This window comes from Pseudochaenichthys georgianus, chromosome 7, assembly GCF_902827115.2.
Source record: "Pseudochaenichthys georgianus chromosome 7, fPseGeo1.2, whole genome shotgun sequence".
Lineage (NCBI taxonomy): Eukaryota > Metazoa > Chordata > Actinopteri > Perciformes > Channichthyidae > Pseudochaenichthys > Pseudochaenichthys georgianus.
In genome coordinates, this window is record NC_047509.1 from 40,917,675 (window position 1) to 41,019,309 (window position 101,635).

The 101,635-nt window shown below is 42.3% G+C and overlaps 2 protein-coding genes and 2 long non-coding RNA genes across 6 annotated transcripts in view; all 4 read left to right on the plus strand.

Moving 5' to 3' along the window:
* Positions 1-15,178, plus strand: part of sephs3 (selenophosphate synthetase 3) — a 21,218-nt gene extending 6,040 nt beyond the window's left edge. Inside the window, exons 2-8 of the mRNA XM_034087333.2 lie at positions 1,276-1,379; positions 6,135-6,242; positions 10,684-10,838; positions 12,765-12,855; positions 12,939-13,038; positions 13,267-13,479; positions 14,203-15,178. Of these exons, the coding sequence (XP_033943224.1) occupies positions 1,276-1,379; positions 6,135-6,242; positions 10,684-10,838; positions 12,765-12,855; positions 12,939-13,038; positions 13,267-13,479; positions 14,203-14,453 (1,022 nt within the window). The 3' untranslated portion in view covers positions 14,454-15,178. The remainder of the gene's footprint in view (positions 1-1,275; positions 1,380-6,134; positions 6,243-10,683; positions 10,839-12,764; positions 12,856-12,938; positions 13,039-13,266; positions 13,480-14,202) is intronic.
* An 11,767-nt stretch (positions 15,179-26,945) lies between these two features.
* Positions 26,946-82,813, plus strand: ap4b1 (adaptor related protein complex 4 subunit beta 1). The gene is given in 21 exon segments (XM_034087203.2): positions 26,946-27,220; positions 28,935-29,159; positions 29,259-29,389; positions 35,646-35,793; positions 38,781-39,066; positions 41,197-41,295; positions 43,274-43,385; positions 46,532-46,615; positions 47,642-47,745; positions 62,288-62,495; positions 62,737-63,051; positions 81,549-81,628; positions 81,630-81,653; positions 81,655-81,703; positions 82,257-82,393; positions 82,395-82,444; positions 82,446-82,559; positions 82,561-82,637; positions 82,640-82,677; positions 82,679-82,705; positions 82,707-82,813. Coding segments are annotated over 21 exon segments (2,478 nt in total). The 5' UTR covers positions 26,946-27,107; the 3' UTR covers positions 82,764-82,813.
* LOC117449492 (uncharacterized) lies at positions 68,197-70,271 on the plus strand. Its single transcript, XR_004552490.2, has 3 exons — positions 68,197-68,496; positions 68,586-68,729; positions 70,183-70,271. It is a non-coding gene; the product is annotated as an uncharacterized lncRNA (long non-coding RNA).
* A 13,235-nt stretch (positions 82,814-96,048) lies between the features above and the next one.
* LOC139434139 (uncharacterized) lies at positions 96,049-99,796 on the plus strand. Of its 3 annotated transcripts, none has more exons than XR_011643570.1 (3): positions 96,049-96,683; positions 96,943-97,044; positions 99,587-99,796. It is a non-coding gene; the product is annotated as an uncharacterized lncRNA (long non-coding RNA). The 3 variants fall into 3 exon arrangements; XR_011643571.1 differs by lacking the exon at positions 99,587-99,796 and adding an exon at positions 97,426-97,835; XR_011643572.1 differs by lacking the exon at positions 99,587-99,796 and adding an exon at positions 97,435-97,835.
* The last annotated feature ends 1,839 nt before the right edge of the window (positions 99,797-101,635 follow it).

Below are 101,635 nucleotides of genomic sequence, written 5' to 3' on the forward strand. Positions count from 1 at the left end.
GGACACACGATAAAGGAAATGTTCAAATTCGGCTGTGATCGTAGCAACATCGGGCCATTCGTGAGGGCATCTAAGCCATCGTATGACCGCCGGTGGAGTTTCTCAGGCTCCGGCAGCAACTTCGTGAGCGGCAACTTCGTAAGGCACTCGTGAGGGCATCTTGTCAAATCGTGTCATCTTCGTGTTATCATCGGTGCATTCACATTCACTCTGATCGGGGCGAATGCCCGATGGCACCGAGGATAACAAGATGCCCTCACGATGGCTTTACGAAGGGCAAAATTGACACACGAATTCAACACGAAAATGAACCTTCGCAAGGTCCTTCGGCAATTTGTTGGCATGCCAAAGATTTTGCCTCCGCTCACGAAGTTGCTGCCGGAGCCTGAGAAACTCCGCCGGCGGTCATACGATGGCTTAAGATGCCCTCACGAATGGCCCGATGTTGCTACGATCACAGCCGAATTTGAACATTTCCTTTATCGTGTGTCCATCGGGTTGTTTTATTGCACAACAAAATCATGTAAATATATTATGTAAATAACCCAATTTGTGTTCTGTGAAACTAAAAAGGATATAATATATTATTTTGAAGGACAGTTGACAGGAAATTGTTGTTGTTATGGAAACAACATTACGGAGAAAACATAATATTTTCTACATATAAAGACGGATAAAGTAAAGAACAAAGTCTGAAGATATCAGTACAGTATCATAGTACTGTAACATAATTGTTTGTTGTTCTTTCATTGCAGTTGTATGTCTTAAATGTAATGTAAATGTTGCCTTCGTGTGTGGTTCGGGGCCATCTTCGTGCGAAATTCACAATTCCATATTCGTGTGTCCATCGGGTGTCAATTTCGGGACAGTGTGACAGGGCCTTTAACCTCGTGAAGTTTCACTCAGAGGTCAAGGAATAGACGATAGGGTTAGAATTTAAGAGCTGATTTTTGGATTATTCGACCGCAACCCTGGACTCGAGTACTCCATCTCTGCCCGGTGCAGCTAAACCCCGCCACCAAGTGTTCAAAATAGTATTGCACTATACATATAAATAAAGTAAACTGAGACACCAACAACACCCATAAAATGGCTTCTAGATCTGCCTTAAACTAGTAAAACATTTATATAAAAATTGTTTAGTGCTATTGCGAGGGAAATACAGCAGGAAGTTCATTTAAATATAAAAGAGAAAGTGAGCCATTTGTTCATAACTATTAGTTGTTAATAGTGATTGTATAATATCTATCTCTCCTTGCTCCCTGCGTGTCTCAGGTGTGGGGATGGACTGCTGTGTGATCCCTCTGAGGCATGGAGGCCTCTCCCTGGTGCAGACCACAGACTTCTTCTACCCTCTGGTGGAGGATCCTTACATGATGGTGAGTTCCCGCTCTGCCAGGTGGATTCCTCTGTGAAGCCCTCCATTAGTACCCTGTGCAGGAAGTAAGGCTGTCCAAACAGAAATGTATTTGTGATGGAAAATCAGCAACAAACAGCCACCCTAAACTTCATTCGGGCATGATGTAGTGTTTAAGAATATTAAAGAGCAAAGTTCGAGTAAAATGTACGATTCAAATCAATTATAATACACTGCTCAGTGCGCTTTGCATTTGCAAAATGTATTAAAATGAGTCATTTAGTGCCCTAATTGTAATATCATGTATACTGCAGTAAATATACTTTCCTACTACAGGATGATTCCTACTTCGTTTTCTAATAGTTTTTTTCATAGGCTATAAACAGAGGTGGTATAAGTATAGATATGGTGCTAGAGTAAAAGTAGAAGTACTCAGATCTTGTACTTTAGTAGAAGTACTCAGATCTTGTACTTAATAAAAGTAGAAGTACTCAGGTCTTGTTCTTGAGTAAAAGTAGAAGTACTCAGATATTGTTCTTGAGTAAAAGTAGAAGTACTCAGATCTTGTACTTGAGTAAAAGTAGAAGTACTCAGATCTTGTACCTGAGTAAAAGTAGAAGTACCAGAGTGGAGAAATACTATGTTACAGTAAAAGTCCTGTATTCAAAATGCTCCTCAAGTAAAAGTAGAAAAGTATTCACATCAAAATATAGTGAAAGTAAAGACAGTAAAAGTAGTCATTGTGCAGATTGGTCCATTTCAGAATAATATATATGATGTGTTTTATAATGATTGATCATGAAAGTGTTCTCAAAGCTGGTGAAGGTGCAGCTAGTCTGAAGTACTTTGTAGACTGCAGGGTAGCTGGTGGGTTTACTCCAGGTGGAACTAAAGTCTGATTCAACACTTGGTTAGATTTCACATCATTCATCCAGATCTGAGAAGTAACTAAAGGTGTTGAATACATGTAGTGGAGGAAAAGTACACCATTTACCTCTGAACTGTAGTGGGGTAGAAGTACACCATTTACCTCTGAACTGTAGTGGGGTAGAAGTACACCATTTACCTCTGAACTGTAGTGGGGTAGAAGTACACCATTTACCTCTGAACTGTAGTGGGGTAAAAGTACAAAGTACGTGTTTAGCAGTAAAGAAAGTAGTAGAGATGTACGGAACAAAGTAGGGCTGTGCAATTAATCGTATTTTAATCGCAATTACGATTTGCGACGATTATGAAAACAGCATAATTGACAAAATACGATTATTTTGCTGGGTGCGCTTTCGCCCCTCCCTGAAAGCCCACTCGGCCACGTGGGAGTGACATGTGCTGTGAGTGTTCAGCGCGAGCGAAGATGTCAGAACAAGAGCAGCAACTCGTTAAAAAGAAGGGTAAAACTATTTCCACTATTTGGAAGTAATTTGGCTTTCAGGAGTCCGACGTGGAGCAAAACAAAGTACAGTGCAGGATGTGTTACCAGGTTGTGTTGGCACCACACGCTAACACAACCAATCTCTTTAATCATCTGAAATACAACCACAACGTGCAATACGACCGGGCATACAACAAAAAGCAGATGCCCGCTCGACTTCATCCACCACATCATCGATTCAGGACGCATTGTACAGAGCAACGGCCTACGCGACGAGCTCGCAGAGACACAGAGATATTACAGGTGCCATTACATTTCACATCGCTAAAGATATGTGCCCAGTTAGCACTGTTAGCAACCAGGGCTTTAAGCAACTTGTCAACACGTTGGACAAGCGTTACGCGATGTCGTCTCGGTATTATTTCAGCAGGTCTGCGCTGCCTGCACTATATGACACATGCCGTGGGGAAGTTGAGAGAGATGTGGCTTCAGCTGACTACTTTGCTACGACAACAGACCTATGGTCTAGCCGAGGGGTGCTCAACCAGTCGATCGCGAGATGTGTCCAAAAATAGAACAACAATATTCTGTTTTATCGTTAATGTCCTGTAACATAATCTTCCTGTGCCAGAATAATGCACTTGAACGCATCAAAGCTTTGTGATTGGCTGGCGTCACATGTGTCGGGGCGTGGCTGAGGGTCTTCAGTCCAGGTGGCTTGTCACCTGCCTGCGCTCATCTCTGAAACCAGACCGTGTAAACAGGCTGGTGTTTCTTGCAAAACATCTTTAAGAGATGACATGAGCAGCCCTACCAGCATTTGCCACGGTGGCCTAAACATTTTTATTTGGTCTTAAATTGTAGTTCAACATTTATTTCCTGTTACTTCCGGTTGGCCAGCCTTCAACGTTTAACTGAGTGGAATAATGAATATGTTTTACCAACATGTTGGCTATATGTTAAGGAGTTTTCAGTAGGTTGTGACAGTGCACTGCAACATATTTGATTTAATTTATTGGTCTGATTTATTTTTATTTATCATATTAATAATATATGTTTAGTATGGTTTTGGAAGTGCGCTCCAACATATTTGTTGATCTTGTTTATTGGTAAAATATTATTTGTTTTAAAGTTCAATGAATAATCGTCAAAATAATCGTGATATCAATTATTGACCCAAATAATCGTGATTATGATTTTTGCCATAATCGCACAGCCCTAGAACAAAGCTTCACATTTCTTTAGAAAAATCTTATTTTAATATACCTATTTTTTTCAATGTTTCTGACCGATGTTTGGAACTGGACACTTATATTGTATAACACTTCAGTCTCTCTCTGTTTAAACAAACATAATTTATAAAAGATAGCATTAGCAAATCATCATGTCATAGAAGAGCTTCAAATATAGCATGATAGGTCCACTTTGAGTTTTTATTTTAACCGAGCAACGTTGTTTTTTTAAAAAGCAGACTTTTCATTATGTAAGGGATTACTTCTGAGATGTGTATATATCCCATATCCTTAATTCCCACTCACATTGGGGGGGGGGGGGGGGTCAGGATCACGATCACTGACTCAGCTGACCTCTGCATGCTGACACTGATCATGCCTGCCTGCAACACGGCTTCATATCAGTTGATCTTGTTATCTACATGCAGAAGATACCAGAGCACAGCATGCTCTGAAGCACAGCCTGACAGGTGGAACATGGTCAGAAGCACACTGATGGACCTCCAGCCAGCCATCAGTCTCTGTCCCTCAGTATCAGCAAGTTTCAACTCTTTCAGTCAGATTACTGTTAAGTTAACCATCGAAATTCTTCCACATTTCCATTCTATTAATCTTATCAACCTAAAGGAAATGGTCAGAGCAATGGTCCACACAGAAAGAGGAATTAGGTTGTAAGAAAATGTTAATTTGAACAAAGATAAAAATAAATCGAAATGTTTAAAAGGTACATCTACAGCAAGATTATGACAAAATACCATGAACAACAAAATGTTTGCAGTTTACCAGAATTTTAAGTTCATTTTAATCTAGAGGTACTATTGAATAAAAATATGCAAAATATAAAGTAGAACGTGAATGGTCCACAGTGTTTTGTAAGAGGAATGGCTCACATGGCTTCCTCCACCAGGCGGTCAGGATGCTGAACTCTCTCCCCTCCCCTCTCTCCCCCCCCCCCCCCTCTCTCCCCACCTCTGACATCTCTCCCCTGAACTCTCCACCCTGCCTCCGTCCTTTCTCCCCTGCCCCAAATGGTCCTAGACTCTAACTAACACACACACAAACACACACACACACAAACAAACAACCAACCTTCCTCATCCAGCATCAGTCACTTTTCTGCCATCTCCGCTGAACACTTTAACATATTATTAACATTTTAAACTGTATACCCCGGTTATCTAGGCCCTTTGTTTTTTTGTTGTTGTTTGATGTATATATGTCACACTGTAGGACCTCGAGAAACGATATTTCGAGATTTCTGGATGTAGAATTCTTGACAATAAAGCTGACTTTGACTTTTGACTTTGATGATGTGTGTTTCCCCCCCAAAGCCAAAAACAATAAAACACCGTAATAATTTTCCTTTTTCTGTTTTTGTTCTTTAATGAAATAATGTAATAAATGGATGATAGGCAAGTCAAGTTTATTTATATAGCACCTTTCAGCACCAGGCAATTCAAGGTGCTTTACAAAAATGAAAGACATTCAGATAAAGGCATTTAAAAACATTAAAAGAAAAACATTAAGAAAATGGCATTTAAAATCAGTCATTAAAAAGAAAAGCTAATAAAATGAACATTAAAAGATCAAAGTTACAGTGCAGTCTAAGATATGAATAGTTCAATTATTTCGGTTCTTGATTTTTAATTTATTCACAGAATCTCCCTTTGGAAATCTGAACATTTCCGTCCCGATTGTTAATTTAGACTGATTGTTTTCACCATGTTATGCTCGCATGACATCCACAATCGGACCCTCAGGAGGGTGTACTAGCCCCCTACTCTGCGTTCCATAACAAAGTCTTTAAGTGTTACCTGAACACCCCGTGTTACCAAAACACTATTTTTCACCCGTCGGTGCTGTGATGCTTGTTCCTCAGTACAACTCACCTAAAAACTGATCGTAAACCCTGGCTACGATGGATATCCCAAATATCCTACTTTCGAGCAGTCCCTCTGACAGACTTTCAACCTAAAGCTCCTTTACATGTTTGATTTTGTTATGAATATTAAAAAGTTACAAAGGTAGCCACTATCCATTTTGAAGCTGAATGATTCAGATTGTCATTGTTTTAGCAGCAGATTGATGTTGGAGAACTTTTTACACCACAACCATTGACCTATATCTTGTTTTATATTTTGACTATATATTTTGTCTTTGTGTCTTTGTGTCTCAGGGCAGGATAGCGTGTGCTAACGTCCTCAGTGATCTCTACGCCATGGGCATCACAGAGTGTGACAACATGCTGATGCTGCTGAGTGTCAGCCAGAAGATGAATGAAAAGGTGAGGGATCCTGTGTGGATGTCAAGGTGTCATTGTCACGTTTCCTCCAATCTACATTTTAGTGCCATATACCTTTTACAGGGTTCGTACGGGTGCTGGAAATCCTTGAAAATGCTTGAAATTGTACGAGGTGTTTTCAAGGTTTGAAAAGTGCTTGAATTTTGGGAATGGTGCTTGAATTTCGGATAAAGTGCTTGAAATTGTAAATGCTTTACTTCGCTTTTTAGATGAAAAGAAAATAAAGAAGTCGGAGCGAGCTTAATTGCTTTGCTTCTAAATAAAACAGCTCCGCTGCGGCCTTCCCGCGCTAAGCGCGTGACCCGCAAGTGTTTGTGTTACGTGTGACCTGGGCATTCTGATGAGAGATAGATGACAGTATGCCAGGAGGTTGCAGTTTCAACGAGCGTTGGCTAGCAGAAGACAAACACAAGCCATGGCTAAGACGAGGGTCAAGCCCACGAGTAGCCTCCTGCAAAGTTTGCAACAAATAACAATGCGAGAGTCTGCGCTGACGAGCCACATGAAAGGTACGTAGTAGAGCATTTTAGATTAGGCTAACGTTGCATGTTACGTTTGTTTAAGCTAATGTTAGCGAGCTGAATAGCGAACTCGATGAGGGATAATAATAATTTCAGAGGATCGTATCTATGTTAAGATGTGCGTTACAGTCGCCATCCTGTGGTGTTCAGAGGATGAAGCTCTCACTGTTGTAATTCAACCCAGTCTCACAGCATTTCGTGTTATAGTCACGAAATACAATTGGAGATGTCCCGATCCGATCGGGGATCGGAGCCGATCACGTGATTTTTAATAGATCGGGGAACGGGAATCTTTTTTTTTATATATATAAAAGTTATTTTATTTAATGTTACAAAACAAAAATGACCATGTTCACGTCTTAAAGTCATCCTGAGGACTTAGTTTTGGTTTAAAATTACACAACATCATGTATGTGTTGCTTTCTTTGGGCTTGTTTTCATAGACCTGGTTGCTTATTTCCCTCAAATCTGGCAGAGTGGGCGCAGTGTCTAATAGTAGCAGTAAGCTAACGAGAGGCTACGTTCAGCTGGTGACTCGGGAGTCGGGACAGAGAAAATGTCAGCAGTTTGGAAGTATTATAAAATGTAAAGCGAAGGCAGTGTAACAGCCAGATGTCGTGTTGTTGTTGTTGATGTTTGTTTCTCAGGTAGCGTATTAGATTGGTCGTGTTGAACGTAGCTCTGTTCTTTCCACCACGCGGAACCTCTGCCTTGCAAACATTGCATCTGGCTGTTACACTGCCTTCGCTTTCAATTTTATAATACTTCCAAACTCCTGACTCTGTCCCGACTCCCGAGTCACCAGCTGAACGTAGCCTCTCGTTAGCTTACTGCTACTATTAGACACTGCGCCCACTCTGTTGCCAGATTTCAGAGAAATAAGCAACCAGGGGGGTATACTGCGAAGCAGGATTTTCGCTTAGCCGGCTAAATTCAGGGAAAACTCCGGCTTTCCGGTCATCCGAAGCTGGTTCTCTTTTTAGCAGGCTAGATCTCCATGGTAATATATGCTAAGCAGCTAACCTGGTCGGGACCAGGTTAGGTTGCAGGCTAAGAGCTCAACTCAGTGAAAGCACCGCCTGCTGACCAATCAGAGCTCAGTGTGCGGAGTTTAAAGCGATCAAGTCATATTACAGGAGAAAGGAAATACAGAAAAACTGCCGTCGCAGGAAAGACGGCCGGCAGAAATCACCGACTGTGTGAACGTGAACATGAATAGAATATCACCTCCATCTTCAGAGCAATCTGACTATTATAACATTAGCGTTAAGAAAGCTTACTTAAATATCGGCCACAACATAAGTAACCGGATCAGAGTACATTAAGTACAGTCCGCGGCATATCACTTCATAATGTATCATATCTCTCCTTATCTGAGTCAGCTGAGCCGTATCTGGCCGTGCAACACTCACAGCGTCACATACTGGATGCAGAAGTATTATTTTAAGCAACACATAAGTTGACGAAACACTCGAGACAAATGTAATTAAAGTCAGATCGTGTTTTAGACGGGGCAGTGATATCATAAACCTGTTAATGTACGCATTCAAACACGTGTTCTGTTCCAGCTGTATTCAGCTTGCAGGTGCAGCTCTGTGGCTTTGATCCTGGATAAAGTGTTTAAGTCATGGATGTTTAAAGTTTAACTTCTTCATTTTTGACTAGTATTAAAGTTCACTTTTCATTCAGGAAGTATGACGCTGCGCTGTCAGTGCGCTTCTCCCTGTTTGTGATTGGTCGAATGCTCCAGATACCACCCCTTTCATGTGAACGCGCACCTAACTAGATAGGACACGGCTGGCTTGAGCGATCCACTTGATAACCAGCGTCGTAGGACAGTTTAGTGAGAGCGCGTATGTTTTGGATTAGGCCAACCGGCTAACTCAAACATATCCAGGTTAGGTTGAACCAGCTTCGTAGTATAGGCCCCTGGTCTATGAAAACAAGCCCAAAGAAAGCAACACATACATGATGTTGTGTAATTTTAAACCAAAACTAAGGCATCAGGATGACTTTAAGACGTGAACATGGTCATTTTTGTTTTGTAACATTAAATAAAATAATAAAATCCCGATCCCTGATTTTTTTTCTTCCGGTCTTTTGAAAATCACGTGATCGACTCCGATCCCCGATTACGTGATCGGATCGGGACATCTCTAAACTGAGGATTTGACCGCGTCGCTATGGTTGATACTTTTAGAAACAGGCTTTTATATAAAATCTTGAAGTATTATACAAGTAAAACTACATTTTGCTTTAATCCCATGTAATTGTAGAATGAACACAGTCTTCCTTTGAAGATGTATATGTCAGGTGTCTTGAGTAGTCAACATTACCTACAAATCATTGGACACATTTGTAAATATTGGTTACCTTTGTGAGTCTATTTTTATGCAGCCCTGCGTGATTTTGTGGCTACAATTCAGGCTAATACGCTACCAGAGGTGGAATAAGTACTCAGATCTTGTACTCGAGTAAAAGTAGAAGTACTCAGATATTGTACTTGAGCAAAAGTAGAAGTACTCAGATTTTGTACTTGAGTAAAAGTAGAAGTACTCAGATCTTGTACTAGAGTAAAAGTAGAAGTCCTCAGATCTTGTACTTGAGTAAAAATAGAAGTATTCAGATTTTGTACTAGAGTGAAAGTAGATTTACTCAGATCTTGTACTAGAGTAGAAGTACCAGAGTGTAGGAATACTCTATTAAAGTAAAAGTCCTGCATTCAAAATGTTCCTCGAGTAAAAGTAGAAAAGTATTCTCATCAAAATATAGTTAAAGTAGCCACAGTAAAAGTAGTCGTTGTGCAGATTGGTCCATTTCAGAATAATATATATGATATGTTTTATAATGATCGATCATGAAAGTGTTCTCAAAGCTGGTGGAGGTGCAGCTAGTCTGAAGTACTTTGTAGACTGCAGGGTAGCTGGTGAAGGTGCAGCTAGTCTGAAGTACTTTGTAGACTGCAGGGTAGCTGGTGAAGGTGCAGCTAGTCTGAAGTACTTTGTAGACTGCAGGGTAGCTGGTGAAGGTGCAGCTAGTCTGAAGGACTTTGTAGACTGCAGGGTAGCTGGTGGAGGTGCAGCTAGTCTGAAGGACTTTGTAGACTGCAGGGTAGCTGGTGAAGGTGCAGCTAGTCTGAAGGACTTTGTAGACTGCAGGGTAGCTGGTGGAGGTGCAGCTAGTCTGAAGGACTTTGTAGACTGCAGGGTAGCTGGTGGATTTACTCCAGGTGGAACTAAAGTCTGATTCAACACTTGGTTAGATTTCACATCATTCATCCACATCTGTGAAGTAACTAAAGGTATTAAATACATTTAGTGGAGTAAAAGTACAACATGTACCTCTGGCTTATGTTTACTGCCAACCTAAAAGTACCTCAAAAATAGTAATCAATAATGTATTGAAAAGTTATTTGGCTCAGCCAGGTTATATGGGAGGCCCAGTCTACGTACAGATGGGTCACTCATTTTAAACTTAGTTTTTTTTTTAATTTAATGTGAGGTAGGAAAATAATCATTTGAGTATGTGTATATAAATATGTAATTTACAGCTGTAAGATGCTTGAAAAGCTTGAAAATGCACCTTGAAAAGTGCTTGAATTTGACTTTGAAAAAGTTGTAAGAACCCTGTTATTGTGTGTGTGTGTGTGTGTGTGTGTGTGTGTGTGTGTGTGTGTGTGTGTGTGTGTGTGTGTGTGTGTGTGTGTGTGTGTGTGTGTGTGTGTGTGTGTGTGTGTGTGTGTGTGTGTGTGTGTGTGTGTGTGTGTGTGTGTGTGTGTGTGTGTGTGTGTGTGTGTGTGTGTGTGTGTGTGTGTGTGTGTGTTGTGTGTGTGTGTGTGTGTGTGTGTGTGTGTGTGTGTGTGTGTGTGTGTGTGTGTGTGTGTGTGTGTGTGTGTGTGTCAGGACCGGGAGCGTGTGATGCCGATCATGATTCAAGGCTTCCGTGATGCAGCAGAGGAGGGGGGCACTTCTGTGACAGGCGGTCAGACTGTGATCAACCCCTGGATCATCGTGGGGGGGGTCGCATCAGTCGTCTGCCAGCCTAACGAGTTCATCATGTGAGTTCCTGAGACTGTGTCTCTGCCTCGTTGATAACTGAGCTTTTTGTCTGTGAATTAAAACAAATTATTTCCTTTAGTAACTTTTTTTAAATCAAACTCTTACATTTTGGGTTGGACAATATTTATATCCCGCTAAGAGTCTTATTGGTTAACCTGTTAAACCGGTGGGGCTATGGGCTTTTTTTTTTCACGAAACTGTGTCTCAGGGCTTCTTAACATGGAACAACCTATGAATGTGTCATACCCACTTAACGGGAAGAAACTCAGTTATCAGACGATATGAAAACAATTTTGCTAAACATAATACACGGATAATACCAAGCCTCTGAATTAGCCCTGAGCATTAAAAGGCTAACGCACTTAGCACAGAACTCACGGTAGAAATACTTCATTACTTATCGGATCTGCACAAACAAGATATCAGATTAAAGCTGAGATTCCACAGATTCTAGAGGTATAAGTATCATCACTGTGCGACCAGAACACTGTGCGACCAGGCAGCAAAGGCAAACCCAGACAACACACAACGTAGCTTTACGGAGCCAAAACGGCAAATTTGTCTTACCTTTGCTGTTTTCTGATCAAAAGTTGTGTTCAATGGCATTAAAACGATAAGAACGCTGCTGAAGGTTAATCTAATATGTCTGTGTCACTTTGAAATGATTACTGCTAATCCATCATCTTATTTATGGCAATAAGCCTAGTTTTCAGTTTTCAGAGCGTAACATAGCTTTTTGGTTTGGGCAAGCTGCGTGCGCATCCCTCTCACTCCTCAATGCTAACGTGTTGGTGGATTTAGGAACATCCCCTTCGATTCTATTGGCTCGAACGGTTCAAAAGAGGTGTCAATCACCAAAATCGACTGAGGGGGGCCAGAGATATGGCAAATCCACCAAAATTACCCCAGAAGTGTTTTTTTTTGTGCTAAATCTCTCTAAAAAGGTCAAATTTCACTTGTTTTGCATCAATCTCGATACAGGGTACTTATTATATGTTATAGTTTGGATTCCTAAAGCTTTTAGTCTACTAACCCATCAGTCAAGGGTGGTTTTCACTACAAGTAATGTTTTTTCTTTAATTTACTCTTTTTTTTTTACTATGTTCAATCTGAATTTACTTTAAAATAAAAATAAATCTATATTGATTCTGACTTTTCTACATCCAACTCACAGGTTTATCATTACTTTGAGAAAAAAGATTATTAATTTAACCCTTTTAGAAGGGAAGATATGGTCATTTGTTCAGGGAATGTCATTTTCGAGCCTGAGACCTGAAAAACAGGCTCGGGCTTAACAGGATAAAAGAATACTTCACCAACAAAATGACTAGAAAATGTCAAACAATTTTTAACCCATGTTATCTTGGGGCAAAAAAACATTCTCACATGGCTCCACACAGGGACTATAAACTGGAATTTACTTTAGATTTTAGCATCTTGTACAGACAGTACATATTAACATTTAAACATGGTCCTATTAACAATTAACCTCAGCTACTTTGTCTCAGTCATTCATACCATGCTGTTATAATAACGCTCTTTATCAGCCTTTGAAACTGAAACCATTTTGGGAGAAAAAATAAATTATATGGTACTTACTGGTGCTGGTATTAAAATGGATGTCATGCCTAATATGCTCCATTTCATACCTAAGTGAATATTATACTTCATTTTGTATGAAAAACTGTAAAATATCAACTTTAGAGAGGCACGGTTTCCAATCGTCAGCTAATGTGTGGTGTGTGTTGCTGCTAACTTTTTAGCTGTGGATGAGTACTTATTTGTCTTTATTTTATTTTTTCCTAATGTGTGCTTTTTCTCTATTTAACACGCTAGCTACTTTTTTATCTGCTATGTCACTTTTGCTGTAATGCTGTATATTTCCCCGCTGCGGGTCTAATACAATAACTCTAATTCTGATTCAGGCCGGACGGGGCGGTCCCGGGGGACGTCCTGGTGCTGACCAAGCCTCTGGGGACGCAGGTGGCTGTGAACGCTCACCAGTGGCTCGATCAGGTCCGAACACTGAGCATCATGTGCAGCATCACATCCCCATGTTTCTGAGCTCTCCTCACACCCTGCTTCTTTTATCTCTGCAGCCTGAAAGGTGGAACAAGATCAAGCTGGTCGTCAACAAAGAGGAAGTAAAGGAGGCCTATCAGGAAGCCATGTTCTCCATGGCAACGCTTAACCGCACAGGTACACACACCTGTGTTATTATCTGCAGTAAAATCATTCACCCTTTCACTTTCAGCTGATAGATTCTATGATGACTGGTTCTATGTGCTTCCACACTGATTATCTAAATCAGGGATGGGCAAATGGCACATCCTCTTTTTGCGGCCCTCAGATTAATTTATTAATTAAATTCTTAAATTCTTCTTGTGACTCTCTGTATTTTGATCAAAGTTGTTTTGGTATTTTCAGCGGCAGGTCTAATGCACAAGTTCCAGGCTCACGCTGCCACAGATGTGACCGGTTACGGGCTGTTGGGACACGCCAACAACCTGGCAGCACAGCAACGCAACGAGGTGGCCTTCGTGATCCACAACCTACCTATCCTAGCCAAGATGGCCGCCATCAGTAAAGCCTGTGGAAACCTGTTCAACCTGGTGCAGGGCACGTCAGCAGAGACTTCTGGTATGAAATGAGACAACCACAGCAAAGTATACAGCTCCTTAATTGTGAATATTATTGGTAATTTTCTAGTACATTAAACTGAATATGTTTCTAGCTATACAATTGGGGACGTCATCTTGGGATTTAAGAAACACAGATCATATTTCTTATTTTTTTTTTACCATTTTCTTACCTTTTAAAGAATACACAACTAATGAATTTATCGAGAAGGAAAGAGTAGTGCAGGAATGAGTCCTTTTTAGCCTTTTGGAACGTGTTTTTTGTTAAATGCTTTGGTTTACACAAGCTGAAGAGATTTTTCACATTTTGTTCTACGACATGAAACGCATTAGTAAATACCCCACTCCTGATGTCCAAAGCTTCTGTGTGGCAACACTAGACTACTAAATACCTTCACACTAAAACTGAGCTACCTTTAGCTTAGTGTTGGTGATGTGCAGCCATTAGGTTTATAGCTTATTTGTAGTGGTTTACTTCTGACGACTATAGTTAGGCTTAAAAAAATCACAGAGTGGTATTAAATATGTGGAGATTATACTGCTGAACAAAATGTGTAAGTATCATGAACGTGTGTTTGTCACAGATCTTATTTTCTGCTAATTTCAATGAAAAAAAACCTTGTGATGCTAACTTCTTCGACTTACAATAAAAACGTTGTCACTGCACATCTCTATGAAATAGTATTACGCTGCTGCCCTTCCTAAACTCCCTCTCCTCCCCCAGGCGGGCTGCTGGTGTGTTTGCCAAGAGAGCAAGCAGCCAAGTTTTGCTCTGAGATGAAGAGCCAGAGCTCTGGAGCTGGAGGTCAGGGGGCGCCCGGTGGAGCGTGGATCATCGGAATTGTAGAAAAAGGCGACCGCCGCGCTCGCATTATTGACAAGCCCCGCATCATTGAGGTCCCACCGCGAGGAAGCCAGGCAGCCACTCAGGAGAACCACTCCAGCAGCCCCGCCCCCATCCCCAACTTGTCATAGACTCTGATCCCCGGTGTGTGTTTGAGTGTGTTGAAGTTGCTGTCCATCTTACCCCCCTTTTTTAGTCAAAGTGCCGAGTCATCCTTTGCAGCGGGAGAGGCAATGGACAGCACACAATAATTTATCCATCTTTGGAAAAAGATGCTGAAATTAGGCCTTCCTTTCACCGTGTTGGAATGAAATGTATATCATGATCTGCCTACCCTAATCCATACACATTTGTATAATACATCTTAATGCAAAAACAAAAATTCTTAAGAAAAAACATTCCAAATCATTGTGGCCAGTTAATCATGCAAATTGAGTGTAAATGTGTGTGTTTGATATTTAATCATTTGACTGGGGTGTTTTGCTGTGGGGAAGTTGATCAGGACTTTTCTTTTGAAGGTGGATGATGTAATTGTTTGTTGATGTTGCTAAATGTGTAATGTGGAGAAGAATGGCACCTGGCTCTGCCCTCAGGGCCACAGGAAGGCTTGAGCAGCTTCCTTTGGACCAGCAGGGGGGCGTTCAGAATGTCTGTGTCAGCTGATTGGCAGTCCAGCACCAAGTCCCTCCCACCCTTCCTTTTAATGAAGCTCTGCCTTTAAATCCCTGTTGATGGGGGCAGGTGGAGTGGATGTTTGCCTTTGGATTGGGGTCGGACTTAGACTGCTGGAAGTCTTAAGCTGTCCATGTTTCTAGATTTCCTGTTTTCACAATCAATAAAAGCAACATCAACATACTGTCACATGTCCGAGTGTCATGTGAGTTAGATATCAACGATGACATAGGCACCAACAATATTGGGAGAAAGGAAAGGCCAATATATTAAAATAAATGTAATCTCTTTCATTTGCAGAGCATTTCATGTCTGCATCTGTAAATTGAATATAATTATAAACCTAGGCATAATAATATTATTATTCGACTACAGAAGCAACTTATTGTTTTCTTCAGGAAGGAAATATCAGTATCGGCAAATAGTGAATATGAGTTACAAAATCTAATATTGTGCATCCCTGATGTGAGAATGAGCTCACATGAAGTTTATAAGTGTAATCTCAAATGGTAAAGAGTCTAAATAAATATACATACCTTAAAGGGGACCTATCATGCAAAATGCACCTTTGTATGTCTTTTATACATGAATATGTGTCCCCGGTGTGTCAGGGAACTCACCAAGTGTCAGAAAGCACAACCCTCTCTTTTCCTCCGTACCCAAATCTCTAAAAACGGAACTGATACAGATTTGAATTTTTCTGACGTCAGAAAAGGGGTGCTCCACCTATATGGGTAACTCTCCACCTATCAGGGGAATGGGGGGTTGGGCCACGGCCATTGCTGCTGGAAAGCGCTGGAGACGCTGTAGTACATATGTCAGGCCTGTAGGAGCGTCGGAGACAGCGGACTGCACTTGTCGAACCATAGACATATGTGTAGACCCGCACACACAGGTCCGACGGAGCACGTGACGGAGCACGTTCAATGCAGTGCGCAATCTAACCCTTCCCTTCCCCCCATCCTAACCCTAACCACTCCCTACCTAATCCTAATCTTCCTTCCAGATTTGAATTTTTCTGACGTCAGAAAAGGGGTGCTCCACCTATATGGGTAACTCTCCACCTATCAGGGGAATGGGGGGTTGGGCCACGGCCATTGCTGCTGGAAAGCGCTGGAGACGCTGTAGTACATATGTCAGGCCTGTAGGTGGCGCTGCAGCGTCGGAGACAGCGGACTGCACTTGTCGAACCATAGACATATGTGTAGACCCGCACACACAGGTCCGACGGAGCACGTGACGGAGCACGTTCAATGCAGTGCGCAATCTAACCCTTCCCTTCCCCCCATCCTAACCCTAACCACTCCCTACCTAATCCTAATCTTCCTTCCAGATTTGAATTTTTCTGACGTCAGAAAAGGGGTGCTCCACCTATATGGGTAACTCATACCGGGTGATTTGCTACAGCGATAATTAGTTTCTCCTCCAACTTTTTTTTAAATATAGAAATGAATGGCGGGATATCTCTCAGTTTACACGCGGTTTGATTGGCTACGGCTTGAGCTGTCAGATTTTCAGAAACGGGATTTGATTGGCTGGCGCTGGCTACTCCGGCGTCAGAAGTGAGTAGCATGAAGCTGCAGCGTCGGAGACAGCGGACTGCACTTGTCGAACCATAGACATATGTGTAGACCCGCACACACAGGTCCGACGGAGCACGTGACGGAGCACGTTCAATGCAGTGCGCAATCTAACCCTTCCCTTCCCCCCATCCTAACCCTAACCACTCCCTACCTAATCCTAATCTTCCTTCCAGATTTGAATTTTTCTGACGTCAGAAAAGGGGTGCTCCACCTATATGGGTAACTCTCCACCTATCAGGGGAATGGGGGGTTGGGCCACGGCCATTGCTGCTGGAAAGCGCTGGAGACGCTGTAGTACATATGTCAGGCCTGTAGGTGGCGCTGTAGTCTGCCACAAAAGTAGCGAAGAAGACTTCTCACCCTTGCAAAAACAGGGCTGGAAAAGAGCAAATAGAGCGAAATGAAGCATGGCTAAAATGCATGATCTGTTTGGTATTTTGAAAAAAAAGCTTCACAGACATGTTTTATATAGGTATGGCCCTACAATATATTATTCAAATATAGCATGATATATCCACTTTAACATAATGCATTCCATATGTTTCACAGCACACAGTAGCACACACCTTTCTTTATAGGTGCAACTTCATTAGATACCAAAGCAAATTCCTTGCTTGATTCTGATTCAAATGTCTTATACTTAAGTTTAATTTCTAATATTTATTTAAGTGTACCAACTATTGTGTTTTTGTATTAGATGTGTGTTATGCTATGACTAGCCTACATGACTAACAAGTTACCAACATGGGTACCACTTTACAATAAGACTACCCTTTTAAAGGATTCATAAAGGGTTTATGATTAGGTTATGATTCGAATAACACTTTATTAATCATTAACAACCAGTTCTAACATAGTTTTCATACATCAACACAGGCTCACTATTTGGCAAGATGACTAAGCCTTATATTGGCTACTTAGCGAGAATCAACTCAGTGAACAACAGATACCAAGGATGCTGGCTGAGGAAGAAGACGAAGTAAGCTAAGTAGCCATAGGCTTACGGCCCGTCCACACAGCGGCGTGCGCTGACGCTTGCCGGCGGGCGTGTCTGAAACTCGACTAACAACCAATCACATGAATCTCCCGCCCCTGACACACAAGCAGCGGTTTGATTGGCTAGAGCTTGTACTGGCATATGATTCGATTGGCTGACAGCTTAGAGCTGGGCGTGTCTGTAGCTTGGGGATTTTATTCAAGCAACAACCAATCACATAAATCTCCCGCCCCCGACATACAAAGCAAAAAAACCCGGGGATTTTATGGGAGCAATATATATATAAACTCCCCAAACAGGCGAAAACCTACCAGTTTCCCCCACTGTCTCTGCCAGCTCCCTCCATGCCTGGTTCCTCCGGTTTGTATCCCGGTAGGTGAAGAGGGTCTGGTCATACAAAACCGGGTGATTTGCTACAGCGATAATTAGTTTCTCCTCCAACTTTTTTTTAAATATAGAAATGAATGGCGGGATATCTCTCAGTTTACACGCGGTTTGATTGGCTACGGCTTGAGCTGTCAGATTTTCAGAAACGGGATTTGATTGGCTGGCGCTGGCTACTCCGGCGTCAGAAGTGAGTAGCATGAAGCTGCAGCGTCGGAGACAGCGGACTGCACTTGTCGAACCATAGACATATGTGTAGACCCGCACACACAGGTCCGACGGAGCACGTGACGGAGCACGTTCAATGCAGTGCGCAATCTAACCCTTCCCTTCCCCCCATCCTAACCCTAACCACTCCCTACCTAATCCTAATCTTCCTTCCTCCCTCCCAAACCTCAATGTTGATATGACGTAATTTAAATTAAATACAGGGTTTTAATTTAATTTAAAGCAGTTTTATTCTGAAAAACCCGGAAGTTCACACTAACTATTAACTTAACACTTTTATTCTGAAGATTCTTCATTTCCGGTTAGCATTAGCATGTGGCTAACGTTTTGAAAACCGTGAATTGAAGGTGAAACTAGAAAATGCATTTCCTGCAGAAAATGCGGGCGAATGCTGTAAACTGTGAACATTTATGGCTGAATTTAGCTGAAAATGCAGAAAAAGCTGAATATGTTATTAGCTGAATGGTAGTTGCTTTTAGCTAAACAAATGCAGAAAAAGCTTAATATTTAAAATAAAAGGTTTAAAAAAGGTATAAACAACAACATGATTACAACTTGATGTCCTGAAATAGCTGAATAATGTAATAGTTGAATGGGTTACTCTTAGATGTGTTGATGGCTGCATTGTTACTGCATTGTTACCAAACCTGTGAAGTTATGAGAAAACCGTGTTTCATGGTGAGCATTGTGTTGCCGTGGCAACGGCATTTGAAGAAATCTCAAAACTGTCACGTAGATGTCTTCACGTTAGACTGTTAGCACACATGTGACTGTTAGCACACATGTGAATTTTGAGCACTCTTTGAACATTTGCATAGGAGTTATAGTGACATCATATTTTATGTCGCTTTACCGCACCGTTGTGACGAAAAGGGAGCTGAGCCAGAAGGCAAAGCTCTCGGTCTACCGGGCCATTTTCGTTCCTACCCTCACCTATGGTCATGAAGGATGGGTCATGACCGAAAGAACGAGATCGCGGATACAAGCGGCCGAGATGGGTTTTCTCCGCAGGGTGGCTGGTGTCTCCCTTAGGGATAAGGTGAGAAGTTCAGTCATCAGGGAGGGACTCAGAGTTGAGCCGCTCCTCCTTCGCGTCGAAAGGAGCCAGTTGAGGTGGTTCGGTCACCTAGTTAGGATGCCACCTGGGCACCTCCCTAGGGAGGTGTTCCAGGCACGTCCAGCTGGGAAGAGACCAAGGGGTAGACCTAGGACCAGGTGGAGGGATTATATCTCTTCGCTGGCCTGGGAGCGCCTTGGGATCCCCCAGTCAGAGCTGGTTGATGTCGCCAGGGAAAAGAAAGTTTGGGGCTCTCTGCTGGAACTGCTACCCCGCGACCCGACCACGGATAAGCGGGAGAAGATGGATGGGATGCGTTTCCATAGAAACGGCATATGGTGAGATCTCAGATTTGGCGTAGAGCTCTTGAGGCATGGACCGGTGATATACAAGTGAAGATTGGGGGACGATTGGACAGTGTCGATTGGACTTACAGCCTCATCGTGTTTCATGGCGAGTGGTCTGTCGCCATGGCAACGACATTTGATGACACCCCATACTACGCTTAGATGCATTGATGGCTGCATCGTTATCAAACCTGTGAAGTTCTGGGCTGTTTGGAGTATTTTCACTGAAGCTATGAGAAAACTGTGTTTCAAGGCGAGTATTGTGTTGCCATGGCAACGGCATTTGAAGAAATCTCAAAACTGTCCCGAAGATCTCTTCACAGCTGGACTGTTGAAGTCTGCTGCATGTCAGTTGGAGTGATGACATCATCGTGTTCCATTGCACAGGTGTTTATAGTTGAGCTAACGAGCTCTGTAGAGATCACAGGTTTCCATTGTTCTGAATGAGAGATAAACCTCTTACATGTGAACGTTTTGTGGAAGAACCGTAACGGATATCTGTGAAATTTCAAAACGTGAAGCATGTCAAGGAAGTTGAGTATCTGAAGTGTGATTTTTGTGTAGTTTCGGGTTAATAATGTGGCTTTTTTGGCAGTTTAACTAAAGGTGTGCGGCTGCTACCGTGAGGAAATATCTGCCTCAAATTACAATGGGCTTCAATGGAGCGTTTTTGTCACATCATGCCCTCAAGAGGCATTTTGTTTAATATATATTTTTTAATTTTTCAACCTAGGAGAGGTTTTCCTACGTTTTCCATGAAAAAATATGTCTGAGGAGTGTAGGGTTTGGGAATTAAGGCAAGTTTAAAACATTTTTGGGGGAGAATTTTGAGCTGTCCTGCACTCTGTTTTGAGATCAAAGCACTCTAGAGTTAACGAGCTGCTCCATCCACTCTAATGTTAAAATCTGAAAAAGGCCTCTCTGCTAAGCTCCAAACTAAATTCAATATCTCAAAGAGTTGACAAGATATCAAAAATCTTTTAAACAAGTTTTATAGCTGAAGGTATGGTGAACATTTGAAAGTTGGAATGAAGTGTCTGGCTGAAATTATGTGGAAGGAGAAGCATTTGGCGCAAAGTGTAGGAAAACAGGATTTGAAGGCATCTCCCATTGACTTCAATGTTAAAAAAATTGTTTAAAAAGCTGAATATTTTGAAAAGCATGAAATATTTTGAAAAAGTTGAAAGTTTCCCATTAATTGCTGAAAAGGCTGAATAGTTTAATATTTGAATGGTTTCTGCAGCTGGAAGTAAGCTGAAGTTATTGAGAGCTAAAGTATTGGCTGATTTAAAGGCTCTTCCCATTGACTTCAATGTTAGAAAAAGAGTTTAAAAAGCTGAATATTTCAAAAAGTATGAAATATTTTGAAAAAGTTGAAGGTTTCCCATCGATTCCTGAACAGGCTGAATAGTTTAATATTTGAATGGTTTCTCTAGTTGAAAATAAACTGAAGTTATGGAGTGCCAAAGTATTGGCTGAAATAATAAGGGGAAGAATAAAGTTTTGAAGTACTATAGTGGAATGCTGTAAACAGCATTCACACTAATAAGGGGAAGAATAAAGATTTGAAGTACTATAGTGGAATGCTGTAAACAGCATTCACACTAATAAGGGGAAGAATAAAGATTTGAAGTACTATAGTGGAATGCTGTAAACAGCATTCGCACTAATGACATGTGATGTTGTACACTAAACACACTGGGATTAACACTCATTTATTGACGCTGGAATAACATTTTAGCAGAATTATTTATATATTAATAATATAAGATATAATATGTTACTTTATATATACAGTCTATGGTAAGTACACAACACAATACGCAAAACAACTAGGGTCGTGGGAGTGCGGTCCTGAGAGTGCGGTCCTGAGAGTGCAGCCTCCGACGCTGCAGCTTCATACTATTGTCAGAAGTGGCGGAGATGGACCGCTATGCTACCCACAATTCAGCTCGGCGAAAAAGCGAGGCAACGTGACGTCACCCCATTCAAAGTGAATGGGCAGATTGGAGTTGTCGAGTTGCCGTTAGCAGTAGCCAGCGCCATATAGACTGAGAGTTACGACATCTCCGTTCACTCCAATGGACCACTTTTTTACAGCAATGGCGGATCGTGGAGCCTCTCAATCGTTCCCCGGAAGTTAGCGCCAAGGCTAGCAGAGCTGTGGAGTTGCAGCACAATAGACCGTTCGTGACGGACTTTTAAAGGTAAGAAGAAGTTTAAAGATTTATATTGCGGATATTATCAGTACATCTGATTCAAATGAACATGTGTATTAAAGGATGTCAGTGGATTATCCCTAAATTAGTAGATTTAGGGAACGTTTACAGATAACAGATTAAGCTAGCATACCGAAGCAAGTTAGCAACACACGTTGAACAGCCTTTTAATTGTAAATTCCGTTCTCTTAATGTCATTTCGTTCAACGTTGTTGAATTAGAGAAGAGGGGCTTCTAAACGGGATTGTATGCGGGGGTGGAGGGAGTTAAATATTAGATAAATATAACTTTGGTGCGTGTAAGAGTGAGTGTTTTTAGCAGAGCCATATTTGTGTCCTTGTGATTATGTTGATTATTACCTGTCTGTATAATGTTGCAGCTCAGCTGATTTTGGATTGATGGCAAAGGGAGAGGGACTTAAGTGAGAGTGAAAACACAAGGTAAGTTTAATACTACTGTTTTATATAAGAAAGCATACTGAACATGTATTCTATCACTGTATTATATAAGTAATCTTGTTAGTAACCTACTGTATGGCAGGTGGAGGGGCAGTGATGTTACAGGTGGAGGAGCAAGACTGCAAACTCACAAGACAGAGAAATCAAAGTTTGTTCTCCAGAGAAGAGGTTGATTTCACTTCAATTTTTTATTTCATATTTTCTAAAGATGTGGAAATGGCAAAAAAATAAAACTTGAGAGCTGTAACCAAGACAACTGTAACAACATGAGTAGAGAGCCACCAAGGTTTTTCAAGTCCCTCTCTTACTCCATTTTGCCAACCCAAACTTCCAGGTACATGACGGGACACCTTGCTTGTTTTTGTTGTTTGCGCTCCTCTGGCGAGAGACAGCAAGCGCATTTCGTGGCATTTGCAGGCAGTGGCAAGTCCTTCCGGCATATGCCACAGAGGCCACTACTCTGTGGTAGCTGTGGCAAATCCTTCCGGCATATGCCACAGATGCCACAACTTGCCGAGGCATCTGCCGCTGCTCAACGGGAGTTGCCACAAGATGCCAGAGTAAGAGAAGGTTTACTGTAGCTGCCACTCACCTTCCGTGGAAAATGCAGCTATTTAAACCCGTATTTATCGTGTAAAATGTCGCTGTTTAGGCATGACTTTATCGAACTGATCTGTACACAGGACTGATGTGCGATCTCTATTTTTCAAAAAGATTTTCATCATTTCTATTCAATTTTACTTGAAGCATGGTTTGCTAAAATAAACAAACGTGCTATATTTATGATGAAATATTGGCGAGTGAGGGTTGCAACGCCCTTGGCAATTGTCGCTTCTTGAGGGGAGTTTCCACTGCTTGCTACGATAAACCAGGTATATGACTAGTAAAGACAAATAATTAACAAATAAATATCTGTATGGATACAGCAACTTGTACACTGGTGTTATTAGACTTGGCTACAGACTTAGGGCAGCTGTAACTGATTGCAGTTGCCACTGCTAGTGAGATGCTAAGGTTAGTATGAAGGAGTATGAAGGAGGTCCTTGATATATTTCCATTAGGCAAAGGACTTATATTTGCCCCATGCCTTCAGCAGCAGCAGCAGGCCATTCACTTTAATTTGATCCAGTTATGAAATTTCATCATTTCGACAATAAAGAAATGCTACATAAACGTTATCTTGCATGTTTTATCGAACCATCTCCGTTTCTAACTTTCAATATTTAAAAAGAGATCTCTCTCTCATCTGCGTGCGGGGGCGGGCCTCACAGACATGCTGCTGCGCTGTGCACACTCGTATTATACATCCATGTGTGCACACAGTTATGCCGGTAATGAATATTAGGATACATTTTGTGAGGAAACTTTTCCTCCAATAAATATTCCAAAATGTATTCAATTCAGGTTTACGAAAGTAACTGTATTCGGATTAGTTGTTTTTCAAATGTAACGCGAGCTGAATACAGTTAGGCTACTTGGTATTTGTATTCTGATTACGTAACGCTGTTACATGTATTCCGTTACAACCCAAACCTGTGTACAGATCATCAGTCCTGTGTACAGATCAGTTCGATAAAGTCATGCCAAAACAGCGACATTTTACACGATAAATACGGGTTTAAATAGCTGCATTTGCCACGGAAGGCGAGTGGCAGCTACCGTAAACGTTCTCTTACTCTGGCATCTTGTGGCAACTCCCGTTGAGCAGCGGCAGATGCCTCGGCAAGTTGTGGCACCTGTGGCATATGCCGGAAGGACTTGCCACTGCCTGCAGATGCCACGAAATGAGCCAGGCCCTACTGCCTCTGGCTGGGTGCTGGCAGGTGGAGGGCAGTGATCCCTTCCCTTCTTCCCTCAATCTTTGAGACTAATGTAAGTAGAAGACATGGCACTGTACATTTTCGAAACATTTAAAATATTATACCACTTAAAATAAGAAATATTACTTTTGTTACTAAGAGTTCATACTTATTATACCTGTGTCACCTTTCACACTATAGCTGTTGTAGAGGCTAAGCCAACGCTTTAAGCCTCTGAGGATCCGCTTGGTGGGTGTAATTGACGCACACAAGTTTTCTGCTGAATAAAGGTCAGAGACAAAGTTTCCAGTTTGAAACAGTCCATTTATTTCCATTTTACTGGTTTCCATTTACTTGCTTCTTTCCATATTCACCACACGATATTACTGTTTACACAATACCTTTGCTTTGCTTGTAATCCCGTGTTTGTGTGTGTGTGCTCCTTGTGTGTGTGCTCCTTGTGTGTGTGTTCAAAAACTGTATGGGCCTTCTGGCAGAACCTCTCCCCAACACACATAGGTTCCTACCTTTATACCCACAGTTAATTGGCTCCTACAGCTGTGATCATGAGCTATGGGCTTTGTAGATACAGGTCCCGGGGTGAATCGTGGTGCAGGGGCCCTTCTCTTTTTGACCACAGGGCACGAAGATGGTGGGTATAGCCTCTGCTCTCAGCCTAGTCTTGCCCTTTTTTGTCTTGACAAACTGGTCTGCATCAACATGTGCCTGCGGAGTGACTTGAGGTTACTTCACACACAGAACAACTGTGTCTGAATCTTGTCTGCCCACATACATAATTCCATAGTGGTTGAATACACAGTATTAGGAAACACTTTATACTTACTGGACATGTTATACTCATTACATACTGTATATAAAATATGACCAAGAATGTGAGACAACTTTATAGAAATTCATATCACATCTGTTACTGATGCCATTTGTCATACTTTGTTAAACTCACAAATAATAAAGTTCCATACCTTCAGTTGGGAACAAAGACCACACCTTATCTCCCCAAGGCAATAGGTGTGCTATATAGGTGTGTATAACCCTGTCTCCTGTCTGTTACTCCCTCTTTCAGCACAAGAACCAGAGGGGGATTCAATGGAGCCTGAATACCTGCACTGAGACCCTCACCCTGCACCCTGAGTCTCAACTCTCAGTGTTTTTCAAGCCTTTCCCTGTTTTTTTGTATTAAACAAAACATTAAGCTTTCCCAATGGTGTGGTTTTCGTTTTGTGAAAAAGTGCAAATGCAGTGTTTGTATATAATTACATCACATATTTGTTTGCTGTTGGTCGTGAAACTGCTCCTGCTGACTTGAGCAAGCCATTTTTTCCTCCGCTCTGTGTCAGTGGGGAAGCCGTACATTCGTACTCCTTTCTCTGAGCGATTGGAGCATCCCCAGGCAGCACAGCAAACCATGGTGGCTACTAGGAGGCAGCACAGCAAACCAGGACAACACGGAGGGAAAGGCACAGACAAACTGCATGATATGCTATTTAATGTTTATTGAACTCCATGTATTTGCAATGGATGTTCCTAAAGCAACACATTTAACATCATCATCATCATGCTGCTGCTGCTGCTGCTGCTGCTGCTGCTAGTCCTTTGATAGTCACCTGTCGGTCTCCTGTCCTTTCTGAAAGCCATAAAGATGACATTAGTCATTTAGATAACTTGTGTCCTCAATTACCATGGGATTACTGAAACTAGTCAAACTACCATGAATTTAAGAAAATGGTAGAAATGAATCTAATCTGAATTTTAAAGCATTACTTTAGATCCCCTCCCTCTAAATCAGTGCTTCTCAAAGTGTGGTCGGCGGACCACTGGTGGTCCGTGAGCACCCCCTAGTGGTCCGTGAGTATATTGGTAACATTTCACATTTGAAATAAATAAATCTATTTAAGTTTTTCGCACTCTCGCGGGAATATCTCCGCAATGGAACGAGTTTAAGTTTCACTTTCGATTGCATGATATAGCCAGATAAGCACCTTCATCACACATGTTGCCACTTGTTTGTACAATTTTAAGGCGATTTGTAGAAAACAATGTGTTTTTGGATATTTGTGGAGTTAGGTGGTCCGCGAGTGTTTTTTTATTGGTTAAGTGGTCCTTGGTATGAAAAAGTTTGAGAAACACTGCTCTAAATGTATCAATAAACATTAGAAAGTGATGCTCCTGACTACCATACAAGTTTAAGAAGATAATATTGGTTTGAAAGAATTCAAAGCTATAAATAAACAGCAACAGGCTCGTTAACCAAGGCACTGTTAGCCTAACATGTAAACTAGTTGTTCACACTAATCCTAATATTATACTTAATATTAGCAAATTCTATTTATTTTTTTAAAACATATTGATGTAAATACATACACATATTGATTTGTTGTATAAATATTGCAAATCAAAACCTTTATTCACTAATGATTACCAAAAATCGTAGTTCTGTCTCCTGTTATCAATGCATTCACATTGCCCGCCATGAACTTCCGGGGAACGATCCTCGTCTACATGAACCACGTGACGATAACCGTTTTTGGACTTCCGTTGTCGTAACTATTCTATTATATGGCTCTGGCAGTAGCCTACAGATAAATGTGGGCTCACTATTTGGCAAGCAAACGGTCACATCTCTTATAAAAGCTTATTAATGATTTATAAAGTGTTCACAACCTAATTAATAAATGAATTACAAAGTATTCGTAAACCCTTTATAAGGGTAGTCTTATTGTAAAGTGTTACCCAAAAAATGTAATACATAAAAAAAGCGTTCTTCTAATGATGCATAAACATGCCCACTCTACGCCGACCAGCAGAGGGCAGCATATCACAAAGGTAACATAAACTAACAGCAGAAGAAGAAATGCGGAAGTGCGCACGGTGTAAACAATCGAGTCATGGAAATAGGAATGAACCCCCCAATTGAAAATATCACATGTCTTTAAAAGTAACATTTCTTCTGATTAAGAATAGTGTAATGTCGCAGGTGATATTTTAAATTAACACAGTGTGGGCTGCTGCGTGTGTCCGCCATGCCGTATCTGGGCAGTGAGGACACGGAGCGGGAGCTGAGGAGGGCTCTGTGTAACCCCCACATCCAGTCCGACCCGCTGCGATACCGGAACACCGTGCTCAAGGTCCTCCGGTAGGTGACGGTCCTCAGCGCTTTGTGACCGGTTCTTGTGTGGGTTCCCCCGCAGAAAATATCCTGTCGAACCCGTCTGACAATGGGGCCCTTTTGTATTGTGATGGCGGTCTACTCTAGCTGTTACGGTAGTGGTTCTTGGAACAGGCAACAAGAAAGAAACAACCATGTTTTCAGCAACACTGTCTGACATCTGACATGCATGTTATTCATATGACCAGCGATATTATCACGTATATATTCAATTGTTCATTTACATATTCACCATAATGGTACAGAGAAAACACTATTACTTTCAATACAAATATATATTGAAATTGTCATAAATAAACTTCAATCAAATAATAAATGAAAATGATACGTTATTCTTTGAAGAATTCACCTTAGGGTTTGAAAGATTTTTTTTAAATCTTATTTTTTGTGTTTCTAAGTTTGAAGATGCTTATATATTATCTTAATTCACAGACACATTTTGTATCATTATACTTATATTTGTAAAACATACTATATATATGATCAATAATAAATCAAATGTAATAATAATGACATTGTTTACATTACATTTTGACACTGATTTGTTTTACACAAACGATAATCTTTCATTCCAGTCCAAATTACATTCGTTTTTTTAGAATTGCAATGCATTTCTACTCCAAATGTTTCTGACTTTGAATCTTGAAGAAGTTTCGATGTACATATAATTACTGCAAAACACATGTTGAAACTGTCCTCATATTTCCTTTAAGAGGTTGGCCAACCTTTTCAATTGAATTCTGACTATGTATGTAGACCTTGACTATCAACATGTGAGGTTATTTACTGAACCGGTTTGGAGGGAAATCATGGCCAACTTCCCTTTACGGTTAACAATACAAACGCTATACAACTTTAAAGGGTACATGGTCATAGTCAAGTCCAGCTTCAAAAGGATTCCATTGAGGTTTTTCGATAACCTTATAAACATTTATATGAGCTTAATAAACATTATAGGTGCTATAACATACAGTATTGTTATTTTATTTCACATTGTCAAACTGTTGCTAAGTTATTTAAGGTGTTTGATATTCCCTTTAGTTTCCTCCAAAACCTGTAAGATAAAAGTTAAAGTGTGTTGTTTAAAATATTGTAGAAATGTGAGGAAATTGTTTGATTCATGTTTTTTTATATTCTGTCCCCTGGTGTATGTTAATAGGGAGGACACAAACGTGTTTTCTTTCTTTTAAAGACTCCAATGTCACACTGTAAACTTGTTTGTTTACAGACTCCCAGAGTAAACTGTTGTCCTCGGAATCAGAATTCCTTTGCATGGCTAACTTTCCGTTATTACAACAGCACAAGTACAGTGCAGATAAAGTAAAGAGAATAGACTTACATATAAAACAAATCTTAATAACAACAAAATAATAAAAGCACACTAAGTCAAACAAATAAGAAAGTACACCATGGTGAAAAAGTAACAGTATATATATTTTTAAAAGGGACCATATCAAAGTGGTAGCTGCTACTGTTTACAGATTGTAAGTAAATTGAAAGAAAAATAAAGGGTAAATTGCACATCAGGTGTCTTCCAGTCTGTGTGTGTGTGGTGGTCTACCAGGCGCCGTGGTGGTTGTCGAGCCTGACTGCTGCAGGAAGGAAGAACCTGGAAGTAAGGGTCACTGCCTCTTATTATATTTTAACATCTCTCTCCCCCTCTCGCTTCCTCCCCCCTCAGGGCGATGTCTCAGGGTGTGGATGTGTCCGGCCTGTTCAGTGAGATGGTGAAAGCGTGTGCCACAGCGGACATCGTCCAGAAGAAACTGGTCTACGTGTTCCTGTGTTCCTACGCCGCTCTGAACCCCGAGCTGTCTCTGCTGGTCATCAACACGCTGAGGAAGGACTGCCAGGACCCCAACCCCATGGTGCGCAGCCTGGCCCTCAGGAACATGACCAACCTCCGGTGAGCTGCTGCACACAGGGACCGCAAACCCTCTCACGGGCTGCAGGACTGACGTGTGTGTGTGTGGTATTGTGTGTGTGTGCGTGCGCGCCCCCCCAGGTTGCCCAGTCTGGTGGAGTATGTGGAGCAGCCTCTGACTGCAGGCCTAAGGGACAGAGCGGCCTGTGTTCGACGCGTGGCTGTCCTCGGCTGGGCCAAAATACACAACCTCCAACCCAACTCTGAGACAGGTGGGGAGGACTCTTTCTTTCCTTCCTTTTAAACAGTATAGCAGGACAGAATAATGGCTCAACAGTCTGTCTTTAAGATAGACCTTTATTGAAATGTAGATGTTTAAGCAACAGCAGGATTACAATTTAAATACAGGACAGGTAAGAGTTCACACAAGGATAAATAGGAATAAAGAATGTAAAAAGCAGTATATAATAAAATATCAAAAATAGAATTATGTTTACATATCCAAATATAAATAATTTTCTATATGCAAGTCTGTATGTCTGTATGCAAGTCCAAAAAAGGTACATACGTTGCAAATCATATGTACCTATGCAGGTGTGTTACTTTAAAGGTCCCATATTATACTATATTTGTACAATAGGGCCATATCTATACAAAACATGTCTCTGAAGTGTTTTGCTCAAAATACACAACACATTGTAGCATGCTTCATACCCCTCTATTTCAGCCCTGTTACTAAAGTGCTGATTCTGGGTCTGGCCCTTTTAAATAGGCGCATTCACCCCACAGTACTTTTCCCACAAAGGTTCATGAGAACTTAGTTCATGAGAACTCTTTATTTCTCATGAACTAAGTACAGCTCGCGTTCACACCGGAAAAAGTCCCTGGGGGTGGATTAGGCAAATGAAGCCGCTGACGTCACTTCTTCTTCTTCTGCTTTGGGTTTACTGGCAGGCCGCAAACCACTTCACGGCGTATACTGCCGCCCAAAGTCCCCGGCCGGAAGTCCCCGGAGTTGGGGACTGGAAACAGTAACGCTTTCTCTCTCGTGGGTTTACCCTAAGGACAGTAATAATAATAATAATCCATTTTATTTATAAGAGCACTTTTCATTCGCGTAAACAAAACTCAAAGTGCTACAGAGTAAAAAGGGTGAAACAAAACAAAAAAAACAATTAAAACAACAGAATAAAAGCAGTAACATTTATGCCGGCATGGCAAAATGTGTTTTTTTTACAAAATCTAGTAAAAGCCTATTCTAAAAAGATGCGTTTTTAGGCCTTTTTTAAAAGCATCCACAGTCTGTGGTGTCCGCAGCTGGTTTGGGAGGGCGTTCCACAGTCTCGGAGCAGCGGAGCAGAAGGCTCGGTCTCCCATGGTTTTCAGTTTGGTCCTGGGGGAAAGGAGGAGGTTTGCCTTTCCTGATCCTAGGTTCCTCGTGGAGGTTTGTGGGGTGAGCAATTATTTGATGTAGGAGGGAGCATTTCCATGTATGCACTGATAAGTGAAGAGGGTGATTTTGTAGTCAATCCTGAGTGAGACCGGGAGCCAGTGCAGTGATTTGAGGATGGGTGGGATGTGTTCATACTTCCGTTCTCTCGTCAGGATCCTAGCAGCGCTGTTTTGGATGTATTGCAGCTTCTGGATGTTCTTGCTAGGAATCCCAATGAGAAGTGCGTTACAGTAGTCCAGCCTGGAGGAGACAAAGGCGTGGACAAGCTTTTCAGCATCTGGCAGACTGAGTGTGTGGCGGAGTTTAGCGATATTTCTCAGATGGTAGAAGGAGGTCTTGCATGTTTGTTTAATGTGGGCCTTAAAGGTCAGGTGAGGATACATGTTGACACCCAGATTGGTAACAGTTGATGAGAGTGGAATGTTCTGACCGGAGAAGGTGATGCTGGTGACGGAGGATGAATGGACCTGATGTGGAGTGCGACTAACTTTTTTCACCATCCTCCCGGAACCGTCCCGAAATACAATCTAAGCCGTCCCGAAATTAATGTGGACCGTCCCGATTTTTAAATGTTAGTTTTTCTACATTATCATTAGTTAAAATCACATCCCCCATAGGCGGCGCGTGAGGCTCAGGTTTGGGAAGGCTCAGGTTTGGGAAGGCTAAAAACTTTTTTTACCTGACGCTGCCCGCCTCCGGCGTCTATAGAAAAGAGATCAACTCAGTGTGCGGAGTTTAAATCTCTCAAGTCATATTACAGGATAAAGGAAATACAGTTTAAACTGCCGTATGCAGAGAAGACGCCGACGTGTCGCACTTATCATTCATATCACATCATCAATCAGATCATCGATCATATAATATCATAATATATCATGTATTTCCTGATCTGAGTCAGCTTCTCCAGCCGTATCTGGCCGTGCAACACTTACAGTGTCACATACTGTATGCAGAAGTATTATTTTAAGCAACACATTATGTTGACGAAACACTCGAGTCAAATGTAATTAAAGTCAGATCCACTCGTGTCTTACTGAGGCAGTGATATCATACAACTATACGCTTTCAAACACTCGGTAGGCCTAGTTATTTTTTAACCAGTTGTTCTGTATTCTCCTTGCAGGTGCAACTCTGCGGCTTGTATCCTGGATTATATGTTTAAGTCATGGATGTTTAAAGCTCATATTTGTCTAATATTAGTTTACTTTTCATTAATGAAGTATGACGCTGCGCTGTCAGTACACTTGTCCCTGTTTGTGATTGGTCAAATGTAGCTAACCCCGCCCCTTTCACGTGAACGCGCTCTCAGCTGGTGAGAGAAACCCTGGCTTGATTTACCGAGTTGATAACCAGCGTCGTAGGACCGCTTAGCGAGATCTCGTTTGTTAGTTTGTTGTTGTTAGTTTGTTTGTTACTCAAACATATCCAGGGTCTGTTGAACTGGCTTCGTACAGGGCACAGGTGGCTAGCAGCGCTAATGTCAAAGACACAGACATTATACATTATATTTGTATTTTACCAGGATGCAGTGACACAAATATTTGGGAAGGCTTAGCCTTCCCTAGCCTACAGCACCCGCCGCCCCTGACATCCCCCACTCCCCCCGTTGACAATTTACTAGCGGTACCGAAGTGGGCCGGTCGAGAGTCCCGGGATGATTTTTAGTCCCAGTCCACCACTGGCTACATGACCATATGATCGCCCATATTGACGCACCTCATTCCTAAACTTCTAACAGATACAACATAAACCGATCCTTCAGCCTCATATGAGCTCTCAGACACGTTCAAAATTAAACTGTCATCGCTGTCTGAGCTTGCTGCTGTGTGCGCCGTCGTGCGTTTACATGCAGATGCTGGGATCCTGGACGGTGCAGCTGGAGCGCTGTGCCCGCAATGACGTCACACATCATTTGGCAGGACTTGAAGAATCCCCGAGAAGATCCAGAAAATGGTCAACATTGAAGGATTAATGGTTATCAAAGTACAAATATCCAAAATCAGTTCAGTAACGGTTTTCAAGGAGACAATATTTACTCAAATTGATGGGTTTGGATGATGGGGAAAAACCGTGTCACAGGCTCTTTAAGCTCGAGCCCTGGCCCCATGTATCTTTGATTAATTGGAGAAAGCTCTGACACATCCTGTCAGAACTTTCTGAAGGGAGTTGTGCTTCATCCCAGGGTTTCCGTTAGCCGGTAATTACCGGTTTTTAGCTGGTAACATTTATTAAAAACCGGTAAATTCGAAACCTGACGGTCAACATGTCTGGTAATAATTAGGGAGGCTCCGATCGATCGGCCGCCGATCATTATCGGCCGCCGATCATTATCGGCCGCCGATCATTATCGGCCGATATTCACTCTTAATAGTTTGATCGGTGCTCTCTATAAAGGCCGATCAGGAGAGCTGGATCTGATCGATATGGACATAAACGCGAGTGAAGTATAACCGGACGCGAGAGAGAGATCAGATCAGCTGCTGAGTCTGACCGAGACACGCAGCTCTGCAGAATCACCTGAAGCCCCGCCCTCTGTTTAGCGAGCTGCAGGAGCTGCATGAGAAACTGACGTGCTGTCAGGAGAGAGAGAGAGAGAGAGAGAGAGAGAGGGGAAAAGAGAGGATCCGTTTCTCCCGTGTTATTATTCAAATGTAATGTAAACTTTTGAATAATGTACGTTATCTACTACAAGTAGTTTGTTTGAATGTAATAATTATGTTGTTTGTTGTTTGTGGAATCATTTATTGAAAAATGAATCTGAATTTTTCGATCTGTTACGATTATAAACTGAAGCAATATAAAAATGAGCCCGTGAACTGAGTTTTAAACTGAAGCATATCTGCTCATAGTCCGGTGATTACCTGCTAACGGAAACTCTGCTACACAACTCTTATTATTATTATTGAAATATGACCGGTAAGTTTCAAATTAGTCCGGTAAAATAAATTCTGCCCGGACATTTGACCGGCGAGAAAAAATCCTAGCGGAAACCCTGCTTCATCCACACCTTTATCTCCTCCAGGCATGTTGTTATTGTGGATGATGGCAGAGGTGCGGAGGGGGTTGGGTTAGCTCTGATGTAGAGCTGTGTGTCATCAGCATAGCAATGGAACGATATTCCATGCCGGCTGATGACACGACCAAGGGGGGACATGCATATGGTGAAAAGGGTGGGGCCGAGGACTGATCCTTGGGGGACACCACAGGTCACAGAGTGTGTTTGTGATTTTGCCGCTCAGTCCTCCCGGTGAGATAAGAGGTGAACCAGTTTAGGGCAGATTCAGAGAGTCCAATTGTAGAGCGAAGACGATGGAGTAGAATGTCATGGTCGACGGTGTCAAATGCTGCAGTTAGATCCAGGAGGATGAGGAGAGATGGAGATCCGGTGTCAGCTGTCATCAGCAGGTCATTGGTCACCCTGACTAAGGCAGTTTCTGTACTGTGGCCCTGGCGGAAACCAGACTGGAATTTTTCAAAGAGGTTATTCAGTTTGAGATGTTCCTGGATCTGAATGGCAATTACTTTCTCCAGTACCTTGGATAGGAATGGCAGGTTGGAGATGGGTCTGTAATTAGCAAGGACTTCAGGGTCTAAGGTGGGTTTTTTGAGGAGTGGTTTGATGACAGTACCTTTTTATATCCCGGCTAGCCTAGGGGATCTGTTGCTGGTGCCGCGTCCTCATTTTTGTTTATAAAAATAAACAAAAATGTAGTCTTTATTATTCACAACCCTCGTCTCGCCTCCCAGCTTTATGTTGCAGCCCACAAGCCGGGTTGTAACAGTAGACAGCAGGGCTCGCTGCAGAAGCCTGCTGTGCTTGCCTCCTACACACGGTCATAATAAACCCATGAGCGCCGTTATAACACCTCGTGTGGACAGTACTACACACACCACCACACCCTGAGCGTGTACGCGCCTCATGATGAGAGCCGGAGTGAAATGCAGCGTGTGGAGGCTCCTTTCCAGCCCTTTCGCCGCGAGGGCGATGGCGATGGCGTGGCTCGTCACCATGACGACCACTACAGCACATCTTGCATAGCTTGCTATGTTACGCGCACAGCTGTTTGCGCCGTTCCCAGCGCCTGTTTTTGCATTACAGAGAGCGCTCACTAGGGCTGCCTCTGTCTGCACAACGCCTGTCACACTGGCTGTGTGAGGCTGTGTCACAGGCGTATGTCTCCTCTGGGTTGGGTCCCCCGGAGAACATCAGTGCGCACTCCACCAGAGGAATTTCCTTCTCTACGGCCTTGCACGGAGGAATGTCAGTGGAAAGACATTTGCACTGGTGCATCTTGGTCTTCCCCCTGTTCATTTATTCATTTTTATTTATTGAGGGATGTCTCCCATTCCTCTCTGACACACTCTGTAGGCTACTGAGTGTCTTGTCAGAGTGAGTGACGTTAGGGATCCAGCTGTGCGCCTCTCTCCTGCCTGTCTGCATGCAGAGAGCTGCTTTCCCCCCCCTCTTTTATCGCTGGACAAGGTGTGACCTTCGTCTCTACCTTTTCACAGCGGCAGGTTTGTATTGTTCCCAGCCTTCGTCCCCTCATGGAAAATATTCATGTTATGCCAGTCGCATGGCACAATAGGCATGGGTTATTATCGGAGTAGATGTGTCTGTGCTTCTGTTACCGGGCTGACCCAGTGGGGCGCAGACTACATCATGCTTCGCCCTTAACCCAATAGCGATAGCCTTAGAGGGCGAAGCCATATACAAAATAGAACTGAAGTTACTTACTGTAACTCCAGCTTCTATGAGTATTAGCGTAGCCCTCTAAGTGCTGGGCCCCACTGGCTCCACGAAGAGCTGAAGAAAAGCTGTTTGTGTGGGAGCAGATTGTCGGGCCTCCTTCCTATTTATACCGGAAGTGAGGCCGAAGGTGGGGCCCACCTCACAGGTGGGCGTGGACTACAAGTGTTTTCAGTGCTGCGTGGGTGCGCAGGGGATTACCCACTAGCGATAGCCTTAGAGGGCTGCGCCTATACTCATAGAAGAGAGAGCTGAAGTTACCTACTGTAACTCCAGCTCTCTCCACCCAACATGTCCTCAGCCATGTTCTCTTTCACTCTTCCAGACGCCGCGGTGGTGAATGAGCTGTACACCCTGCTGAGGGACCCAGACCCCGTGGTGATGGTGAACTGTCTCCGAGCTCTGGAGGAGATCCTGAAGGAGGAGGGGGGGGTGGCTATTAACAAACCCATCACCCATCACCTGCTCAACAGGTGAGAACATGGCAGCTATTAAAGTGTAAGTCATGTGTAGACGGCATTGTATTTGAGTGATGCCAGGACACAGGTCTGTGGCACTGCTGCTACAAACAGCACACACATGATGATATCACCTGGTCCAAGATATGGAAGAGTTGTGCTCAATAAGGTAGGATATACTGATCCTAAATTGGGAAATGTTTTCGTTACAGCAGCTTGTTAAAACAAAGGCAATGCACTTCATTCGAAGAAAAAAATGTATAATACACTGAACAAAAATATAAATGCAACACTTTTGTTTTTGCTCCCATTTTTCATGAGATGAACTCAAAGATCTAAAAGATGTTCTATATACACAAAATAACCATTTATCTCAAATATTGTTCACAAATCTGAAAAAATCTGTGATAGTGAGCACTTCTCCTTTGCCGAGATAATCCATCCCACCTCACAGGTGTGGCATATCAAGATGCTGATTAGACAGCATGATTATTGCACAGGTGTGCCTTAGGCTGGCCACAATAAAAGGCCACTCTGAAACGTGCAGTTTTATCACACAGCACAATGCCACAGATGTTGCAAGTTTTGAGGGAGCGTGCAATTGGCATGCTGACAGCAGGAATGTCCACCAGAGCTGTTGCCCGTGAATTGAATGTTCATTTCTCTACCATAAGCCGTCTCCAAAGGCGTTCGGGAGAGTTTGGCAGTACATCCAACCGGCCTCACAACCGCAGACCACGTGTAACCACACCAGCCCAGGACCTCCACATCCAGCATGTTCACCTCCAAGATCGTCTGAGACCAGCCACTCGGACAGCTGCTGCAACAATCGGTTTGCATAACCAAAGAATTTCTGCACAAACTGTCAGAAACCGTCTCAGGGAAGCTCATCTGCATGCTCGTCGTCCTCATCGGGGTCTCGACCTGACTTCGGTTCGTCGTCGTAACCGACTTGAGTGGGCACATGCTCCCATTTGATGGCGTCTGGCACGTTGGAGAGGTGTTCTCTTCACGGATGAATCCCGGTTTTCACTGTTCAGGGCAGATGGCAGACAGCGTGTGTGGCGTCGTGTGGGTGAGCGGTTTTCTGATGTCAATGTTGTGAATGGAGTGGCCCATGGTGGTGGTGGGGTTATGGTATGGGCAGGCGTATGTTATGGACGACGAACACAGGTGCATTTTATTGATGGCATTGTGAATGCACAGAGATACCGTGACGAGATCCTGAGGCCCATTGTTGTGCCATTCATCCACGACCATCACCTCATGTTGCAGCATGATAATGCACGGCCCCATGTTGCAAGGATCTGTACCCAGTTCTTGCATGGCCAGCATACTCACCGGACATGTCACCCATTGAGCATGTTTGGGATGCTCTGGATCGGCGTATACGACAGCGTGTTCCAGTTCCTGCCAATATCCAGCAACTTGGCACAGCCATTGAAGAGGAGTGGACCAACATTCCACAGGCCACAATCAACAACCTGATCAACTCTATGCCAAGGAGATGTGTTGCACTGCGTGAGGCAAATGGTGGTCACACCAGATACTGACTGGTTTTCGGACCCCCCCAGACCCCCCCAATAAAGCAAAACTGCACGTTTCAGAGTGGCCTTTTATTGTGGCCAGCCTAAGGCACACCTGTGCAATAATCATGCTGTCTAATCAGCATCTTGATATGCCACACCTATGAGGTGGGATGGATTATCTCGGCAAAGGAGAAGTGCTCACTATCACAGATTGTTTCTGATTTGTGAACAATATTTCAGAGAAATGGTTATTTTGTGTATATAGAAAATGATTTAGATCTTTGAGTTCATCTCATGAAAAATGTGAGCAAAAACAAAAGTGTTGCATTTATATTTTTGTTCAGTGTAGACAAATAAAACGGAACAAAAAATTCAAAAAAGTGGAACATGAAAGATAAAAACCTCTAGACTCACTGACAAATAAACAATATGAAGTGCCACATTACAGCTTACACAATTTAAAAGTAGGATATTATTTACATTAAGTGTGCAATGGATGGAATATTAATGAAAAATGTTATAGGTTAAACACTAGGAGCTGCTGCGACAGGCTGCCAGCTTAAACTTTACCCTGTTGCATACTGGAGAGTATCTTTATATTATATTATTATTATTATTATTATTGTAATTTCCTTGTTTGTGTGCCACTAAGTAAAACAATTCTTTCTTCTTTACGGAAATAGAATTTGTTGACATTTTCTGTCCTGTGTTTGTTCTGAGCTAAAGCAGTACTGCACATGGCTTCCCAGTACTTCCTGATACACTTCCCTCTAAGGCAGTTTGACCAGGAAAACCTGAAATACACTAAGATGATACCAGGATGATAAACAGACAGAGGTATTGGTATATTTACTCAAATACTGTAAATATCATCTGTAACAGCTCACAAATGGATAGTGTGATGTTTCAAACCGTCTTTAGTCACATTCTGGGTTCAGCACAGAGGGATTCGGATTTGAAGACCAGCTCAGCCCACCACCACCAATAACAGCGGTGTCAAACCATAGAAAAGAGATAGCATTTATTCATGCTTCACTTGGATAAATAATGACTTTTAACCAAAAAGGGTTCATCAAATCATTAAACATGACTTAAATTGTTAGTATAACCCAGTGGTTCTCAAAGTGGGGGGGGCGCAGGGGCATGCCAGGGGGGGCACGAGAGACCAGGAGGAAAAATGGTTATATAAAATAAATTGAAAAATTATTGATTCGAAAATAATATGATGCAGTACAGTACTATTACATCTGGGTCTCTGTGTTTCATTAAAGTGTGTGTGTGTGTGTGTGTGTGTGTGTGTGTGTGTGTGTGTGTGTGTGTGTGTGTGTGTGTGTGTGTGTGTGTGTGTGTGTGTGTGTGTGTGTGTGTGTGTGTGTGTGTGTGTGTGGTGTGTGTGTGTGTGTGTGTGTGTGTGTGTGTGTGTGTGTGTGTGTGTGTGTGTGTGTGTGTGTGTGTGTGTGTGTGTGTTCCCAGGTTGAAGGAGTGTGACGTTTGGGGTCAGTGTGAGGTCCTGAGGGTCCTGCAGCGCTACCGGCCTCAGACCGAGGACGAGCTGTTTGACATCCTGTCCCTGCTGGACGCCTCGCTAGTCAGCCCCCACCCCCCCGTCATGGCCGCCACCCTCAGCCTCTTCCTGGGGCTCTGCTCGGCCCTGCCTGCTGTCGGGCTGGCGGCCCTGGAGCGAGTGCGGGCCCCCCTGCTGACTGCCTGCGGAAGCCCCTCCAGAGAGATGAGGCTCACCGCCCTGTGCCACATACAGGTCAGTGGGGGAGAAGTACTCAGATCCTGTACACAAGTTAAAGTAGAAGTACCAGAGTGTAGGAATATTCTGTTCCAAGTAAAAGTCCTGCATTCAAAATGTTACTCAAGTAAAAGTAGAAAAGTATTAGTATCAAAATATAGTTAAAGTACCAAAAGTAAAAGTACTCATTAGCCGCGTTCACACCAACTTCTTTGCCGTACTTAGTGCCGGCACTTATTACCCCAGAGCACTAAGTACAGATCGCGTTCACACCGGAATAAGTTCCCTGAGGGATGAGGGAAGATTACGCAAATGAGCCGGCTGACGTCACTTCTTCTTCTTCTGCTTTGGGTTTACTGGCAGGCCGCAAACCACTTCACGGCGTATACTGCCACCTGAAGTCCCCGGCCGGAAGTCTCCGGAGTTGGGGAAGGCTTCAGTAGAAGCTGCTGGGAGTCCCAGCAGCTTCTACTGAAGCCTTCCGAGTAAATCGCCAGAACGCCGACACCTCCTCATCTCCACCGCTCCCATGTTTTATTTTGTGTTGCCATAAGTTAGTCTCCCTCCGTTGGTGCGCGGGGCTAATGCTAATGCTAATAATGCTAATGCCGGCAAATACAATGGCGGCTTCACAAAACTTTTCAGAGTTTTACGGGCCGTGGTTTTCAATTCACCCAGCCAATCAGAACTGGGGCACTTTTTCCCCCCAGGATAGTACCACCTCTCAGCAGGCACTAAAAATGGGGTTAAAAGTTCCCGGCACTAAGTACTCTTTTTGGTGTGAACACGACATAAGGGGTACTAATGGAACTAAACGGGAAAAGTACGGGTGGGAACGTGGCTAATGTGCGGATTGGTCAATTTCAGATATGTTTTCTAATGATTGATCATTAAAGTATTCTCAAAGCTGGTAAAGGTGCAGCTAGTCTGAAGTACTTTGTAGACTGCAGGGTAGCTGGTGGATTTACTCCAGGTGGAACTAAAGTCTGATTTAACACTTGATTATATTTCACATCATTCATCCACATCTGTGAAGTAACTAAAGGTCCCTCCAAATTATACTTAAGAAGAGTACTAGAGTAAATGTACTTTGTTACTTTACAACACTGGGGGCAGAGGTGGGGGGGGGTGGGGGTGTAAGTACTGCAGTATGTAGTAATACTTTAGACTTTAGTGTGATGAACTACTGACGCCTTAGACATAGAAGGTGGGGGTTCACACATGAAAAGCAAATTTGTGTGTGCGTGAGGGTGTGTGTGTGTGGTGCTGTGAGTGAGGGTGTGTGTGTGTGTGTGTGTGTGTGTGTGTGTGTGTGTGTGTGTGTGTGTGTGTGTGTGTGTGTGTGTGTGTGTGTGTGTGTGTGTGTGTGTGTGTGTGTGTGTGTGTGTGTGTGTGTGTGTGTGTGTGTGTGTGTGTGTGTGTGTGTGTGTGTGTGTGTGTGTGTGTGTGTGTGTGTGTGGTGTGTGTGTGTGTGTGTGTGTGTGGAGGCTCTAAGTATCATATTTCCTTCATCCGTACTTTACTACAAATAAGCGAGGTATTTTCTGAAATCTAAGATTGGCTCCATGCTGCTTTTATAAAACAGGAAAATATAATTACCATAATATCTTATATTGTACAACAATGAATACTAATTTAGCTGATAATACTTGTATACTTTATATTATTCTAAGATGGACCATTGTGCAGTATCAGTACTTTTCCTTTTTTTAAATTTAATTATTTCTTCATGCTAATACTTTTAGTTAGGCAACATGTTGAATTCAGGACCTTAACTTGTATTGAGTATTAGTATTTTTTATTAGTGTTTCGTGAACTGTGTCTGAGCTGTGAAAGGCTCCTCCAAATGAAATGTTTTACTTTTACTGCTGTCTTTTATTACATTTAACAACTATTCATATCTTACACTGTACTGAAACTGTTCTATTTTAGCTTAATTACAATTCTTGGCTTTTTTGCAACTGTTTTCAAATCTAATCCTAATGCTTTTAATGTGTTTTGTAAAGCACTTTGAATCACCTTGTGTTGAAATGTGCTGTATAAGGAAGCATATATCACCTTATAATTAGTCTGTCTGCAGTGGTGATCTCCTGTAAGGGGGACGTGTGTACATGTGGAGAATTAAGAGGTGTGTTGTTCTTCCTCTAGCTGCTGCTGCGGTCTCTGCCTGGCCTGATGGGGGCGCACTACAAGCGTTTCTTCTGTGGCTACGCAGAGCCAGCCTACATCAAGCAGAGGAAGATGCAGGTGATGACTCAAGGCTCGTCTCAATTGAATATCTCACCTCCTCCTTTCCCTCACTCGCGTCCCTTGCTTGCGTCTTAGCTCCGCCTCCGTAAGATGCGAGCGAGAGACACGAGGAGGAGACGCGAGGACAGAGGAGTCCTCAGATATTAATTGGGATGTCCTCGTTCACTCAAACGTCACTCTTAAACGACGTCTGTTAATGATGACATGTGCACAGCTGTATCCCCTCTCATCGGGCTTAACTGAATAACCCTTAGAACCGGCCCATTTGTTGTTAAATATTTATTTAAGTGAATGAATCTTTCTCTTGTTAGTCAAGGAATTCAATGATGGGTTGGTCCTGCTTTTGTGTTCCGTTTTGGTGTAAAATGTAGCCTACATTTAAATAAAAATCTAATTATAGTAATGTGAAAGCCTTTACTCTGAAAATGTGTGTCCTGTAGATCCCCACATTCACCACAAACCCACATTCAGGACTGTGAATTTCAAATAATTTAACTACTGAATATTTTAACACAAAACAAGATCTAGCCATTTATGAAATAGCTTTCTTAATAGCTATGTTTCAGTGACGTTCAAGATCATTAAACATGACTTAAATTGTTAGTATAACCCAGTGGTTCTCAAAGTGGGGGGGCGCAGGGGCATGCCAGGGGGGGGCACGAGAGACCAGGAGGAAAAATGGTTATATAAAATAAATTGAAAAATTATTGATTCGAAAATAATATGATGCAGTACAGTACTATTACATCTGGGTCTCTGTGTTTCATTAAAGCGTGTGTGTGTGTGTGTGTGTGTGTGTGTGGGTGTGGGTGGGTGGGTGGGTGGGTGTGTGTGTGGAACGAGCCATTTTTGTGTGCGCGAGAGAGAGAAAGAACACACCGGTACCGGAGATCGTTGTTGTTAGCTTCTGGTGCTAGCGAGCTACGCTAAAGGATATAAGGAGTTTTTTCAACAACAAAGTGGAGGAGAGTCCTCTCCTGTCAGACTGAGAGACTCAGTGAGCTAAAGGACTCTCTGTGTTATCTCAGTGGGTCTCAAATGTTTTGGTCACCATTAATGTACACAATTATTTCCGAGGTACACCTTTATATGATCATTATAGTTATAAAAAAATAAGAGAATAAATGAAAAACAGCTATGAAATACTATATGACATTAAAACAAGAATACAGTTTGAAAGGGGAGTGATTTGTAAAATAACCATAAAGAAAAAGTAAATCTGTTTCCAGTTCTGTTCCAAATGGGTGTTGAGAGATGTATCCATAGATCTCTTCATTTTGCTCTCAAAGTGCACCAGATTGATGCTTTTAACTTCAATATTTAAAAATAAATCTTGCCGGGGGAGCTTGCCCCCGGACCCTCCTAGAGGAGGTGAGGTCCACATGTATTTTTGATGTGACTGTAAGGAAATACTTACCTTTTTCTTGTATCCTTATAACTTGAACCTGTAACATGTAATCCATTACTCCCAAAGCCTGAGGAGGATAGAGATTTGTTTTTTCCCCCACAGATTATATGTGTCATGCACCACTGTCCAGTGACAAAACAACTACAGCTTAAATGTAACCCCTTTATTGTTTGCTTTTATATGATGTTGTTTGTCTTCTCTCACCACACCTGTGCTGCCATAAGCTGGTTTTTCTAAATGGAGTTACATGGTGAAACAAGAGTTTAGTGGGATTAGGTGTGCAGAGTTGGCACTTGCAATTAAGCCCTCTTATATAAACCTCCTTACAAAATCCTTTTGTGTTTATGTTTTTGAATGTATTTCCTTCCCTTTAAAAGAAACCACACACTTGTACATGTTAACACATGCTGTACACACTGTTGAATTAGACATGATTAGTTTTCCCAATCGGAATAGTGGTGGATACTGAAGTGCTGTTTACCCTTTAATGGTTTCCACACTCACTGCCCAGTATAGCCAGATCAGTACTGGGTGCTGTCAGTGAACTGAAGCTGTTTGTGTTTGCAGGTGCTGGTGGAGCTGGTGAATGATGACAATGTTGCAATGATACTGGACGAGCTGAGAGGGTACTGCACCGACGTGAACACTGACACCGCCCAGGCTGCCATCTCAGCCATAGGTAAACACACTCCTGCAGCAACATCATGCACACACTGCTGCTGCACCATGTCTTTGTTACAAGGCAAACACTCACAGGCAGTCATTTCCTTAAGACCAGTCACACACCCTTTTACTCACATATAGACACACACACCAAGTCAAAGTCCAAGTCATCTTTATTATCAATTTCCGAAATGCCATTTCTCACCGTCCTAAAGAATAAAAATACATAAATATATATATACATACATATACAGAATAAACAATGAGCTGTCATTTCATGTTTCAGAAAGACTCACTTATATTCTCTCCTGTTTCTGTCATATTACACTTTATTCCTAAATGCTTAACTTCAGTAAAGCACAGGCAGCTTCTTTGACAGTATTACTTGGCTGTTTTTGTCGATTCACTTCCCTGTTCTACAAATGTCAACATTCCCCTCTGAGCCGGGTTGAACAGTAACCAGAGGATGAAAGCAGCCACAGATTAAACACTCTGCTATTGTTAAACGAGCCTTTTTTAAGTATTCTAAAAATATAGTCATTATGTATATACATTATGTTTAGTCAGCCACCAATTGTAAAAGTTCTCCCACTTAAAAAGATGAGAGGCCTGTAATTTTAATCCTAGGTACACTTCAACTATGAGAGACAGAATGAGGGGAAATAATCCAGGAAATTACATTGTAGGATTTTTAATGAATTAATTGGTAAATTCCTCGGTAAAATAAGTATTTGGTCACCTACAAAGAAACAAGATTTCTGGCTCTCACAGACCTGTAACTTCTTCTTTAAGAGCCTCCTCTGTCCTCCACTTGTTAACTGTATTAATGGCACCTGTTTGAACTCGTTATCAGTATAAAAGACACCTGTCCACAACCTCAAACAGTCACACTCCAAACTCCACTATGGCCAAGACCAAAGAGCTGTCAAAGGACACCAGAAACAAAATGGTAGACCTGCACCAGGCTGGGAAGACTGAATCTGCAATAGGTAAGCAGCTCGGTGTGAAGAAATCAACTGTGGGAGCAATTATTAGAAAATGGAAGACATATAAGACCACTGATAATCTCCCTCGATCTGGGGCTCCACGCAAGATCTCACCCCGTGGGGTCAAAGTGATCACAAGAACGGTGAGCAAAGATCCCAGAACCACACGGGGGGACCGAGTCCATGACCTGCAGAGAGCTGGGACCAAAGTAACAAAGGCTACCATCAGTAACACACTACGCCGCCAGGGACTAAAATCTTGCAGTGCCAGACGTGTGCCCCTGCTTAAGCCAGTACATGTCCAGGCCCGTCTGAAGTTTGCTAGAGAGCATTTAGATGATCCAGAAGAGGATTGGGAGAATGTCATATGGTCAGATAAAAACTCAACTAGATGTGTTTGGAGGAGAAAGAATGCTGAGTTGCATCCAAAGAACACCATACCTACTGTGAAACATGGGGGTGGAAACATCATGCTTTGGGGCTGTTTTTCTGCAAAGGGACCAGGACGACTGATCCGTGTAAAGGAAAGAATGAATGGGGCCATGTATTGTGAGATTTTGAGTGACAACCTCCTTCCATCAGCAAGGGCATTGAAGATGAAACGTGGCTGGGTCTTTCAGCATGACAATGATCCCAAACACACCGCCCGGGCAACGAAGGAGAGTCTTCGTAAGAAGCATTTCAAGGTCCTGGAGTGGCCTAGCCAGTCTCCAGATCTCAACCCCATAGAAAATCTATGGAGGGAGTTGAAAGTCCGTGTTGCCCAGCGACAGCCCCAAAACATCACTGCTCTAGAGGAGATCTGCATGGAGGAATGGGCCAAAATACCAGCAACAGTGTGTGAAAACCTTGTGAAGACTTACAGAAAATGTTTGACCTCTGTTATTGCCAACAAAGGGTATATAATAAAGGGTATATAACAAAGTATTGCGATGAACTTTTGTTATTGACCAAATACTTATTTTCCACCATAATAATCTGGTCTTCAACCGTCCTAAATTCACCCACAGCACGCCGCTCATCCGCTCGCTCCACTGGCTTCCGGTAACTCCTAGAATCCACTTCAAGACACTGGTACTTGCGTACCATGCTGCGAATGGATCTGGCCCTTCCTACATCCAGGACATGGTTAAACCGTACACCCCAGCACGTGCACTCCGCTCTGCATCAACCAAACGGCTCGCTGCACCCTCGCTGCGAAGGGGACCCAAGTTCCCATCAGCAAAAACACGTGGGTTTGCTATCCTGGCTCCAAACTGGTGGAATGAGCTCCCCATTGACATCAGGACAGCAGATAGCTTACACACCTTCCGGCGCAGACTGAAAACTCATCTCTTTCGACTCCACTTCGAGCGATAGAATTATTAACAAAGCACTTATATACTAATAAAGGGCTGACTTACCTAAAGCCCGTTGAGTAGCACTTGAAATGTTTTTGCTCTATGAAACCTGATGTACTTATATGATTCTGTTTTCTTCAAGTTTTTATTTTGTTGGTCGAACGCACTTATTGTAAGTCGCTTTGGATAAAAGCGTCAGCTAAATGCAATGTAATAATAATTTGCAAATAAATTCTTTATCAGACAATGTGATTTTCTGGATTTTTTTTTTCTCATTTTGTCTCATAGTTGAGGGTACCTAGGATGAAAATTACAGGCCTCTCATCTTTTTAAGTGGGAGAACTTGCACAATTGGTGGCTGACAAAATACTTTTTTGCCCCAATGTATATACAGGTATTAAAAGGAGCTCAACCTTTACCAGCTGTGATGAAAATATTCAATACGTCCAAAATAAAAATGTAATCCAAATTATTCTGAATTGAGTTATTACTCATAATAAGACCTTTTGCTTTTGGTACTCAAAGTATATATTGATGCCAATACTTTAATACATTTACAAAAGAAAGTTTTTAAGGCAGGACTTTTACTTGTAGTATTTTTACTTTAACTTAAGTAGAATACCTGAGTACTTCTAATATGTGAATATACTGTAACCTAGATGCAAACTGCATTTTGTTGTACTTTACGTGAAATGACAAAACATTTGAATCTAATCTAAAAATCCAGCCAGAGAAATGAGCTGAGCAACATTTCAAACCTCTCATTGTGTGGGACAGAGTTTCGAATGTTCAGGTTCCCCTCCACTCCTGTGACTTCCTGTCTGAACTGGGTGCAGGTGGAATTGGGCGGAGCTACAGCGACAGATGTCTGGAGATCCTCACTGGACTGCTGGGGCTCAAACAGGAGCACATCACTTCTGGTAAAACACACTACACACACACACACACACACACACACACACACACACACACACACACACACACACACACACACACACACACACACACACACACACACACACACACACACACACACACACACACACACACACACACACACACACACCTCACTTCCAGTCATTGTGCTGCTGCATTAGTTTTGACTGAATACTAAAGCCCTTTCATTCCATCACAGTTGTCAGCACCTGTGTTTAATCCCCAACGGGGGGGTTTTGGTGTTTCATCATATGTCCGTCCCACTCTCTTACACTGTTCGGAAGTAATGAATTACATTTACTCAAGTATTGTACTTAAGTACTATTTTGTAGTACTTTATTTGAGTATTTCTTTATACTTTTACTCCCTTACATTTTTAAACATGTATTCTACTTTTTACTCCACTACATTTATTTAACACTAATAGTTACCAGCTACTGTTTCCATAAAAGAAACACATGACATTTTGATATGATTATAACTGTACGTTATTACAAAATACATACAAAATGATGTTGAATTGTTTGTACATGTATTTGTAAGCAATTAAAAGAAGGAAGGAATCATTTAATATTCTATAATAGGTTTTACTTTTGATACTTTTAGCTGTCGATACTTCTATACTTCTACTCAAGTAACATTTAGAATTCAGGACTTTCACCTGTAATGAAGTATTTTCAGGCCGAAGTATTTCTACTTTTACTTGAGTAAAGTATTTAAGTACTTCTTCCACCACTGCTCTCATGAACAGGAAATCTTTCAGGGGATTTCTTTGAATTTGGCCACTGATTAGATTGTGTTGATCACTGAAATAGTTTTTTGTTTTTAGCCATTGCTCAATAATTAATATGCTAATTATTAAAATTGTACACAAATGTCTAATAGTATATATATAAAGTGATGACATATTTGATAGACATGGTTTCAACCGGACAGCAGCATTCAACCACAAGTGGTAATTCCAGTTCCTAGACAAACTGTCCCTCTGTGTGTCCCTGTGTCTCTGGCAGCCGTGGTGCAGACCATGCGAGACCTGGTGTGGGTGTGTCCTCAGTGCAGCGACACGGTGTGTGAGGCTCTGGAGGGCTGCGAGGACACGCTGCAGGACAGTCAGGTCAGACCCACCTGGCATGCTACCATTTAATCCCATCACCCCAATTCTGGCCTCACTAAACTGGCTTCCAATTCGGTTCCGCATTGATTTTAAACTCCTTTTATTTGTTTTCAAAGCCCTAAATGGGCTGGCTCCGGCCTATATAGCAGAACTCCTCCATCGCTACACCCCAGCCAGAGCCTTAAGGTCGGCTGACCAGCTGCTGCTGGTAGTGCCCAAGACCAGGCTCAAAACCCAAGGCAACCGAGCCTTCGCAGCAGCTGGCCCCAGGCTCTGGAACACTCTGCCCCTCCATGTGAGGTCGGCCCAGACCCTAGGAGTTTTTAAATCGACACTAAATACTCACTTCTTCTCCCTGGCCTTCTAGTCAGAGCGGAGCATGACTCCTGACATTTCCCTGTGTTTGATTTTTATATTTGTTGTTGTAATTTATTGTCTTCTGTTTGCGACTGTAGTAATGTGTTATTTATTACTTGCATGTACAGCAATCGTTTTTAAAATGTTCTATACAAATACAACCTGATTTGATTTGATTTAATGAAAGATTCACATCCATTAGCTAAGGGAAGTCGTAAAACCAAAAAGTTAAAACACTACCAGTCCTACAATCAAAATGTAGTAAAAGGTATTCAAAGAATCAAAAGTAGAATATCTTATTATGCGTAATACTTTTGTGTGTGATTTTAACACATATATGAAAGGTAAAAGGCCATGAAAATCTATTTTCTTAAAGGTTTGTATTTAGGTCTCTCCTGTGACATGTCTCCATGCTTTAATGTTCAGAAAGCTCTTTATTTTTCTCATACTGCCTGTCTGTGCTGCAGCACCTCTTTTCACCCTCTGTCTGAAACCAGAGCCCAGTCTACTCTGATTGGTTAGTTGGCTGGCTCTGTTGTGATTGGTCATTCGCTTAGAGATGTCCCGCCCCTTAGCCTATAACGCACAATGTGTTGGAGAGCTAGATTTCTGTCTGCTGTTTAGTTTGAGCTCTTGTCGCTTTAATGAGCCTCAGTTGGATAAAGCTTATGTTCGGCATTCTCAGTCTGTAATCATTTATATACGTCATCGATGGTCAAGTTCAATTCAAAACAAAAACCACCCTATCCAAACTCCTTGAGGTTATTGTAAACAGACATTGTGTTTATTCATCATAGGCTTATCACTTTATTTAGGTTTTCTAATAATTGCTTTTTAAATATAAATTAGTCTGTATGTCTATCTCCCCCGCTATACCCTTCTTGTGGGTCCTGTAAATTACATTCTTCTGGGTTGAAGAGAGAGAGTAAAAACACCTGCGTCATCACACAGAAACGTAGCTGACTGGTCCCAGAACAGATTTTGGAAAGGCCCTGCCTTGGCCACAGCAGGGACTGAGCCCTGGTACAGGGGCAATTTTGTCCTCATTTCAGCATTTCTTACTCAGTTCGTTTGCATGCGACCTATACCCTAATCAGGGGTGGGAGAAGTACTCAGATCTTGTACTTGAGTCAAAGCAGAAGTACCAGAGTGTAGGAATACGTGTGTATATGTATATGTGTGTGTATAATCTTATTATACACACATGCATTTCCAAACATCTGGACTACCTATGTTGCAAATGTATTATCTTTTCAATTACACACGGCATCTATTGCACGTCTGTCCGTCCTGGGAGAGGGATCCCTCCTCTGTTGCTCTCCCTGAGGTTTCTCCCATGTTCTCTTTAAACTGGGTTTTCTTTGGAAGTTTTTCCTTGTACGATGTGAGGGTCTAAGGACAGAGGGTGTCGTATTGTCATACTGATATTCTGTACACACTGTGAAGTCCACTGAGACAAATGTAACATTTGTGATATTGGGCTATATAAATATTGATTGATTGATTGATTGATTGATTGATTGATTGATTGATTGATTGATTGATTGATTGAATACTCGGTTACAAGTAAAAGCCCTGCAATCAAAATGTAACTCAAGTAAAAGTACAAAAGTAATACCATCAATGTATACTTAAAGTACCAAAAGTAAAATGAGTCATTGTGGTGATTCGTCTATTTCATTTCCCACCTTCTCCCCATCTTCAAGCTGGGTAAGAGTGTGCCTTACATTCAGTTCCTCCGGCTCTTCGGCAGACTGACGGCTGCCTCAGCGGTTGTGCTCTTAGGCCTGCTGCCGCTGCGCCCTTTGCAGATGTGGCTGAACAGCCTTCACTTGGACGCCAAGTGGCACAGGCACAGGAAGGGTCTTTTAACACCACGCTGCCCATCGTATCCCTATTTTAGGCACTCTGGCCCCGGATGTCCGACCGCTTTAGGATAGCAAAACGGTGTGTATGGTGTAGTAAGTGTTGGTGGGCTGGTAGAACCCCAGAGCAGTATCTAAACTGCCCCTGGAGGAGAATCCCTCTGTTAATGGGAAACTCCCTGGTAATTAGGGCAGCTTCAGAACCCACAGTCCCTAACCCCACCCTCTCTTGATCCCCAAATATATCAATCAAAACAATGAAAATGTAATTTCAAACACAGCCAGAGTCAAACATCAATATCACAGCAGTGATATTACCACATCAGCAGAGCATATCTCAACCACAGTAACCAATGTGAAACTATAGTTTAACCTTAGCAGAGTTTCTATTCCCCCTTAAACAATTTAAATCCAAATGATCAACTAATGTCAGCCTTTTCCAAGGAAGGGTATTCTTACCTCACTCTAAGACCAAGCTGATACCTTCAGATACCACAAGAGAGAGAGAGAGACCAGGAGTTTCGGGTCGAAGTGTACAAAGTACAAACCGGATTTATTAAGGTTGTAACAAAAATTGAGGATTACAAATAATCCTTTAAAAATAATAAAGACACCAAGTAGGCAATAGCAACAGGTTCACAAGTCAAGTCCTCAAGCCGTCTAAAAGGAAAACTTCCCCCAAGAAACCCCCAAGCCTCCAAGCTCAAGACCCTCCTGTTTCTTCTTCTCCATTCTTCTTTATAGTCTTCTTCCTCCTCCCTCTCTTCATCATGGGTCATCCCCCTTTCTCTCTTTGAGTCAGAAGGAGGTCACAACTGTTCAACTTTTAATGATTGAACATTCAAAAATGTAAGGTTTAAAAATTAAACTAATACAAACTTATAGTAATGATATGTCATTTTAAAGAGAGGGAATATGAGACATTTTCATGAAAGCAGAACACATTGTCAATGTCATGACTTTAGAATCAAATTATTTTCTTTAAAACATTTCAATTTCAAATATGCAAACTTTAAACTTTAATTAATTAACAGAGACTTCATTTGTTAACAGAGACAAATAAGGGCAGCTTGTCTCTACGATTCACTGGCCCAGGAAGTTGATTTGAATCTGTGCGTACAGATGTAGCACCTCATTTCAGACAGTTTGAAACGCGAGGGCCGTGGCCAGCACAGGGTCTGCCCTTGCTCAAAGAAAAATCTCCAGCGTGACTTGAGACCGCCCCCTTGATAAATACATTTAATTATAATGAAGCCAGCTGCAATGGATCATTGATCCATCAGGGGGTGCAGTGGGGTTCCACACTGGAGCTCATGTGAAATAAACTGATACAGTACGGTAGATTTATGTCTGGTAGGCTACTACTGTATAGCAGATATTTGTTAAGATCCATATGTCACGGATAGGATCATACTCTGTGCTAAATAAGAGACATGTAATCATTTACAAAACATCACCATGTTTTTATTTAACAAAATAATGTTGGTTAGTCCAAAACTACTGTACACAAAACATCAGGAAGCCCGCCGGCTCCAAAAACGAACGGGAGGAAATGCTCTCGATTTTTAATTCTAATTTAATCATCATCTTCACCACGATCATTTATGTTTATGTTCGCCAAATGTACATGAAAGCACTGACACATATGAATATACTGTAGTCAACTTCATTAAAACGTTATTAACGTGCCTAAACTCAGTAATTCACTAAAAATATTTATATTTCAATGGAGCCTCGTCGGCAGATCAGGGTCCCGACGCGTAGCGGAGGGATCTTGATCTGGATGAAGGGTGTTATTTTCCCCATAAGGAACAAGTCGCTGCACATTATCCCACTTATTACATGGCCACATTCTCAACAAAGTAACGACATGACTCCCAATATTAATTGAGATGCTTTTATGGATTTAGAAAATGTTTTTATTGATTTAAAAAATAGTTGTAGGCTATGTATTGATTTAAATTGACATGCATCCGCTAAGAAAAATAGTCCGTTGTCACCGTTTTTTAAACAGTCTGAATGAAACGGCAGCTCTCAGCTGTGTGTACTGTTTACACACCTAATGGCCCATCAGCCACAGTTCCCTCCTCCCCCCCTCATTTTACAGCTACACCATTGTTTGGTTTCCATGGTAGCACATCTCTTTAGTAGCGTGCGCAACTGAAAGTCTGAGAGGGTGAGGATTGTTCACAGAAAACAGAACAAGAATCGACAACTCCACCCTCTGCTCACTCCTTTCCTGTAAAATACAGGTCCAGCCAGGCAAAACAGTGCACTTCTCTTTCCCGCACTACTGTGACAGACCATGGGGCTGGGTCAGCCACTAACATATTCATATTTCTCTTCTCAAAAAGAGAAATATGAATGTTAGTTTTGAACTGACATTAACCGTTCACCAGCCCCCACCCCCCTATGCCAATAGGCGCATTAGGCGCATTCACACCGCAGTACTTTTCCCACAAAGGTTCATGAGAATTTAGTTCATGAGAACTCTTTAGTTCTCATGAAGTACAGATTGCGTTCACACCGGAATAAATCCCTGGGGGAGGATTAGGCAAATGAAGCCGCTGACGTCACTTCTTCTTCTTCTGCTTTGGGTTTACTGGCAGGCCGCAAACCACTTCACGGCGTATACTGCCGCCCAAAGTCCCCGGCCGGAAGTCCCCGGAGTTGGGGACTGGCTTCAGTAGAAGCTGCTGGGAGTCCCAGCAGCTTCTACTGAAGCCTTCCGAGTAAATCACCAGAACGCCGACACCTCCTCATCTCCACCACTCCCATGTTTTATTTTGTGTTGCCATAAGTTAGTCTCTCTGCGTTTCTGCGCTGGGCTAATGCTAATGCAAATGCGAGGATAATAAAATGGCGACTTCGCAAAACTTTTTGGGAGTTTTACAGGGCGTGGTTTGCAATCCGCCCAGCCAATCAGACATAGGAACCTTTTTCTCCCACGAAAGTCCCTGCCCTCTAGCAGGGACGGAAAAGGGGGTGAAAAGGTTCTCATTAACTAATTTTAGTTCCAGCTCTTTTTGGTGTGAACGCAACATTTCGGAACTAAAGTGGGAAAAGTACTGCGGTGTGAACGCGCCTTATGTATGTTGCAAACTCTTTGTTTAAAACTAATTGGCCATCGGAATGTGTGTGTCCCACCCCCCCCTGTGATCTCTCTTCTCCAGCAGTCTGGTTTGTGTTCGCATATTTATGCTGTCGCAGTTCCTGTTGTTTCTATCACGCATTGCCGGTATGAAAGGGTCTGTGCCGGAAATATCAAACATTTAATAAAAGTGAAAAACAATGAACAAGACTTAACGTATTAATAATAATTAATTATATTTATTCAGTTTGGATGTACGGTTTTTGACTTTGTTTAGAGCAGTGATCTTCTCTTCCTCTCTGCAGCAGAGAGCTAAGCGCTGTCAGACCGGACCTAACCCTAACCCTGAAAAGTATTATCATCTGAAATGAATCATTATGTTATTAGTATTAAATACATATAAGTATTTTTACAACTTGTATTTAGAAATACTCCGTTGTAATTATTGATGCATAAATGTGTTCATCCATTCAATGTGGCATCTGCTATAATGGGGTTAAGGTATAATATTACTTAATAATACAATACATTATAATATATGATATGATAATTACATTTGAGTTTTATTCATTTCTTATTTCATAGAAACTTATCAAACATGTAATTAAAGAATGGTGATATACACAGTGATAGATGTTAAGGACTAACGTTTATAATAAATAGCCTAGTATTTATATTTATAGTATATTCATAATAATATTTATATATTCAACAACAATTTTTAATGTAAAAGGTTCATAAAATAAAAACACAACACTGTCATTGCAAGTCACACTCGGTTGACTTTTATGTTCAACTGCTAAATTCGTTACTGATCAAAAAGGGCTTCTACCTAATTACCTTAAATAAACTCACTAATCACGTAAAATGATAAAATACGGCGAAGATATTCAAATATATGTGCTTCCATTTTTCATACTTTTGAAATATATTTGTATTAACTTTTATATTATCGTATCTCTGTGTTTACTGGGTCTTTTTGCATGAAACAAAGACTGGCATATAGTTTCAAGCCAGTACTTGTCCAGACTGTTGTTTTTACGCGGCACCGGCTTGAACAGGTCATGTGATCTGATCACGCCGGCATTATTCTTATTCTTATCATTCTTTATGAGCGCAGTAGCCTAATGGTAAGGTACAGGGACAGTGTTCTCCGTGAGATCCAGAAACTAAAACTAAGTTCTATTCCAATTCCAATTCTTGATGGGAAGAGCGGTGTAAATGGGTGGCAGATATGCATTTGAAAAGAAATAGTAATCACACAGTTATCATACAATAGGCTTAAACAAATATAGCTCTACACCCCTGGCCGAAATGTCCTTAAAATGAAGTCTGAGTTCGACATTTTAATTCATGTCCTGCCAACACTGGCAGGACAGAAGGCGACACGCCCGTTCTAAGCCGTGTCCCTCACTCCTCACATCCCAAGCTGCATCCTCAACAAGTTTATTATGTTACAATCATTTCAGATGTGATGTTTCAATTGTGCTCTTGATACGCCATTAAAACAGTAAAAAACACGTTCAGTTTCCTTTTGCTTTTTGTGTCTCCTGTTCACCAAAACATACCCATCTGTTATGGAAAAAGAAAGTAATCCAAAAGTAATCTAAAAGTAATCTGATTACTTTTTTAAGACACGTAACTGTATTCGGATTACTTTCAGAGCCATGTATTCAGTAATCAGTAACTGATTTCATTTACAAAGTAACCCTCCCAACCCTGCATATACAACAAATCACCATAGTCCAGCACAGGTAAAAAGGTCACAGTGACTATCCTTTTCCTGGCCTCAAGCGAGAAACAGGACTTGTTTCTGAAAAGAAACCTAGTCTAACCCTCAGCTTTTTAAGCAGGTTATTGACATGAAGTTTAAAAGTAAGACAATCATCAAGCCAGATACCTAGGTATTTATAACAGGCAATCACTTCTAGTACTTGTCCTTGCATAGTAACAATATCTAAAACAGGCTCTGGTGTCTTTTTAGCTTTTGAAAATAGCATACCTTGGTTTTATCAACATTTAAAAGAAGCTTAAGCTCAGCGAGCTGAGTCTGAATAATGTTAAAAACAGCCTGTAATTTAACACCAGCCTCCTGAATGGAGGGAACCTGCACAGTACATTTAGTGAGACCTGTGAATACACTATTGCAGTAAGTCGAGTCTACTGAAAATAAAAGCATGGACAAGTTTTTCTAAATCCTGTTGCGACAATAGTTTGTTTAATCCTTGATATATTCCTTCAGGTGGTAGTATTGCAGACCTAATAAACTGTTTGTAATGTGACTGTTAAAATTCCGGTCTGAGTCCATCACTACACCCAGATGTCTTGCTTTGTGAGTTACTTTGTAGTCTGCAGACTGAAGCTCTGTGATTACTTTTAATCGGTTCCTTCTTTGCTCCAAAACAATGATCTCAGTTTTTTGTTTGTTTCATTGGAGAAAGTTCTGAGTCCTCCAGTTAGTGATGTGCTCATGCACTTGCTCAGTGTTCTAATCGGAGAGTAGTCTCCCGGTGTAATTTTAAAATAATCTGGGTGTCGTCTGATAGATGTGATAGCTTAGATCGCTCTTTTAATAATTTCAGCCCAGAGGTAGCATATAAATATTAAAAAGCAAAGGTCCTAAGATGGAGCCTTGAGGAACCCCGCATGACATATTATCAGGGTTGATTTGTAATTGCCTGTTGAGACAAAGTTTGTTCTGTCCTTCAAGTAGGAGCTAAACCAGTTAAGAAGCTTGTTGCTGAACTCCCACCCAATTTTCAAGACAGTCTAACAATATGTTGTGGTCAACAGTATCAAAGGCAGCGCTGAGATCTAATAATACTAACACTGAACACTGTCTGTGTTCAAATGGATGTCATTTAAGACCTTAACAAGTGAAGTCTCAGTGCTGTGGTTAGGTCGAAGCCCGACTGAAAACACATCAAAACTTTTTTGCTTTTTTAGGAGCGTTTAATTATTGCAGTTTTCAGGGCCTGTGGAAATACACCTGATTGAAGAGACTTGTTTACTATGTGTAGTATATCTGAGGCCAAGCAATGAAAAACAGTTTTGAAAAATCCTGTCGGGATGATGTCGAGGCTACAGGAGGAGAGATTTTCAGATGTGGGATAATGTCTTCCAGGTCTTTAGCATTTATCAGACGGAATTGTGTCATGGTGTCTGAATTGGCTTTAGGTGAACATAGACCAGTACATTGACAGTACATTGGCTGTACCTTATCCAGAGGCACTGACTGCCTGTCTAATTTGCATGATTTTGTCAGTGAAGAAGGAGGCAAAATCATTGCAGGCCCTGGTGAATAGAAATGCTGAGGCTATCGACACTGGGGGGTTTGTTAGTCTGTTGACGGTAGCAAACAAGGCACGTGAGTTGTTTTTATTTTTGGTAATGATGTCAGAAAGAAAGACTGTCGTGCCTTTTTTATTTCCTGGTTATAGAAACCGAGTTTCTCTTTATATATTTCCAAGTGAACCTGGAGATTTGTTTTTCCCACCTGCATTCAGCTTTTCTGCACTCAGTTTTTGCTGTTCTCACAGTCATGGCTTTTCTCCATGGAGATATTTTCTTGCCAGATACTTCCTTTATTTTAATGGGAGCGATGGTATCCATGCATTTGTTATTTTAGAATTAAAATGATCAACTAGCTCATTTACTGAGAAGTTAGCATGGGCAATTGAGGGAGTAAAAATCTGGGCAACATTTCCTCTGCATTTTCAGTTAAGTGACGTCTCGTGGTTACCTCTTTCTTAACAGTTGTATGGACGGTAGAGCTCTCAAAGAAAACACAGGAATGGTCGGAGAGCGCTACATCAGTCACTACAAGCTTAGAGATGTTCAGACCCTTTGATACAATTAAGTCCAGGGTGTGCCCCTTATTGTGCGTCGGACCCTTGACACTGAGTCAGTCCAAAATTGTCGATAACACAAAACAGTTCTTTAGCCCCTCTGCCCTCAGGGTTGTCAACATGGATATTAAAATCGCCAACAATGATTAAACGGTCAAAGTCCATAGACAATTCCTAGACTCCACAACCTGAACCCTCTCCTCCTCCTTCTCCTCCCTCAGGGCAGGCAGGCCTTGCTGTGGCTGCTGGCTGTGTATGGGGAGCGGGTCTCCAGCGCCCCATACACGCTGGAGGTGTTCATTGATGGAGTGAGGAGCGAGACGTCTGTGGGAGTCAAGATGGAGCTGCTGACCACCACCATGAGGCTGTTTCTGTGCCGGCCTGCTGAGACGCAAGACATGCTGGGAAGACTGTTGCACTACTGCAAGGTGTGTGTGTGTGTGTGTGTGTGTGTGTGTGTGTGTGTGTGTGTGTGTGTGTGTTGTGTGTGGGTGTGTGTGTGTGTGTGTGTGTGTGTGTGTGTGTGTGTGTGTGTGTGTGTGTGTGTGTGTGTGTGTGTGTGTGTGTGTGTGTGGTGTGGTGTGTGGGTGTGTGTGTGTGGTGTGTGTGTGTGTTTGAACTGACATTAACCGTTCACCACCCCCCCCCCCTATGCCATAGGCGCATTAGGCATTCACCGCAGTACTTTTCCACACAAAGGTTCATGAGAATTTAGTTCGAGAACTCTTTAGTTCTCATGAAGTACAGATTGCGTTCACACCGGAATAAATCCCTGGGGGAGGATTAGGCAAATGAAGCGCTGACGTCACTTCTTCTTCTTCTGCTTTGGGTTTACTGGCAGGCCGCAAACCACTTCACGGCGTATACTGCCGCCCAAAGTCCCCGGCCGGAAGTCCCCGGAGTTGGGGGACTGGCTTCAGTAGAAGCTGCTGGGAGTCCCAGCAGCTTCTACTGAGCCTTCCGAGTAAATCGCCAGAACGCCGACACCTCCTCATCTCCACCACTCCCATGTTTTATTTTGTTGCCATAAGTTAGTTCTCTCTGCGTTTCTGCGCTGGGCTAATGCTAATGCAAATGCAATAAAAAATGGCGACTTCGCAAAACTTTTTGGGAGTTTTACAGGCGTGGTTTGCAATCCGCCCAGCCAATCAGACATAGGAACCTTTTTCTCCCACGAAAGTCCCTGCCCTCTAGCAGGGACGGAAAAGGGGGTGAAAAGGTTCTCATTAACTAATTTTAGTTCCAGCTCTTTTTGGTGTGAACGCAACATTTCGGAACTAAAGTGGGAAAGTACTGCGGTGTGAACGCGCCTTATGTATGTTGCAAACTCTTTGTTTAAAACTAATTGGCCATCGGAATGTGTGTGTCCCACCCCCCCCTGTGATCTCTCTCTCTCAGCAGTCTGGTTTGTGTTCGCATATTTATGCTGTCGCAGTTCCTGTTGTTTCTATCGTGCATTGCCGGTATGAAAGGGTCTGTGCCGGAAATATCAAACATTTAATAAAAGTGAAAAACAATGAACAAGACTTAATGTATTAATAATAATTAATTATATTTTTCAGTTTGGATGTACGGTTTTTGACTTTGTTTAGAGCAGTGATCTTCTCTTCCTCTCTGCAGCAGAGAGCTAAGCGCTGTCAGACCGGACCTAACCCTAACCCTGAAAAGTATTATCATCTGAAATGAATCATTATGTTATTAGTATTAAATACATATAAGTATTTTTACAACTTGTATTTAGAAATACTCCGTTGAAATTATTGATGCATAATGTGTTCATCCATTCAATGTGGCATCTGCTATAATGGGGTTAAGGTATAATATTACTTAATAATACATACATTATAATATATGATATGATAATTACATTTGAGTTTATTCATTTCTTATTTCATAGAAACTTATCAAACATGTAATTAAAGAATGGTGATATACACAGTGATAGATGTTAAGGACTAACGTTTATAATAAATAGCCTAGTATTTATATTTATAGTATATTCATAATAATATTTATATATTCAACAACAATTTTAATGTAAAAGGTTCATAAAATAAAAACACAACACTTGTCATTGCAAGTCACACTCGGTTGACTTTTATGTTCAACTGCTAAATTCGTTACTGATCAAAAAGGGCTTCTACCTAATTACCTTAAATAAACTCACTAATCACGTAAAATGATAAAATACGGCGAAGATATTCAAATTATGTGCTTCCATTTTTCATACTTTTTGAAATATATTTGTATTAACTTTTATATTATCGTATCTCTGTGTTTACTGGGTCTTTTTGCATGAAACAAAGACTGGCATATAGTTTCAAGCCAGTACTTGTCCAGACTGTTGTTTTTACGCGGCACCGGCTTGAACAGGTCATGTGATCTGATCACGCCGGCATTATTCTTATTCTTATCATTCTTTATGAGCGCAGTAGCCTAATGGTAAGGTACAGGGACAGTGTTCTCCGTGAGATCCAGAAACTAAAACTAAGTTCTATTCCAATTCCAATTCTTGATGGGAAGAGCGGTGTAAATGGGTGGCAGATATGCATTTGAAAAGAAATAGTAATCACACAGTTATCATACAATAGGCTTAAACAAATATAGCTCTACACCCCTGGCCGAAATGTCCTTAAAATGAAGTCTGAGTTCGACATTTTAATTCATGTCCTGCCAACACTGGCAGGACAGAAGGCGACACGCCCGTTCTAAGCCGTGTCCCTCACTCCTCACATCCCAAGCTGCATCCTCAACAAGTTTATTATGTTACATCATTTCAGATGTGATGTTTCAATTGTGCTCTTGATACGCCATTAAAACAGTAAAAACACGTTCAGTTTCCTTTTGCTTTTTGTGTCTCCTGTTCACCAAAACATACCCATCTGTTATGGAAAAGAAAGTAATCCAAAAGTAATCTAAAAGTAATCTGATTACTTTTTTAAGACACGTAACTGTATTCGGATTACTTTCAGAGCCATGTATTCAGTAATCAGTAACTGATTTCATTTACAAAGTAACCCTCCCAACCCTGCATATACAACAAATCACCATAGTCCAGCACAGGTAAAAAGGTCACAGTGACTAGCCTTTTCCTGGCCTCAAGCGAGAAACAGGACTTGTTTCTGAAAAAGAAACCTAGTCTAACCCTCAGCTTTTTAAGCAGGTTATTGACATGAAGTTTAAAAGTAAGACAATCATCAAGCCAGATACCTAGGTATTTATAACAGGCAATCACTTCTAGTACTTGTCCTTGCATAGTAACAATATCTAAAACAGGCTCTGGTGTCTTTTTAGCTTTTGAAAATAGCATTACCTTGGTTTTATCAACATTTAAAAGAAGCTTAAGCTCAGCGAGCTGAGTCTGAATAATGTTAAAAACAGCCTGTAATTTAACACCAGCCTCCTGAATGGAGGGACCTGCACAGTACATTTAGTGAGACCTGTGAATACACTATTGCAGTAGTCGAGTCTACTGAAAATAAAAGCATGGACAAGTTTTTCTAAATCCTGTTGCGACAATAGTTTTTTAATCCTTGATATATTCTTCAGGTGGTAGTATGCAGACCTAATAACTGTTGTAATGTGACTGTTAAAATTCCGGTCTGAGTCCATCACTACACCCAGATGTCTTGCTTTGTGAGTTACTTTGTAGTCTGCAGACTGAAGCTCTGTGATTACTTTTAATCGGTCCTTCTTTGCTCCAAAAACAATGATCTCAGTTTTTTGTTTGTTTCATTGGAGAAAGTTCTGAGTCCTCCAGTTAGTGATGTGCTCAATGCACTTGCTCAGTGTTCTAATCGGAGAGTAGTCTCCCGGTGTAATTTTAAAATAAATCTGGGTGTCGTCTGCATAGATGTGATAGCTTAGATCGCTCTTTTTAATAATTTCAGCCAGAGGTAGCATATAAATATTAAAAAGCAAAGGTCCTAAGATGGAGCCTTGAGGAACCCCGCATGACATATTTATCAGGGTTGATTTGTAATTGCCTGTTGAGACAAAGTTTGTTCTGTCCTTCAAGTAGGAGCTAAACCAGTTAAGAGCTGTTGCTGAAACTCCCACCCAATTTTCAAGACAGTCTAACAATATGTTGTGGTCAACAGTATCAAAGGCAGCGCTGAGATCTAATAATACTAACACTGAACACTGTCTGTGTTCAAATGGATGTCATTTAAGACCTTAACAAGTGAAGTCTCAGTGCTGTGGTTAGGTCGAAAGCCCGACTGAAACACATCAAAACTTTTTTGCTTTTTTAGGAGCGGTTTAATTATTGCAGTTTTCAGGGCCTGTGGAAATACACCTGATTGAAGAGACTTGTTTACTATGTGTAGTATATCTGAGGCCAAGCAATGAAAAACAGTTTTGAAAAATCCTGTCGGGATGATGTCGAGGCTACAGGAGGAGGATTTCAGATGTTGGATAATGTCTTCCAGGTCTTTAGCATTTATCAGACGGAATTGTGTCATGGTGTCTGAATTGGCTTTAGGTGAACATAGACAGTACATTGACAGTACATTGGCTGTACCTTATCCAGAGGCACTGACTGCCTGTCTAATTTGCATGATTTTGTCAGTGAAGAAGGAGGCAAAATCATTGCAGGCCCTGGTGAATAGAAATGCTGAGGCTATCGACACTGGGGGGTTTGTTAGTCTGTTGACGGTAGCAAACAAGGCACGTGAGTTGTTTTTATTTTTGGTAATGATGTCAGAAAAGAAAGACTGTCGTGCCTTTTTTATTTCCTGGTTATAGAAACCGAGTTTCTCTTTATATATTTCCAAGTGAACCTGGAGATTTGTTTTTCCCCACCTGCATTCAGCTTTTCTGCACTCAGTTTTTGCTGTTCTCACAGTCATGGCTTTTCTCCATGGAGATATTTTCTTGCCAGATACTTCCTTTATTTTAATGGGAGCAATGGTATCCATGGCATTTGTTATTTTAGAATTAAAATGATCAACTAGCTCATTTACTGAGAAGTTAGCATGGGCAATTGAGGGAGTAAAAATCTGGGCACACATTTCCTCTGCATTTTCAGTTAAGTGACGTCTCGTGGTTACCTCTTTCTTAACAGTTGTATGGACGGTAGAGCTCTCAAAGAAAACACAGGAATGGTCGGAGAGCGCTACATCAGTCACCACAAGCTTAGAGATGTTCAGACCCTTTGATACAATTAAGTCCAGGGTGTGCCCCTTATTGTGCGTCGGACCCTTGACATACTGAGTCAGTCCAAAATTGTCGATAACACAAAACAGTTCTTTAGCCCCTCTGCCCTCAGGGTTGTCAACATGGATATTAAAATCGCCAACAATGATTAAACGGTCAAAGTCCATAGACAATTCCTAGACTCCCACAACCTGAACCCTCTCCTCCTCCTTCTCCTCCCTCAGGGCAGGCAGGCCTTGCTGTGGCTGCTGGCTGTGTATGGGGAGCGGGTCTCCAGCGCCCCATACACGCTGGAGGTGTTCATTGATGGAGTGAGGAGCGAGACGTCTGTGGGAGTCAAGATGGAGCTGCTGACCACCACCATGAGGCTGTTTCTGTGCCGGCCTGCTGAGACGCAAGACATGCTGGGAAGACTGTTGCACTACTGCATAGGTGTGTGTGTGTGTGTGTGTGTGTGTGTGTGTGTGTGTGTGTGTGTGTGTGTGTGTGTGTGTGTGTGTGTGTGTGTGTGTGTGTGTGTGTGTGTGTGTGTGTGTGTGTGTGTGTGTGTGTGTGTGTGTGTGTGTGTGTGTGTGTGTGTGTGTGTGTGTGTGTGTGTGTGTGTGTGTGTGTGTGTGTGTGTGTGTGTGTGATATATGCATATGCCATTACCGACACCCCTTGTGTTTCCCAGAGGAGGAGACGGACATGTGCGTGCGTGACCAAGGGCTTCTCTACTACCGCCTGTTGCATCGTGGGATAGAAGAGACACAAAAGGTCCTCCAGGGACGGAGGTCAGACCCTTCCCTGGGTGTTCTGATTGGCCGCCCTGCGGAGCCCGTCAGCCAGTGGGCGTGCAGCTTTAACACTCTGGACCCTCTGAAGCAGGGCCCTGTAGAGACAGAGCCCCACAGCAGAGGAAGCCCTGAACATGTGACCTTTGACCCCAAGCCTAACACCGACCTCTCAGAAACACTGGACTGTAGTCAGATTGTGAAGCTTCATTCAGGTGAGCGAACAGATTCAGATGCTCTGTTAGCGATGTTAAAGAACTGAACTTTGGAACCAAGTGGATGATAACATTCTGAAAACATGATTTTTTCAATTTAGCTGGGGGGTCGAGACCGGGCCTGGCGCCACGAGGGGGCAAAAGGGGGCATTGCCCCCTCAGTTGTATTCTTTGCCCCCTCACTTTGAACATCATTCATCCATCGAAAAGTAAAATAAATGTCATGATTATTAAATAACTTTAAATAATTCTTTTCCCCAACACACGTTACCATGTCTAGATCAGATATGTGGGCAGGCAGTCAAGCAATGTGTAAAAAAGCCTCCACCCCAAGTGAGCTTGTAGTCTTAATTAATGTTAGCGTTTGTGCTTAGCTGTAAACACAGTCGGATGGGTGACCAAAACGTCCCCGTTTTCCGGGCAAAGTCCCCTTTTTCGGTAGCCGGTACCCGGTTGAAACTCCCGAAAATGTTCCCGTTTTGAATGTGCATTAAAAAACATGTAAAATGTTACATGTCAGTAAAAACAGAGTAACAGTGTTGTGCCTGTTTGTAGCATTAGCGTATTTCTTCTTCTACTACTTATTTTTCTTCTACCTCTACTTCTTCTTTTCTACCTCTACTGTACTTCTTCTTCTTCTTCTTCTTCTTCTTCTTCTTCTTCTTCTTCTTCTTCTTCTTCTTCTTCTTCTTCTTCTTCTTCTTCTTCTTCTTCTTCTTCTTTTCTTCTTCTTCTTCTTCTTCTTCTTCTTCTTCTTCTTCTTCTTCTGCCCAATCCCAAACCGCCCCCTACACCCGCCTCCAACACCCTACCCCTCCGTTTGCGCATTCGCGCGGAGGGTCCACCACATTAAGTGCTGTTCCAAACCAACGAGTGTGGAGCGGTGTGGAGGGGGAGTGGGCTGTCAACGCTGTGTGTGTCCGTCAGGAAACACGCTGTGTACAAGTAGTTCCAGCAAACATCCACTGATAAATTGCGATGTTAACAACCTCATGATAACCTCATATTTGTTTAACTTAGGATCATACCTGTGTTTAGTCTAGAAAAAGGTAAATGTGTGCATTTTATTATAACGTTGTGTATATTTACAGACTGTTGCAAAAACTAAGAAGCTTATAAACATCAGGTTTAAAACTAAAAGAGCTTTACAAAAAAGTAACACAATTAAAGATGTTGATGATAAAGAAAGTCGGCTAGTAGTGTCAACTAAATCCATAGTATTACAACAAAAGTGCTTTAAACGAGGTAAATTACGAATGTATGTTCTCAATCGCCAAGTACGTGATTGAATATTAAATTAATTTGCATTAGATGTATTATCCCCAGGGGGAAATTCATGTTGACAGCACTCAGACATCTACAGATCAGGGTTTCCGCTAGGATTTTTTGTTGCCGGTCAAATGTCCGGACAGAATTTATTTTACCGGACAAATTTGAAACTTACCGGTCATGTTTCAATAATAAGAATTGTGTAGCAGAGTTTCCGTTAGCAGGTAATTACTGGACTAGGACCGGATATGCTGATGTTTAAAACTCAGTTAATGGGAGTAATTTTTATATTGCTTCAGTTTATAATCGTAACAGATCGAAAGATACATTTTTCAATAAATTATTCCACAAACAACATAATTATTACATTCAAACAAACTACTTGTAGTAGATGAAGTACATTATTCAAAAGTTGAAATTAACTTTGAATAATAACACGGGAGAAACGGATCCTCTTTTTCCTCTCTCCCTCTCTCTCCTGACAGGCTTCAGGTGATTATGCAGCAGCTGAACCGATCTCTCTCTCGCGTCCGGTTACACTTCACTCGCGTTTATGTCCATATCGATCAGATCCAGCTCTCCTGATCGGCCTTTATAGAGAGCACAGATCAAACTATTAAGAGTGAATATCGGCTGATAATGATTGGCGGCCAATCGATCGCAGGGGTCTTAAAAAGTATTAAAAGTTGATAAATCAATTTAGCGAAAAATAAGGCTTTTAAAAAGTATTAAACGGCATTTTCCAAGGTATTAAATGTTGTAGCTTGTTCAGAGGCGCGGGAAGGTATTTTGAGTGGGGGTGCTGAGGTGCTGGACTCCAGTGAACACTATTACGGGCACTATAGAGCACGCACAAAAGCACTCCCCACACGCAAACACACAGTACACCCGCGACTGTTACAATGAAGACTCGATAATCAGCTCACAGCATATAGGCAGGGGTAAAGTGCTATTTTTTACGAGTGGGGAGCGGACCTCACCTTCTCCAGGGGGGTCCGGGGGGATGCCCCCCCCGGGAAGATTTTTTTTAAATATTGAAGTTAAAAGCATCAATCTGGTGCATTAAGAGATCTATGGATACATCTCTCAACACCCAAACACAACTGTAAGCAGATGTTCTTTTTCTTTATGGATATTTTACAAATCACTCCCCTTTCAAACTGTATTCTTGTTTTACTGCCATATAGTATTTCATAACTGCTTTTCCTTTATTCTCTTATTGTTTGTATAACTATAATGATCATATGAAAGTGTGCCGCGGAAATAATCTTTTGAATAATTTGTGACCAAACAGTTTGAGACCCACTGAGATAACTTAGACTAAAGTTAACTATCTAAACACTCAGAGTCCTTTAGCTCACCTGAGCCTCTCAGTCTGAGAGGAGAGCTCTCCTCCAGCTTGTTGTGGAACCACCAACAGCTCCGTATGTCCGTTAGTGCAGCTAGCTAACTGCTACACACACACACACACACACACACACACACACACACACACACACACACACACACACACACACACACACACACACACACACACACACACACACACACACACACACACACACACACACACACACACACACACACACACACACACACAGCCGAGCTTGAATGACACAAGCACACTTTTATTTCCATGCAACTCTCTGATTGGTCTGGTGTCTTGCCTCTGTTGCATTCACTGAACACGGGAAATTACAGTGCTGCCGTCCTCTCTAGTGTCTTGATGAGGTTCACGTAAAGCACGGTTAATGTATTATATTATTGAGGTAGAATTGTCTGGTGCTACAGAAAAAACATTCGGGGCAGGCCAAAATATTATTTTACCAACAATGTGGAATTGATTGGCTACATATTACACAGATTATGCACAGCGGGAGCAGCAATAACCGTCAAATAATAATTCAGACAGGGGAGCTCCGCACCCCCTGCCTGCCGCTAGGGGGTGCTGCAGTGCCCTCAGCACCCCCCTTCCCGCACCCATGAGCTTGTTTGCAATAAGTATATAAATTATATTCTAGAGTTTGCCTGAATCATTGCGTAGGTGTGTAGTGTGATTCTTTGTAGTTTTATTTTGTTTTCATCCCGTTGGATTTGACGTGATCTGAACAGGACATTGCACACTCACTGATGGCTGCTGCTTGATAGCGCGCGAAGGTCCGTTTACGCCGGTTACAACATGGGGAAATGCAAGTTTGCATCCAAATGGTTGGAGGATATGGAGTTCGAACCATGGCTGAGGCCCGTTTCTGGGAATAACCGTGAGGCCTACTGCTGCGTGTGTCGGAAGGCGATTAGTGTTGCCTCGATGGGGATCAAAGCTGTCTGGTCCCACATGCTAAGTGCTAGCCACAAAGCCGCTTTGGGACGCTAACAGCAGCTCTCAATCGCGCATTTCTGCGCAACATCACCGCCCCCACCCACCATCGCTGAAGCTACTACAGCCTCCTCCACTTCATCTAAAGTTACTGCTGACCTCCGAGTGATGCTGGCCGCCACTCCAACACTGCGGGCAGAGATTCTGTGGTGCCTCAACAACGTAATTAAACACCAATCCATCAATTCCAATGAAGGGATTTCCGATCTTTTCCAAGCTATGTTCCCAGATTCGGAAATAGCCAAGAAGTTCGCCTGTGGAAAAGACAAAACAGGGTACATAGTCCGATTCGGCTTGGCCCCTTACTTTAAAGAACAGCTCGTTAATAGCATCAACAAGGCTGGGCCGTTTGTGCTGATGTTTGACAAGAGCCTTAATCAAGCCACCAAGAAAAAACAGATGGACGTCCACATTCGTTATTGGGATGATGGCTGTGTCCGGGCCAGGTATCTTGGGTTGCAATTTTTGGGACACGGAAGAGCCGAGGACTTGTTGCATCACATTAAAGTAAGTGTATCTCTAGTCTACTTGCATTTCGTGTTTAGGGCCTGCCTGGGCTATAGCCACGGGTCTTTTTTCTTCAATCAATTTTTATTTTCAAAACATTTATTATGAATATGAATTATGTGCTTTGTAAACGACTGAATCTTTTGTGGCACACATGGCTATTTTCGGTAGATTTGGCATCTTTTCAGACGCTCTTAGGCAATTAGCGAGTATTATTTAAGATGCGACTAGCGACACATTTTTACGACAAGTTATTACCGGGGGAAATGCGAGAAATATACATAAAGATCTATTATGTGGTAATTTAGCATGCTGCTCAGAGTAATCTCAGTCAGCAGCAGCGCCATATAGATAGAATAGATAGATTATATTATACGGCTCTGGTTAGCAGCAGCACAGCGTCTCTCCCTCTGGTGAGAGTGAGTAACTATGGTTACGGGAACGCTCTGTGTCTCTGTCGCCCTGAAACTTTCTCACGATTCACAGTGGGAGGAGAGAACGGAGATACCACCAGTAATTTGTTTCAATTATAAAATGTAAGTTAATATTGCAATCTTGCTTCATGAAATTTGAACACCAAATAAATGACTAATTTAAGTGTTATGAGTGACAAACCTGTAGTTGCACCTTACCGTGCATCTGAATGACCCTGTATTTCAAGAATACACTTTCAAGGATTGTTGTCATTAATTTATTACTGTTAATTCACAGGAATGTGGTGCACAACTGAAGATGAGGCAGCTTATGTCTGTCAGCATGGATGGACCCAACGTCAACTTCAAATTGGTGAATCTTCTACAGAAAGAGCATGCAGAGCTCTATGGAGGTGCTCAGCTTGTCCTTGTTGGAAGCTGTGGCCTTCACACCCTCCACAACGCAGTAAAGGCAGGTTTTACGATGTGGCAGCTTGAAAGGCTCCTGAGAGCAATGCACTACCTCTTCCACAACGTTCCTGCGAGGAGAGAGGACTTCACCAGTCTGACAGGGTCCTCCTGCTTCCCACTACCATTCTGCGGCCACAGATGGGTTGAAAATGTCCGTGTGGCAGAGAGAGCGGTTGAAATTTGGCCGATGCTACAGAAGTACGTGGATGGTGTCAAGAACAAGAAATCCCAAACCCTGCCACAGCCTCTTATGACACCATTGCGGCAGCACAAGGGGATCCACTCATCATAGCCAAGCTGCAGTTCTTCTTTGCGATATCCAGGACCTCCAGCCCCTTCCTGTTAAAATTTCAAACTGATGAGCCAGTGATGCCCTTCTTAGCTAAAGACTTGGCTGAGTTACTGAAGGTAATAATAACAGTAATTAAACTGAATTTGATTAATCCACACTAATGGTTCTGTCATTGATTTCTTGTTATTTCTTTATAATATGGTAGAGTCTACTGAGACGGTTTGTGAAGAGGGAGCTCCGAGAGGACATCACCCCCCTGAAGCTCACCAAAGTCGATGCCGCTGATGAGAAGAACTGGGTCTCCCCGATGAATGCTGACATAGGCCTTGGTGCTGAATCTGTCATCAAGGTAATTTTGATATATTTTCAGAGATGTACTGTACAGGGTTTCCGTTAGCCGGTAATTACCGGTTTTTAGCTGGTCAAATTTATAAAAAAACGGTAAATTCAAAACCTGACGGTCAAAATGTCTGGTAATAATTAGGGAGGCTCCGATCGATCGGCCGCTGGTCATTATCGGCCGATATTCACTCTTAATAGTTTGATCGGTGCTCTCTATAAAGGCCGATCAGGAGAGCTGGATCTGATCGATATGGACATAAACGCGAGTGAAGTGTAACCGGACGCGAGAGAGAGATCAGATCAGCTGCTGAGTCTGACGGAGACACGCAGCTCTGCAGGATCACCTGAAGCCCCGCCCTCTGTTTAGCGCGCTGCAGGAGCTGCATGAGAAACTGACGGGCTGTCAGGAGAGAGAGAGGGGAAAAGAGAGGCTCCGTTTCTCCCGTGTTATTATTCAAAGTTGATGTAAACTTCTGAATAATGTACGTTATCTACTACAAGTAGTTTGTTTGAATGTAATAATTATGTTGTTTGTTGTTTGTGGAATCATTTATTGAAAAATGAATCTGAATTTTTCGATCTGTTACGATTATAAACTGAAGCAATATAAAAATGAGCCCCGTGAACTGAGTTTTAAACATCAGCATATCTGCTCATAGTCCGGTAATTACCTGCTAACGGAAACTCTGCTACACAACTATTATTATTATTGAAATATGACCGGTAAGTTTCAAATTAGTCCGGTAAAATGAATTCTGCCCGGACATTTGACCGGCGAGAAAAAATCCTAGCGGAAACCCTGGTACTGTATATGTATAGATGTATACAGTTATGGGCCTACTATGTCTTTGCTCCACCTGTACACTGATCCAGCCAGTGGTATATGATAAATTGAACTTTTTACCATTTTATTATGCTAATGGAGGGACATTTATAAATCATCCATTCTGCACAATTTACAGTCTATGTATTATTTGTCAGGCACTTCAGAGCAAACCAGGGAGCAGAGTAGGTGAGCTTTCTGTGCTCACGTTCAGGAAAGAGTGCATGAAGGGCCTGGCTGCAATGGTCAAGAAAGTGCAGGAGAAAAGCCCCCTCAAATTTCCAGTCGTCAGGCACATTGCATGTTTGGATCCCACAAACATGAGCAGGGATCCAGAGTGGTGCATCGGAAAGATGAGTGTAGTCCAAAGATTCCTGGAGGACAAGCAGTTGGCAGGAGGAGTTTCAGCTGGTAGGAACAAGTATTGTTTAGGGACAATAGAAGCTTGTGTGAATTTAATTATTACGCATTCTTGTTTAAATTTGTTTTAGGAAATCTACAATACACTGTGCTTTTTATGTGTACAGATGCTGCGCGCTATGTATCTCTCAAACGAATGATGAAGCAGATGACTGTGGAATGAAATATAATGACATATGAATAATTACTTCTTTAATTTTCTCTGTCAATGTTGTAGGTGATGTGATCGTCCAGCAATTTGAAAGATTTCTGTCTGTTGAGGGTAGAGGTGAAGGCTTCCTCTCCTTCCAGCCATTTGAGCAGCGGCTCGATGTTTTCCTGCACGAAGCTCTCAGCACATACCCTGAGCTGCGGAGATTCTGCCAGAGCCTTCTACTTCTGTCCCATGGTCAAGCCACGGTTGAAAGGGGGTTCTCGGTCAACAAGGAGGTTGAAACTGTCAACCTCCTTGAAGAATCCATGGAGGCACAAAGGTTGATCTGCGACCAGGTTAGTGTCTGTGGGGGCGTTCTAAAGGTGCCACTCACCAAGGAGCTCCTGGCTTCTGCAGCCTTCGCAAGATCAAGGTACAGGATTTACCTGGATCAACAACAGAAGAAGAGACAGAGTGCCACACAGAGCCTCAAGAGAAGAGCAGTTGAAGATGAGCTAGAACAGCTCAAGAAGAAAAGGAAGATCCTAAAAGAAGTGTGCGGCGTCCTTCAGAAAGATGCTGATCAACTTGCTGAGCAGGCTGAGGGAAAAGCTGGATCTTTAATGGCTCAACTGCTAACAAAGTCCAACACCCTCAGGAGGAGGCACAAAGAGAAACGCATTGAGCTGGAACAAACCTAAAAAGAGTGGGACAGCAAAGCAAATGAATTGAGGCACATGCCATGATGGGTATTTGTGACCTCCTACATGGCATTACCCCGCTGAAGCTGACCAAAGTTTAATGTATATTTCATAGTACAACATTTTGTCAATTGTTTTGTTTATTGGTCAAATACTGGTTTATTTTTCTAATAAACCTTGCATTGGGTTGGTCACAAAATTCATTCTCTTGTGCTTTGTTCTATCTGAATTATGATAAGGAGTTATCATAAACGGTTTAGTTGTGCTATCTTACAATCAATACTGTATATAGTAAATGTGAGGTAAAGTGTGTCGCCAATGTTAGAACTTGAAGTGGCGATGAGGTCTTAAAATGTATGGAAAGGGTCTTGAAAAAGGTCTTAAAAGGTATTAAATTTGACTTCAGGATTCCTGTATAAACCCTGGATCGGAGCATCGGACATTTTGACCGGCAGGTTTTGAATTTACCGGTTTTTATTAAATGTTACCAGCTAAAAACCGGTAATTACCGGCTAACGGAAACCCTGCTACAGATAGCACCAAACATGATGGTTACTTGTTATTATTTAGGGCTGCCTGTATGGATCAGGTTTTTGCCAAAGCGAGCCCTTTTACTATAATAATAATATGTTATGTATTATATCATTGGTACAATGAGTGACATCTAGTGACGGATTTTGGAACATTGATTTGATTTTTCTCATGGCAGTTAGACTCTAGAGACAAACCAGTGGACTTTATGTTTAATCTGTGTCTGCCCCTCTGTAGTATTTTATTATTATTATTATTATTATTTATTATTATTATTATTATTTTATCCAATATTACATCTGGTTTATATATTAGTCACTTTGTTGTAGTATTTTATCCAATATTACATCTGGTTTATATATTAGTCACTTTGTTATGAAATGCCAGATTTTATGCCTTGGTTTGAACATTCAATCCTGAAAATAAAAAATCAACCAGATTAATGTTTCTTTAATCCTGACCTGACTAGTGGTAAGTAAATATGTATAGGAAGACGAGTTAAGGGATAGAGGAGAAAAGGTTATAGTATAATTACAGATATTAACCAAAGTGCAGCCATCTGATAATGTACTATCTATTATTAAAGATCAGAGGAAAACAACAGAATGAGAAGGGTAAATCCGGAATACCAATAAAGAAGCAAAGAGATTGTAGAGCAGTGAGAAGGAAAAAAGCTTGGTGTGTCAATTAATTACATTGCCAGTATTTTTCGTTGTTGTGAAAAAAAAATCGCCCCCTCTGATCTTTTAACAGCCCCCTCAGTCATTTCATCCTGGAGCCGGGCCTGGTCGAGACTAATGTAACATTGTGGTCCCAGACACAACATCAAATTAGTCTGCAACAAACAGATCCTCATGGGACATTTTAGATTTTGTATGCAAGTTCAAACAGATCCCAGTGCTGATGTTTCCGAAATAATGCAGCAAGGCAAGGCACATTTATTTATATAGCACCTTTCAACACAAGGCAATTCAAAGTGCTTTACAAAAGTGAAAGACATTAAAAGTCCCATGTCATGGCCATTTCTACTGATCATAATTCCATTGTTGAGGTATACTAAAATAGATGTATACCCTGCAATTTTCCAAACTCACATTGGTTTCTCATACAGCATCTCTGTAAAGTATGTGTATTCATGCTCTGTCCTAAACGGCTTGTTGGAGCTCCTGCCCCCCCTCCCTGTGAGCCCAGTGTACTCTGATTGTTCGGGACGTTGAGAGGCTCGTTGCTGCGATCTGATGCGAGGAGCGGAAGCCCGTCTGCTCCTCGCAGCAGATCGCAGCAACGAGCCTCTCGGCGATGCAGCGAGAACAAGCAAAATTCATCCTGAGCACACACAAACACTCACAGCCGAAGTAAAAACAATAAGTGTGGCTTGATATTGAGTGAGAAAAAGGTTTATAACCAGGGGTGCACATAACTTTTTTGCCCTGGTTCTCAAAGGAGCACCTGGAGATGTTGCTTGGTGCGCATCCTTAAAATGAAAAAAAACAGACCTTTTGAGGGGTTCTTGACTTTATGAACGGGAGGGGAGGTGCGCTAGTGAGCACGCTCATGATCTGTTCGCTGTTGACTGTATGCCTCGCAGCAGGGTTACTGTGCGGAGCGCATAAAGCAGACCCTTCACACGATAGCGAGGGGTAGAGCGAGGGATCACAGATGCCGTCTTGCTCGCGGACAGATTAAAACAATTAAACCTAAATGGCTTGTGAATTATACTTTGGCGGCCGTTAATATACCTGGGCGGCCCGCCCAAGTAAAGTCTATGTGTGGGAAACCCTGCTATCTTACCCGTTCTTATGCCACTCGCAAATATCTCTCTCTCTCTTCTCTCTTTTCTATCTCTCTCTTCTGTCTTTTCTCTCTCTCTCTTCTCTCTCTCTCCTCTCTCTCTCGTCTCTCTCTCTCTCTCTCTCTCCTCTCTCTCTCTCTCTCTCTCTCTCTCTCATCTCTCTCAATGTTGGTGCGCAAATGCGCCTTTTTTCAAATGATCCGGTGCTCTTTTTTGGCGGGGGGTGCGCACCTGTGCACCAGTTAACTGTCCTTACCAGCAGGCAGCGGTAGTGTGTAGTCGTCATTCAAAAGAGGCAACAACCGGAAGACAGACTATACACCGAGAGAAGAAGAACATGTGTGATATAAACAAACAACAAATAGCGTCTGGGATCCATTTTCACTCTCTCTCGTCGATCGAAAACATGTAAACATAAAAAATAAGCTCTTGCGTCCAGGTGAGATGAAAATGAAAAAGATGAACCGTCTGTGTGCCTTCTTAATCGTTTGTTTTGGTCCCTCACTTCCGCTTCGCTTCTCATGCACTGACTCTCTAAGCTGAACAGCCAATCAGAGTGATGTCTTTGTCCGACTTTTTTTGGCCTCCCGCGGCCGATTCAACGTGAAAGAGGTGTGAAAATGTGCCGTGAAGCAACGACGGTGCGAGACACACCAACCTGAGTAGGGCGCCGCGAATGTCCGACTGCCTCTGACGGCCTCTGACTCCCAAAATCGGGTAGGTGTGTCAGGGCCTTTAGAGTTTTACTCCCTACAGGGTGTACTTTGAGGGTGTTTGACTCCGCAGACCGTTTACATGCATAAAAACCTTCATAACACACAAGGGGACGGGTAATAACCGGAAAAGCATGACATGGGACCTTTAAGAAAATGGCATTTAAAAACAGTCATTAAAAAGCAAAGATAATCAAATAAACATTAAAAGAAAAAAATACAAGGATAAAAGTTACAGTGCAGTTTAAGATATGAATAGTTCAATTAAAAGCAGCGGCAAAAAAAAAGCCTGGATTTAAAAGTAGTCAGAGTTGCAGCGGACCGGCAGGTTTCTGGGAGTTTGTTCCAGATATTTGGAGCATAATAACTGAACGCTGCTTCTCCATGTTTAGTTCTGACTCTGGGGACAGAAAGCTGACCAGTCCCTGAAGACCTGAGAGATCTGGATGGTTCATAATTTAGCAGTAGGTCAGAAATGTATTTTGGGCCTAAGCCATTCAAAGCTTTATAAACCAGCAGCAATATTTTGAAATTAATTATTTGACAGATAGGAAGCCAGTGTAAAGACTTCAGAACTGGAGTGAAGTGATCCACTTTCTTAGTGTTAGTGAGGACTCGAGCAGCAGCGTTCTGAATTAGCTGCAGCTTTCTAATAGATTTTTTAGTGATACCTGTAAAGACACCATTGCAGTAGTCGAGTCTACTGAAGATAAAAGCATGGACAAGTTTTTCCAAATTCTGCTGTGACATTAGTCTTTTAATCATAGATATGTTTCTTTAGTTGATAGTAGGCTGATTTAGTAACTGTTTTAATGTGACTGTTGAAACTCAGGTCAGAGTCCATGACTACACCTAGATTTCTGGCTTTATCTGTTGTTTTGAACATTGCAGGCTGAAGCTCAGCGCTAACTTTAATAGTTCTGCCTTGGCTCCAAAAACCATTACCTTAGTTTTATCTTTGTTTAATTGGAGAAAGTTCTGACACATCCAGTCATTGATTTGTTCAATGCACTTACTCAGTGTTTGAATTGGAGCATAGTCTCCTGGTGAAATTGTTACGTACATTTGTGTGTCATCTGCATAGCTATGGTAACTTATTTTGTTGTTTTTCATTATCTGACCCAGATAATGTAAGCATGTAGATGTTAAAGAGAAGAGGCCCCAAGATGGAGCCTTGAGGTACCCCATATGTCATCATACTTGCCAACCCTCCCGATTTTCGCGGGAGACTCCCAATTTCATTGCCTTCTCCCGGTTTCCTCCCGATTTCTGACAAAATCAGATTTACTCAGGACTGTTTCCACTCGGACTTTAATACAGCTCCACCATTGTTTGGTTGCCATGGTAGTGCGTCTCTTTAGTAGCGTGCAACTGAAAGTCTGAGAGAGTGCGGAAGATAGTCACAGAAAACAGAACAAGAATCGACAACTCTACCCTCTGCTCACTCCTTTCCAACCCACACATATGCTCCATTGAGGATGGTGCTACAGGCCACAAGGCAGTGCACTTACAACTACAATAAGCATGTTAATGTTAATCTAACACAGCTCCGGCGATCCAATAGCACCCCCCCCCCCGCGGTGGTTTTGGAAATGCTCCCGATTTCTGAGGTCTCAAGGTTGGCAAGTATGCATGTCATATTTGTCAACTCAGATGTGTATTTACCTATAGAAACCAAGTTATATATATTTGTTCTGTCCTTTTAAGTAGGATTCAAACCAATTTAGAACTGTTGCCGAAAGTCCCATCCAGTTTTCCAGTCGGTCTAGTATATGTGTCAAACGCAGCACTGAGATCTAATAATACTAACACTGAAGTTCTGCCACTTTCTGTGTTTAAGTGGATGTCATTGAAGACCTTTACAAGAGCAGTCTCAGTGCTGTGGTTTGGACGAAAGCCTGACAGTAACACATCAAAACAGTTATTTAATTGCAAGAAATTACTCAACTGTTGAAAAACAACTTTTTCAATGATTTTACCTAGAAATGGCAGGTTTGATATGGGTCTGTAATTGTTCATTAGTGAAGCAACTAGTTTATAATTTTTTTTATAGTGGTTTAATGAGTTTTCAGGGCCTGTGGAAAAATACCTGAGTGAAGATACTTGTTTACTATATAAAGTAGATCTGAGGCCATGCAATGAAAAACATTTAAAAAAATCCTGTTGGAATAATATCAAGGCAGCAGGAGGAGGATTTCAGAAGTTGAATAATGTCCTCTAGGTTTTTATCATTAATCTGATGGAATTGTGTCATGGTGTTTGAATTGATATTAGGTGGACACAGGGACAAAACATTTGCTGTTCCTGATGCAGAGGCACTGACTGCTTGTCTGATTTTCTGAATTTTGTCAGTGAAGAAGGCAAAGTCATTGCAGGCCCTGGTGGATAGAAATGCAGAGGCTACTGACACTGGGGGGTTAGTTAGTCTGTAGCAAATAAGGCACGTGCAATGTTTTTGTTTTTGGTAATGATGTCAGAGAAGAAAGACTGTCGTGCAATTTTCAATTCCAAATTATAAAGGCCAAGTCTCTCTTTATAGATTTCAAAATTAACCTGGTGATTTGTTTTTCGCCACCTACGTTCAGCTTTTCGGAACTCTCTTTTTTCTGTTTTCACGGTCATGGCCTTTCTTCATGGAGATATTTTCTTGCCAGTCACTTCCTTTATCTTAGTTGGAGCAATGGCATCTATAACATTTTACATTTTTGAATTAAAATGATCTACTAGCTCATTTACTGAGATGTTAGCAGGGGCAAATGTGAAAGAGTAAACATTTCCTTAGTATTTTCAGTTAAATATCGCTTTGTGGTTACCTCTCTTTGACAATTTTGGTGAACAGAAATAGAGCTCTCAAAGAAAACACAGGAATGATCAGAGAGTGCAACATCAGTCACCACAACCTCAGAGATATTCAGACCCTTTGAGATAATTAAGTCCAGAGTGTGCCCCTTATTGTGCGAGGCAGAGATGGGGACTCGAGTTTGTGACTCGGATTGGAGTCGCACACACAGAGACTTCAGACTTGACTTGGACTCCTGCTCAAAAGACTTCGGACTCGACTTGGACTCGTGTTTTGGGACTCGTGAACAATCATTGTGTTTTCTATTTTTGGTGTATTAAAGGTGGGGTAGGTAAGAGAAACCGGCTCGAGATCGCTAGAATTTGAAAATACACAACCGAAGAAAATCTGCCACTTCCTTACAGAGCCCCTCCTCCAACACACACGTACGCGCACATGACCAATGAGGGCACGAGATAAGTTTGTGCCCCGATGGGAGGCTGACAGGCATGTAGGCTATCCAGCTATTTTAGAATATTTTAAAATAATTGGTCGTACTTTTTACAGTATTGCGGCTTCCACAGATAAAAAAATTGTATGGATTTTTTGTCAAAGCACTTTGATTACATTACATTGCATTTAGCTGACGCTTTTATCCAAAGCGACTTACAATAAGTACATTCGACCAGGAAGACACAACCTTGAAGAAAACAGAATCATAAAGTACATCAGGTTTCATAGAGCCAAGCATTTCAAGTGCTACTCAACTGGCTATAAATAAGCCAGTCCTTTATTAGTATATAAGTGCTCTGTTAGCAGTTCTTTGTTAGTAATTCTATCGCTCGAGGTGGAGTCGAAAGAGATGAGTTTTCAGTCTGCGCCGGAAGATGTGCAGGCTTTCTGCTGTCCTGATGTCAATGGGGAGCGCATTCCACCATTTTGGAGCCAGGATAGCAAACCCACGTGTTTTTGCTGATGGGAACTTGGGTCCCCCTCGCAGCGAGGGTGCAGCGAGTCGTTTGGCTGATGCAGAGCGTAGTGCACACGCTGGGGTGTACAGTTTAACCATGTCCTGGATGTAGGAAGGGCCAGATCCATTCGCAGCATGATATGCAAGTACCAGTGTCTTGAAGTGAATTCTAGCAGTTACCGGAAGCCAGTGAAGGGAGCGGAGGAGCGTAGTGGTGTTGGAAAATGTAGGAAGGTTGAAGACCAGACGAGCCGCTGCATTCTGGATGAGCTGCAGAGGTCGGATGGCACATGCAGGTAGACCAGCCAGGAGGGAGTTGCAGTAGTCTAGGCGTGAGGTGATGAGAGCCTGGACCAGAAGCTGCGTCGCTTTCTGGGTCAGCTGGGGACGTATCTTCCTGATGTTGTAAACGTGTATCTGCAGCAAAGGGTTGTAGCAGCGATGTTTGCAGTGAAGGACAGGTTGTTATCTAGGATCACACCCAGATTCCTTGCAGTCTGGGTCGGGGAAACAACAGAGGTGCCGATGTTGATAGTCAGGTCAAGAGTGGGACAATCTTTTCCCGGAAGGAAAAGCAATTCAGTCTTGTCAAGGTTGAGCTTGAGGTGATGAGCGGACATCCACTGAGAGATGTCAGCTAGACAAGCAGAGATGCGTGCGACGACCTGGGTCTCTGAGCGGGGAAAGGGCAGAATTAATTGGGTGTCGTCAGCGTAGCAGTGGTATGAAAAACCATGCGGGCTAATGACAAATCCGAGCGAGTTTGTGTACAGGGAGAAGAGGAGGGGACCAAGAACAGAGCCCTGAGGGACCCCTGTAGTTAATTGACAAGGGTCGGACTCGGACCCTCTCCAAGTTACCCTATAGGTACGGTCTTTGAGGTATGAGGTGAGGAGGGAAAGTGCAGAGTCTGAAACTCCAAGTTCTTGGAGAGTGCGAAGGAGGATATGATGGTTCACCGTGTCGAATGCAGCAGACAGGTCCAACAGGATGAGGACAGAGGAGAGGGAGGCTGCTTTAGCAGTGTGCAGTTCCTCAGTGACAGCAATGAGAGCAGTTTCTGTGGAGTGACCTGCCTTGAAACCAGACTGGTGCGGATCCAGAAGGTTGTTCTGATGGAGATAACAGGAGAGTTGTTTAAAGACAGCGCGTTCAAGTGTTTTAGACAGGAACGGGAGGAGAGAGACAGGCCTGTAGTTTATAACATCAGACGGGTTGAGAGTGGGGTTTCTTTAGGAGAGGGTTTACTCTTGCCTCCTTGAGACTGGTTGGAAAGTGACCAGAAGTTAGAGAAGTGTTGATGAAATGGGTGAGAAACGGTAGAATATCAGGAGCGATAGTCTGAAGGAGGTTTGAAAGGATAGGGTCCAGAGGACAGGTGGTAGGGCGGGCAGAGGTAATGAGGGTAAGAACCTCACTTGGCGAGAGAGGGGAAAAGGAGGTTAGTGTGCGGGTGGAAGGAGGGTCTGGTGACCCAGCGGTGAATAAAGGTGAGTCAGAAAAAGAAGAGTGAATATCATCAACGTTTTTTCATTGCTATCGGGATGTTAAGAGCATTCCATGGAATATAACAAAAAGTGTATCTCGAGCCGGTTTCTCAAACTTACCTACCCCACCTTTAACATTAACATTAACATCATGGTAACACCATGGCGACCGGCGGCACACCTGCAGCTGTACCGCTTGTAATTAGGTTCAACTATAAAAACTTAGAACAAAACGCCGGCGGCACCAACAAAAGGAGCGCACACTGCAAAGTCTGCAATATTAAAATCAAGGATGCTGGTGCAACAACGTCAAATTTCATCAGGCACTTGAAAACTCACCCGGAGAGGTCAGTCACATTAACGCATATGGACGGTTAGCAAACATGTTTAGCTCAGCATCAGCTCTGTAATGTTAACTTAGCTTGCTGCTAGCTTTGTAACTGAATATTTGAAAAGATGAGTGAATGTTTGCTTGTCACACTTGTTTGCGTTGAGTGGCGTTGACATCCAACTCTTGACATATGACATAAAAAAGGTCGGTCACGTTAATCATTACGTTCCGCTGCCACCATCTACTGGCTAACGTTAAACGTAGAAAAAAACATAGTTACATACATAAATACATCTGTCGGTTTATAGGCAGGTTACAGGTTTATTGTTGACCACGTAACGTTAATGTTACAGGTTTATCAGGTTACCATTACACTGGGTTTGAGTGAGAGGATAGAGGAATATGTTTATTTATTGTAGACTTAAAAGATGTAATTAGAGACCCAGTGTAATTAAACAATACGGTTGCAGAGGTCAAATTTTAACATTTTTGTCCACTGGCCAAATGGCTAGCCTAGTGAATGTTGAAATGTTACCAGCCACTCAATAGATTGCCATTGTTATTTTTGGCTGGTGCGTGCAACATACAGTACCAGCCACGTGCATGATTTACCAGCATTTGGCTGGAGCCAATCCTGCAATTTCTCCACAGGTGAAAAAGTTGACATGCTGAAAACCCAACCCCTGCAGGAGGGTCTGGGGGGATTCTCCCCCAGGAGATATTTTGAAATACTAACATAAAATACACATTCTGGTACTCTCTTGAGAAGAAAAAAAAAAAAAAAATCTATTTGTAACGGAGGTGATCTCTGGGCCCATAGATCTCGGCCTCCGTTACGGGTAATATAGCACTGAAAACATTGCACAGGAAGCATGGGAATATATGTAATTTATGTAAGTTTGTCTGTCTCTGTTTCCTGGTTTCATGTTAAAAGTGTTCCCCTTCCCCCATGTCTGTGGCTGTTGATTGTGTGCACCTGGTGCCCTGTGTTGTCTCCTCCCCCCCACCTGTGTCGAATTGCTGATTAGTGTGTGTATTTAGGGTCTGTTGCCCTGTCTGTTTGGAGGCTGGTAGTGTGGGTGAGATCCTTGTGGCTGCTGACTGTGTTCAGGGGAACAGCAATTGAGGCTGTGAATCATGTGCTTATGATTTGAATAAATGCCCACACCGGGTTGTAATTTTGGACGTTCTGCCTCCTTGCTTGGTCGGGCCGCTCAATTGTCAGCTTCACACTATTACTACACGACATATTTAAATGAAGCTGAACCTGCTGAACCTTCTCTCCTCACAAAGAGAAGAGGGAAGAGGCTGTGTGAATTACTTACATTGTGGATAAGGGTGGATAGCCCCCATTGTTCTGCGTGTCAAAATGAAAGACAGCCCACACACCTACCAATCATCAAACCGTGGGGTCTTATTTCATTACGTGTTGATTTCTATCAACACGTAATGTTGTATCGATGTATAGAGATGTACTACAGCAAAAGTATTCTCCGTCGGGACTTCCTGCAACAACACCACGCCGTTATCTTGATTCTGATTACATTATCAAAGATGTTCTATTGAGAAGACGATCACTGCGTGACAACAGTTTTCAAACCGTTTCTAGTCTTCGGTATTCTTGTTCTTGGGCAGCGTGAGAGCGTGAGATTGAGAGTGAAAGCGTGTGTCACACGCCAGATGCGTGAGAGTTGGCAACCCTGCTGTTGTAATTGGTCAACCGGTTAGAAATGTGTCGAAAATGTCCCGGCCTTTAGCAAATCACATACAATGTTTACAAAAATAAACTGTGGCATTAGTTAGCTAAACAAATGAATAGAAGTTTGTAACAGTAAGCTTTCCTCCAAACAACCAAAAATGTACAGTTCAACCTTTTGGCAACATGAAGCACCTATCTTTATGGAACACATTTTGTTCGACCTTTTTTATCACAAGCAAAACTGTTGTTGTAGCCAAGATGATCATCTATTAGAGCGGCTGACTGTAACTGTGTTCTTAGCTCAATGACAATAAAGTCTGTTTTTTAGAAAACAACAAATGCTCCGTCTGTCCACCTGGAGCTGCATCCTTATCCTTTCTTCTTTGACCTCTTTCCCTTCATTCCTTCCTGTGACCTCCCATCTTCATGCTTCCATGTGTTCTCCAGCCTCAGACAGAGCCCGTGGGTGTTCGGACTCCTCGGCTGAGGGACTGGCATCCAGTGTAGCCCCCCCGCTCAGTTTGTCCCCTCACTCCGGTTCTCAGCCCGGAGGGATTTTGAGCGTCTGTGGCTGCAGCGACAGGATTTGCATACTGAGCAAGGTAACGAGATGGAAGGAAAGCTTGTCTGTTTCTATTTTGACTGCTCAAATAGCAAACAAATTCACAATAAACATCTGCATATCATGTAGATTTAGATTTAGAGAGAAAACAGAGTGCCATACAAGTGTTTTTTGTATTGTCTTTTTATTCAAGTCTATACATTCATTGACAATACATATCAATATTCTCTTGTAGCTTTCTGTAGTGTACAATGCACACATACATGTATTACAAATTGTGTGGACAATACAGAGGCATGACTCTATGACTGTTAAACATGCTATAAATAAAAATTAATTATGAACATAACAAAGTTATGGAAGTGTACCTCAATGAAAGGCGCACATAGAAACAAATGATCACAAAAACACTGTCAATCCACTGTAGGTTTTTCCTGGGTTTTAACCACACTCTAGTAATGGATTTCCTGCTAGCAGCACTCAGGATTTGAAATAAATATTTGTCTTTACAGGAATTATTTTCTGGCTGGCCACTTTATATTTCAACTTCCATTTGTCTGTCTGACATCAGTTTCTCTGACTGTTGCGGCTAGATGCTGAGAAGCGAGAAGAGGAGGAGGATTGTGCATGTCTTGTGGAACACATCCGAGGCCCTGCAATAGCACACTGCTCCCCTCAAAGCCTTCAGGCTGCAATGCAGCTGGTCAACATCCAGACACTGGCCTTCACCCCCGCCGCACACACTCCCTTGGAGGGTGTACCTGTTCACACACACCCAGCACACACAGTGGCAACGCACCACACAGCACGCTCATAGTCGGGGAGCTGCTGTACACCGGAGAGGCAAATCAGGGGGTGGGGGTGGTAAAGACAGGCTCAGATGATGGAGAACTTGGTGGAGGGCAGCAAAGAGGAGCATGTGAGAGAGGGAGGAGACCGCATATCTGCTGGGCTGAGAGAGTCTGCCAGAGAAAATGGAGAAAGGAGGAGGAAGTGAAAGTGACTCTGAAGCAGCCAACCAAGAGATGACATCGCTCTGAAGGGGTTTTCTCTCCATCCTCACCACCGTACTGCACACACTGTCCTCAGAGAGGGCGTAAATATGCATTACACATGCACACACACACAAGCATCATTGGACCTACCTAGATGTGTTAAGTCATTCGGTCCACGTCTCAGATAAAGCCCCACCCCACGTATCTGTCTTACAAAAAGAAAAAGTCATTAGTACCCGTCTCATCCTAATAATATTGGCCAATTCATCTAACATGTTGAAAAACTATGACGATTGTTTATTAATATTATAGATATTTAGAGAACATAAATTATCAAAACTTTAAAAAATATGTTTGCTTAATTAAAACTGAAACAAACTAGAACTGAAGACCACTTCTCTGAAACTCACTCTGTCTTTAAGAAGTCCCTCACTGATCACAAGCATTCCCTCTCAAACGGAACTTGCGTAAACCACAGACAGAATGACAGAAAACCAGGTTAGCCTTTGGCCTGGTTTTAACCACACTCTACTAATGGCTTTCCTGTATTTACGGGAAATGTTTTCTGGCTGGCCACTGCACAAATGTATACTTCTCTTTTATTTAGGGATTGAGAGAAAAAGAATGGTCAAAGACAAACATGATGGAAACCACCTTTCACAGGAGGCAGAGCTTGACAAGGGAGGTGTACCCCAGTGCCCAATGCAGACAAGACAAAACATTTTGGAGGGCTCTTGGAGACATGTAAATGAACTGATTAAAAACAAATAAAACATGTGGATTGCTTTCTTAGCTATTTCCAGCTCAATCAGCTATTCTAGTTATTACATAAATGTAACCCCTTCTAAAACCATAGTGAGCTAAATCCAGCCTGGTCAACCCTGTTTTCAGCAAGAACTGTTATCAGTGTGCCTGTTGAGTTACCTTCAGTAAATACAATGACTGTTGGATTCAAGCGGCCTAAAGCAGATGTGGAGGAAGTATTCAGATTCCTTTACTCAAAATAAAAGTACAATATTTCCCTTTGAATGGTAGTGGCAGGTATAAGTATTGTGGCACAGAAATAATAGACTTAAATAGATTCCAAGTACCTCAAATGTGTACTTAAGTGTACTTGAGTAAATGACAATTCGCTTGTTGTGGAAAGTAACGTACATTGCTTAAGTATTGTACTTGAGTACGATTTGGGGCACCTGTACTTTACCTTAGTATTTATTTTATGCTCTACTCCACTACAATTTGGAAGCCAATGTTTGTACTTTTTATTCCACTATATTTACTTGACATAATTACTTAGTTATTTACAGATTCAGAATATGTGCTTAAAACACAATATAAATTAACTATCAGATATAATTATAGGTTAAGACAGCCAGCAGCAGTACATACAGTATGTGTGTATGTATATACAGTATTTATTAACCGGGAACGGGGATAATAAAGTATTGTTTCGATTTGTGAATTGTTTTTGTGAGGCACTTTGTGTTACCACTGTGTATGAAAGGTGCTATATAAATAAAGCTTGATATGATTGATAAAGTATGTGAAACATTTCGCTCCACTTTTACCAGCTGGGATGAACACATTAATGCTTACAAAATGAAGTCCAGTAATTTAATATATATAATAGGTACTTTCAAGTATATTTTGATACCAATACTTTTGTACTTTACTAAGTATTTAGGCTGTTAGGCTGTTTAGTTGGTGTTTACCAGGCTGGACAAGCTGGCCAGGCTGTTCTTGCTGGTTCAAGACCAGCCTGGTCAGCTAAACCAGCATAGCCCAGCATGGATGTCATGCTGGTCTATGCTGGTGAAGCTGGATTTATGCTGGTCTACCAGCAGTCTTGCTGGCGAAACTGAAACAGACACAGACAGAGAGGGCGGGACAACGGCGTGGAACGGCGAGACGGCAGTGGTTGAAAACAAATCAAATCAAGTTTTATTTATATAGCACATTAAAAGCGATTTTTGGCCGAAGGCCAAAGTGTCGTACATGTAATAACACATTACTACAATCACAATAAAGACAATAATTTACAACAGAAATATAAAAACAAAAGTGTCATGCGCCACTCTGACTAGAAGGCCAGGGAGAAGAAGTGTGTTTTTTAGTGTCGATTTAAAAAACCCTAGTGTCTGGGCCGACCTCACATGGAGGGGCAGAGTGTTCCAGAGCCTAGGGCCAGCTGCTCCGAAGGCTCGGTGCCCTCGGGTTTTGAGCCTGGTCTCGGGCACTACCAGCAGCAGCTGGTCAGCCGACCTTAAGGCTCTGGCTGGGGTGTAGCGATGGAGGAGTTTGGCTATATAGGCCGGAGCCAGCCCATTTAGGGCTTTGAAAACAAATAAAATGATTTTAAAATCAATTCGGAACCGAATTGGAAGCCAGTTTAGTGAGGCCAGAATTGGGGTGATGTGGTCACGCTTTTTGTGGCCAGTCAGAAGACGTGCAGCTGCGTTTTTGACTAGCTGCAGGCGTCTAATTGAAGCCTGGTCCATACCTGGTCCATACCCACATACAGAGCGTTGCAGTAATCCAGTCTTGAGGTAACAAAGGCATTAATAACCCTTTATAGATCTTTTAAAACTGATTCGAAAACATCTCTGAGAAGGCGAGAGGAATGCTGTCTACAGTGTTGTCGGCTGCAGGTGCATGACTACATCCGAGGAGAGAGGAGAGGGATACAGGCTCAAAGTGGTCGAGGACCAGCAGGGCACAGAAAGGGAGCAGGATTGGGCTAGCACTAGTGTGGGCTAGCCTAAGAGCAGATAAATAATAACAGATAAATAATGTAATAAACTTATCACAGAGAGTAGTCGATGGCACAATTGGGAGAAACATCACAGGGATTAACATTACATTACATTTAGCTGACGCTTTTATCCAAAGCGACTTACAATAAGTACATTCAACCAGGGAAGACACAACCTTGAAGAAAACAGAATCATATAAGTACATCAGGTTTCATAGAGCCAAGCATTTCAAGTGCTACTCAACTGGCTATAGATAAGTTAGTCCTTTATTAGTATATAAGTGCTCTGTTAGCAGTTCTTTGTTAGTAATTCTATCGCTCGAAGTGGAGTCGAAAAGAGATGAGTTTTCAGTCTGCGCCGGAAGATGTGTAAGCCTATCTGCTGTCCTGATGTCAATGGGGAGCTCATTCCACCATTTTGGAGCCAGGATAGCAAACCCACGTGTTTTTGCTGATGGGAACTTGGGTCCCCCTCGCAGCGAGGGTGTGCAGCGAGTCGTTTGGCTGATGCAGAGCGTAGTGCACGCGCGTTAATGATCGAATTGAGGACATAATAAAGGATAAAAAAAAACTGAGGTTTATGGCTGTTGGAGATTAAGAGAGAAATGTGCTCTGTTTTGGCTGCTTTGACTGCTGTCTGGTAGTCGGAAAGGCAAGCACGAAGGATTTCTAGGGAGACATGGAGTTTATCCTTTTTACATGTTCTCTCTGCACGCCTGCAAGCGCATCTGAGAGCACGAGTCATTGAGCCACGGCTCTGAGAGAACTTTGGTGCGTCTAGCGTAAAAGGAGCAACAGAATCCAATATACACTGAACACAAATATAAATGCAACACTTTTGTTTTTGCTCCCATTTTTCACGAGATGAACTCAAAGATCTAAAACATTTTCTATAAACACAAAATAACCATTTCTCTCAAATATTGTTCACAAATCTGAAAATCTGTGATAGTGAGCACTTCTCCTTTGCCGAGATAATCCATCCACCCTCACAGGTGTGGCATATCAAGATGCTGATTAGACAGCATGATTATTGCACAGGTGTGCCTTAGGCTGGCCACAATAAAAGGCCACTCTGAACGTTCAGTTTTGCTTTATTGGGGGGGTCCGAAAACCAGTCAGTATCTGGCGTGACCACCATTTGCCTCACGCAGTGCAACACATCTCCTTCGCATAGAGTTGATCAGGTTGTTGATTGTGGCCGTGGAATGTTGGTCCACTCCTCTTCAATGGCCTGTGCCAAGTTGCTGGATATTGGCAGGGACACTGGAACACGCTGTCGTATACCGCCGATCCAGAGCATCCCAAACATGCTCAATGGGTGACATGTCCGGTGAGTATGCTGGCCATGCAAGAAACTGGGATGTTTTCAGCCTCCAGGAATTGTGTACAGATCCTTGCAACATGGGGCCGTGCATTATCATGCTGCAACATGAGGTGATGGTCGTGATGAATGGCACATACAATGGGCCTCAGGATCTCATCAAGGTATCTCTGTGCATTCACAATTGCCATCAATAAAATGCACCTGTGTTCGTCGTCCATAACATACGCCTGCCCATACCATAACCCCACCACCACCATGGGCCACTCCATTCACAACATTGACATCAGAAAACCGCTCACCCACACGACGCCACACACGCTGTCTGCCATCTGCCCCGAACAGTGAAAACCGGGATTCATCCGTGAAGAGAACACCTCTCCAACGTGCCAGACGCCATCGAATGTGAGCATTTGCCCACTCAAGTCGGTTACGACGACGAACCGGAGTCAGGTGGAGACCCCGATGAGGACGACGAGCATGCAGGTGAGCTTCCCTGAGACGGTTTCTGACAGTTGTGCAGAGATTCTTTGGTTATGCAAACCGATTGTTGCAGCAGCTGTCCGAGTGGCTGGTCTCAGGACGATCTTGGGAGATGAAACATGCTGGATGTGGAGGTCCTGGGCTGGTGTGGTTTACACGTGGTCTGTGGTTGTGAGGCCGGTTGGATGTACTGCCAAAACTCTCTGAAATGCCTTTGGAGACGGCTTATGGTAGAGAAATGAACATTCAATTCACGGGCAACAGCTCTGGTGGACATTCCTGCTGTCAGCATGCCAATTGCACGCTCCCTCAAAACTTGCGACATCTGTGGCATTGTGCTGTGTGATAAAAGTGCACGTTTCAGAGTGGCCTTTATTGTGGCCAGCCTAAGGCACACCTGTGCAATAATCATGCTGTCCAATCAGCATCTTGATATGTCACACCTGTGAGGTGGGATGGATTATCTCGGCAAAGAGAAGTGCTCACTATCACAGATTTTTTCAGATTTGTGAACAATATTTGAGAGAAATGGTTATTTTGTGTATATAGAACATTCTTTTAGATCTTTGAGTTCATCTCGTGAAAAAATGGAGCAAAAACAAAAGTGTTGCGTTTATATTTTTGTTCAGTGTATATAGACATTTTTATTCATTGGATAAACCCCTTGAGATGCACCATCTCGTTTTCAAGGGGGGTCCCGACAATAGCAACAATTTACAGACATTGATAAACAAAAAGACAAAATGCAAAACATGACACACAAGACAAACCACATACAGTCTGTTAAGTAAAATTCAAACAATGCACACAATCATTACAATTTGAGAGACAGTCGAGCAAATCAGTTTCATCAATATCAGTTTCATTAATAACAAGTACAGACCAGTTGAAAGTGAGATGATAATGCATGTTTAATAATATACCCAATGATGCAAGAGATCTAATAGCAGCAGGTAAAGTATTCCAGTCTGTGGGGCTTTGAACATGAACGCTCTTCTGCCAATAAATGTTTTTGCAGAGGGGACAGAGAAATAAATCTGAACAGAATGTCTAACTTGATGATTTGACGAGTAGGGTACGCAATACTGCTTTAAATAAGGGGGATAGTTAAGATAAATGCATTTAAATATCAGCTGAAGCCAATGTATGTGTCTTCTTACATTTAAAGAAGGCTATTTAAGTTGGTTATATATTGTGCAGTGATGTGTACGAAAAGGACAACCAAGAACAAATCTGCATAGTCTGTTGTAGGCTATGTTGAGTGGAGCAAGATCTGATATATGTGCATTTTGGTAGACAACATCACAATAGTCCATAATCGGAAGAATAAATTGAGAAGCAATTCTCTTTCGGACACTGAGCGTAAAACACTGATTCCGTAATTGACTTTTTGTATTACATGCTTTATATGTAGTTTAAATGAAAGTTCAGAGTCTAGCCATACACCAAGATATTTAAAGCTATCAACTTTATGTCATCCTTACATGTTATTACTACATTAGGTTTGGATTTGAGCTTCTGCCTGGTACCAAATGTTAGAGAATAGTTCTGTCTTACTCCTAAGTGTCAAAGAATAATTCTTCCTTGCTCCTAAGATATTTAACCTTTCTGCCTGTTGACATTTACGACGAGCCCTAAGTCTGTTATCTGTCTTAAGGAATGGGAAGTCTCAGCTATTGTTGACATTACCAGTTTTATGATCGGTCAACTCTCGGTCACAGAACCAAAGAGTCAGATAAGTGATTCAGTGTCTCCAGGTGTTCACGTATTAGGGGTGTAACGGTTCACAGAAGTCACGGTTTCGGTTCGTACCTCGGTTTGGGGGTCACGGTTCGGTACGGTTCGGTCAACACACCTCCACTCCCTAAGCGTCCAATAGCGACGTTTGGTCAGTGTCCGTGGCGTCCAATTGTGACGCTCCTAGGCTCCTTCAGCGTCATAAATGGGACGCAAATAGCTTTCAACTGATTGCAATGTATTCCCATCTGCGTCGGGATTTGACGCTCATGGAAGCACGGCATTCGTTTATGCCGGCTGCCCTTAAAGGCAATGTGAGCGTCCATTCCCATTGGATAACGGAGAATTGTACACCCGGAAGTAAGTATTCCTCTTACTGTCGATTGATTTTACAGTGATATCTGCACTACTCATCGACTAAAAAACACCAGATTATCCTTGTTAATTACACAACATTGATTGGTTTAAATTGTGTGCAATGCTTTTGTATTTTTCCCCTTCGATTCGGAGAAACAAATATTTTTTTCTGAGTAAAGGATGGCAGAAGACACTACACTACCCAGAATCCCCAGCTATCATTTGGACTACACCATGTGCTCTGTTTGACAAACCCCGTTTTTTTCACCATTCATTCCGATGGGCTGGCGTCTATGTCACATGATCTTCAAATTTCTCCCTGCAGAAAAAGAAAACATGGCCGAACTTCGTTTTATTCTCGGTAGAAAATGCCTATTTTAAAGTTAGTTTGGCCATTAAAATGCGTTTTGATGTCATTGATGCGAGAAATATGAGTTGTTATTTCAGATTATGTGTGCAGTGGATGTACATGATCTTTAGTTTGCTAGTTATTACGAAGATTACTTCAGGAAATCGCGACCTTTTCATTGTTACCAAGGTGGTTGCTAGGGACGCTGCTATCGATATTATTTCTGTTATGTTGTGTAACTGTTTAATGGTGTTATCTTTATTGCTACCCCCTTCCCCGTCAATGTATAGTGTTGGTCCACAGCCTAAACATATTAGTTTAACAAAATCCGCATCTAAAGATAGCCTGCGTTATTTTCCCCCTGTGCAATTCCAGTCTCACATCTCACAGCACATCGTCATTAACAAATACCGGAAACAGACCGAAAACATTTTTAAAAAATAATAATAATACCTTATTCCGAGTGTGCTTGCTTTTCTCTTTGAAAGTCATCACATAACGGCATTGTAATACACGGTTCGGCTGCATTACATATTACATATCTGCCATAGTTCTGTATTTATAGAGCCCTGATGAGAAGACAAACATGAGGAACTGAAAACGTGACGTGGATCATAAATATATCAGCCATTAAACAACATCTTACATTTCTTTTCACACAATACGTCTCCTTGCAGTATCAACACTAATTCGGCTCCCTTTTATATTTGATCCAATTGGTAGATAGGCTGTATTTACACCATAAAGGTGCACAGCTGATATAAAGGGACACCTGGTGGTTAAAGCATGTTATTGAATTTAATTATTTGTATTATTAGATATTAATACAATCCCTATCAAGTATATTCATTACTCGTTATTCTCTACTAATAGTTAATTAAAGACTGTATGTAATGACTATTTTGCACATCCCTTTCAAGATTTCAAGATTTTCTAAGGTTTATTGACATATCATATAGGCCTACACAACTGTGGTGTAGTTCTGCACTGAATGAAAAACTTGGGTCGCAGGTTCCTCAATAGTGCATTACAAGACATCTATCAATATTTGTGCATACCTCCAGCAATGTTAACTATGTTGAAGCACTTATTTTAACTGATATTATACATAATCTATTATACTCTTATAAGATGTATGTAGATATTTCATCTCCGGCCTTGTCAGGTATTGAACAATCAATAAATAAAGAACACAGAATTGTTGAATATGTGATTATACTAAATGATTTTCAAATAAACACAACTGCATATTTAACTGCTACACATGCTGATGTAACGCAATGTTCCAACTTGGGATCAATAAAGTATATCTTATCTTAAGCTGATCGATGGCTACTGCCATATTTGCAAAATGTGCCTCTGAACCTTGACACGTGCATGTTTCAGGCTTATCAATTAATGTAATGTAATGTTTATCACAGGGGTCACAAACATAAGACCAGCTGTTAAATAAAGCTCTTCTGACCTTAGCTGGCATGTGGGTATATATATTAATACTGCCCATAATGGGCACAAGCAATTTTCACCCATTTATTAATTATATGTTTTAAATGTGAATGTTTCCTGTCCCCTAAACCTCCAGGGATGTACACAGTTTAATACTGCAGGGCTCTCAAGTTTTGAACAGAGTTCAGAGTGAGATTTTGGCAGCGGCGGGGCTTTGGGTGGGGACGGTGGTCTTATCTGATAAATGACACATAAATTCATATTTATTTCATTCTTAGTGAAGGGATGTGTGTGTGTGTGTGTGTGTGTGTGTGTGTGTGTGTGTGTGTGTGTGTGTGTGTGTGTGTGTGTGTGTGTGTGTGTGTGTGTGTGTGTGTGTGTGTGTGTGTGTTGTTTTTTGTTGTAGGTGTTGGTGGCAACCCTCTCCGCGTCGGCATTAGAGTGAGGGAGCACTAGAACAAGTTGAGCTATTTTAGTGAGCCTCCCAAACTGGCTCAAACCGGTCACCTTTAAAAAAAGGAACCATGGGGATATCCATCAGCTGATATTCCAGGAACTCCTCACACAAGTGAGTTTGGAAATTTACTTGTCCGAATACATTTTTCACTTGTCCAGAATGGACAAAAATTGGGGCCACTGGAATCTTCTTCTTCGTATTTTACATTTTCCCACGGTTTTTATGACACCGCTAACGTAAGTGAGAAGTGAGATTTTACTGCATCACACATAGGGTTGGGTATCGTTTGGATTTTAACGATTCCGGTTTTGCTTTTCGATTCCGGTTATTTTCGGTTCCGGTTCTTTGAGAGGGTAAAAATAAGTCCCATGACAAACTGGGAGAAAAACATATTTATGAAAACATTAAGTCAGATCTGTATTCCTATTTACAAATCACATACTGTTTAATTTCTTACGGTTATTGAATACAATTATATAAAAATAATCTCTGCATTGTTTAGTTAGTTCTAAGTGGTGAAGTTTGAGAATGTACAGTTGGCCCAGTCTCCTCTGATGTTACACTGCCTGTGAGACAGAGTCCCAACCACACATGTCCAACACATAGGACATAACTAATAATAATAATAATATAATAATAAGAACATTAATTTATAGCCTATAGGCCCTAGCGCTTTTCTACAACGCAAAGACGCTTGCACGCTTACACAACGTCCTGCAATACACATGCTGCAGCTGCTCACTGTTTGTAAAAGTAAAGAAATAGTATTTTCATTTCCATAATGTACTTTCTATACCCTGCTTCATAAACAATACTGACATCCTGCTCCTCCGAGTCTGGGGGTCCGGGGATGTGAGGACAGCGCGAGGACAGACAGGGAGGCGGCGTTCACTTCATAAGGAAATGGTGGTTAATATTAACAACACAGGAGTTAAAACGCTTAATAACCCTTCATTACGTGTTCGAGAAAGAACATAAGAAAGTTTGACAAGATGAGGCTGTTAAACGGGCAGCGGATCCGCTGTGTGGAGAGAGAGAGAGAGAGAGAGAGAGAGAGAGGAGAGGAGAGAGAGAGAGAGAGAGAGAGAGAGAGAGAGAGAGAGAGAGAGACGCTGAGCCGCACCGAGCAGCGATCAGCTGATACGGAGCATAGAGAGAGAGAGAGCTGCAGTCCGCGGGGCTCGGCCTCGCCTCCTGTCCTCACAACTCTTATTAATTCCGGTACCGGAAATTGTTATTTGTTCCTACTCGGAACCGAGTGTTGCTTCCCAAGCCTGCCACTGCCCCGCTCCGCCCCCGTCTAACTGTACAGAAAGCGGCGAGATGCATTTCCTTAGGAATCGACAAGCAGAACCGAAACTAACACTTCTAAACGAACAATGTCGGACACGTACATTTTTTTTTGTAAACTGAATGTATCAATAATTTGTCAATAAATCAGGTCGAAAAGCGTCACTTGTCCGCCGGACAAGTCAATTGAAAGATCTACTTGTCCGATATTGTAAATAACACGTCCCAGACACACTTGTCCTGTTCCTCCGGCCCATGGAAAGGTAGTAGTTCCTGAAATCTAAAAAGAGCACCATGTGTAAAGAACTGATTAATGTATTCAATCAAAGTATTGAAATCCTGGAAAATGTTGAAACCCTTACCTGTTTATAAAGTATAGGGCAGAATGTCTAAATCCTACCCGGATACAGCCATGTTATTTTCTAATTGGCTGTTCGACAGCTTACATTCTTTTGATTGGTTGATGCGTGGCTACAGTGATTCTGTACTAGTTTGTTTACAAAATTGCGGCGCAACTTGGTGGGCGGTACCCTGGAAAGAAATCTCTGCGTGAGAAATACAAGGTGTGGCGTGTGAATGGAGTGGAATGCGTGTGTCTCACGCCAAATGCGTGAGACTTGAGAGCCCTGAATACTGGCAACTTCTTATTATGGGAAATACGAAAACGTCTTTTAAAACTACAACTCCCAGTAGAGACGTGCCATAGAGAACATGTTGCGAAACAGAATAGCCAGCATGTGTAGTTCTGTGGACGGGGTGGGGGAGGGGGGACGCGGTGGACCCGTTCAAATCCAGTTTTGGACAGTCTGCCGTGGTTCCATCCCATTTCAAGTGCTGTTCGAGAATCGGATTAACCCTCGGAGCACACTCTCCAATCACAGAGCTTGAGGACTATCACGGGGTTTGTCAAACAGAGCACATGGTGTAGTCCAAACGATAGCTGGGGATTCTGGGTAGTGTAGTGTCTTCTGCTATCCTTTACTCCTGGGAATGGACGCTCACATTACCTTTAAGGGCAGCCGACATAAACGAATGTCGTGCTTCCATGAGCGTCAAATCCCGACGCAGATGGGAATACATTGCAATCAGTTGAAAGCTATTTGCGTCCCTTTATGACGCTGAAGGAGCCTAGGAGCGTCACAATTGGACGCCACGGACACTGACCAAACGTCGCTATTGGACGCTTAGGGAGTGAGAGTGTGTTGGTTCGGTACAACAAGAAAAAGCAAAAAAAAGTCCCAAATGCATAATTCCAGGTTTGTTGTTATTTATTTTTGAACAGTAGTGCAAGTTTCAGTTTCAAAATAAGGAACTCTGACATTTTGAATAATTAACTGTATTAAACAGTTAAAAACAAACCATAAACAGTACCACACACACTCAGATGGCCATATTATCTATAATGGCTGATGTCAAACAAAAAGGTTTCATCAAGCTGTAAAACTAAAAAGAATGTCTTACATCATAAATAATAAGAAAGTGTTTCAAGAGCGCAAAGTCGTTGAAAAACATATGCCAAAAGCTTCCGTTATTTATTTTGGTCTCTCGGCTTTCACGTCTATTGGCTTCTTAAAAACAGCAGGGATCAGCTGTTGAACAGCTGTTGTCTTTTGCCGGCTCTGTGATTGGCAAATCTGGGTGATGCCTTCTGATATGATTTAGCATGTTTGGCGTGTGTTACCATTAGCATACCGCACCGCTATCGAACAACGCCGACACACCGTCCTCGTCGGATCCACCACTCGCACACTTCATCGTTATTGTAGTCCACAGGGAACCCGAAATGTTCCCACACAGCTGATTTAAAAGAAGCAGGTGGGTTCTAGCTCCTGTGTGTTATCTGAAATCGCCATACTAACTTTTCTTCTTCTTGTATTTAGTTCGTTTTGTTGTTGTGTTTCTTCTTGTTCTTCATTTGTTGTTTAAGGGCGGCTGGCAAACAGCTTTTAGGCGCAATACCGCCCCCTGGATTATAAATAGTGTAGTGGATGCTGCCCCTGAAGGACAGACTTTTTTCCCACTCGTAAAAAAAAAGGCGTATTCGCCGTGTGACTGCATGCACCGAACCGTGACGTCCGAACCGTGACGGTACGGGACGAATACGGATACCGTTACACCCCTATCACGTATACCTTCCCCCAATATATGGGTTGACTCTCTGTAAACTAGTTAAAGGGTCTACCAAGATGCGAGGCTGAGCAGAATTGACATGACAACCCACCCGTGCAGTCAGAACCTTTTGCTGCTTGTGATATGAATTCTCCGGCTGTATCCTTGTAATAAACTACCAGTGTTTGACATCAAAGCTCCAACTCTCCTCGTGTCTCTCTGAGTCCTGACTCTCCATAGCTGCAGAAGTTTCCCTTACACCAAAGACCATGGTATAAGATTAATATTAGGGTACATGTCGAGTCAAATATGGAGATAAGCTCATCCGCACTAAGAGCACAGTTCACCTCTAATTTACAGATCAGGGAAGCATTAAAAACATCAGAAAACTGTGAGGTAGTCAAGGGGTTAATCGAACGTCGACGACGCGCAGGGGCACATGATTCCACTCCTGCGGAAGGGGTCGAAGTAAAACAGAACCGGTAAATGGTCTGAGATACGCGTTGCTGCACAGATTTCATCCACAGAGACAGACAGTCCAAACGGTATAAAACATGGTTTTGACTGGCACTAACGGTCGGGAGGTGAAGATCGGTTGAGCTGCTCCGTGTGGAACGTGTTCTATCAGGTAAAGCACTTTGGTACCCAGTTATGTATGGTATTGAGTTTGAATTTAGCCTTTGGAATGTAATTTCCAACTGTGCATTGTAAAGACTGAAAAACAGGCTCAGGTTAAAGCTTGACATGATTTGGTCTTTTACATAAGAAGGTGTTTGTCCTCCTGTGTTGTCTTATTTCCTTATCTTTCTTTCAGGTGTAACATCTACCAATGGTTGTACATGACAGAGCCCTTCTCCACCTCTTCGCTGTCCTACTAGTCAATCCTGATTCTGATCCTTTCCTAAATAGTGGCAAGTTGTTTTTCAGTGAGTTCAGTGTACGTTAATTTAGCAACTTAATGCTTTACTGCTGTTGAATAAACCCTATATTGCTAGTGATTTTATTAAAAACTGATTTGCAATCTTTTTGATTCCAATTACAATAATGTTTTTATTATAATTGTAAAACACATCTTAACATCCATCAGCAATCAATAAAATAAATCATCCAACACAAAATAGAAGAAATCTAGACCTATTTCTTTTTTGCTCATGAGCCGCGTTCACACCGCAGGACTTTCCCTGGTACTTTAGTTCTTTAGTTCCGTTAGTACCAATAATGTCGCGTTCACACCGCCGGGACTACTCAGTGCCGGGAACTCTTTTGGAACTCTTTTGGTACTTTTTAGTCCCTGCTAGAGAGGTGGTACGAACCTGGTGACAAAAGAGTGCCAATTTCTATTCTATTTCTATTGGCTGGGCGAATTGCAAACCACGCCCCGTTAGACTCTGAATTTGTTTTGTTAGGCAGCCATTTTTTCCCTCGCTACAAAACCACATCCACACCTGAGCGAGTGGTTTTTTTGTACTTGAAAGCAGTTATGACAACACGTACAGCACCGGAGCGGTGGAATGATGAGGAAGTGTCGGCGCTTCTGTCAATTTACTCAGATGCAGGGATGCAGCAGCTTCTACAAAAAGCAGTTCCCAACTCTAAATGTTTTGAGCGATGTTCGCAAAAGCTATTTGAAATGACCATCGACTCGGGCACGCTGCTGTGGGAGCTCGCTGAAACGGCGGATTCAGTCGGCTGTGAAGTGAGCAACGACGACAACGACGAAGGTAAAATAAACTACTTGTACTGGGGTTTTTAATATGCACATTACTGGTCTCAGATGTACTTTTATTTGCTCAGTAGATCGAGGTAGCCATGAGCAGGCTGAACTGGCTAACACTGTTAGCCGGCCTTGAGCTGGCTAATAACATAACATCTAACTAGCTATTCTCGGCCGCCATGAAAACGTTTTGCCTTGTGAATAAGTGGGCAGTGTTTTCTGTAATGTGCTTCACTAACTCATGGCACTACATTTGTTTGTTTCAGGCGAGGCGGGACAACTCGCTGGATTGGAAACGAGTGGACTTTCCTTTCCCGATCGCAACAGCAGCCGTTGCTCGTCTCCCTTTCCATCAACCAAACGCAAAAGTACGTTCACACACACTGTAGCTTCACAATCACGTTTACTTCCTTCATGGTACAATTATGAATTATGAAACACCGTGGAAAACGTGTTTGCCTAGGCAGGCGTTTACACCTTTCGCGCCCATTTTACGCTCACAAAATTGTAAACATCCGGGCTAGGTCACATGACTTCCGGTAAGAAAACATAACGTGTGTGTCTCTCTCTTGTGTGTGTGTGTGTGTGTGTGTGTGTGTGTGTGTGTGTGTGTGTGTTTGTCTTTGTGTGTGTCTGTGAGTGTGTGTCTGTGCCTAACCCTATCAGTCGGAATAGCCCTAACAGCCTGACCGTGTCCCTTCTGCCTGTAAAACTACATGGTGATTAAATAATGTTTCCTCTTCGGAAAGCGCGCACAGGACACACATGATGAGAACTTCTTTGCCACCATCAAGACTATGGAGGACAGGCGTGCCATGGCCAGCAAGGCGATCCACGAGGACCAGATGATGCTTTTACACAAGGCCCAGGAAACAGAGGACAGGGTGATTGCGATGATGGAGCGCCAGGATGAACGGGACGCAGTCTTGGCGCAGCACATGGAGCAACAAAAGGCTTTCAGCAGGGGTTTCTGGGAGTGCTTTCAGAGCTAGTGAAGTCAAACAGGGCTTCCTCCCTGTAGTATTGTTTTAAATATTGACACACAGCGGTGTTTCCTGGACATGGAAACATTCAGGGCTTAGCCCACAGTTCAACTCTTACAGTGCTATTTTTATATATTTGTTATAAGTGTATTTTTTTTGGGTACATTTTATTTAAGTTGATTTTCTATTGTTATTATATATATATTACCACTGTTTTTTAATACTGACACCTAACTTGCACGAAGGTGTGTCTGTTACATTGTTTTGAACTTCATCAGGTGAAGTTGATGCTGAATTCACTATTTAGTAGATAATCATGTGACACTTTAACTTTGCACTACGGTCTGTCTGCTGAGCCTACCTATTGTATTTGCCAGTGTTATGTTTTGATACTGACACTTATTGATCTGCTGCTGATAAATAAAAGATAACCTCCATGGCGATTTAACAGATAATGTATCTTGCTTATTTCTCCTCTGACACTATCTTTACAGTGACCTGTGTAGCATCCTATAAATCACATTTAAGTGATTATTCTGATACCATCATGTTTCATCGGTTATAAACTGGCGAAGCTTTAGTTGTGTCCCACCCACAATGTGGCTTTGAAATAGATAATTTCATTGTATTTCAAAACGGCGTCCATCAACACAAGCACTATTTATTTATTGAAAGAGAAATGGTTAAGTTTGTAATTACCAGTGTTGTGAGTTCAATATTTTAATTAATTATAGTAAGGGAACATCTTAGGGGTTAGTGTACCGAGTTCCTCTCAGGAGGATTTACAATAAAGGTGTGTTAACTGCTGAGCCTATTTAATGTGCATACGACACCTGGCAGTTTGTTATTATATTGCCACACTGTTTTGATACTGACATATTTTCTTTGCACAAAGGTGTGTCTGCACTATTGTAATTGTGCCTGTCTTGAATGTGGTAAATAAAAGAGAGAACCAAATGCACTGTACAAAGCCTTCCATTGTCCTGGAAAGGTTTCATCAGCCATCTTTGCAGGGGGTAGGCTGAGTCACCAAGAATATAGTAACCCACATCATGTCCCCCAATATTCCTTGTTACATGAGGAAGTAGACCACCCCTATCCACAAAACTACCCAGTGAGGACATGCTGAACACTCTGCTATCATGCATGCTACCTGGTAAGCCAACAAAAACACTCCCCTAGCATCCACAACACCCTGCAGGACGAGCGAGTGCCAGCCTTTGCGGTTGAAATACTCGTTATGGTACGCCTTCGATTCCGAACCAGCATTGCACTTACAGCATCCGACGCGTGGGTCAAATCCCTAGTTGGCTGCAATAACCCAGTTACAAAGCTGTATAACATGAGCACAAAGACAACAAGCTCATTGAACTCCATCATGTCTGAAAGTAAACAAACACCTCATACAGCGGGTGGGCTTTATACCCCCTCCCCCGTGTAGTTCTTCTTCTCTCGTTTTTTTGTTGTACTCGCCGTGAAGTGGTTTTGCGGCCTGCCAGTAAACCCAGAGAAGAAGAAGACGAAGTGACGTCAGCGTAATCGTGCCTCAGGGAAAGTACTGCGGTGTGAATGCGATTGGCACTAGCCCCCTTGCGGATTTAGTGCCGTGGTACTTTAGTGGTACTTTAGTGCCGGCACTAAAGTACCGCAAGTCCTGCGGTGTGAAAGCGGCTAATGATGTCCTCAAGAGCCATGGTGTCTAGCTTTTGTAGTCGGCTACTCAGAATGTTTATCATTTCTTTGTCTCTTAACATTCCTATAATCATTTGTTTTGTATTGTTGGTATTGTTTTGTTCTTTATTTTTGTTGTGAGAATCACTTTGCAATTGTGTAAGTGCTATATAAATAGTTATACTAATATTATTGTTGTTACCATCATTACTATTATTTAAAATGTTTTCTTTGTTTTCTTTATTTATCGCTGCAGAAAGGATCATGCCAGCCCACATCAAACACCTGATCAAGAACTTGTGAATCTTCAGGCAGAAAAGACGAAAACACCTGTTCAAAGTTCCAGTTTCCTGTACATGGAACCTGTACACCTGAACCTGTTCCTCTGTTCCACATGTCTTCAGTCAGTTCTGGACCCCATGACTCTGTTCCACATGTCTTCAGTCAGTTCTGGACCCTATGACTCTGTTCCACATGTCTTCAGTCAGTTCTGGACCCTATGACTCTGTTCCACATGTCTTCAGTCAGTTCTGGACCCCATGACTCTGTTCCACATGTCTTCAGTCAGTTCTGGACCCTATGACTCTGTTCCACATGTCTTCAGTCAGTTCTGGACCCCATGACTCTGTTCCACATGTCTTCAGTCAGTTCTGGACCCTATGACTCTGTTCCACATGTCTTCAGTCAGTTCTGGACCCCATGACTCTGTTCCACATGTCTTCAGTCAGTTCTGGACCCCATGACTCTGTTCCACATGTCTTCAGTCAGTTCTGGACCCCATGACTCTGTTCCACATGTCTTCAGTCAGTTCTGGACCCCATGACTCTGTTCCACATGTCTTCAGTCAGTTCTGGACCCCATGACTCTGTTCCACATGTCTTCAGTCAGTTCTGGACCCCATGACTCTGTTCCACATGTCTTCAGTCAGTTCTGGACCCCATGACTCTGTTCCACATGTCTTCAGTCAGTTCTGGACCCCATGACTCTGTTCCACATGTCTTCAGTCAGTTCTGGACCCTATGACTCTGTTCCACATGTCTTCAGTCAGTTCTGGACCCCATAACTCTGTTTCACGTGTCTTCAGTCAGTTCTGGACCCCATAACTCTGTTTCACGTGTCTTCAGTCAGTTCTGGACCATATGACTCTGTTTCACATGTCTTCAGTCAGTTCTGGACCCCATGACTCGGACACTAGTTCTACCAGGGCTCATTAGAGGTAAGAGTGTTAGGAGAGGAGTGGAGTTATCTTTGTATTTAGGCTGCAAGTCGACAAAGGTGATCAAGTGCTGATGCTAATAATGATCTGATTCATTTGATATTGATTGTCTGCCAATACCGAATCCTGATCCGATTCTTCTATTTCCCAGATAGTTGCAAGAAAAAGTATATGAACCCTTTGGATTCTCCACACATAGCGCTGTGTGTTCCTTCCAAACAACTCAACTTTGGTTTCATCTGTCCACAGAACATGTTGCCAGTAGTGCTGTGGAACATCCAGGTGCTCTTTTGCAAACTTCAAACGTGCAGCAATGTTTTTTCTGGACAGCAGTGGCTTCCTCCGTGGTGTCCTCCCATGAACTCCATTCTTGTTCAGTGTTTTACGTATCGTAGATTCGTCAACAGAGATGTTAGCATGTGCCAGAGATTTCTTTAAGTCTCTAGCTGACTCTCTAGGATCCTTCTTCACCTCATTGAGCATCCTGCGCTGTGCTCTTGCAGTCATCTTTACAGGACGGCCACTCCTAGGGAGAGTAGCAACAGTGCTGAACTTTCTCCATTTATAGACAATTTGTCTTACCGTGGACTGATGAACATCAAGGCTTTCAGACATACTTTTGTAACCCTTTCCAGCTTTATGTAAGTCAACAATTCTTAATCGTAGGTCTTCTGAGAGCTCTTTTGTGCGAGGCATGGTTCACATCTGGCAATGCTTCTTAAGAATAGCAAATTCAAAACTGGTGTGTATTTTTTATAGGGCAGGGCAGCTTTAACCAACACCTCCAATCTCGTCTCATTGGTTGGACTCCAGGTTGGCTGACTCCTGACTCCAATTAGCTCTTGAAGATGTCTTTAGCCGAGGGGTTCACATACTTTGTCCACCCTGCACTGTGAATGTTTACATGGTGTGTTCAATAAAAACATGAAAACATATCATTGTTTGTGTGGTATTAGTTTAAGCTGTGTTTGTCTATTGTTGTGACTTAGATGAAGATCAGAACACATTGTATGACCAACTTATGCAGAAATCCAGGTCATTCCAAAGGGTTCACATACTTTTTCTTGCAACTGTAATACAGCTGCACCG